The sequence below is a fragment of the Microtus oregoni genome, unplaced genomic scaffold, assembly GCF_018167655.1.
Source record: "Microtus oregoni isolate MIOR12 unplaced genomic scaffold, Mior012 000064F_ref0000363, whole genome shotgun sequence".
Taxonomy (NCBI): Eukaryota; Metazoa; Chordata; class Mammalia; order Rodentia; family Cricetidae; genus Microtus; species Microtus oregoni.
In genome coordinates, this window is record NW_024543874.1 from 1,053,345 (window position 1) to 1,197,523 (window position 144,179).

Below are 144,179 nucleotides of genomic sequence, written 5' to 3' on the forward strand. Positions count from 1 at the left end.
GCTCCCCGCCCCGCCCAGCGCGCACGTGACCCCGTGGAGGCGGAGGGAACCTGCTGACTTGACACGAGCCGTTTTGCGGCTCCCCTTGGCGCGGAATAGCAAGAGCAGCCGTGACCTCCGACCCCGCCCGCCGGCAGCCAATAAGAGCGCAGGTCGTCTCCAAACCCAAAATTTCCACGTCGGCAAAAGTCAAGATGGAAGGGAGCGGAGCGGAGCGCCCATTGGGAGCTAGCCGCAGCAGCCGGGGACGCGGAGGGCCGGGCTGCGGCGCCCGGGGGGCCTCTTTGGGAGGGCGGCCAGGCCAGACAGGCCGAGGCAACCCCCGGCCGCAGCTCCGGAGCTCTGGATCCCCGCTCTGTCGGCCGCACTCACCGGCCCGGCAGGATGGGGACTGCGCTCTGCGGACCTGTTGCACGCGCGCAACAGCTGCTTGCGCGCAGTGCGTGGGGAGGTGTGCGGGACTCCGCATGGTGGTCCCGGGTGGGCGAGCTAGGGGCACCGGGCCTGTGTCGTGGGCTGAGTGCAGATCCGCTGCGGAGGCGCTGCCCAAGAGGGCAGAGGGAATCCGGGAAACTGGGTGGGTGGCACCGAGGGGCCAGGGCTGCGTGGACGCGGGTTCCCGGGACTGTGCGCGGGCAGCTGGATAACCGGAGTAGCGTGGTGAGAATGGCTTGGGGAAAGGGGAGGCCTCGAAGAGCCTGGCTTTTTCGGGACGTCCCATCAGTGGAGCACTGCTCCGGCTCGTGTTCTCCGACTTTGACTCCCAACTCCAGGAATTCGTCCTCATGCAGTCCTCCCCGCCCCCACTAACTTTCCAGATGGGAAGGTAAAAAGTTGCGACAACTTAGATGGAGTGAGTTAGCTTCTTGCCAAAGTTTAGTAACAGGCCGGGAGGAGGTGGCGGCTGGACAGTGTATAGGTTCTGGTGTGGGGTGGGTAGGAAGGAGGAGGCATTGTGTGCTTCCTGCGGTCCGCTTGCCGTGACATTGCCACCAGAGTCTGTTAGGACACCGTTTTTACTGGGCTTTTACGCCTGCTGACTGCGGCAGTAATTTTCCATAATTAATGATCCGTCCCACTATTGGTCTCATCCTGAGCTAAATTGCCTCTAATGAGTTATTCTTCTTTGCCTACGCTGGGGGTGGGGTGGTGGGTGGCGGGGAACACACCTGCAGGACGAAACTTCTAGAGGAAGACAGCCGGTTTGGTCTTTTGAGGCAAAGTTCTGAGACACTTCGACTCTGAGTATGATAGAAGTCAGTGCACTACAGAACTTTGTCTCTAGAGGCTGTGGTCGCCGCCTCCCCGCAAGGGCCCTGGACGCCAAGCTGGTGGCCCTATTGGCCACGTCGTTGCACCTTTTCTTTGGGGGAGGGGCAGGCCATAGGGTGCACAAGTGCTCCGTGAAGAACTTGACCGACCGCTTTGAAGCCAGTGGGTTAGATCACACGAAGGGAACAACTATCTTCCCCCACCCCAATTTTCTTCTTACCCTGGTGGACTCTGATTGAATTCCCCCACCCCCCGAGTTATTTTAAAAATACTGAAACGGTCTGGCTTCACTTATTGGGCAAGGAAAGGAGGACCACAAGTTTATTGATGAGTGTGTTGGTGTGTCCAAACTGTACCCTTAAAGAAGGAAATGCGTTTGTGCCAAAGCCACAGATAATGCTCCTTTTACTCAAATGTCCTGGTAGATAAATGAGCCTGCAAGGACTCGGTTTGGGGATTTAGTTTCAGTTCTGAGTCTGATTTAGGCCCAGTTCACTTTTCTTTCTTTTCCTTTTTTTTTTTTTAAGTGGGTTTTGTTAATGGAAAGGAAGTACCTTTTCTAAGAAAGTGTTTGACAGTCATTTATGAGGTTAGTGTTTATACTTTGGGGCTGTGAGATACTTTACATGGAGAAACTGCTCTCCTGGACCCTAATGGAATGTGGGTTGTGGTTGGCACGTTGCAGTCAGTCGTCTGCTCTGTGCAGTGGGCAGTGACTGGCATTGAACTGTATCTTGTTCCATGGTCATTGCCCTATTTTGATTTTATGAGGCTTTGGCTGGAGAGCCGATGGGGTCAAGGAATTACAAAACCTTTATTAACAAAGGCACTTAGCTGACACATGCTGGGTGCCAGGCTGTGAGGTCTGGGGATGAGCAAAAAAGTCTCAAGCCTCCTGTTGTGCTCACAGGCTAGCGAATCCTGAAAGGACCTCCTGGGACAGTTTGCAGGATGCTTCAGAAGCCCTGGGGCCATGGGTTTTGTGTCTCTGGGAAGTCTTGACTTAAAACACAAGAACCCATCACCTTTATTCCAGCGTTTATTCCAGTTTAGAGCTTAGATAATGGAGGGGAGAGTCAGTGGGGAAGGTACTGGATCCTGACTGAAGGTCTCTCCAGTTGGTTTTCACTTGTGTCTGAATCCCAGAGCCCAGGTACTCTTCTGAGACCGTTACCCATTCTCCTTTCCCATAAGTTGACTGTTGAGTTTCATCTCTTCGCCTTTCTACCCAAGAGGTAGCTGATTATATTTTTGCAGTTAAATAAAGTGATCCAAACCCGGGTTGTTTTTTTTTTTTTTTTTGAGATATAAGGTATGCTTCCTGGTAAGGAGGATTTTCTCTCCTGTTTTTTGTGAATGAAAGTGTCCACAAGATACTATGTAACCAACTTTGTAAGAGAGTGTAGGTGGCCTTTGGAGGGTATAGGGTGAAGCGGTTGGCTGGGAGAGCTGTCATCCATGCAAAGGGTTAGGTTAGGACCTCACCTTCAAGTAAGAGCAAGGATTGAATCCCTCACATGGCTCCATCTGTCTTGACTTCATTATAAAAATGATTTGGTTAAGGGACTTACTTTGTCTCCTGCCTGTGGCCATAAGTGAATTAAAAGACCAGACAGACGGGAAGGCTTGTGGCTTATGCTGGTGCTGCGCATGCCAGGAGTAGGAGCGAGGAAACCCAGCAGGCTGGATGTGCTGTCAGGCTGGCATTCGCTCACCCACCTTAGTCACTGAGTGACCAGAGCCTTGTGACCAGCTGAGCATCAGGTGTCAGGTGCAGCTCAAACCCCCATTCTGGAGTTCCTTCTTATGTTAGAGGTGGGCAATGCCAGCAGCATCCGGAAGGTCGGTAAGCATGGCAAGGAAGGGTCCACAGGCAGTGCTGGAAGGACATTGTTGTTTTAACCCCACTTGCTGAACCAAAGGGCACTGCCATCAGCAATCCAATTTACATAGACCAGGCTGCCGGTTTCCAGAAAATGAACCGAAGGAAAGGTAGAGCTGGATTGTGTCACTGAACACCAGTGGTCTCTACGTAAAAAACATTTTTATCCTTAAATGCAAAGGTTGAGAACTGGGCATGGTTCTAGAAGATACCTAGCGTGAGGAACTAGGGCACTATGGCACTGGGCACTGATTCTTGGTTGATTAATTCTAGGATTTTTCTTGAATTTCAGAATAAAATAAAACAAGCTCCTCTTGTCTCAGCTACTCCTTTAGGGACTTTCAAACTTATTTTAATCACATGTCTGTGGGTATAAGCACATGGTTATCAGTGCTCTGAAAGGCTATAGTCTTAGGCATGCCCTCCCCTGGAGTTGGGGTTACAAGCAGCTCTGAACTGGCCAGCATGGTGGTGGGGACTGAACCTGGGGCCTCGGCAAATACAGCATATGCTTTAGCTTCGAACCATCTCTCCAGGCCCTCAGGAAATCTTCGAATCCCCGGAGCAGGGTGGACACTCTGGGACTTTCCAGGAGCCACAGGTGTGCTGCTATCAAGTCCATGGGTGAAGTTCAGGAAGCTTCTGCTTAGCTGCTTGTTCAGCGACTTACGGTGTCCTTAAGGACAGTAGGTAGAGCACATACAGGGGCTTCCTTGGGGTAATCACTACAGATAGAGGTTGAAGTCTTAAAAATGCAAAGGCTGTACATTGGTCATGCTGCTGTAGGTGACAGGTAAGGACAAAAAAGCCATACGGTAGCTTGATGCAGGGAAGATGGTGTCCCTTCAGCAGATCCCTGGAAAGACTGGGGCAGATTCTCATGATTATGAGCCACAAGTTCATTAACTGGATGCTAGGGAAATTAGCAGAACCTTTGCCTGAGGGAAAAGCCAATGCCAAGATGGCCTCTTTACTGCCTCCTTAGATATTCTCTTCTTGTTCATAGGGAAATAAACCATTGTAGTTACGTATAATCAGCACTTGATCTGAGCCCAGTGTAGTTGTACAGAACTTAATTTGTGGTGAGCACCATTAGAAGCATTCATATGTTAAATCCTTGTAGTTGTTCCTTCCCATGGGACTGGTGGGGAAACTAAGGCATAAGTAGATTAAATCATTTGATTTTGGCTCCAAGCTAGTCTGGCTGTTTAGGTACAAACCCTCCTACACCAATCAGTAATCATGAGAACACTTCCCCACCCCTGCCATGCCGCCAGACCAATCTGATGGAGGCAGTTCCTCAGCTGAGGGTCCTTCTTCCCAGGTATGTCAAATTGACCACCAAGATCAGCCGTCACACCCAGCATCCAGGGTCCTAGTCTGTTCTGAATAGCTGTGCCTCAGTGCTGTGGTCCTCAACCTGGGGATGGAAAGACCCCTTCACAGGGGTGGCATGCCATATATTTATTTTTCATAACAGCAAAATTACAGTTCTGAAGTATCAATGAAAATAATTTTATGGTTGGGGGGTCACTACAACATGAGGAAGTGTATTAAAGGGTCGCAGCATTAGAAAGGTTGAGAACCACTGTGTGTAGTGGGTACCATTCCATGTCTAACTATAGTGCTGTAAAGCCTGGCAATCCAGATTCAAAGTTAACATTGCTCAGTCCCATGTACTTGCTCCATACAAATGTTAGTCTGTCTTTGGTGTGAGAGCTCCTTTTCCAAGTGATGCACTGCTTTGGAGATTGCTCTACTATTTCGGTTGTGCTACCCACATTGCCACTGGGCAGAACTGAATGCTGAGGAAAAGAATAACAGTTTCTCCAACAGGTGTCCTGGTTAAACAATCTGAAAAAGAAGTGGGAATAGGAAATAAACCACATTACTGTGTTCATTCAACAGCCCTTGAGCTCTTGACAGGCACCAAAAACCCTGGATGTGAGTCATATCAGGGGAGGTACATACACAGAACGCTGCTCCATCTATTCAAAATGTCCAGAGAGGCTTCCCTAAGGAGATGATCATGGAGCTGAATACTAAATACCCAGGAAGAGGAGAGGAAGGACATTCTAGTTACTGGAAAAGCAAGTGCAGACGCATGGAGTTGTGCACCAGTGTGCTGTGCTCAGGAATTAGCAAGCCCTTGCATGTGGCAGGCATACGAGGCATGTATGAGCAACAGGAAGCAAAGCTCAGGAGATTGGTAGGGGAAAACCATGAATGCCTTGTGTGTCACATTTAAAAGTGCGAACTGGTCCTAAAAGCCATGGAGAACAATGAAAGATCTTAAACAAGAAAGTGTCCCCTTGGCCCTGCTTTTGTAGGAAACATTCTGGCGTCGAGAGAGAGAGCAATGTTTGGAAGCAGAATCCCAGTTATGAAGCTGTTAGAGAAGCTTAGGGCAGACACGGTGGCAGCCAGAGGTGTGCACAAGAGGGGTATGAGTGTGCTTAGGAGGAGAGCAGGAAGACCTGCCTGACATAGCCACATAGACAAACACCCAAGGCAACTTGCTTGTGTGCCTTCCATACGTGTGCCTGGCAGTACTAGCCCAAAAGAGACACCGGCACTTGAGCACACCATGGATAAGATGTGCAAACACTAAACTTTGTTTGGCTGTAATTGTCAGTTAATTCTGAAAGTGTGATATTAGACATATTTCTTTACCTCTTGGTGGCATATTGGACATAGTACTCTATTATGGGATGTTTTACTCTTTTGTCTTTTTTTAAATAATTTATTTACTTTTATTTCATTTGCATTCATATTTTGCCTCCATGTGTGTCTGTGTGAGGGTGTCAGATCTTGGCACTAGAGATGGTTGTGAGCTGCCATGTGGGTGCTAGGAATTGAACCCAAGTCCTCTGGAAGAGCAGTCAGTGCCCTTAACCGCTGAGCCATCTCTTTTGTCTTTTTAAGGGGCCCACCACCAAGCTCCATTAGGTCACACACAGAGGCTTATTTTTAGTTATGAATGCCCGGCCTATAGCATGGCTTGTTTCTTGCCAGCTCTCCTTAACTTAAATTATTCCACCTACCTTTTCCCTCTGGGCTTTTATCTTTCTTACTTCTGTGTATCTTACTTCCCTTCTTACTCCGTGGCTAACTGGGTGGCTAGGTGGCTGGCCCTTGATGTCCTCCTCTCCTTGTTCTGTTGTTGCTCTTCTTTCCTTTTTCCTCCCAGATTTCTCCTATTTGTTTATTCTCTCTGCCTGCTAGCCCCGCCTATCCTTGCTCCTGCCTTGCTATTGACCGTTCAGCTCTTTACTAGACTATCAAGTGCTTGAGACAGGCCAAGAATCACAACTTCACGGACTTAAACAAAAGCAGCATAAACAAAAGTCACACACCTTAAAATAATATTCTACAACATTACTTAGTTGATGAAATCGAAAGAATTGCCTATGGCCAAAGCATACTGAAGATACAAGAGTGGCAAGTGGAGGCTGGAGCAGGTGGACGCTGGGGAGGGATTTTGTAAGGAATCATCTAAAGCTGTGGTTCTCAACCTTCCTAATGTTGTGACCCTTTAGTTCAGTTCTTTATGTTGTGGTGTCCCCCAACCATAAAATTATTTTTGTTGCTATGTAATAGCTGTAATTTTGCTACTGTTATGAATTATAATGTACATAGCTTTGTTTTCAGATGGTCTTAGGTGTCCCATGTGAAAAGGTCACTGGACCTCCATGTTGAGAGCTGCCTCACAGACCAGGGTAAGGCTCAGTCAAGGAGAAAGCATGGGCAGTTGTTACCTCTCAGCTCTTCAGTGGGGAGAGGAGGTCCCATGGGCATGGAGGCTTTAGGAGATAGCTGTCTACCTCCTACAGGTGAAGTGATGGCCTTTGATGAGAATACAATCACAGCTAGGTGACAGGGAGGAAGGGAGGGAGCTGGGGAGTGCTTATCTGTGCTTCCCCAGGCTCCTCCCACTGCCTCCTTCAGCACAGCTGGAGACTAGGGGCATTTAGCTCACCTGAACAGCCCATCATGGCCAGTGTGAACAGTGATCTGAGGGCTGAAGGGGGAATTGCCAGGCCAGTTTTATTGTCTTGATGTTCTATCTATCAAGTGAAACATAGAGAATTACAAGATGAATCAACTATTCAGAGTATTGTTAAAAGCTCAGGTGTTGGCAAAGGCTACTGAGACTCGAACTAATCACACAGAAACTCTATTATTTAAATCACTGCCTGGCCAATCACTTAAGCGCATTGCTAGCTAGCTTTTATATCTTTGGTTAACCCGCTTCTATTAATCTGTGTATCGTCATGTGGTTGTGGCTTACTGGCAAAGTTCAGCATGTCTGTCTCTGATGGAAACTACATGGCTTCTCACTGACTCTGCCTACTCTCCCTCTATGTATCTCTTCCAGCCTGGCTATATTCTGTTAAGCCATTGGCTGAAAGCACCTTCTTTATTAACCAATAAAATCAACACATATACAGAAGGACTTCCCACACCATTTCCCTTTTTTTTGTTTAAATAAAAAGGAAGGTTTTTAACTTTAACATAGTAAAATTACATATAACAAAACAGGTATCAAGCAAGAATTACAGTTACAATATTTATATCTATCTTTTATCATAACCAAGGAAAACTATAACTATTCTTCAATTCCATCAAAGACTCCAGAAGGATATAATATTACCTAAGCAAACAGGAAGTACATTGTAAGCAACCTCTAAGACTCTAGAATTGACAAGAGACATCTCACTACCTAGACAGTTACGCAAAGTTTTTCTCTAATGTGGGCACCCATATTCAGCCTCCTGGTCCATAGTATCTGGAAGATTTTTCCAAGAAGCAGGAAATTTCAAAGACGGTTCTGCTGTGTTAAACTTGTGTGTGTGTGTGTGTGTGTGTGTGTGTGTGTGTCTAGAATTCCTTTTCAAGTTGTTTCTAAGTAGACTTAGGTGACCATGTTTGTGCAATTTAGTTGGTGTTGATGGTGGAGGCTGCTCAGACTCAAAATAATCACACAAAAACTATATTATTTAAATCACTGCTTGGCCAATTACTTAAGTGTATTGCTAGCTAGTTCTTATATCTTTGGTTAACTCATTTCTGTTAATCTGTGTATTGCCACGTGGCTGTAGCTTACTGGCAAGGTTCCGGCACATCTGTCTCTGGTGGCTACATGGTTTCTTAATGACTCTGCCTACTCTCTCGCTCTGTCTCCATATATATATTCCAGCCTGGCTATATTCTGTTAAGCCATTGGCTGAAAGCAGTTTCTTTATTAACCAATAACAGCAACACATATACAGAAGGGTTTCCCACACCACTCAGGTGTTTGTATCTAGTTTTGTTTTGTTTTGTTTTGTCACATAGCTTCATCATCATGTCTGTCATCAGAGACATAGATTACAGGTGCAGTATTTGAAGATTTTTAGATTTATGTGTATTGATCTTTTGTGTACATGTATGTATGTGTACCACATACATGCCTGGTGCTTTTGAAATTCAGATGATGGTTCAATTCCCCTGTAACTGGAGTTACAGATATTTGTGAGCCATAATAGGAGTACTGGGAATGAAATTTCAGTCCTTTGCAAGAGCAGCAAGTGCTCTTAGCTGCTGAGCCATCTCTCCAGCCCCAGGTGCAGTCCACTCTTGTCTCTGTGGTCAGGTCACTGACACATGCACAGGTTTGAGGCTAAGATGTTTTTCTCCCTTTTCTTATGGTAAATTTACACTACACAGAACATGCCAATTTCTGGGAAGGGTTCAGTTGCATGAGTACCTTCACATGGTTGACTGAGCAATTAGCACCATAACCCACCTCCAGAAACACATTATTACATCAAACTTCAGGTCTGCCCGTGTTTAACTATAACCTCCAAAGACAATGAGGTTTCCTTGCCCTCGCCAGGAGGGGCCAACAGAGTGAATTCTCGTGAGGGTAAGAAGTGGTAGCAACATCACGGATGACACCACTTATTAGATGGTTGTGAGAGGCATCTGAGTTTCAGAGATGTTAGAATGGGAACCATTTCAAAGAAGCACTCAAAGCCAGAGGTCCATGAATGAGTTTCTGATGGGTAACAAACTCGCTGTCTTCCATTCTCAGGGAGACCACACAGAACCTAAGGCAACTGGAATCCTCAGGCTGAAAGTGACTGACTCTGAGTAACACTGCCCTCTTTCCCGTGCGTCCCTAAAATGTGATCATTTCCTGCCTGCAGTGTGATATGAGAAAAGCTAAGCAGCACTCTGAAAGATCTCTGTCTTTCGCATGGTTGGACTTCTGGGCTTATGTTTAATTCGGTATCATCTGTGTGCAGCAGTAGGCAGGGTTACCTAACTGATGGAGAGCTGCACCGATAAACCTCACCTTCCGTGTCAGGAAAGCTCCCATTCCAGAGCATGGAAGGCCGAGCCAGGACTTTGAAACTCCTCTGCATCATGCTAGAAGAAGAAACAGAAGCTAGTTTGAGGTTCCTTGCCCAAGAAAGTCTGTATGCTGCCTTTGAATCAGCAGTTCAGCCTGTGTTTGTTAGGGTGCTCTTGGCTCTAATAGAAGCCTAATTTAGAAAGCCACTTCTAAGAGGTTGAGAGGTAGCAAGGCTCCGGGATTCATTACAGAGGCGGTTTGGTAGTGCTCTGCAGTTTTGAGTTGTCTGTCATCCCCTCTCCTGCACTCAGCTTCTTTGTCTCACTCTTTTACTAGGTCCCCCGGTGGCTGAATCACCACCCTGTGTGATGATGGCCTTGCAGGATGTCCCTGTTTTTTTTTTTTTTTGTTTTGTTTTGTTTTTTGTTTTCCCTAAGACCATCAGCCACTTTCTCTTATTTCCCAAGAAGCAGAATTGCACTGAATGCCCAGACATTAACCAGCCAATCATCTCGGAATGTTATCATATGGTTGACTTAAACCAATCAAGACTCGAGTCTGAGGCCTAGGGCTTTGGGTGAACAAACACTGAGTTTGCATTGTTAGTACTGGTAAATAAGAGTTGGAGAGATGTTTCTTGGGAGGTTAAGAGCAGACTCCGCTGAATTTCCCCTAAAGGAGCAGGCTCACAAAAGTGCAGCTCCGTGGTGACTGACACTCTTGTCTATGCCATCTTTAAAGATGTACATCAATCACCAGGTGGTGGTGGCGCACGCCTTTATTCCTAGCACTTGGGAGGCAAAAGCAGGTGGATCTCAGTGAGTTTGAGGCCATCATGGTCTACAAAGCAAGTTACAGGACAGCCAGGACTGTTACACAAAGAAACCCTGTCTCAAAAAACAAAACAAACAAACAAACAAACAAACAAAAAGATGTACATAGATAGGGAAAGAGTTAAATCTGACTCAGCCACTCAGTGACATTTAAAAGGGATACAAGTACAGTCAGCATGGAGGCTGAAGGAAGTGTTGTTTCCAACACCAGAGAATGCTACAGAAGAATATCAGGTCTGATCCATTTGCATCGCCGGATGCAGTCAGGTACGTGTGTGCTTACAACAGACACAGACTTTTCTAGCTGAGGGGAATTAAAGTCGGGGGTTGTAGAATAGCTTTGATAATTCAATGACCTGATCCCCAGTTGGTGGAACTGTTTGGGAAGGGTTGGGACGTGTGGCCTTGTTGCAGGAGGTGTGTTAGATGTCAAAAGATTTAGAACATTCCTAGTGTCTGTCTCGCCTCCCGCTCCATGGATTCCAACCCGCTGAAGCCAGCAGCCAAATTAAACACTTTCTTTTATACATTGCCTGGCTATGATGTTTTTATCACACCGATAGGAAAGTAAACAAGACAGCTTAAAGTGTTGTATGTTGTTTTAATTGAGCTTTAAAAACTGATACATTACTCTCGGGGACTGAACAGATGGTTGTGTGGTTAAGAGGGCTTCTTATTCTTTCAGAGGACCCTAGAGCAGCTCAACTTCCTGCAACTCCAGCTCTAGAGAGCTGATGCCTTCTTCTGCCTCCACAGCATTGGCACATGTCACACACACACACACACACACACACACACACACACAATTGTTTTTACTCTTAAAAAACACTTAAAATACTTAAAAATACTTTAAAAAATCACTCTTTTGATTAGAAAATAAGGTTGCCACAAGGGTAACTGTCAAATAGAAAATAACACAGTGACCTTATACCAGTAATAGCTCACTGGCTCACATCTCCTGTGTTATGTGTATAAAGAAGCTTATCCCAACTTTATTATTGTTACCCACATCAGGCACGTCTTTAGTGTTAGTAGTTTGGCCTCTTGAGCTGAGCTCCCTGAAGTGATAACTAGCTACATGTTGTATGTAAACTTAAGTTTATTAAAAATTAAATATGATAACTATATGTTTTCTTTTGGTTCACCTTCTTATTTAGCTTCTTTAGGATCACAAATTATAGACTCGATGTCATTTATTTATGGCTAGAAACCAATTATGAGTGAGTACATCCCATGTTCATCTTTTTGGGTCTGGGACACCTCACTCAGGATAGTGTTTTCTATTTCCATCCATTTGGATGCAAAATTCAAGAAGTCATTGTTTTTTACCGCTGAGTAGTACTCTAATGTGTATATATTCCACACTTTCTTCATTCATTCTTCCATTGAAGGACATCTAGGTTGTTTCCAGGTTCTGGTTATTACAAATAATGCTGCTATGAACATAGTTGAGCATATACTTTTGTAATATAATAGGGCATCTCTTGGGTATATTCCCAAGAGTGGTATTGCTGGGTCCTGGGGCAGGTTGATCCCGAATTTCCTGAGAAACTGCCACATTGATTTCCAAAGTGGTTGGACAAGTTTGCATTCCCACCATCAATGGATGAGTGTACCCCTTCCTCCACAACCTCTCCAGCAAAGGCTATCATTGGTGTTTTTGATTTTAGCCATTCTGACAGGTGTAAGATGATATCTCAAAGTTGTTTTGATTTGCATTTCCCTGATCGCTAAGGAGGTTGAGCATGACCTTAAGTGTCTTTTGGCCATTTGAACTTCTTCTGTTGAGAATTCTCTGTTCAGTTCAGTGCCCCATTTTTCCAAGAAAAAATAAATTTAAAAAAAGACATTTTCCTACTCTCTTACTAGAATATTTGTATTGTTGTAACTAAGAATATTTTAATGGGTTAATAAAATATTAAATATGATTTACAAGTGAGTTCCTTAGTCACATTGCAATACTCAGCAAATCTGGTGCAGTGTCAAACACCTGTAATCCCAGCTCCTCCAGAGGCTGAGGCAGGAGGATCACTTGAGTGACAGAGTTTGAAGTCATCCCAGGTTACATAGAAAGATCTCCTATAAAAAACAAACAAACAAAAAAAAACCCACAAACAAAAAACAGCTTGCGGCAGGTCACTGTCTTGTGTCCAAGCGTAGCTTGGTCTTTTCATATCTCTTTGACCTGTGCAGGTATTTGACCTCTTTGTACTTCGCTTTCCAGTCATTACAGCAGTTAGAATGGTGATGTGTAGCTCACAGAATTGTCCCTCAGACTGAATTGCACTCGGTGAATTACCACTGAAGTTACTTATTACTACCTTGCTTTTGCGTATCCTGGCATTGCCACTAGGAACTGCTGTGGTCTGCATATGGTTTCTCCTTCAAAGGCTTGTGAACTGGAAGCCTGACCTCTGACGGTGGCAGGAATGTAAGAGATGGGGGCTAAAGAAGATGATTGGGTCACGTGGCACTACCTCAGAGTGGGTGAATGTCTTTGTCAAGACCCTGAGTTAGTTTCCTCCAAAGTGAAGTCCATTTGGAGGGAGGGAAGCAGGCTGACCCCTGTCTTCTCTCGCACACAACACTCCTGCGACAGGTCCGTGTCCTTCCCATTCTGCCGTGTTGTCTTGTCACCAGAGGCTGAGCAGGTGCTGGCGCCATGTTCTTGAACTTTCTTCTTTTATCTGTGACTTATCCAGTCTTTGGTGTTTTGCTATAGTAATGGGGAGAAGTGGGCTAATGCAGAAACTTTTTTATTTGATTGATCCAGCACTTGCTAAATGCAGGATGCAGACCTTAGGTCATCATTCTGTGGTTACAGCAGAAGGACGGGAGAGTTTCCCTGTCACAGGAGAAGAGCAGAGAGTCACGGCCAGTTCTGCTTCCAGGGCTTATGGTTCCTTGGTGTCTAGTCTGTTGGTGACCTTCCTTGGTGCCCTGGCTGGTCCTTCTCTGCTTTTAAACAGAGCTATTGCTTCACAAATGCCTGTAAGCTTTCAAATTCATGTTCTCATCCATTCCCACAGTCTCTTCTTTCCTGCACCCTCCTCTTTGCCCACGCCTCCTTTCGTGGCAAGGGACCTGAAGAGAAGACAACAGTGGAATTTACTAACAGCCATGGACCACATTTTCTGTGGTGTTTGCATCCTCCTGGTTTCTACTTGTGGACTTCCTCGAATAGTACTTCTGCAGGAAGCCACTTGTGACCCAGTTAAGGAAGGGAGCTAGGGAGCCAGAGGACCAAACAGGAAGAGGTGGTTATGTTGAGAAGCTTCTAATCAAAGTTAAAAGTCTCCCTGGAAGGCTGGGTTACACAGGCTGGGTGCTTGGGTATGGGAGGCCTCATAAGAAAGCCTGAGGGACCTGGGGGCATGGAGAGCTGGGGAGCTCAGGAGAAGAGGTGAGGGGTTGTTTACTCTCAGGTTGGGAGGCGCTGGTGTATGTCATAGACTTCCAAGGGGACCTGGTCTTCAGCTGTGGAAATGGTTGTATTTAGGAGGTCTGCAGACTCCTTCCCTGACTGTGTCACAGGCTATCAGGCAGATGTGCTCAGTCCTCCAGGCAAGGGGCGACTCCCACAGCAGCAGGGAAAGGCCTACATCTGCTGGAGGTCTTGCTTTGTGCATCTCTCTGAACCCCGCTTCCAGGTGGCTGCTGCGAGTTAGCCTCTGTAACATTTTCAGGAGCTGAGATGCTGTGGAAAAGATGGAGCTCTTTCCAGTCTACCCAAGTCGGTCTTCCCCCTCCCTCCCCTCTCCCTTCCTCTGGGTCTCTGGGGGGTGGGGTGGGAAGGAAGGACAACTGATATGGCCTTTCAAAGGCCACTGAGAACTGGTTTGTTAGGGTGCTGTACTGCTGTGGTCAGGATCAGAGAGAAGCTAGCCCCATGCTCTGCCTTAAACCTCCTCAGGTGAACAGCTGATAAGGATTTATGTGGATGGCTGGAAACTGGAAGCTGAGTTCAGTCAGGTATGATCATCGGAGGCACCAGACTATACAATAGATTCTGGAGAACTTACCTCAGAGAGGAATATTTGATGAGAAGTTTGGAGCACAGTAAGAGGCTTCTTGCTGCCATGTTTCTTTTGCCCCAAGCCTAGTGGTGAAATTTTCTTTCTTTCATAAAATAGGATATATTGAAAGGAAGGGGCTAAAGATAGAACTCAGTGTTATAGTTCTTGGCTCTCAGTCTCTGTTTCTCTATCTCTGTCTGTCTGTCTCTCTCTCTTTGTGTGTGTGTGTGTGTGTGTGTGTGTGTGTGAGAGAGAGAGAGAGAGAGAGAGAGAGAGAGAGAGAGAGAGCTCACAATTGTTGTAATAAGAGTGGCGGGCTGCTTCCCACCGCTCAGCTAGCTTTACCCGAAATAATTACACAGAAACTGTATTCTTTTAAACACTGCTTGGCCCATTAGCTCTAGCCTCTTACTGGCTAGCTCTCACATCTAGATTAACCCATTTCTAATAATCTGTGTAACACCTGGTGGCTTACCAGGGAGATTCTTAACCTGTGTCTGCCTCGGAGAGGAGAATCATGGCGACTGCCTGACTCGGCTTCTTTCTCCCAGCATTCTGATCTGTCTACTCTACCTACCTAATTTTCTGTCCTATCAGGGCCAAGGCAGTTTCTTTATTACTTAACCAACGAAACAACAGATAGAAAGATGACCCTCCTCCATCACACAATGCCTAGAACATTTGCCACACAACTTCCATGTAAGCCTCCCCCTTGGCAGATCTATTTTGTAAGATCTGATGACACACTCCAGCACACCCAGCACTGCCCCAGGCACGGGGTGGTCATTCCACGACCACAGATATTTGAATGTCTTAAGTGAGTTCATGGGTCCTTCTGTCTCTGTGTCAGTTTCTCTCTGTATCTTTTTTTTTTTAATTTATTTATTTATTTATTATGTATACAATATTCTGTCTGCTTGTATGCCTGAAGGCCAGAAGAGGGCACCAGACTCCATTACAGATGGTTGTGAGCCACTATGTGGTTGCTGGGAATTGAACTCAGGACCTTTGGAAGAGCAGGCAATGCTCTTAACTGCTAAGCCATCTCTCCAGCCCCTCTCTCTCTGTATCTTGACTTTGAGAGTTAATGTCATTTCAACCTTCGCCACTGCTGTTGGCTTGAAGTTCGAATAACCACACCCTTCGATGCATCTGCTTCCCAGCTCTTCTGTGGAGTGAGTTAAGCCTGTGTGTCTCGCCCAGCATTTCTTTTTAGGTTGATTCTGGTTTGGAAAGTATCCAACCCAAAATGATGACACTGAAAGAATCTCCTCTTCCTGAAGCCAACAGCTTCTCCCCAGAACAACAGCCGTCTCGGCAGCCTCGGTGCTAAAGCTGAGTCTTGAGCAAGGAGGTCTTTCTAAAGAGTCGGCTGTTTCTCCTCAGCTTTGCTGCAGACAAACTCCTGCAACAGATAAGATCAGAATCTTCTGAACTTGTTTTTTTTGTTGTTGTTGTTTGTTTTTAAATAATTTATTTTTATTTTTTATACATTGATGTTTTGTCTGTTTGTATGTCTGATCCCCGGAACTGGAGTTACAGACAGTTGTGAGCTGCCACGTGGGTGCTGGGAGTTGAACCCAGGTCCTCTTGAAGAGCAATCAGTGCTCTTAACCGCTGAGCCATTGGGTTTTCAATTATCTGCTTTGTACCCTTTACACATTCCTCCTCTTTGCCTTACAGAGGAGTCTAAAGTGCTTTGTCTTAGAGTTTTCTAAACTGCTTTTTCCCAGGGATAAAATCCTTGAGGACGTCATAGGGACAAGGGACAATTCACCTGACCACACACACTGAATGGCTATGTGTGCCAGGCGCAGTTCTAGGTGATAGGACATACAGTCTTGGGCTTCCATCCACTCAGGCAACTCTTGCTTTATGGCAAATAGCAAAAAAAGTATTTAGACAAGATCCTTCTTTTAATTAAAACCCTCTAAGTTGCCTGATGATGGTGGTACACACCTTTAATCCCTGCACTTGGGAGGAGAGACAAAAACACTATTATTTTTCCATTTATGTCATTTGGAATCTCTCTCTATATATATATTTCTTTCTGCTTGCCTCCCTCCCTCCCTCCCTCCTTTCCTCCTTTCCTCCTTTCCTCCCTCCCTCCCTCCCTCCCTTCCTTGATTGCTTCTTTCCTTCCTTCCTTTCTTGATAGGTTCTTATTGTTTAGCCCAGGCTAGCTTCAAGCTTTCATTCCTCCTGCCTCAGCTTTCAGAGTGTTGAGAATATAGGCGTACATTACAATGTCTGGCTAATTTTTTCCTTCTCTATATATTTTAAATTTGGACCATGGCAGGGTTCATTGGGGATCATGATGAGTCTCGGCATAGCTGTTGGTCCTCCCTGTCTGATGCTATTGAACATTTGCTGAGCTATTCCAATTGGCTTGTGTAGATCCAAGTGTTTCCACAGGAGCTCAGTGGCTTGGCCTTGTGAAGGACCATGTCTCAACCCAGGCATTACATCAAGCTGAAAGGGCTGGAGTAATGATCTGGGCCATCTGCTCAGGTTGGTACCAGGGACTTTTGACCCAGGACTCTATGAGTTCTTTGTATGGATACAAAGGAAAGAGGAGGGGGCTGGAGAGATGGCTCAGAGGTTAAGAGCATTGCCTGTTCTTCCAAAGGTCCTGAGTTCAATTCCCAGCAACCACATGGTGGCTCACAACCATCTGTAATGGGATCTGGTGCCCTCTTCTGGCCTGCAGGCATACAGACAGAATATTGTATACATAATAAATAAATAAATAAATATTTAAAAAAACAAAGGAAAGAGGAGAGGAATACAAAGAGTTTTCTTGCATGTTGTAATAATTATTGAAAAAAATATATATTACCAAAACTTATATTTGAATCTGTCTGTTTAACTGTTTACTTATAAAAATTTAATAAGGACTAAATCTAGAGAAAAATGCTTAATACTTAGTGAACCACGATAGTGGGAATGAAAACAAATTTCAGTCACAATTCAGTTGCATTTTGACTGCAGGAAAGGCTAATAGGACAATTAGTATAAATGTTACACCATCAAATAATTTCAAGAAAAAAGAAAAATTATAGATTCTAAGGATTAAATAAAAACTTGTTTGTATATGTTTAAATGGCTAATTCTTGGTATTCAATCATTGCAATATTTAAATTTTGTTTGGCACATATTTTAATGAATGTCACTATTTTAAAATTTAGGTATTTTTCAGTTACCAGAAATTACTGCCTTTGCATCTAAGGAAAAATCTTGCATATCTCCTTAAATGTGTGCTGGGGAAATAATTTCTCAAGGTTTCTGTGAAGGGGGGCAGCTGTGCAAATATTTAACAGGATGGTGGCAGGCGAAGTGGCAGATAAATCTGTGACAGTGTTGTCGCATTAGAACCAGCATTTGTCTGGGAACTCCCAGAGATCCTTCTGCTGGGGGTGTGGTCACTGCCCATACCCCGTGTACTCCAGTCAAAGGAACCATTAGAAGAGTAACACTCCAGAAGATGAGAGGAAAATGTTCAGCATGCCGTATATCTAATTTCATTTGCTCTCACAATAATCTACTATTACTTTTATTTTATAGGGTAGATAACTGAGACACCGTGAACTTAAACAGCTTTTGCAGTGGCACATAGCTATTGTGGGGTAGCTGAGCAAACTGTGTAAAGATACATCGCTGTTTTACCCTGCTTGCTTAAGGCACCTGATTGGTTTCATAAAGAGATGAATGGCCAATAACTAGTCAGGAGAGATTAGGTGGGACTTCTAGGCAGAGAGAGGAACTTGGGATGAGTCTAAGTGCATGAGGGAGATGGACATACAGAATGGAGGACAGGTACAAAGCAAATGTAGATTAATTGAAGCAGGTTAGTTACTTTGTAAGAGCTAGTTGGAAAGAAGCCTAAGCTAAAGCCAGGCTTTTATGATTAATAATAAGTCTCCAGGTCATTATTTGGGGGCTGGTGATCCTCAAGAGAAAGTCCTACTATGCATAACTATCAAACAATAAAGACAGGAGTCAATCCCAGACAGACAGACACACACACATACACACATGAGACAAGGTCTTACTGTCTAACTGGCTGGTCTGGAGCTTCCAAGCACTCACTTACCTCTGCCTCCAGAGTGAAATTTGTGTGTGCCACCATACCTGTCTTGGCTCCTGTCCTAGGGTTTTTATTGCTGTGATTGAATACGGAGACCAAAGGCAACTCGAGGAGGAAAGGGTTTATTTCAGCTCACACTTCCACATCATAGTCCATCCCTAAGGGAAGTCCAAACACAGGGCAGGAACTTGGAGGCAGGAGCTGATGCAGAGGCCATGGGGAGGTACTGCTTACTGGCTTACTCAGCCTTCTTGCTTATAGAATTCAGGACCACCAGCCCAGGGACGGTACCACTCGCAATAGGCTAGGCCCTCCGGCATCTATTACTAGTCCAGAAAACGAAGGTTTGCTCATAGGCTGTCCTATGGAGGCATCTTCTCAACTGTGGTTTCTTCTTCTCAGATAACTCGAGCTGTGTCACCTTCCCATCCGGGAATCGCACCCCAATCTCCTGAGTGACATTACCCTGTGCTAATGAGGGTAATGGCTCTACTCTTAATTATAATTCCATTGATCAAGTTGGTAGAACCCTTAATCTGCATCAGGCTTCATGTTAGACACTTTACCTGGATCATCTCAGGTAATTTTCATAATGGAGTCATGCTAGGATCACCCTCAGTTTTCAAAAAAAATAAAACAGTTAGGTAATGTTCCCAGTATTTCAGAGCTGGCAAATGGCAAAGCCAGGTTCCCATCTAATTCCCAGAAAAGCTGCTTGCAACACTCAGCAGAAGGCCAGAGAGCTCGTGCCCAGGGGAGCGGCCGAACCGGATCATTTTACCGCCATCAGCAGCAGGATCCATGCTTGGGGCCTTCTGGGCCACCCTTTCGCCTGTCACGGCCTTGCCATCAGAAGCTGCAACAGCGTCCCAACAGGTGAGTAACTTCAAACCACCTTTACCAGAAGGCCTCTGGGCTGGTGGTAGAGTATGTGCTTAGCACACACGAGGTACTGGGTTTAGTGCCTAGTACCAAAAGTAAGTAAATAAAACCCACAGTGCTGTTATCATTGGATAGCCCAATACATCACTGCAGCTGTTTAAGGATTGGGGTGAGGGCGGCATAAAGAATTCACATAGAACTTGAGTTATTTATTTATTTATTTGCCTTTATTAACTTTATTTGCATCTTGCCTTAAAGCCAAAGGATGAAAGGAAGGTCCTGTATACATCAGTGATGCTGCTGGACCCTTAGGTCACATCGCTGTGTAGTTGGGATACTTTTAGGATTCATGCTGCCATCTTAGAAGTCTCTGTGGACAATTGCCTTGTAGCAACATTTTATTTATAGTTGTATATATAATGCTTTGTATTTTCCCTCTCCTTCTCCCCTTCCCCTTTTCTTCTCTCCTCATCCTTCCCATCTTCTCCCCTTTCTTTCTATGCTAAAGATGGAACCTAGGTCCCATGCAGGCCAGGCAAACCCTCTACCGCTGAGTAGAGTTATTTTTTCTGTTTGAACTAATATAGAAAGCTATTAACTTAAGACATCTATGTCCATATCTATTTAAAAATCTTTTTGTTTTATCCTTATTTGATGATCTAACAAGAGGGCATACCAACTGACGTGATGATGTTATCATCACGGTGTGTTTAAGATAGGGCCACCAGCTAACCACACCGTAAACTAAGACCCTGTCTTTCATCTATTTGGGCCATCACTTGACTTTGAAGCATTTGCTGTGAAACGGTGGCTTTTGGCCTGGTTGTTTTAGGTATCAGCACTCACAGGTACGTGTTTGTCTCTCCTGACAGTCATCTCTGGTGCCAAAACTGGGGCCAAGTAGTGCATATCCCAGTCTACAGCTGAGATTCTAGCCAGAACTACCTGCCAACTGCTATTGCAGGGCAGAGAGACAGCAAGTGCAGGCTCGCCTATGTGTTTCAGGGTAATAGGTTCATCAGAGGGCACCTCCTCCCAGCCAGAGCTTTCTTTGCTGTGTGGATGGTTACTGAGGGCTTGTTACTTGGCAGATACATTTAGTGTTAATTCTTCAAAGATGAGTAAGACATGGTTCCTGTCCTGCAGCAACTCAGACCCTTGGAGGATGGATCAATGTGTAAATGAATCATTGCAGCATATGGGAGCGTGGCTGGGGTGGCACCGAGGAAGCTGTGCCCATCTTGTGTCAGAAGAGAAAAGCATTACAGACATGGGTCTTGAATAATGACAGAAATCCTCAAATGCTCTCTAGAGTCAGAGACGAGCATTCTGGCTAACTGAGTGTGCACAGATGCATGGAGTCCCCGAGTTCTGTGGCAGATTTGAGATCTTATATAGTTTTGGTTATATGAACTAGTATATATCAGGACAGGGTCAAGGGGGATAACGGGAGAGGGACAGTCGGGGACCACACAGCATGGAGGGCCTGCTGCATTGTGTTTGTCCCTTGGGCTTTATGTTGAAAGCCAGGAGGAGTCCCACAGGGTTCTAGGCAGCAAAAGACATAGGCAGATAAACACTCAGGAAAAGGCTCCTGTTTCAGCAAAACATGATCTGAAAGGGCTTGTGGGGGATTAGATGGAGGGAGAGGCACCAAGTTAGGAGAACGGTAGACCAGATGGCAGAACCCCTGTCTGAAATTGCTCAAGAGAGATTCGTGTAGTAGAACAAACCAGACTTAAGTTTTGGCCCAACATCAGAGAATAAGAGAAGTAAAGGTTTTAGAATGACAGATTTCAGACTTGGAAAGTATCTGGCCTTCTACTTTTGGAATTGGTGGTATAGAAGGGAATGTAGAAGGGTGACAGAAGCTCAAAGCACAGTGTCTGATGGGAACCATAAATTATCTCCAAACTCTAATCCTAAGAGCCTTTTATTTTAACTCAGTAACAACGACTTTTTTTTTTCATGATTGTCCACTGTGTCTGAGTTCTGGCCAGTCAGGTAAGACACTGTCTCTGAAAGGCAGCTACCTGTACATCTACTTCTTTTTATTGTTTGCTCTTCCTCAACCCTGGCATTGGGAAACACTAGGAAAAAAGAAAGTTCTAGGATTCTTCAGCCGGCACTCAAAGGATCACGGATGCCCCAAGGTGTAGCGGGGCTGTGCGGCAAGCCTGTTCTCAACTGCCTACTTCTAGACTTTATGCCAAAAAGGGCAAAGATTTATGTTGACAAGCTATTGTTTGCAGACATGTAGCTGAACTTCGTGCTCATTAATTGACAACTTCGCTTTGGGGTTGGTACATAATTTATTTAGGGAACTTCTCAGCCTTATCGCTCAAATGAATGGTTCTAAATTATTCCTTGAAAACATTAGTAAATTCCCCAATGTCAGTTCTTATCAACAAGTTCTTGGGAGGACTACTCCTGAGAAGACTCTTGAACAGGTGGAGTGAGGGCTGTGGAGAAGCGACATCCTGTATAATTCAAGAGACTTACAGTTGGCGTGTTGATTAATTGTGCCTTTTAATCCTGCTGCTTTGACATTGTGGGTTCTTGTTGACTGCAGTTTCTCTTCTTCCCCTGTGGCAGACCATGTGACAGAGGTTTCCTTTGGTTCACATTTCAGGGGGTTCACTTCCTTACCCTGGGGAAAGCATGCTGTTTGGAGTGGCTCAGTTCGTGACAGCTGGAGGTTACAGGGTTCTTACTCGCATTATAGTGGCTCAGGAAGCAGAGTGCTAGCCCATCAGAGATGGGTATAACCTTCAAAGTCCTACCCCTAGTGGCTTTTATTTGTACTAGGTTCCATTCCCAAAGTCTCCACATGTCCCAGAACATCTCCAACAGCTGGCAGAGCAGGTGGCCATGCACATGAGCCAGTGGGGGACATTTAAGACTCAAGTCATAATGCTAACCATACTCTCTTTCCAAGAACTGACGGATTTCTACACACGACAAACAACTGTCACAGTGTGGGTATTAGGTTCCTGTGGGTATGTGGAAAGTGTTTAGTTGGAAGTGTCACCCCAGCTCCCAGCATTCATTTTGGAACGTTGGTGGAAAGTTCCATTTCAAGCCCCCTCCCCTGGGAGTTGCCACAGTCCAGACTCCACGTCTGAGAAAGCCCGCCAAATGGTGACTCCTCCCCAGAGAGGATCAAGACCACTCTCACATAGTGCCCTCCAGTTCTCCCTCTCCCTGGTTTCCTGGGGGATTTGGGAGGGGGAGGTGGGAGGGGAGTCTGAAGTGCCACCCAGGGGGAGCACTGGCATCCATTAAACCTGGGCTTTTTCTAATTCAGTTTGATTTGGTTTGATTTGGATTATTGCATTGGCGGAGAGGTTTGTTGGGCCAAAAACAAAACAAAACAAAACTTTACAGAAAGAAAACTCAGAAGCACCTCAAGAGTGAATTTAGCCTTTCTTGGATGCACGATGAATCCAGCCTCTAAGGACTGAACTGCTATCATTTTGCCCAGTATTACACAAATAATAAAAACCCAGAGACAGATATTGGGGTTCAAGTTGAAGATCAGAAAAGCAAAGCAGTCAACCACTAGAGACACCTTTTATCTCTACCAAATTTTCATTCAGACTGAAGGGGGCAAGATCCTGTCTCCACAAACCCTCAAACTTCACACTCCACTGAGTTCCTGTCTCTTCCCCATTATATTCCTCTCTCTGCCCAGCCATATTGTTCCTGTCTCCACCTCCCTAGTGTTGGGATTAAATGTGTGTGATTCCAAGTACTGGGATCACCTTTGTGTGAACTCTGTTACTCTTTTACACAGATTCAATCTTAGTAGCCTATGGTGTCCTTGAACTCACAGAGTGAGTCCTGGGATTAAAGGTGTGTACTACCACTCCCTGGCCTGTACAGCTGGCTAGTATGCCTGATTTGCCCTTCTGATTTTCAGGCAAGCTTTATTTATTAAAGCACAAGTAATATACCACTATAGCACAGGGTTTCTTGTATTGTTCTCCAATTTACACCTTAGCCAGTTGATTTCCATATGCTCCAAACAACCTGCTTAAGCTTCCAAAAAGACAATGCCAAGTGCAAATTCAAAATAAAAGGGGGGATTTGGATTTCCCCCCACCAAGTTTTGCACAGGCTTTGTGTCCTTGGGGAGCCCTCAGGTAAGATTCACATAGGGTGACAGGAGAAATAAAGGGTATCTGCTAAACAAAAGATGGATTGGGGCTAGGTGATAGCACCAGAGCCAGACCAGGTGTAGCTCAGTGGGGATGCTCCCACAAACCACTCCTCCTGAGTGCACCTTTTTTGGCAACCAACCAATCAGGAGCCTCAGCTCCAAACACCTCCTCTATTGACCTCTGGCACTGTGGCCCTCAGTTCCCTGTCCTAATCAATCACCACCTAAATACCAGACAGCTGGGGACAGCTCTAGCCCCCCCCCCAGAACTCATCAAGATTACTCCATTGGATCAATCTTGAACCATTCTGTTCTGCCCTCTTCTTCCTATGAAAAACACAACGAAGTCTCATGGTTTTCCTTTGCTCCTGCGGGTTCCTAACCAACCTTTGGGTTTTCCAAGCAGCCCTATAGGGTGTGCCATGCCTCCTATTTCTAAAGATACGTAAGATACTTTATTTTTTTTTAAAAGACTTCTATTATGACAGTCAGATCCACAGTTATTATTGTGTTTGACCGAAGCAAATCCCAGGTGATTTTTAAGCCAGTGTCTGCCTCTATTTTCCTAGCTGAAAGGCCATTGTATAACTCTTTAGAAGGAATCATCATAATCGGACATTGTGGCCTATACCTGTAATCCCAGAACTCAGGGCATGAGGCAAGAAGGTTGTCAATTTGAAGATATTGTGGGCAATACACTAGATACTGTTGAAGAGAAGGAAGAAGAAGAGGAATGATGGCAAAGTAATTTGGCATGGAGAAAGATGCAGAAGGGAGAAGGTCCAATAGAGTGGTTATTGATTCATATTTGTGGCATTTAATCTACCGAAGAGATGACTCAGCACTTCTGAGCATTAACTGTATGGAATCAACACACAACTAGCTGTTAATAAAGGTATGTTACAAAATCCTTGGAATAGGAACAGAATTTAAGTGCTCTGTGCTTGTTGGTCTTGTCAACTTGACACAACTTAAAGCTGTCAGGGAAGCAGGAATCCTAATTGAGAAAACGTCTCCCTAAGATTGAGCTGTAGACAAATGTACTAGTTAGTTTTATGTCAACTTGACAAAGCTAGAGTCATTAGAAAGGAAGAAACCTCAGTTGAGAAAATGCCTTCAGAAGATAAGCAAGCTGGTAGGGCACTTTCTTAATTAGTGATTGATGGGGAAGGTCGCAGCCCATGGTAGACTGTGCCAACTCTGGGTTCTATAAGAAAGGTTGAGCAAGCCATGGGGAGCAAGCTAGTAAGCACACTGCTCCATGGCCTCTGCTTTAGCTCCTGCCTCCAGGTTCCTTCTCTGCCGAGTCCCTGTCCTGCTCGAGTTCCTGTGGTGACTGACTTCCTTTCATGATGAGCAATGATGTGGAAGCATAAGCCACATAAACCCTTTCCTCCCCAGTTTGCATTTGGTCATGCTGTTTCATCTCAGCAATGGTAACCCTAAGACAACAAATGGTACATATCACTTACGTGTGGATGTTAGCTGTGAAGTCACTGATAAGCAAACTATAACCCACATAACCACAGAGGTTAGGTAGAGAGGAAGGGACTAGGGGGTGGAATAATGCTCCTTAGGAAGGGGAAATAGACTGGATAGTTATGGGTGGACTCTAATGAGAGGATCAAACAGGGAGGGAGAGAAAAAAGGGAAGGGAATGGAGGGACCAGAGGGAGGAGCAGCTAAAGCTAAGAACCATTTGAGAGGTCATATGGACATCTAATACAGTAGAAGCTTCCTAAAATAAATACATAGATGAAGACAATCTGAATGAGATCATCAAAATTTCAGGGGAGACAGAATCCCAACTGGACATCTGTCATCACCAAATGATGCATTTAATACCAGGAATGGGTTACATTTGAGTTATTGGCCGAAAAGGTCCCATTAGAAACCCCAAACAACCCAGGCTATAGTCATGGCTATTGGTGGCTCTCCACAAATGGACAGTAAGACCCTATTGCTGAAGATAACATCTACACAACTCATTGAGCACCTAGAAGATGAGCTGGTGCCTACTTGGCGCCTTCATCCTATGTACTAGTATCATGGTTCTGGAAGCTACTCTGCACACTACCAAAAGAGGATGGTAACCAACAACCCAGCTTTGATCTGCAATGGTGCCTGCCCACAAGATGTGCTGGTGCCATAGTGGCACAAAGCTTCTAGGAGTAACCAACCAACATCTGATACGAATTAAGGCCCACTCGATGAGATGGAACCATCCCCAACACTGCTCAGGTGGCCAAGAACCTAAGAGTAGATAGGCCAGAGACCTAGAGGAAAGCCAAAAACTGTTCTTCTGCTAAAGGAACGTAGCAATAAAACAACTTCTAATGGCATTCTACTGTACTCATAGATCAGTTCCGTGGTCAGCCATCATCAGAAAAGTCTCTTCCTGCAGCAGATGGGAAAAATACAGAGACCACAGCCAGACAGTGTGCAGAGAGTGAGAGACCTTGGAACACTCAGCCCTAAATGGAGTGTGTCCATCAAATCCTTCCCATTGGTGCTTAGGGAATTCTGGAAGAGGAGGCAGAAAGAGTATAAGACTTAGAGGGGATATTGGACTCCAGAGAATCAAGGCCCTCTCAACAGAACAGGACTGGCACACACAGTCTCACAGAGACTATGGCACAACCCCTTAGGGGTAGGTCCTATGCCAAGCAGTAGATGGCCAACACAACATGCATTCCTCAATGCATCTTTGGAGGTTATTTATCTCATAATGTTGTCAGAGTATGCCCCCCTTAAAAAAAAAACAACCTTACAGGTCCTGTGGGCATATACTATGACTTCCAGTTTTGTGTTTTTATGGGATTCCCCTCCATGCAAACATATGTGTCTCTGTATCTATATGAGTTTCTTGTGTTTTTTCTTTGGCTCCTTTTTATGTTTGGTTATTTTGTCCTATTCCAATTTGTTTTTGCTTTATCTTATTGTATGTTATTTTATTATTATTCTTTAGATGCCTGCTTGTTTTCTAATGAGACAGGAAGGGTGTAGATCCAGATGGGAGGGGAGGCTGAGAGAAACTGGGAAGGGAAACTGTAATCAGAATATAGTGTCCGAAACAAAAAAAAAAAAATGTCAATACCAGAAAAAAAAAAGTTGGTCTATAGGCAAGCCTGTGGGTACAGCCTTGATTGATGTGAGTGGGTGGGGAGTCCTAAGATGTATAAAAATCAGGCTGAGAGTCAGGAAAAGCAAGCCAGTAAGCAGCGTTCCTTCTTTGCCTCCCTTCCAGCCTCCAGGGTCCCACCTTGAGTTCCTGACTCCCCCAATAATGGAGTGTTAATTATATTAGAGCCATAGGACTAAACAGACCCTGTCCTCCCCAGGTAGCTTTTGGTCATGGTGTTTATCACAGTGGAATTTAAGGCACATGTGTCCCTTCCTTTCTCTGAAAATTTGTTCTAGCAGTTCACGTTTGTGTAGCATTTATAATGCACATATTGTACTTTTACACAGGCAAATTATATGCTAAATAAGAGATAAAATTTCTGCCCCTATACACTTGCAGTTAAGAAAACTGTTCGAATTTATGCAATACCTGGGCAGCTAGAACCAAGAGCCTTTTACTTGAAGGAGACAGCATCTTCATGAGTGTTTGAGCCCTGAAGCCCCTCCTCCTGTGTGCCCATCCCACCCGAGGCATAGGACCTGATCCCCTGCCTTCCTTGTTACCAGCTGCTGCTGGAGAAGCGGTTGTCTAGTGAGAACCACAGTGTGCTAATTGAAGGGGAGAGAGAAATGACTCCTGGGGCCTGCTCAGCTCAAGTGTGTCTAGAGTTCGGGTAGACAAAGGGGACGGAGGTCTGCATTGCACAAAAGGTAAGGATGCGGGTTCATTTCCAGGACTGACCACGGTACGCCCCTTTAAAGTGACCTACCCTATGTGGTGGCTTGAATGAGAAATGACCCCACGGGCTCATGTGTTTGAACTCTTGGTCCCCAGCTGGCGGTGCTTCTTGGGGGTTAGAGAACTTTTAGGGCGTGGATCCTTGCCGGAGGAAGCATTACCTGACAACCCCACACGCATTCTCTTAGCTTCCTTCTCTGGCCACCTGCTGCCCTTTGTCCCCATCATTCTGGGCTCTCCCTTCAGAATTGTGAGCCAAAACAAACTCTTCTGTAAGTAGCTCTGGCTGTGGAAGCTTAGCACAGCAACAAAAGTGAATTAGCACACACTCTGTGTATTTAAAACATGGTTTGGGGGTGGTGAGATTGTTCAACACCCCACAGCCTGACTTCCTGGACCTGAGTTCAAGCCCTAGAATCCATGGCGGAAGGAGATAACTGAGTCCTGAGAGTTGCCCTCTGTCCTACACGCATTCTGTGGTATGCCTTTGCATATGCGCACACACACTCTCTCTTTACACAAATAAATAAATAAAATATGGTTTGAGTTTTAAAATACACACTTCATGGCAGCTTGGGGAGGAGGTAGGACCCGAATCCATGGAATGTGGAGGTTTGGTTTGCAGCTTAGTTGTGACTTTACTTCCATAGTCTCTCAGCCACTAAGTTGAGACAGTTTTTAGAATGCCATGGTGGATAGAAAGGGTGATCTGACGGCAAGCTATTAGAGGATTAACTGAGAGGATAAAGTTCTAGCATTCCTTGATGCAGAATAAATGCTAACAGCCTCTGCAAAACTAGCTCTGCCTTTGACAGGGTGGTGCGTTGTTTTCTGGGCATGGAATATGCAACATCTCATCCTCTCTTCAAAGCAATCCAGTGAAATGGCAGGCAAGGAGGCTGTCATCTCAGTTTTACTGCTCAGAATCCAAAGGCACATAGACCGGAAGAAGTTGAGCTGGGCCCAGAACTGTGCCTTCTTCTTTTTTTTTTTCTTTTAAACACTGCCTGGCCCATTAGTTCCCACCTCTTATTGCTAGCTCTTACATATTGATCTAATCTATTTCTAATATTCTGTGTAGCACCATGAGCTGGCTTACCAGGAAAGATCTTAACCTGCGTCTGTCTGGAGTGGGAGAATAATGCCGACTGCCTGACTCAGCTTCTTTCTCCCAGCATTCTGTTCTGTCTACTCCACCTACCTAATTTTCTGTTCTATCAAAGGCCAAGCAGTTTTCTTTATTAGTTAATGAAAGCAACAGATAGATACAAGACCCACCTCCATCATTTCCCCTTTTTCTGTTTAAACAAAAAAGAAAGGCTTTAACTTTAACATAGTAAAATTACATATAACAAAAGTTATCAAGTAAGAATTAGTTACAATATTTATATCTATTTTATCTTTTATCATAACTAAGGAAAACTATAACTATCCATTCTTCAACTCCATCAAAGACTCCAGAAGGATATAATATTACCTAAGAAAACAACTTCCAAAACTCTAGAAATGACAGAGACATCTCGCTGTCTGGACAGTCACCCAAAGTTCTTTAGTACCATTGGGTCATCAATCTTCAGCCTACAGGCCCATAGTATCCAGCAGACATTTCCATGAAGCAGGAAATTCCAAAGACAAGAACTGTGCCTTCTTGTATCGGTCTCTGGTACCTTCTATGACCCTGAGATAACCCACACAGTTGGGTTCAGCATGAATCTGCAAACTCCCATTTAGCATTTTGGCTCCTATATTTTGTATAACATTCACATCTCTGCAACAAAATCAATTTTTCTTCCTTCATTGGTGTGCTGTGATCATCTTTGAAATGAGGATTCACTGATTCCTGGGTTTCCTTTGTAACTGCAGATCTTGGTAGTGGAAAATATTCAATCTTGAAGCCCTAAGGGAAAAATAATATGAATTGTGTTGCAGTCTTGCCAAATCTGCATTAACTCATTTATAACAAATAGGAAAGATGTTGTGGTGTTAAACACTTAAGTAGAAGGGGAGTTTTAAGACCCTTTGGAAACAACTCCAAGTTTTATATAAATCAAGTACTCTTTAGTAGGACAAGGCAAATGTTTTGAGAATTATAAATAGGAGCTAGAGAGATAGCTTTGTCATTAAAGCCATCTTGGGAGCTTGTTTTTTAAAAAAACTGGGCATGGTGGCACACCCTTAGTCTGAAATTGAAAGTAGAGACAGGTGGATCCTTCTAGCATGCTGTCCAGCTAGTGTGGTATACTTTGCATAGTTCCAGGAAGGCAAGCTATAACTGATTCTGTCTCAAACAGAAAGGTCAAAGGCACCTGAGGGCATTTGAGGTTGTCCTCGGACCTCCACAGCCACATGCACTTTCATGCTTGTACACATGCATACACACATGTACAGCCCCAACTCCAAACACACATACACAGGCATGCACACATGCATGTACACACAGAGGCACAAAGAATCATAAAATAATCTGACTATAATAAAACATGTTTTATAAAGAAAGATTAAAAGAAGACAGGTTTAAGCCAGGTGGTGGTGGTGCACACCTTTAATCCCAGCACTTGGGAGGCAGAAGCATGTGGATCTCTATGAGTTCAAGGCTAGACTGGTCTACAGAGTGAGTTCCAGGATAGCCAAGGTTACACTGAGAAACCCTGTCTCAAGAAGAAGAAGAAGAAGAAGAAGAAGAAGAAGAAGAAGAAGAAGACAGGTGTCTTAGTTACTGTTCTGCTGCTATGAAAAGATACTCACAGCCAAGGCAACTCTTACAAAGATATCATTTGATGCAGGACTTGCTTATAGTTTCAGAGAGCTAATCCACTATTTTGGCAGGGGATCATGGTGGCAAGTAGGCAGGTGCTAGAGCAGTAGCTGAGAGCTACATCTTGATCCATACATAGGGAATCTGGGCCTTGCATGGGCTTTTGAAACCTCAAAGCCTGGTGTGGGAGAATTGTCTGTATTCTGTCAATCATGTTTTAAATAAACTCTGATTGGCCAGGAAGGAAGTATAGGTGTGTCAACCAGACAGGAAGTAGAGGCAGGGCAATGAGAACAGGAGAATGCTAGGAAGGAAGAAGCCCATTCCTCCCATTCCTGCCCAGACCACCAAGAAGCAAGATGTAACCTGCCTGGCTGAGAAAGGTACCAAGCCAAGTGGCTAACATAGCTAAGAACAGTGGGTTAATATAAGCTACAAGAGCTAATAAGTAGCCTAAGCTAATGGGCCAATCAGTTTTATAACTTATGGAGATCTCTGTGATTTTCTTTGGGGCATGCTGGCTGTGGGATACTGGGTGGGTCAGAAACCCCAACAAGCCAGCCCTTCATATTATAAAAGCCTACCCCCAATGCACACTTCCTCCAACAAGACCACACCTCCCAATCCTTCTAATCCTTTTAAAGAGTCCCACTCTCTAGTGATGAAGCATTCACATTTATGACTTTATGGGGTCATTCTCCTTCAAACTACCACAGCAGGCATGGTTATTTCCTAACAAACAGTCCACTTAGGATACCCACTTCAGGGTGGCCACTTTCTCTAGAATGAAACAATATTCTTCACCCAGAGGGGAATTCGCCTCTGAGGAATGGACTGAACCAAAGACAATTTTATTCAAGAATAGGTCGAAACAATCAGCCAAGGCTATGGAGAGCCTTCTTTATTTCTTTCTTTCTTTATTTATTTATTAAAGATTTCTGCCTCCTCCCCACCACCGCCTTCCATTTCCCTCTCCCTCCCCCAGTCAACTCCCCCTCCCTCATCAGCCCCAAGAGCAGTCAGGGTTCCCTGCCCTGTGGGAAGTCCAAGGACCTCCCACCTCCTTCCAGGTCTAGTAAGGTAAGCATCCAAACAGTCTAGGCTCCCACAAAGCCAGTACGTGCAATAGGATCAAAACCCAATGTATGGAGAGCCTTCTGTGGCTTTTCATTGGTGGCCAGAAGGGATACCCTACTGTCAAGTGCCTGACACTAAAAAGAGTGCTGTGTCCTACTGACTAGGTCCCCAGGAAAGAAATGCAGACATAAATGGTGAGCACTGGATTCTTAGAACCAGATGGAACCCCGTCAGATGCCTTCTGAATCCTCTGTGACTTGTCTCCCGAGGCCTTCCTACTGAGTGAACTTAGTGCAGAGTTTCTGCACCTAATAACTTCAGAATTTGTGCCTATCTCCCTTCAGCCTCTACTGTTTAAAGGAATTATGAATATACTTAGGTTTTGGGAGCAATTTATTGGCTCCTCAAGCGTCTCTAGTCTAAGTGCAAGATGAAGTACTAAAAATGATGTCTTATTGTGTGACGACTGGTGTGTGCTACAGCAATGTGACGTGGTGGGGAGGTCATGCTGAGTTCTCCCTACTTCCTCTCACCTTGTGATCTTAGGTTAATTGCTTGGATATTTGAGACCCATTCTCCCATCTTAAACAGGAATGAACATGCCTGCTGTGCAGGTTGTTGAATAGTTCATGAGGTAAAATATGTGTGTGTGGACTGGGTTCTTGGCACACAGAAGGCACTGCCGGTGCAAGCATTAGAAATTTCAACATGAGCCGTTCATCCTTGACTTAAATACGTGTTCTTGTCTTAGAGCTGACAAGTGGCGGAACGGCCGTATTTGTCGCATATTTACTGTGATTCGGCCAGAACTTGCAAATTTCTGTTTCATGGGGTAGCAGTGTAGGCTGGCTAGATTTATGTAAATTTGACACAAACTATAGTGTTCTGAGAGGAGGAAACCTTGATTGAGGAAACGCCTCTAGCAGTTGACCTGTACGCAATTGTGCGGGGTATTTCTTGATCAATGATTGATTAGAAGGGCACAGCCCACTGTAAGTGGGATGCCTCTGGGCAGGGGAACTTGGGTTGTATAAGAACGCAGGCTGAGCAAGCCATGCGGAACAAGCCAGTAAGTGCCAGCCTTCATAGTCTCTGCATCGTCTCTTGCCTCTAGCTTCTTGCCCTTCGTGAGTTCCTGTCCTGGCTCCCTTCAGTGATGGACTATGATGTGGAGGTGTGAGCCAGATAAGCTTTCCTCGCCAACTTGCTTTTGGTCATAGTGTTTTGCCGCAGCAGTTGTAACCCTAACTAGGACATGCTGTTGAAGAGTTTAGCTCCTGCGCTCTCTTCATTTGCTGGTCCACCTGCCTCAGAGTTGGTGAGGCTACAAGACTACAGTTAGTCTTCAGGGTTAAGCATGCAAGCATCCATTAGTCATGCCTGCTGTGGAACTGGGCTATGTTAGTGCTGTTAAGTGTGTAAGCATTTTCCTTACTTGGCTTAAGATACTTCTCTTTGTCTCTTTAACAGCAGAGAGACTTGAAGATGCTGGATTCTTCTACCATGGAGCTGCATGTATTGTCATTTGGAAAGGCCACATGACTAAGTGAGAATAAAGAAGGGCAGAGAACTGGAAACCTGTTCTTCCTGGCTTCCTGTCTCTGCCATTCCATGCCACTCACTTAGCTCTTTAGCCTCACTGAGATATCCCCTGTTTCCTAGGACAGACCTTGCCCTTTCACCAGCACAGGCCTTGGCAGATGCTGTGTTTACTTCTGTGAATTCTAGTTCTCGTCTTTCTCACTTGGCAGATGCTACTCGGCCTTCAAGGACTAGGCCAAGTGTACATTCTTAATATAAAGAGGCCCCAAGCCAAAGTTCTTGGATGCAATTGAGAGAAACTGTTAAGACGCAGCTTGTAAATTTTCCTAAGAAAACAATCTTGGTTCAAGAACTCCATTCCTCACCTCTCGTGTTGGTAAAATCATCATGTCTGAGCTCTTGTTTCAAACAGATGCATCCCCAATTAGTGTGAAAACAAGAAGATTTTAAGATTTGAAGTGAATACCTTGAATTATGATGACTGAGTGTGGAACTGTGTTTTGTACTCTAAAATATTGTGGTAAAATTAGCATTTTATCACTAAGTGTGTAACTTAGTGGCATGAAGTACATTAAAGTGCTGTGCACGTCTCAGCTGACCTCTGGAACTCAAATTCAGTAAGGCAATCAACTCCAGTTGACTCCATTTTGCCCATGGCAACTCCATTCTATTTTCTGCCTGTGAACTTGCGTCCTCAGGGTACCTCATCATATGGGACTCCACTGTGTTTGTTTTTCTGTGTGTGACTTGCTGAATTCATCCAAGTGGAAGCAAGTCAGAAAGGCTATTTTTTGGGGGGGGGGGGTTCAAGACAAGGTTTCCCTGTGTTGCTTTGGAACCAGTTCTGGAACTCACTTTTGTAGACCAGGCTGGCCTCGAACTCACAGAGATCCACCTGCCTCTGCCTCCTGAGTGCTGGGATTAGAGGCGTGTGCTGTAGCCTTTCTTTTTAAGACTGAAATCTGTTATGTTCTTTTTTTTTTTTTTTTACCATATTTGGCTTATCTGTTGATGGATGTGAGTTGCTTCCCCCTGTGAGGCCAATCTTCATTGTCAACTGGATTAGATTTTAGAATCACCTGAGAGACACACCTCTGGATGTCTCCAGGGCACATCTACAGGGTGTATCTCCAAGGAGGTTTCACTAAGAGGGTATACAGGGGCTGTGTGTCCAAATCAAGAAGCAGGGGACGTGAGAAGGAAAGCTGACGGACTGTAGCACCGTCCCTGTTCAGAACTGTAAACACAATGTGGCAGTTGCCCCACACCCCTGCCACCATACCCAGAGCCACTCCCACAGCCATGCCCTCTCCACCCGCAGATGGAGAGTCAATACAAACCCTTCTCTCTTTAAACTCCTTTTGTCGGGTTCTGGTGCAGCAGCAGGAAAAGCAAATAACACACAACCTTCGGTTTCTTTTAATCACGTGGTGTTAATGTGAGTCTGTAAATATCTCCTTGATAATTGCTTTTCATTCTTTTCTAAGTGTATCCTCAGAAACGGATAATAATTCTATTGTATTTTTGACGAACCTCTAAATATTGCATAGTGGCTGCATAATTGTATGCCCCAGCAATAGGGCACAAAGGTTCCAGTTTCTCGTGTCCTTGTCAAGCCTTGTTACTTTCTGTTTGTTTTTAAAAGTAGCCACCTTCAGGTGTGTGAGTTGATGTCTTAATATATTTTGGGTTTACCCTGCCCCATATGTTTAATTTTAATCCATTAGGGCTCCTATAACATAAACTGATAGTTTAAGAAAATCACAAGTTTTTTCTCAGTTACGGGGGTTGGGAACCCCGATAGCAAGGTACCTGTGTGCTCATCAGAGAGGACTTTCTCACAGATGGCAGCCTCATACGCACCTGTGGGACCGGTTCATAAGGTCACGGTCTTTTCCCACTCTAATGAAAGCAACTTAAGGGAGAAAGGTGTTGCTTCAGCTCACAGTTCAAGATTACAGTCCGTCGTGGCAGGGAAGTCAAGGCATAGGGACCTTGGCACAGCTGGCCACATCTGTTGTACAGGGCTGTTTTCCCAGCTGAACTGCCACCATCTTCAGGCTGGGCCTGCTCACCAAAGATCGTCACAGCTGCCCTTGTCGACTCCCGAAAGAGGGGCTGAGGGATGTCATGGGCCCCTCCCCTGGGTAGCCAGCCACCCCTTCCACAGCTGTATTCAAGTGTGCCCTGATTGGTCTTTGGGGAAGGATTGGGGGGACTACATCCACACAGTGGGGGAGGGGCCAGCATCCATGCTGAACTCAGACCTTCTAGTGTGGCTGCAGAAAGGTCACCCATTGTTCTGTAAGAAAAATCTAAGAAATTCATTGGTTTCTCAGAGCGAACTTTGGTGGAATCACACCTTAGTTTGTCTTTAAGTCCATAGGAGGGATGAGATGTTATTTATGTTATAACGTTATATAGACTGTTCGGGATAGTATCAAACTCTTAACTAGAGTAAGTATATTAATGCATTAGTGCATTAATATTTTAGTCCGTAAATATGGAAGGCTTTCCATTTGTTTTCTTTATTCTCTTTCAGCAGTGCTTGTTTCTCTTGTGTTGTATGTGTTTGTATGTGTTTGTATGTGTGTAGTGTGTGTGTGATATGTGTATTTGTTTGCACCTGTGCATACACATAGGGAGGCCAGAGGAGGACGTCATGCGTCTGCTGTCATTGTCCACTTTATCCTTTTGAGAAAGGGCCGGCCTCTCCCTGGAGCTAGGTTGAACTAGCAAACCCTGTAAGCCCTGTCTCTGCATTCCCCAGCACTGCAGGTGTGCACACAACCGTGTCTGCTTTTTTAGTGGGTGCTGGAGGTTTGAACTCTGGTCCTTCTGCCACTTTCGCGGTTAGTTGGTTTTTACATGGATTTGTCTGGATCGTGCGCTGTGGTGCTCTGGGCTCATGGAATGGTACGGAAGTCATGTCTCTTACCCAAGTTTGGAAGTTTAGAAACTGGTGCCAGTTCTTTTCCTGATGCCTGAAAGAATTCACCAGTAAAGCTGTAAGGTTGTGGGCTTTTCTTTATTGGGAGGCTTTTTGATCATTCAGTTACTTGCCAGGGACTGTGCCACGTTGGGCTGCCACATGTCAGGGACCGGCTTCAACAAAAACACCTCTTACCAGGGTGGGGGCATGAGAATTTAGAAATATTAGTAAAGAAAACAAAGACACTTGTGAAAATAACAGAAACCATAGAACAGTATTGGGAGGCCACTGCAGTGACTACTGAAATCACCCGATTATTGTATACCCCAAATACAAAGGGGGGTGAAGAAGGCAACAAAAGACATCTTTAACATGATACAAAGGACAGCTCGAACAGTTAATTGCTTTAACACTTGGAGGCATCAAGTCATTAGCATTCTGTGGTTAGGCAGTGTCTCGAAGGCAGCCACTCCCCAGGTAACCTCATGTTACAGAAGAAGGAGCAGAGGTATGCTTGCACGTCCTGACCATCTGTCAGGATGGAGTGGATCTACTTTGTAAAGCCATCTTAATGTCCAAAGAACCAAGTAACCACATCCTGAGTCAGGACGTGTAGCTACACTTTTTAACAGTCGAGCAACTTCAAACTCTCTGATCATCAGACTAGGCGGAAACAGGTTCATATTTTTGGGGCCTCCACAGCTCCTCTCCTTCATAGCTAAAAGTCTGGTGAGACCGTGTCTTCCCAGCTCAGCCTCGGTAGGTCGCATGGTCCTGCAGGGGCCATTGTTGCTGCACAGCTGTTCACCGCCCTCTCTGAGAACCCTTCTTATCTCTAGCAGATCCGTTATGCTATTCCTTCATGTATATTCCAGTGTTTGAACAAATTTCATTTGTTTCCAAGTCAAGCTGAAATTTCATCAGTTTTGTTGATGTCATTTTAGTTCCACTGATTTTTATGGGCTTTCTAGTCACGATTTTGTTCCTTTTCTATAATCTTTATTACTTTTGTTCTTTCTGTGGCAACTTTAATTCTTTTCCCCTTATTGTCTTATCCCTACAATGTACCAGCATGTTGTTCTTCACTATGTATTTTCCCAAGCATGCTGTAACTTCTCCATCATATGAAACCCACTGTGTGTTTCTCATCACCATGTGGTCTCTTGCATTTTTTTCAAAATGGCATCTAAACCACCTGTTTCAGAGTCATCCCAGGAGTTTGTTTCAAAGCAGATTTCATGGCCTTTCATTAAAACTACTGAATCAGTATCTCTGGGGCAGACCTAGGGATTCGCATGTCTCTTGTATATATGTGCATGTGTGTGCTGGGGTACATGGACAGGCACACCTCACTTTTCCGCGTGGGTTCTGGGGAATCACACTTGGGTCTTCATGCATTTGCAAGCACTTTGCGCACTGAACCATTTCCCAGTCCCTGAACCTGAACTAGCTCTGCAGATCAGGCTGGCCTTGGACTCCCAGAGATCTGCCTGCCTGCTGGGATTAAAGGTATATGCTACCCCTGCCAGGCTCTGAACCTGCTTTCTTACAAGCCTTTTAGTTGACTCTTCTTCTGGAAAAAGCTCAAGGACTCAGACTCTGCTCGAGAAGAAGAGGAAGATGGTGCAGGCAGGCAGATATGAAAGGCAGAGCTCTGTCCGTGCGGCTCCTGGTGAGGTTAAGTTCTAAGGGAGGAATGGAATATCTGTCTCGGCCAGTGAAGAGCAGCAGTGCTACCCACCATGCCCAAAAGAAAGAGTTGTCTCTCTCCAGCTCACAGAAGCCCAAGTAAGGTGTACACTGTTTCTCAGTGGCTCCAGGCTCCCACAGGACTTATATCTGGTAAATGTGACACTTGCCGGGGTTTTCTAGAAATAGCCTTGGAGGCAGGAGTGCACGAGAACCTCCAATGAGACAGGTAAGCCCAGCAGGGTGGCTACTCCAGGTGCGTGTTAACCTGTAATTGACTTACTATCATTACCAAGAAAATTTCAAACCAGCAGGAAAGCCTTACTAAGCCTTGTGCCAGCAAGTCCAGGCCGGAGTCTGTGGGTCTGGAACCACTTCTGCCTGGTCGTCATAGGGACAGATATCTTACCATTTTTCTAGTTCTATCTTTTCTGGGTGTCTCTAAATCACACACATTCTTTTCCCTTTAAGTGGTGGATGGAGCTTTTTCTTTTTTTTTTTTTTTCATTTTGAGACTGTGTTTATTTTAAAGTGCAAACCAGAGAAAATTATCACAACAAAGAAAAGTTATAGACCCATGTCAAATTAGAACATAGGTACAAAACTATAAAAATTGTTAGAACAAGAATTTCAGCCACATATAAGTGAATAATGCATTACAACCAATTTAAATTTGCCCCTAGAAGTGATTGATTACTGAGAGGGTATGTCCAATTTTATACTTTTTCAAAGTTCTTTAGAAAATTCTTGAAGCTAAGTATAAGACTGATGCTCTCAAAATTGTATGTTTTTTTTAATTTATTTATTTATTAAAGATTTCTGTCTCTTCCCAGCCACCGCCTCCCATTTCCCTCCCCCTCCCCCAATTAAGTCCCCCCCCCTCAGCCCGAAAAGCAATCAGGGTTCCCTGTCCTGTGGGAAGTCCAAGGAACCCCCCACCTCCTGGATGGAGCTTTTTCAAGTTGGAAGAGTGGTTGGGAATGCCCTGGCATTTGCTGCCACTTAGACAGTCCTGGGATGTGGGGTGGGTATCTGAGACAACCCCCTGCCCCACAGTCAGCATAGGCACCAACCTTCTATTTCTCTTTTGTGGCTTTATAAAATGGAAAGTAGGGGTGTGGGGGTGACCTGGAAGGATTGATGAGCCACTGGCCATAGTGTAAAATTTCCAGCATTTCTGAAGAATTTAAGATTCAGGTATGTCCTTGGGGCAGAGGAGAAGAAAAGGCTGGACTGACACCATTCTTTCGTTTTGTGGGAAAGGGAGCACCACTCCAACGGGCTTCAGCCTCCATCTGCAGTTGAAGAAGGCACTTAAATCAGCAGCTGCATGTCAAAACGTTATGCATGTATCTAGACAGCAGGGGCTCCTGGGAGATGGAGTCCTGAGGTGTGTGCGTGTGTGCGTGTGTGCGTGCGTGCGTGCGTGCGTGCGTGTGTGTGTGTGTGTGTGTGTGAAGATGGCTGTGTGGCTCTGGACCTCTGGATGACCCTGACAGGATTTCAAGAGCATTCCTTTCTCCTCTGGACACTTACCTTCTCTGGATATACACATTGACTTCGGCTTTTGACAATATGAATTATTACATAAATTCCTTCCAATGTTTTTTAAATCTTACCAATTTTTTTTCTATTGCATTGAAATTCAGTTGGCAGAGAAAACCTCCGTGTCTTTGGAACATGCATGCAGGAGGGGCGTCTGTTAGGGCAGTGGGCAATGCTGGGGGCCCTGCTATGTGCAGGCTGTGTCTGCTGGAAGATACAGAATTTATTCTGCAACTGAACTGTCTGAGGGTTGCTGTTTTCCCCACAGAGCGTATTTATTTCCTTCCGACAGTGTTTGAGGTTATGGACTCTATTTCTGTCTGACAAAGGGAAACAGTGCACCATAAAATCTGTGACATTATAGCGGGAGAAACCAAGTGCGTTCATTTTCTCTGAGATGAGGCCACCTATTTTGATAACTGAAGGAATGAGAAAGGCAGATGCTCTAAGGGCAAGCTAAGCTTAATTTACGTAAAAGATGATCCCTAGTTCTTTCGTTGTCCCTTTAAAAACAAACTACATAATTAAATGACTCTGGATGCTTCTTTTGTGGGGAGAAAATGGCAGTCAGATTCTCAGCAAACACGCCAACAGGGAGGGAGGTTTCCTCACCTTTTGACAAAATACAGAATCAGTGCTTATGGGGGTGGGGACAGAAGGAGAAAAGCTCATAGGAGTCACAGATGATAAAATATTTAAAATGTGAATGAAATATCACAGGTCAGCATTAAAGTAGATGATAGGTATCATTCTCCACTGAGCCAAAGCAATCTAATCAAAAATGCAAAACCAGACCTAAGCACAGGGAGTGGGTGATGGGAAAAACTGCAGAGCCACTACCTCAATTTGTCCTTGGAAGAGTCTCCTTCCCCTGGAGATGTTTGCACCAGGAGCAGAGTTGGGGACCAGGTACTTCCACTTGCTTACAATAGCCAGAGCTATAAATATAACTCCAGCCTGCATTGTTTCCTAGAAGCATAGAAGGAATTTGGAATCTGAGAACAAAGAGACAAAAGGCTTGGTTTCAAACATGGAACGACGAATCTGTGGGTTTCATTCATAGGTAAGACCCTTTATAATACAGCCTGGAGAAATGGTGAAGGTCTTTCATTGAGAGATGGAATTCTGGCCAGAAGGCTGTGGAAGCCATCTCTAATTGAAAGGGTTTTATGGATACAGGGGCGAATCGTTGTTAGGGGTTGATAATTATTAAGTTCTTGTTAAGTAGACTATCATCTTGGGAATTTCTATATTTTAAAGCCAATTTCTTATTTTAAAAAACTCAAGGAATAATAGTTTAGCATGGACTGTGTATTGGTTAATTTTGTGTAGCTCTGATTAAAATCTCAGACAGACCAGCTTCCAAGCAGGTAGTATTCATTTTGGCTCATGGCTTTGGAGGGTTCAGTCCTTCATGATGGACAGAGCTCCGAGGAAAAGAGCCAGTCTCCTTGTGCAGAGAAAGCGGGTACTGGAACTGAGTTGGCTTTTCCTTGTTTGCCTTATGTTCTTTCCGAGTCCTTACTTCCTGGAATGTCCTGACAGTGTTCAGGGCAGGTCTCCGCTGCTCCAGAGGGAAAGAACCCTCTGAAACCATGAGTCAAGAGGAATCCTTCCTCCTTGAAAGCTGCTCTCTTGGACATTTTGGTATAAAAAGTAACTAATCCAGGCAGGATGCTAAAATATTGCCTGTCAGGCTTAGTGGCAAGAACCCCTACCCACTTCAGAGTTGGGTTTCTGTTGCTATGATAAACACCATGACCAAAAGCAACTTGGTAAGGAAAAGAGTTTATCTCCACTTACTGTTTACTGGCCTGCTCCTCATGGCCTACTGAGCCAGAGCCTGCTTTCTCTCTCTCTCTCTCTCTCTCTCTCTCTCTCTCTCTCTCTCTCTCTCTTTTTCTTGTGAAAACAACCTCAAAAAACCCACTTTAATCGCAAGCTAACAGCTCCAGGTGCAATGTCTGGGAACAGACTCTGGCTGCAATGCTGTGTGGCAACCACACACTCACACACGCTGAGCCTGCCTTCTTCTAGGACCCAGGACCACCAGCCCAGGAATGGCACCACCCATAATGAACTGGTCCCTCCCCTGTGGATCACTCATTGAGAAAATGCTCTACAGGCCTGCCTGCAGCCCCATCTTATGGAGGCATTGTCTCAGTTAAGGATCCCTTCTCTCAAGTTCCTCCGCAAAGTTGACAAAAATCTAGCCTGCACAGTCACTGAGACTTATTGCCAGCCCACAGGAAACCTTTTATTTATATTGGTTTTTCCACTTATTTTAAAAGCATCCCAACGAGGTAGAAGTGTTCTTGAGATTACATATACCCATTATGTATGTATTTAGGATATATATATTTGCATTGGCCAACCTTAGGTCAATTTGACACACCTGGGAAGAGGGAACCTTGGTTGAAGAATTTCCTCTGTTAAACTGCCCTGTGGGCATGTCTGTGGGAGCGTTTGCTTGGTTGTTTATTGATGTAGAAGGGGCAAAGTTCACTGTGGGCTTTACCATCCCTGGGCAGGTAGATCTGGTCCCTTTATAAAAGGTAGCAGGACATGAGCCTGGGAAGGATCCCTCTATGGTTTCTGTTTCAAGCTCCAGTCTTGAGTTCTTGCCTTGGCTTCTCTCAGTAATGGGCTGTAACCTGCAAGGTGAAATACACTCTTTCCTTCCAAAGTTGCATCTGGGCATGGTGTTTATCACAGCAGGATAAAGCATACTAGAAGGTATTGTATAGAATAGTCCATCATACTATACCCATCTTAAAGGTATGCAAACCGAGGCTAAGAGGATTTGGCTAAGACCATTCAGCTCTACCACCTAGCTCCAGTGAAGGCAAGTGTGGTGTGGGAGAACTGTCTGTATTCTGTCAGTCATGTTTTAAATAAATGCTGATTGGCCAGGCAGGAAGTATAGGTGGGGCAATGAGAACAGGAGAATGCTGGGAAGGAAGAAACCTATTCCTCCTATTCCTGCCCAGACCACCAAAGGAGCAGGATGTGACCTGTCTCACTGAAAAAGGTATTGAGCCATGTGGCTAACATAGATAAGAATAATGGGTTAATATAAGTGATAAGAGCTAATAAGAAGCCTGAGCTAATGAGCCAATCAGTTTTATAACTTATGGGGACCTCTGTGTGATTTTCTTTGGGGTTTACCGGCTATGGGAACTGGGCAGACAGAAACCCCAACTAGAAGGCCCTCATGTTACACAGGTGGACTAGGCTCCTAGCTCTGCCAGCTCCACAGAGGTCAGTCCTCAGGCGGATCTGTATTAATGTCCACAGCATCTCTCTCTTCACGACTCAGCTAATGTCCCGGCCTGAGACTGCTAGTGTTTTTAGTCCTGGTAAACCCCACTCGTTTTCTTCCTCTGGGATCTGCTTCACCTGTCCGCCCTTCATTGTAGCACTGTTAACTTTCAGGATGTGCAGTCATCTGCCAACATTTGCCTTCTCGGTGTTGAGTGAAACCTGTGTTGTTGCGATTGGTCGTCCTTGTTGTCCTTGTTGCTCTGGCTTTCCCAGTTCTTGGAATACAGTGTGTGTACAGAGATGACCTGCTCTTCTGTCCATGTGTGAGATCTAGAAAGGCAGTGGTGGCGTTTGATAATGCGGCATGGAGGTTGCAGATGCTGTACCCCCCCCCCCCACAGGGTTTCTCTGTGTGGCTCTGGCTGTCCTTGAACTCACTCTGTAGACCAGGCTGACCTCCAACTCACAGAGATCCACACGTCTCTGCCTCTTGAGTGCTGGGATTAAAGGCCTGAGTCACCACCACCCGGCTCCTCTGTTGTTTTTGAAAGGGTGTTGCACACCTGTATCCTGTGACATCTGGCTTGAGTTTTTCCTAGAGCAGTCTGATATTTCTAGAAAGATCCAAATCCAGCACTCCCTTTTTAAATGAGTATTCAGATGGTATGTTCAGCTGGATTCCAACATGGAACAGTCTAACTAAGAAACAAAAGTTCCAGCGCAACACACAACACAAAGGTGTCTGAAGGTCAGTGAGGAGTGTTTGCCTGGGCTCAAGTCCCAGTTCTGCAACAGTAGGAAGTGAGGAGAGAAGAAAGGAATGAAGGGAGGGAAGGGAGGAGGGAGGGAGGACTTATTGTATAAGTTATTGTATTTGTTAGCAGTGAACTAGAAATGTTAAGGCTATGTCCTTTGTAGCATTTGTATATAAAAAATATCAGAAATATGTAAGGGTGCCAAAAATGACTGCTTCCATTTTAAAGTAATTTTATTTAATTTCTAATTTGTTTACAAAGTAGCAGGTTTATGCCGTACTTGTATGTGCTTAGTTTTGGTTGCTCTCCCTCCCCCATCTCCCTGTCTGTCCCTGCTGTACCACCCTTCTACCTCCAGTGTTCCCCTCTCTACCCTCATGTTACACTGTTCTATTGACCTCTGCAGCTCTCCCCCTTAAAGCTCTCTTACCCTCTCTCTATGGCCTCTTCCTAATCTCCTGGTCTCTGGCCACACTTCTTCTCTGCTTAAATGCATACAAATAGCAACATATATATTATATATATATACTATATGTTATAAATAGCATAAGAGAGCATGTAAAATTATTACATATAATAAAACATTTTATATATAATAAAACTTATTATATATAAATAAGATATTTATATATGTATACATCAAACAAAGAAATAAACAAAACTGCCAATCAATAAACTGGCCAATAAATTTAACAAATAGTTCTAAAAAATAGAAATAAAATGGTCAATTAATACTTTTTGAAGTTGTAGGGAGTCAGTGATGTCCTGAGCAACTGCAGTCTTGAGTGAGTGGCATCTGAAGTGAATGTGTATTGCCGACTCGGACATAGCCGTGCCAAGGACCCCAACGCCTCAGCCATGGGAATGGCAAAGCCTTCTCTAGGTGAAGCCAGAGGGATGATGAAGCCTTTCTCATGTCAGTGCAAAAGATTGACCAGTGTGTGCAAAAGCAAGCAGTTGTCACTTCCTCCCCCTGGATGTTCACAACCTGGGAAAGGTTGCCTAGGAACACCTACTCCCAAGACCAGTGCCTCCCCTCACTATATATAACGAATACGGTGAGCTTCCAGGTTACTGCCATAGCTGGACTCCCACAGAGTCCCCACGGTCCACCCCACACCAGCTTCTCTCTCTGTGTGTGTATGTTCTTTTTCAGTCTCTCGTTACTGCTTGTCAGGGTTCTAGGACCCAAGCCAGGTGGATTCAAGGAAATACAAATTAAAATTACTTTGAGAGCCCATCACACCCCTCTCAAGAAGACAACAGCTAATGAATCCTGGTGAGGATTCTGGGAAAGAAGAGACATATTTACTATTGGGGGGACTGTAACTCGTTCCGCTACTATGGAAATCAGTGGGAGGTTTCTCGAAAATTAAGAAAAGTACCGTGCTTAAAGACTAGGGGACCCAGCACTCGGGAGGCAGAGGCAGGTGAATTTCTGAGTTTGAGGCCAACCTGGTCTGTAGAACAAAGTTCCAGGAGCCGGGTGGCGGTGGTGCATGCCTTTAATCCCAGCACTTGGGAGGCAGAGACAGGTAGATCTCTGTGAGTTTGAGGCCAGCCTGGTCTACAAGAGCTAGTTCAGGACAGGCTCAAAGCTACATAGAAACCCTGTCTCAAAAACCAAACCAAAACAAAACAAAACAAAAAGAACAAGTTCCAGGACAGCCAGACTACACAGAGAAACTTTGTCTTTAAATAACTAAGTAAAAGATATTGGAGAAAAGCTGATGATAACAGTGTCAAAAGCAATTAATGTAATATGAACTGTTCCCTAATCTGTGAATTATCATATATTCTTTTATTTCTAATTGCTCTTATTTTGTTTAACTGTAGGATAATTTTTATGTTGTGGACAAAGAACATATTCTGTGTGATACCAATTCTTTGAAATTTCCTCTGTCTTTGGTACAGGCTCAAAGTTTCCTTGAGAGAATATGCTTTCTATTCATTTGGTACTGGATACTATACATGTAGGTATACATGCAACAGGGCTGAAATAAAACATGCATGTGTGTACATGTCTATAAACATCTCTAAATTATTTCTATGCGGACTCACATATCTGTGTGTGTATAGTATATGTGAGGACTGAAGGAAGTCCTGAGTGCGTGTGTTATTGGCTGGTCATGGCCTTGTCAAGGACCTCAGTGCCTCAGACCCATGGAAATTACCACGCCATCCTCAGAGCAGCCTCAGGAACTGGCAAAGCCTTCCTCTTCTCTAAGTGTGAGTGTTTACAAAAGATTGACCAGTGTGTGGCAAGGCTAGCAACTGTCTCCCTCCTCCGGACGACCACAGCCTGAGACTGCTCACCCACCAGTACTAGCCAGCCCCTCCTGTGCTCTACGTAATAAATGCTCTGATTTTATGCTCTGACTCATGTCTGGATTCGGAAATACACAAACCTTTCCAGGTTGTGTTGTTGGTTCTCCCCATTAGGGCAAGTAGGGTCCTTCCGATCCCAGCTTTTCTGTACTTGTGCCTGTCCTCTCTACATTCCTTCTTTGCCTCGGGTCCTTGGATCTGAATTATGATGCTTATTTAGACCCTAGGATCTGTTTCTTAGCATGTGGCAGCCTCATGTGGACCCATGTGAGGCGGCATCACACTTCAGCATCTGCTCCTGTAGGGCCATGTATGCGCCAAGACTCCAAACAGGGAAATTACGGGGGTGTCTATATCCCTACCTGATGGGGAAACAGCTTTCAGTGCTGACTGATTTCTGTTCATACTATGGCACAGATTAACCCAAGCATTTGACTGAGCTGGACAGTCCAGGCTTTCTCAGGCCTCCCAATTCAAGGTGTCAGTGTTAATTCTAGTACTAGACTCATGCCTGGATCCAGAAATATACAAAACACATCTCTGCCTGCTCTAGTGTACAATCTACTATCATATCCTGTGAGATTAGCCATTTTCTTTTATAAGCTCACATTTTTAAAACAAACGTCAATCAACGATGGTCTATTGGTTGGCCTCGACTATGCAGAGACCAGGTTTCTCAGTCTCACATAACCGGCACTTTGAGATGGACAAGGTTTTCTTTAAGTCAAGACGCAGTTTGTTGTACGATAGGGAGTTCAGCTGAATCCTTGGCCTCTGCCCATTGGATGCAAGCCAGGAGCACACACTTCCTTCCTGGATGGTGATAATTAAAAATGTCTCCAGAGTGTGCAAAATACATCTAGGGGATAGGTATGTGTGTCAGAGGGACCCCCTCCAGCTGCAAATCTGCACTTTAAGGAAATGACACGTTAGAGTTCTTGGGAGAACAGGTGCAAAGTGGCCAAGCCCCACCAAAACAAGTGTCACTCGGGACCGTTATTATTATCCAAAGTGCACTTGGACATACAGAACTGGCTCACCCGCCAACTTGACTGGTCTGCCCTGGCTTCATGATAGGCTGGTTCCATTCACACTTCTTTCTGAAGTGTGTTTATGAGAACAAGCCAGGCAACGTAAGAGTTAAAGAGGTCATGTGGAGCCAAGCAGTCTTGACCAATAAGGAGGTAAAGATGGTCCAGGGTCTCCCTGTCACACAGGAGCAGAGGCCTAGGCACCGGGGTTGGTCCACACATGCCACTTGTACCTCGCGAGCCCCTGGGTGCTAGTGCTGGAGGATTGAAGGATTGCCAGGGTTTCCTTGAGTCTGGCTCATTATCCGGCCGACGCTATCAGGGCTCCATCAGGGCAGGCCGGCAGGAAGCCTGCTTTTGATTTAACAGGGCTCTGAACAAGCCCTTCTATGGCTTGCCAAGAATTAGTTATAGGACTCCATGAAGGCACCTGCTTCACTGTCCTGTGGATGGCTGTGTGAGCGGGCGCAGCAACCACATAGATACCAGCAGTGGTAGAACTTCCTTGGGGGATTGTTAAAAAAGATGGGTCTGTAGGCCCACGGGACTGCCACCGCCCCTTCTACTTGTAAGAGAATTTGAAGGGAGGGAGCAATTGGTTCACCAGCATACAACATATGTGACTTCACACTTCACAGACCTCTGCGTGTGTGTGTGTGTGTGTGTGTGTGAGAGAGAGAGAGAGAGAGAGAGAGAGAGAGAGAGAGAGAGAGAAAGAGAGAGAGAATATCCTCCCCATGAAGAACAAAGGACCCCAGTACAAACAGGAGATGGCAGGCTTCTAGTCACAAGGCCCACGGTGGTGACTGAAGCCTTAGGTCACCTCTCTGGTGAGCCTAGGGGATACAGCAAGTGTGTACAGTGTCTGGGCTGCTGACCAAAGGCAGTGGCAGAGGGAGTTCCTTTATGAACACTTACTTTCTAAGGGCAAACCGAATACTGTTGAATTCTTTGCCAAAACCTTCCTAGTGGTTAGGGTCGCAGAGGGCAGAGGAAGGAGGCTCCACTGTGGAGCAAAGATGTGGGAGTTTTCCAGAAGCTTCTGGCCTCCTCCCTCCTGCAGGACAGCTGCCTTCCTACTTAAATATGGACAGAGCCATCTTGACCTTCCACAGCTCAGTGGAAGAATGCAGCCCACTGACCCCACTCACCCGCAGTGCAAACACCTTCATGGTTGTGAGGTGGGAGCAGTGGGAAGGCCTCAGGCTCCTGTTAGTGCAGGTCAGGGCTACACCCTATAGCACCAAGGTCTGCTAGTGCCCTCAAGGCGCACAGGATTGACTAGGGCTCCTCTCACAAAGTGTCTTCCTTTCCTTCTCTTATTGGGCAAGCTCCGAGGACCGAAACCTGGCTTCCAGAGGACTCTGCCAGCCTTTCTGGCTTTTCCTTTTCTTCTTCGTTTTTTTTTTTTTTTTTAAATCTGGTTTTGGATTTTGGTTTGTTTTGAATGGCCACTCACACAAGAAACTCTGTGTTGCTGCTCACCTAGGCCTTTGTGAGTTTTCCTCACAGAGACCTGTGGCTCCTGAACAAAAGTTCATCTCGTTGTGAAAAGTAAAATTTAAACATGTAATTTGATCCCCCGAGTTAAACAAACAAACAAACTTGTGAGGCCTTTGGAAAATAGTTACCCAACAGCACTTGTACTTCACCTTTCTTAGCATCTTAGAGAAAATGAGATTCTCTGCATAAGTCGATTGTTTTCCCCAACTTTTGCCAGCCAGTGGAGCCCTAGAACGGTCTCTCCTAGTCTTGTGGCTTCCAGAGAAAGCAAACTCCCAATCCCCACCTCTGATCATGACCTGCCTTTGAACTCTAAACCCACATCTCTATTTGCCTGCTCAGTGCTTCCTCTTAGATGGCTCCTTGAGCATCACACACATGCAGTCCCCACAGACGTCAGAAGAAAAGGTTGGGCCCCCTGCAACTGGAACTACAAACATGAGTATTGGGACTCGAACCAGCATCCTCTGAGACCAGCAAGAGCTCTGAGCTGTCTCTCCAGTCCCATTGACTGGCTGCGTTCATTAAGCCTGGCCACACCTGAACTCCTGACTTTCCTGTCTTGCGCCTATATTCCCCCTTTTCAGGAAACAATCCCATTCTGGCAGTTCCAGCTTAGAGCCTTATCATCGCCTGTTACTCCCTGCATTCCCCACCACCCTAATCCAGACAGCTGTGGTGCCCATAACTCCAAACACACGCAACTGTTTCTCACGACCATCTCTGCTGCCACCGAGTTCTGAGTTCCTGGTGCCTTATACCTGGATCGCTTTCCATGGAGACTTCAGCATTTCCTGGTTGGTCTTCGGCCTCCTCCCTAGACCTCCGAGGCATCTTCACAACCTAAAAGTTGGAATGATCCACTTAGAACCTAAATCCTGTATTCTCCCTCTACCCACAACCATTTCAAGGCTCTCCGTTTCACTTGGAACGAACTCAGAGCCCTTATCTCTGTCCAAGGTTGCCCAAGGCTCCATATCAAAGTCCTACATGATGTGAGCATCTCCTTCCACTGCCACCACTGACTCCTATTCTCCCTCCTGTTCCCTCTGCATCAGTGATGCTGGCCCTCTCAGTGTTCCTCCTGAAGGTCCTTGAGCAGGCCACACACTGTGCTGGGATCTTCTGACTTGTGTTTATCATGGGCTAGCTCCCTCTCTGCTACAGACTTAAATAGTCACGGTGAGGCTAGCTCTAGGTACCCTTTTAAAATGAGCATTCATCCCTGATCCCCTCCAAACACTCAATCCTTTGTTGCCTTTGTTGTTTTTCTCTCACCCACATTAACTCCTAAAACAATATGTAATTTGTTTACCCACTGTGGTTATTATTTGTTTCTGTCTGTCCCAACTAGAATGTAAACTCTATGAGAGTAGCCATGGTTGTCTGTCTGCTTTAGGGATGTAGTCCACATGCACATGGATGGGAAATGATTCTGTTCGTAGTTGGTGTATGGATTCGATGAATGAGTAAAACATCTTACACTGCATTTAAAAATGTTGAATGTTTCTATAGGAACAGATGAAGACTTTGCATAGAGAAGAGGTAGTGTGCTGGAATATTCTTTCACACTGTGTGAAGATTACTGTGGTTGGTTTGACTAAAAACTCAATGGCCAACAGCTAGTTCTGGACAGAGAGAACTCTGGGAGGAAGAAAAAGTGGAGTTGCCAGCTGAATGGAGAGAGAGAGAGAGAGAGAGAGAGAGAGAGAGAGAGAATGCAGGAGGAGAGGTAAAAGCCATGAGCCATGTAGCAGCACACAGATGAAGAGAAATGGGTTAACTTAATTTACAAGAGCTAGTGAAAGAAGCCTAAGCTATAGGCTGAGCTTCGATCATTAATAACAAGTCTCTGTGTTGTTTTTTTGTGAACTGATGGCCCAAATTAAAATCCATCTACAGGGTAATAGTAGAAGAATCATTGTCTTTGATCAATTTCACTTTTTTCTTCTTCTTGACCCATATTGTGTAATAGAAGAATAAAAATCTGTGAGATTATTACGTTCATCAGGCAGGAAACTACTTGGTGTTCACAGGACCAGTCAGACCAGTTTGTCACTGTCTCTGACCCCTGACACACAGTCTTGCAAATGCAGATATTCTGCACCCTTGCTGGAGTGCACAGTGACACACTAAAGAGCTGAATACACTGCCATTCTGGGTCACTGACACATTTTAAATGATGTAGGTATTTTATTATCAAGAGCTACATCGATGATTGTAGGCTATTTTTAAGGACTGGGAGTGGGGGAACTGAAGAGGTAGATAGCTTAGCACTTAAGAGTACTGGCTGTTCTTCCAGAGGTCCCAGGTTCCATTCCCAGGGTGGCTTACAACCGTCTGTAACTATCGCCCTCTAGAGGCCGCCAGTGGCACTGCATGCATGGGATACATACAATGCATCCATCATACATATATACATACAGGTAAAATACTCATACACATAATATAATAAAAATCAGCCGGATGTTGCTGGAGCCCACAAGACTATACAGTGAATGCACAGCTGACAGACCAATAGGCAGAGCCATGGGAAGGGTATAGTCCATGTCCACATGGAATTACCCATTTTGCAAATCTGCAGGAACATTTGTCTTTTGGAAAAGTCACTTTCATATCTGTGGAAACCTTGTGAGACCATGATTCTCCTTTCAAAATGGGTGTGAGACCATGATTCTCCTTTCAAAATGGGATTTATTCCTGAAACACCTCAGCAGTGTAACTTCTCCTGCAGGAGCAATGGGATGACCTTGCTCCATTCCCCCACACCAGGAAGCCTTAGAGCAACTAACAGTTAAATTGTTCTAATAGTTAAATTTACATAGAGTTGTCCCCCACAAAATTACCTGCTAACAGGCCACATAGAAATCTCTAGAGAAGACAGGCATGAGGTAGAAAGGCAGCATGCCCCACCTTTGCTAACAAACAAATCTGGGCGTCCCCAAAGCTGGTTATCACAAAAGAGATGAGGAAAATGGGTGAATCCAGGGTTCAGGGATGTCTAGTAACTTTATCTAATGGTTTGGAATGCCAGGAATTGCCTCTTGGATGCTGGCTCTTTCCTGGGTTGTGTCACCTGTTCCCGAGTGCTGCCTCATCAGGTCCTACCTGCTCTTTTTGTTACTTTGATAAGCATATTATCATTGTCCTTGCCTATGGAATTTTCTAACTCTGTCTGTAAAAGCTAGAAACCTCACAGAGATCACCTGTCCTCCTCCTCCTCCTCCTTCTTCCTCTTCCTCCTCTTCTTCCTCCTCCTCCTCCTTCTCTTCTTCTTGCAAAGGAATAAAAAGCTGTAGCAGCAATGTACTTGAGTTAAATTTTTTACCCTCAGATCTTACCACAGAATGCCATAGACATTCTATTCTGTGGTGTGAAAGGTCCTTCTGTCTATGTGTTGTTTTTATTGGTTAATGAATAAAGAAACTGTCTTGGCCTGTTGATAAGGCATAACTTAGGTGAGCAGGGTGGGGCGGGTGGGGGGGACTGGACTGAATGCTGGGAGGAGGAAGGCAGAGTCAGAGAGACACCATGGAGCTGCCGGAGTCAGACCTGAGTCAGATGTGTCAAATCTTTGCCTGTAGGCCACTGCCATGTGGTGAGATACAAATTAATAGAAATGGGTTTAAATTAATATAAGAGTTAGCCAATAAGAAGCTAAAGCTAATGGGCCAAGCAGTGTTTTAATTAATACAGTTTCTGTGTGATTATTTTGGTTCTGGGTGGCTGGGATGAACAAGCAGCATCTCTCTCCTACAATTCTGAGCTCTGAGGGGGTACTGAGGCTGGTACTCAAGGCCCCTGATAGGGAGTGATGGCGCACGCCTTTAATCCCAGCACTTAGGAGGCAGAGGTAGTCGAATCTCTGTGAGTTTGAGGCCAGACTGGTCAATATAATGAGTTCTAGAACAGCCAGGGCTACACAGTGAGCCCCTGTCTCAAAATAACAACAACAGCAATACTGAATAAAACAAAACAAAAATGAAAAGAAAAACGATAAAAGAAAATATTAAAGCAAAACAAAAGACCAAGAGTGTGGGAAAAGCTGGAGAGATGAACCAGGGTTCAGTTCTCAACACCTATTCAGCGACTCACAACTGTTAACTCCAATTCCAGGGGGTCTGACCCCCTCCTCTGGCCTCTGTGGTGCACAGCATACATGCAGTTTTAAAAACAATCCTTAAAGACCAGGACAGAATACACCTGAGAACTAAAAATCCTGGCAGCTGGGTCCAGCCTGGGCCCACTGAGGGCTGGATGTGCAGGCGGGAACATTTTGCTTGTCTGCCCAATCTGTTTCCTGGAGAGTGTGGATGTGGATGGTCCTGCAGTGTGGCTTAGGGTGACAACTCCACCGAGCACCATTTCCTCATCCAGTAAGTGGAATAAAAAAGTCCGGCTCGGGCATTGGTACCTGGATAACATGAGTAGCCACGGCATCCCACACAATGTAGCTGCTGTGTGGGATGAGGGCCAGTGGGAAGGGAGTGGCCGTCCTCTGTGTTTGAGAGGAGGAAAACCTCCTTGGAGGACCAGCTACCTGAAAAGCATAGAGAGACTGGAACCGACAGCAGGGTGGACCTCAAACACACAGACGTATTCAAGGAGGCATTTGGAAAGTTGTTCAAGGTACCATGGCCACATTTTCATAACAACAAAATAAGTTGGAGACATTCCCTCTAAAGGCTGTCCTGCCTTTCTTCTCTTTAGCCATGGCTGTTAGGAAGCATGGGCCAGCTTCATGGAGGATGAACACATGTGACCAAATCTCTCGTCTGCTCCAGAGAGCAGAATGCCTGCCTGTTCTGGAAGGTGAGTGCCCCATCCTGCCCCCAAGACTCTGGTCAGGACTTGCTATACTGGAAAGCTATGATTTTTCTCAATTAAATCTAGAAAAATAGAAGTTCAACTGAATGTTTTTCCTCCCAAGCAGAATGCATGAACAAAACTAATGATGGCCTTATGACAAGATTAGTCACTGTGTCTGATGGAGACCCTTCTCTTTAGAGAGGCCATCATGGGCTTCTTCTGTGGGTTTTGGATGTATTTAATTAGATGTATTTTTTGGAAATGAAGGAAAAATTATTAAATAATCAGGTCTAGAAAAAAAAAGGATCCTTATTTCAGTCACCCATCAAGATTTGACATCTAGAGTATTCCACGCTATAACTCAAATGAAAATGTTCTACTTAAAAGTAAAATGTCCCAGGCCCTGTTGTCATTATAGGAAATCGTTAAGCATTTACGCAGCACTGTGGGCTGGAAACGGGCTTCACGGTTAGTTTTATTGCCCAGCGAAACCCCTCTGAGGCCCTTCCCTACATCTTAAACCAAAGCAGAAAGAGGAGATTAAATTACTTAGGTTTTAGGGAGAGTAAATGACTGAATCAGAGTGAGACCTTAGCTGTAACGTCAGCCATTTTAACCCACTCAGCCATTATGCTAGAAATTTATTCACGGTATAAAATGTTACTTAACGTGGGCTTAGACCTTGTCTGTGAGCCACCGCCGTGGCTGACTCTGGTTTGCGCCCTCAGAAGGGAGGCTTGAGTTGGGAACCGTAGGGGATGAGGAAGGCTCTGCCTGCGTGAGTTAGTGTCTCTCAATCCTATGATTAAGACAGCAAATGCTTATCTTGAACGTGTGTCTCCTATGAGCCTCTCCGCCGACACAAATAATTCCAATCAGACTAGATTAAACCAAATAAAAGATGCCCATGTTTAATGCAATCCTCCTGGGTGGCACCAGGAAAGCATGGTGAGGGAAACAGAGAGAGAAAGGGAGACCATGAGTTCATTCTCTGGGGGGGGGGGGGGGGGGCGGCGGCGGCAGTTTAAGTAGCCTGTGGGAGTGGTCTTGACCTTCCCTGGGGAGGGGTCACTGTTTGGCGTCATTTCTCGGAGGTGGAGTTTGAACCTTTGCAACTCCCAGGCGGAGGGGGCTTGAAATGGAAGTTCCTGTATTCTAAAGATGGTTGCCAGGGGGCTGGGATGAGGCCCCCCCAACTATAATATTCCAGACTCTTTGTATAAAGGGGTCTGGGGTGATGCTTTTGACCAAACAGTTTGGCCAGGTCTTGCTCACTGTCTCACTGTCCGCATCTCAGGACTCAGGAAGAAGGCCATCACCAGATGCAGCCCCTCAACCCCGGGCTAGAACTAAGAACTAAACTTCTTTTCTTTATAATTTGCCCAGTCTGTTGGTATTGCGCTATCAGCAACAGAAAACAGACTGAGGGAATTGGACAATTAGGTAATTAAAAACAAAAAAACCTCCGAAGAGTGCTAAATTCCTGGTGAAGCTTAATTTAAAAGCTAAGCCACTGTATTTTAGAAGATGGGCCTTACTGTGTTGTGAGCCAAAATGCTATGGCTGTAACTCAGCCCACGGACTGAGGGCATTCAGGGAGGTGGGCACGCTGGAGTCCTCTGCTCAGTGTGTGAGTTCCAGAACCCCTGAGGGAGAGATAAGCAGATGTAGGGTCCTGACTGTCTGCCTGAGTCCTGGACCGAGTTACTATTCTGTCCTTCAACCCTTCTCTCCACAGCCATTGCCCCATGGAGTCCACTCCGCTCCGTGGCCATTGCACTTGGAATCCACGGCCTAAGTCAGACTCGTAGGAGCCTCTGGGTCATTTGGAGAACAGTGTCACCTATCCGTAGACTGGCTTCAGTTTGATTTTAAGTCTTCCTTTTGAATTTTGAATTTAAATGCTAGTGGTAGTTTTGCCCAACTTTTGCCTAGAAGAGACGGCACATCACCCCTTAAATATGCTGTGATCTCACATTTTCTTACAATTTATTATTTCCAAAATCCTTTCATGGTTTATCTCATTTGCTCTGTCAGCAAAGGAATCCCTGGTGGTGAAGGGGACCAACGTCTTCCCCTTTCACTTGTTTAGGTTCAAAGGCTTTGGAAGCCAGAGGCAAGGTCTCCTGCCCAGGGAGGGTGCACCCTGCTAGCTCAGCCCCTGAATCTGGCTTACCACAAAGAACTGGAGTCTGAAGCAGGGTTTATCTCACCCCTGGGGCTGTCTTGGTAGACTGTTACCTCCTCTCCTCCTCTCTGTCTCTCTGTCTCTCTCTCTCTCTCTGTGTGTGTGTGTGTGTGTGTGTGTGTGTGTGTGTGTGTGTGTCTGTTCATCCTATCTGGATTTGTATAGGCTGAGAAGACAGAATGGAGGGATGGAGGAAGCAGGGTGAGACGCAACCACCACAGACCTGAATCTGAGTGCAGGGTGTCACCTGCCCCCCTCAAATGCAGACAGCACAGTGCTGGGAGCTCTTCACAGCCTAACTTAGGTCCTAGGATTTTGTTTTTTTAGCAGCTGCGAGGCAATTCTAAAACCTGAGGAAGGCAAGATGGAAGTGGATGCAAAATGGTGGGAAAGGAAGTTTGTCATTGAAACTTCTGGACTGTGGAATGACTTCCTTAGGCGGTGGTGGGAACAAGGGTAGAGTTGCGGTCTCTCACCTACATATTCCTAAGACCCAATTGCTAGCGGAGCAGATAAACCTGTGGTTGGCTCAGAGGGGCCAACCCTGCCTTTGCCTCCTGATTGGTCAGAACTCTGACTTTCTCCTTTCTCTTTACATCCTCAGCTACTGCAAACAACTTTGACCTCATTCTGGAAGGAGGTTATATTTGGCCGGTTGCTGAGCGCCTTCTCAGCCTTTCTCAGGCTGGTTGCCAACAATTCTCTCTGGAACTGTGCTGGAAGTCTGAGGAAAGTTGTTTTGGGTCATTGCCCAGGGCCTCATGCCCCAGTTGTAGACACATATGTCATAATCTTTATATTCCTTCAGAGAGCTGGAATTAGGCATTGCTAGGAACAGAGGATTTAACCCTCAAGTAGTGAGTCTGTAGTCTGAAACCTTAAAAACAGGGTTACCTTTTATAAATAAACTTCTTTTTAAGTGCTCGTGTCTACCAGGTTAGAAGGGCTGGTATGGCCAACCCCCTAACTTCTAGCCTATGTCTTTGACTTGCATAATTCGGACAAGTGTCTGTTTCCTGCACACATCACACCCTCATTAAACCTCTGGGCCTTTGGATACTGCTAGAATTCCAATATATTTAAAGCAAAATTGAGTGTTACCTGTCCAAAATGTGAAGTTGACACTGTTGCTTTCCTAACTTTTAATTTCCCTTGGAGATTTTAATGCTTGTGCCTAAGGCAACCTCTTGTAACAGTTTTGTTTTTAAAGTGTGACGTGCGGTCAGAAAGGAGATGTATATTTAGCAGGGAGGGTGGAAGGTGATTCCAGAGGAACAGGGTGAGGTGGAGAGAAAGAAAGAATGAAACTGTCCGAGTTAGCCTGTGCTGGTGGGTTGCGAGCTATTCTTAATCTTGACAGCAGGATTAATGAGGGGAAACAGTCCCCAGAAAATGTGGCTGGAGGCACTGACCTACCCTCCATCCCCCCCCTTGCCAAGAGGGACAAAAATCCAGAGAAAATTTCCCCAGTGAGGGTTTCTGAGAAACCAACATGCATCAACCTCAGGGGCAAGAAGCTTAGGGTCAAAAGTATACTCAGAGCTCCAAGGCAGAGGGAGAATCTTCTGGAAGGTTTCACAGCTTAGATGGGGAAGGTCACCTACACTTGGAGATGATGGGGGTGGGTCATAGCAAGCCTCGGAACTCAGTGGAGCTTCAGCTAGGTCACTGGGGAAGACACAGAAGCTGGGAAGCCCTTGGAGGAGACGGACACAGTGGGTGGGGGAACAGGGCAGGGATGGAGATGGAGACGGACACAGTGTGTGGGGGAACAGGGCAGGGATGGAGATGGAGACGGACACAGTGGGTAGGAGGAGGAAAGGGATGGGGATGGACACAGTGGGTAGGAGGAGGAAAGGGATGGGGATGGACACAGAGGGTGGGGGAGCAGGGTAGGGAAGGGATGGGGATGGACACAGTGGGTAGAGGGGCAGGGAAGGGATGGGGATGGACACAGTGGGTGGGGGAGCAGGAAGCACTGTTGGTATGACAGGCATGGGACATTTTCGTAGTGAGTTGTGGCAGTTAAATGGGGAAAGTTCTTCATTTGATGCCATTCTCATTCAAATTGACCAGAGCCCACCCTTCACAACAGTGCAGAGTCTTGACAGAGACGGAGTAGTTCAAGAAAACAGCCATTCCCTAGGCTAAAGTCAGGCAGGCTCTCCTGCATCAAAACAGGTGCCCGGATAATGGCATGGTTTGTTAGTGTGAAATTAGAGACTTCAGAGATATGGATATGAAAATAGCCTTTCTCTTAGTGTTTAAAAGGTGTCTTCAAATCAGAACCTTCACAAAGATCCATTTTTTTTTCTTTTTTTGGTTTACAACTTACATGCCCAGTTTCTCCTGTTTCATACACACCTACAGCAATGGGTGGTAGGTGCCTCATGGTGATAAGAAACACTCACATTGTCTGCTGACTAGTTTTATGTCACTTTGACACAATCTAGAGTCATCAAAGAGGAGGGAACCCCCACTGGGAAAATGTCTGCAGAAGATAGGGCTGTAAGCCAGCCCACAGGGCATGGTCTTAATTAATGACAGACAGGGGAGGACCCAGCCCGTTGTGGGTGATGCCACCCTTAGCCAGGTGGTCCTGGGTTCTGTAAGAAAGCAGGCTCAGCAAGCAATGGGGAGCAAACCAGTAGACAGAGTTTCTCTGTGACCCCTGCACCAGCTCCTCTAGGTTCCTGCCCTATTGGAGTTCCTCTCCTGACTTTCTTTGATGATGTGAAAGAGTGAGCCAAATAAACCCTTTCCTCCCCAGCTCACTTTGGTTGTGGTGTTTCATCGCAGCAATAAAACCCCAATTAAGACATTTTAAAAGTTTTTTTTTTTTTACATTATTTATCCCCCGGGGGTAGTCAGTGTTCCCAGTTTTCTTGCTAATAAGGTTTTTCAGAGAAGTCACAGAACTGTGTAATAAGAGACTGAATTCAAGCTCAGGTCTCCAGATTTGCAGTCGAAAGTCCTCCGACCCCTGGCTGTGGCACTCTTTTTACCAGCAGAGGTGTCCATAGTGTGGCCAAGATAACAAACTTGTAAGCCTGTACAAGGACTGAGTACACTAAGAGCCAGGCCTCGCCCTCCACTGATGGCAGGCCCCGCCCTCCATGGATGGCAGGAATATCCATTGATCAGTATCTATTAGACTAAAGCAATCCTGCAGAAGAAGTCAGCAGCCTGAGTGTTCTTCCTATGCTTTGACCTAGTAATTCCACCCCCGGGGAATCCAGCCCACATAGGAAAAGAGCAACATGGCCAAGACTTAACACAGAAACAAGTTTACAGGAACGGTACTCAAGATGTTTAGCAAGATCCTTAGTTACAGCAGGGTCGAGGGTGGGCTGCCATCAAAGTCCTGTTTACAGCTCTTTGCCAGAGTTGAATTAATGGTAACTCAATACGGGAAAATATTCCTGCTTCAAAGTAAATGACAAGGGCCTGCTGCCACCGCGTGTGACTGACGAAGAAAAAGAAATATACCCAGACTTAAAGTGATGAGAGTATAAATTGAAAAAATTATACCCTTTTTTTTCATAAAAGAGATATGAACATTTGATAATTAGAAAAATAATTCTATTTTAAATGTTTTAAATGGCAAAAGCAGCCAGTCACAGAAAACTATGATAAGTGGTAATTAGGGATTTTAAATGGTCATTTTCACCTAGATTGGCATACGAACTGTATAGCCGTATGCTAAGAAAAATCTATTTTACATATATAGTGGGAAGCTGCCATAGACCCAAGGAGATTAAGATTCACGATTTAAAGATAAAACCACAATTGCGATAGAGCATGTGGGAAATGTTTAAAACAGGATAAATTTGGCTGAGAGCTTCCCAGGGCCTTAGCCAGAGTCCCTAACCCCGCTGGGATGCTCCGGGAAGTCACCAGCAAGAAGCACAGTAAGGTCCCTGGACTTTCCATCCTTTGAGCACTTCCGTCTGGGGCCTTGGCTTGTTCCATGCAGTAAAAAACCACTTATCACAGGGCCCTGCACTCAGCAAGCAGAAGCTCAACCTGGGGAGGAGGCCCAGGCAGAGGCAGTTGCGGCCTCAGGGCTGTGGACTTCATCCCTTGGAGGGCTTCCAGTCTGAATTTGGAGACTTCTTGGTCAACAGGAAAACAAACAGCTGGCGCACTCTGTCGCTTTGCCTTTCTCAAGGTTGCTACACCAGTTTTCCAACTTGGAAAGCAACGAGGCCCAGGGGAAGTTTCGTGAGCTCAGGGCCTCCCTTCCCCATCTCAGAGTCTCCTCCCATCTCAGGGAATCATGGGACCAGTGCCCAGGGTGCCGCAAGGCAGTGGACAGTGCCCACAGTGTCTGATTCTCCCACGGCAGGCTGGGGAAGCCAGGGCTGGAAGCTGCAGGCCTGTTTTGGGAAAAAGCCCCCTTATGGCCTAGCGAGGAAATTTGCAGAAATTCTCACTGAGACGGCCATGCAAGCTATCCAATGGTGCCCAAATTACAGCATAGTCTGATGGCCGCCGCAGCCAACCTTCCTGCCACGTGGTCACTGTGCATTTGTGTTCTCGGTCTCAGGATTTCCAAGTAGCAGAGACGCCGCCACAGAGGAGGGCGCATGTAACCCAGAAAAACTGTCAATGGCACACTATAAAAATTGAGTATATGTCACAAGTAGATTTAGATTCTTCAGGTTAATATTATTTTTGCAATTAGGTAATGAACTGACATTAATTTACTCGTGCTGCGTGATTAGGTTAATTTACTCCCGAAAAGCTTACATTTTCAAAATTAGAAATGGTCGCCGTGTCGTCTCATGATCCATCAAAGCCGCAGCTGCACCACAGAGGCGCGGCCATTTTGTACTCAATTGTGCGCTTACAGGCTGTGCGTCAAACCACGGAAAATGACGTATGCCGGGCCCCATAGATCTCCATGCCTAAGTACCTGTGAAGGATTGTCCATCTGTGAATGGCTAAACTTAGTTACCGTTCTTGGGGCGTGATGGTTCAGCCTTCATAAATAGAAATCAGCAAACAATACTCGGGGCATTAAATTTTATGTGTAACAGTGCCGCTGTGTGTGGAAAACAAAACAGGCTTGCAAAAATAAAGCCAACTAGTTTTTGACCTTCGCGAACGCGAGTGCTGCCTCTGTGTCTGCCTGGATTGGTTAAGTCCCCTAATGATACGAATGTGCGGGCCTGACTCACCCATTTCCTGGAACACTGGCCCTGCTGAGATTTTGAAAATTACTTTAATTAACCTTATTTCATCTTGGATAGTGGTAGACCACTTTTATTTGTTAACTATGCATTCATTTGCTTCATCATTAACCTTGGCTTTTGCCCTTGGAAGAGATGGTGATGTATCGTGAGTCAGGTGTTAATTCCTTAGAACAGTGCTCACTGTGGTGCCCAGCTGTGCCTTAGTGCTTAGAGTTCTGTAGGTCATAGGCTTCGGAAATACAGGTCGGAGGGCCATAGGGAAAGGGAGCAAGGATCTGCCCCCAACTCTCAATTCTAGAAGGAAGATGGAAGATGTGGTATTTGGAACAACCTCGCCTAGGGCAGGCTTTCAAGCCACTTTCCAGCTCCTCCTGAGGTCAGAGGAATCTTTTACTGAAGGGGAGGAATAGTCGTTAGTCCCAAACAGTTCCCCTCTATTCGTTAACCACATTTACCGTAGTGTTAAGAATAGTGTGCCCCTACTCCATAGCCATCCCCATCCTCCCCTCCCTCCTCCTCTCTCATAACCCAATACCTCTGCCGTATATAACCGAGTCCTTGGTTTTACGTTTGCATCCTTGTCCCGGTTCCCCAAAACCCAGTTTCTTTTTTTTGTTTTTTGTTTTTTGTTTTTCGAGACAGGGTTTCTCTGTGGCTTTGGAGCCTGTCCTGGAACTAGCTCTGTAGACCAGGCTGGTCTCGAACTCACAGAGATCCGCCTGCTTCTGCCTCCCGAGTGCTGGGATTAAAGGCGTGCGCCACCATCGCCCGGCTTCCCAAAACCCAGTTTCAACTCCTACTTTTTCTATTTTATTTCTAGAAATGCTTGTGTGATTCACAAGCCTCTGGCAGGGCACCATGAGGCCAACGACAGGGAGGGACTGGCGTCCCCCTCCACCCCAGCCCTCAGGGCACTGCACTTGTGAGCTGGCAGATACGGCTTTTCCCTGAACTGCCTTGGCAAGCCAGAAGGGCAAAGGATACTCAGCTGGAGTCAGGGAAATGACCGACACGTTCTCTCCTCTCTGGTGGTTTGGGGTCTGTGTCTCATCGCTGCTTCTTTTACTCCAGCATCCTCCTCATTTGGTGAGTTCTCGCGTGAACCACAGGGGATGAGTTAGCATATGTGCCTCTCAAGTATAGCGATGTGCAGACGTCGAGTGGCGTCCTCCAGAAAGACGGGACTTTTCACAGAGCCAAGCCTGTACTTTCCTGTTCTTCTTCATCCTCTTTGCCTTTTTCCTCCCTCCCTCCCTCTCTCCCTCCCTCCCTCCCTCCCTCCCTCTCTCTCTCCTCTCTCCCTCCCTCTCTTCCTCCCTCCCTCTCTCCCCCTCTCTCTCTTCCTCCCTCCCTCTCCTCCTTCCTTCTAGAGACAAGGTTTTTCTGTAACAGCCCTGGCTGTCCTGGAACTCTATAGACCAGGCTGGCCTTGAACTTACAGAGTCCTGAGTGCTGGGATTAAAGGTTTGAGCTACCACGGTCTGGCTCCATTTTCTTCTTAAGAATTTGCTTAAGATCCAGGTCTATCCCCAGCAACCCCTCTTGATGGAAGAAGTTTATGGGTCTAAATTCCCATGAAGACCCCTATGTGGGCACAAAGTGGGCAGGAGAGGCTATGGCAAGCCAAGCAGAGCCCTCAGCAGCCACCCTGCCATTTGCGTTTGTCACAGAGCTGCTGGAGTTGAAGGCAGTGTGTGTCTGTTTGTAGCTGTCCAGAACACAGGGGAGGGGTGTCGTGTGCTAACAAAGGAGCCTTGGGTGTATAAAACTGTGGGCAAAGAGCCTTGGAGCAGAGACGGCTTGCTCCTATCTGTAAACGTGAGCGGTGAGGGGCTGGGGCTGCCGTGGGTTAGAAGAACGTCACAGGATCCCAGGGCTTGTTCAGGTGAGGAGGACATTCTTGGCTTTGACAGTTCCTTCCCAGCACCCAGAGACTGCTACTACACAGAACTGGAGGAGACGCCAGGAGCCCAGTGGCCAAATTTCCATGTTTTAAATGGAAGCCACAGTCTTTCCTAGTCTATCACTTAGTAAGTGCTGGCTGAGAGAGGTCCCAGTCAACCTCAGTGGCTTAGCACACACCCAGAAATCATACTTGGCTCGTGGACCTCCCTGCGGGATTTTCAGTGTTGGGTGGGCACCTCTCACACAGCACCTCGGGGACCTGGTGGCTTTCACGCTGTGGTCCCATTGGCCGAAGGGCTGCAAAGCTTGCTGCTGGGTCTGCATCAGGTGACACAGATAGAGGATCTTGCAGGTGACAGGCAAGCCTGCTCATATTCCGCTGGCTAGAAGCCTTTGTTGAGCCTTACCTGGAGGGAGGCTGGGCTATGCCACCCAGCCATGGCACGGGAAGAAGTTGGGATGGGCTTGGGCACACATATCATCAGTGGATCGGCTAGGTGTATCGCCGATCCCAACATGGAATTGTCAGCTGGTAGCTGTTCAGTGAGTGATACTGAAGGGTTCAGTACTTTTTGATCTTTGGAGGCAAGAAGACTTGGGTTTGGGGGCTGTTGTGAGACCGTGGGCAAGGACTCAAGCCTCAGGCTGTCCTGTGGGAAATGGGAATATCTCGTGGGGTCACTGTGACCATGCAATGAAAGAATATACTAGGGTCTCCACGTGACTATACATGCTTACTTGTGGAAACCACTGGGACTGGAAGAGGGGGGAGGGGAAGCTCTTCCTTTGTCCCGTTTTTTTTTTTTTTTTTTTTTTTTTTTTTCCTCAGCCCTGGGTGCCAGCATTGGCCAGCTGGGTCCAGAGAACATCTGTGAGATGACATTAGTTCCTCAGCCTCTTGCTAAATTTCAGTCATTCATTTTGATGGACATGGGATTTGGAAAAGAAAAGCAAAATCCTCCTACCCACGAGCATCCATTTTCTGTGATCAATAGAAATCCAGTCACTTAGCATGCAGCTCAGCTGCCCTGCTTTGTTTAGTCTGAGACAGTAACGTGCAGAAAACTGCGATTTTCCTGTTTTATTTTAAGCATGTATTTCTAGGGACAGTAGAAAGAAAAAAAATAAAATCATTTTTTACTTACGGAATTTTGTGCTTAGGTAAAGAGAATTGGCTCCCTGGTTTGGGTGAGAGCCCCGGCAAGGAATGCGGCTCGGCTCGGGAGTATGGTGCATCCAGAGCCTAGCATAGGGGCCCAGCATGAAGGGTTTCCACAGATATGTACTGATTGGATTAAGGGATGCACGAAAGCTGTGTTACCAGGGTACAAACTATTAAGATAATGCCTGAAACACTAAGGCTATGCGGAGTAAGCACAGCAGTTTAAATGCTATATTCCCTAAACGGTTTCTTCCCTTGTAAATAACACACACACACACACACACACACACACCCCTTGATGTCCTACACAAAGCAGCAAGAAGAGGAAACCAAATGGTCTCTTTTTTAGCACATTGTTCTTTAAAATAACTTGGTAAGCCTTCCTAGTTAAGCTTTGTGGTGGTAGGATAACGATTATAGCGAACAAAATAACTTCTGGCGCTCAGAAGGTTAATGGTTTTTCTTTTTTTCAAGGAATGATTGTCCAATTTGAGGTGGGATAAGAAATGGCGCCTGAAATTGCAAAACGTGGTCCTGTAGTGCCCCCTGGTGTCCATTCGGTGGAATCGTCAAAGCTGGACTCGTGTTCCGCCCTAGTCATTAGCATAATCTTGATTTATTTATGAACCTGGCGCTAGGTTCATATGGAGGAGAGAGGAGAGTCCTTGCTTCCTGCATCGACTGCTTTCTCTCAGGCCCCTTTTCAAACGGCGAGCTACCACAGTGTGAAAGTACATCAACGCTAACATAAGATTTAAAAACTGAAAGCAAGTATTACATTGGAGAGAAGTCTTTTCACCTTCAAGAAAATTAACGGCTTTGAAAAATTATTTTTCAGGTGGCACATTATTAAGCAGTTTCTTTTGTCCATAAAAATATTCTCTGTAAATCGGTTGGACAGAGGACTGTTTTAATTTCAGAGATTTATTATCACATGTAATAATTAAGCCATTCTTTATTTTTTCCCCTGAGACCCATTCATTTAAATAATTACAGATCCTGCTGGGTTGTGGCGGCTCACACCTTTAATCCCAGCACTCGGGAAGCAGAGGTAGGAGGATTTCTGTGAGTTCAAAGCCAGCTTAATCTACAAAGCCAGTTCCAGGACAGCCAGTGCTACACAAAGAAATCCTCTCTCCCGGGGCATAAAGATATAGAGAATGAATTGATCAGATAAATTCACAATATCAAAAAGGAGTACTCTGATTGATTTCTAAATGCTGCTAATTTAATATTTAATTGCAAAATCTTACTTTAAAAAAGAGGGCATTTCCTTCTTCCACACCCTCCTATGATGATGACAGTCAATTTAGTTCAATTGGCAGGGGAGCTCCAGGCCCAGGAGGGGTGCGCATGGGCAGTACTCACTGTATGGAGCAGTGTCTGTAAAGAGGAAGCACCCAGACCACAAGGAAGGAGGGGGTGATGTCCCCAGAGGCTGCAGCGACAGAGGAGGGAAAGGGGAGCAGGACATCACACAAACAGAGTGACAGAGAACAAGGAGCCAGCGCAGCACAGGAGCGGAAAAGATGAGCCTCTCAAGGGGCCCTGGGCGCTGTACTTAGCCTAGGAGGTTAATGCAAAGTCCGGGAAGGTTCCAAGGAGTTAGGCAGGAGAGAGGCATGGGCAGCCCGGCAGTGGTGCCTGACCCCACAGGGTGCCGGCTGCAGCTGACACGAATTATCAAGGGAAGGAGAGTCTCACATTCCCTCCTCGCTTTCCAAGAACAGGCATTGAGGCCGATGGAGAGCTTGGATATCCAGGGGAAGGCACAGGGTGGAAAAGAGCTTTGGAGTCTGTCATGCGCTGGTTGGGTGATGCTAACCTTGGGCAGGCTTCTTGACCTCTCTCGGCCTCAGTCTTCCCTCCTGTAAGGTGGGCATGATAATCTCTCCTGTATGGGATTGGAGAAGGCATGGTGGGTGCGCATGGCAAAGGAGCTGGGGTGGCAGCCGCCCTGAGAATAGCAGTTGGTTTTCATAAAACGGGTCCTTGCATGGGATTTCATTCCAAAAGCACCCTCTTGTTTGGCTGCTTTCTTCTGTGATTATAGCCCCAACAACTGCTGCCTATCTAGGCTGGAAGCGCCTTGAAGGGCAGGGCACCCACCTTGTCACCACCGTTCCCCATCACTTTGGGCGCAGGGCAGTAGCCATTGTGAAGTGAAGGGCGCATGGCTGCTACATTGTTGAATCTCAGTTCAGTGATGGTCGCCAAAAGCTGCAGAAGGGGCCTTTCTATGGCCCCTGTTTAGGGGTGATCACCACTCAGGAAAGCACATTTGGATTGGGGTGTCAGGCAGGTTAGACAAAGAAGTGGTTGACAGAAAAGGCTGCGGGGTTGGAAAGCCCTGCATTGGAGCTCCGGTTTCACCGACTGGAAGACAGCGAGTGGTGCAGTGCTTTCTCGGTGAGTCACTTCTTCACTTCTAAATCTTTTCAAATCTTAAATGCAATAATCAATAATAGCAACTACCCTGGGCAGGGGTAAGCACCGTGGAACATCCGTCTTGTGTAACCCTCGGACTGACTCAACACACAAATCCCCGAGCTTGAGCTCCAGCGTTAAATAAACTGGGCATGGTAGCGCACCCCTGGGATCCCAGTGCTCAGGAGGTGGAGGCATCAGAAATTCAAGGTCGTCCTTGGTCACATGGGGAATTTGAGGTCAGCCTGAGCTACACAAGACACTGTCTCAAAATACAAAAGCAAGGATGGCTCAGTGGTTAGGGACATTGGCTGCTCTTCTACAGGACCTGGGTTTGATTCCCAGCGCACACAAGGGGGTTCCCAACTGTCTCTCATCCCAGTTCCAGGGGATCCTATGCCCTCCTCTGGCCGCCATGGGATCTGATGCCCTCTTGTGGCCTCCATGAGCATTGCATGCACTTGATGCGGATTTGCATGCAGGCAACACACACCCATAAAATAAAATCTTTTTCTAAAGATTAAAAACAAAACCCCAAGTTCCCAATAACCCTTAACGCCTCATTAAATTCACATAATGTTTTTCAGTGCACAGAAGCTGCAAGTCGCTGTAATTAGTCAGTACTTTCTATGTGCGTCTATGATGTACGTGTGCTTTCATAAAACGAGAACGAAATTCTCTTTACATGCAGAATGAAGATTTACCTTTCTACAAGTATGGAAACGAGAGCCCAATGATCAGTGCTCCTCCCCACCACCCCACCACCCCCTCCTGGGGTGAGCCCTTTGCCGCTACATGTCCCTGTCATGAGACACTAATTAAACAACGGGGCCACCCAGTCATAGACTGGAGACTTCAAAGCTATGAGCAATGTAATGAATTTCTTTTCCTCTTTATAAGTCAGCTGCCTCCGTATTTTGTGACAGTGACAGAATACTGAGTAATACACGGGGTGTCCCGCTACAGTTAAGTTCTTTCACAATGACTTCAGCCATGCACTTGCTTCAGACGGCGGTGGACAGGGCTGAGGGCTCACACAGCAGGCGGTGGTCTCCTCAGTGCGGCAGCTCTGAGAAGTCCGTGTTCTGAAGGAGCCGCGATCTGAGCGAGGCTCTTAGAGGGTGCAGGTATCAACTCTATGGCATATGTTTAAAAATCGGGCAGCGAAACAGACTGGGCAATGGGAATGCTCCGTGCACGGAGGCCAGCGTTGTGGAAGCCTCCAGATGAGCCTCCTGCCTTCCGCTCGACTGCCAACTGTGCCAGCGGACCACCACCCAGGAGTAAAGAGCCTGCGCCGTTTTGTAATTGATCAGGAAAGGCCAACAGTTTCCATTCGCTTCCGTTGTCACTTTGAAATTTTCTCTGAGAGAAAGCAAAAGAAAGTTGTACTTCACGGTGTTCAGAGTCAGGATGAGGGTCCCCTTCCACGAGATGGAGGCTGTCCCCGCTGATGCCACGCTCCGGGGTCAAGTTAAATGCAGTCTGGCATTATGGTAATCAAAATTTTCATTTTTTTTTTCCTTTACATCACAGCGATTCTGTTCCCAAAGTTGAAGTTCCGAGTCGGTGCCGACAATCCCCGGGCTTCGTTTGGTAGAGACCAGGAGAGCCTTGTAGAATGTTGGGGGTGTGTGTCTAGGAGAGTCAAGGAAAGGAAAGCTTGGCACTGGGGGCTGGAAAAGAATGGGGCCTGCGGGCGCGAGAACCACAGAGCAGAGACACCAGTGGACCGACCCAGCTTTATGTGAAGTGTTGTTGGCACACAAGTGAACCAGGAAGGAAAGAGATGACTGTTGGGCTTCAGCATCACGGCCAGGCAAGCCCTGCTCTCCCAGATCTAACTTCCTCCTGTCCTTACTTTCCTCATCTACAAAACAGCAATACTCGCTCCCCTGAGACGGCGTGCCTTTCTTTGCTAAAACCCCACGGTTAGCGAGTCCCAGGATCCTCCTGTCTACGGGGTTACAGGCACATGCCCCCACGGGTGGCTCTCATGCTGCTTCTGTGACAAGCACTTCACACAAGGCGCCATCTCTCCAGCTTCCGCGAGCACCTTTAAAAGAAGGAAGCCAGACATGAGGTGAAACAAGGACCTGTAATTTCTATAAACCTGCAAGCTGATGCGATTTTACTTATTGGAAGATTGCAAGGATGTAAGAGTCTCAAAGATGGCTACCGATGGTTTCCTAGGTGACCTTGAAATGGATACCTATTATCTTGTCTCTAGATGAGAATAATTGTGTCTACCACCAACAGTATGAGATCGGGATGAGATAAATGCTTCCTTAGCGTATAAGCATACCTTGCTGTAGGGTATGCAAGACGAAAATTATCTAGAGAGCAATTTGCACAACAAAGTGAATGTATGTCACATAAAATTTAATATAAATTTATGACGTGTTTTCGTCATAATTTAAAATAAAATATTGCAATATGTGTGTGTGTGTCTATGCATATCCATGTGTATGTACTAAGTGTTTAATAAATACGCAATATCTATTATCATCCTTCTCATTTTGTTTTTCAGGAGTGCTGGGTATGACACACTGTGCTGGGACCAGGGTTTACAGGGAAGGCATCACTGCTGGCCCTGGGAGCTCGTGTAGGAGGGAGCTAGGGTTTTTGCAGTTGTCACTGAGGACACTGAGCGTGGGGCAGGGATGGAGGTCAGCTGGGTGGGAGGAATTGACCCTGTGTGCCTCTGTGGTCAAGGGAGGAGACAGAGAAGGCCCCAGTGGGGTTTGGGACCTGAGTCAAGTTTTGGGGGACACAGTGGAGCTGTCAAAGCCTAGGTGGCAGGTTCTGGGTTCTTTGATTTTGTGCTGGGAATGTAAGCCCTGCCTGCATGACTTAGATAGCTACAATGAAGGCGGTTAAAATTCTGTGCCCTCAAGAGGGTAGTGGATGTGCAAGGAGTAAGACTGAGCCCTGAGAAAACACACCGAGGCCAGCACTGGGGGGGCAGCAATCTGGTCCTCTGTGTGACACACACACCATGTAGGACGATGTGTCTCCAGTTGCCTGTCACTGTGGATCTGACTCTCACACTATTGGGAATCTGGGATGGCATTCTCTTCTACCTAGATCCGCACCCCCCCCCTCAACCTCTCTGGAGTCAAAATGGCGGGTGATGGACCTTCCTCTCCAGCCAAGAGGGCACTGGAGCTAATCCGCACCTAAGCCTTACAGCTCAACGAATTACATTGTGCATTAGTTTTATTGCAGACTGGTGGTGATAATAAAATTAGTTCTCATCCACATTATTGGCTCATAATGAGAGCTACACGAGCAAAACTGATACGATCTCGCCGCCGAGTCTTCTGTGTCCAAGCAACCAAGCAGACTGCACGGTTCCGGTTCTCCTCTTCCTCTTTCCTCCATTTTTAGGTTGTTTCCGAATCCTTTAAAATAATAAAACCCATTTCTACTGGACTTTTTTTTTCTAATAGCTCCTAGGTAGGGTGACTACATAATTTAACATCCAAACTGGGACAGTCGTGAGGGCAAAGGCAGGCTATTAATAATTAGGTCGGGACAGTAGCATACGCCAGCAGGCTGCTGCAAACCCCACAGCTGGTAACCCTATTTTTAGGGGCAAGCTGACCCTCTCCTGCAGTCCTGCCAAGCAATGCCGCTTTCTTAATTTCTTTAAATGCCCCTTTTACTTTTAAACTATTAATTTGGGGCAATCATTTTGTTTTTGTAAATTTAAAGTTTCTCCTTGTGACAAACCTGGCTATATTGTGCAACTTCAGGACACACTTGAGAGATTAAACTGGTGAGAAACAGGGATATTTATAGCCAGACATAGATTGTCAGTGGCGTCCTTTGGTGTGCCGACCAGAGGTCAGTGGGGAATCTGGGCTGACAATTCTTCAAGCCAAATCTGTGATCCGAACCTAAATGTAAAAAGGTCCCAACTCCCCCATAAGTCTCAGGAAACATTTGGTGGGTGACACTAGACCATCTTTCCACTCCATCAAAGTCACGGAAGGTCCACCTTTGGGGCTGGGACCAAATGCAGTTGGTAGAGGGCTTCCTTAACATGCGTGAGGTCCCGGATCAGATCTCCAGCACCGCATACACCAGGCACGGGGACACACACCTGCAATCCCAGCACAGGGAGTGGAGAGAGGAGGACCAAAGTTCAAGGTCGTTTTTGCCTAGGGAGTACATTTGTGGCCAGCCTCATCCTTGACTTTTTCTAAAGTAAAAATAAAATTAAAAGCCCGTCCTTTGACATCAGAATGGATTAGGCATTTCTGAAAAATGACCTCATTTAGAAATACCAGGTAGTGTCGGGGAATCCTGACCTGGACTCCAGGCCGATTCCACGGGAACTGATCAGTGAGCAGCCTTGCCGTCAGCTATCCATCATTATCCAGTGGTGCCTAGCCAAGCCATGGTTGTCAGCAGCAAACCATGAGGCTTTCTGATGTTGATGGCTCCAGTGATCTTGAGGCACGTGGTAAGGGTCTTGATGCAGGAACCACTGTCCCAACAGGACTGCTGTAGTCTCCAGTCACATAGGCCTGTGTGAAGTCCAGCTGTGACCGCACACAGGACCTCAATGAGTTTTGCTAACTGTAGAACCCCATAGAGGTGTGAGCCTCAGTGTTTATGGGATGCATTGAATGGTCTGGCCGTTATAGATTGACTTGCTGCATATCCAGATGTTTGCACAGCCCGTCACATGTTAGCTGGGGTCGCCCCACTAAGGGGTAGCTTTTGCGTATCTGATGCCAATAGCAACCTTCACGTGTGTATAGGAACAAAGTGGCTTCAAGTTAAAACATGTACAGAGACCTGAGAGAGTAAATAGCTAGCAGGAGAGGAAGGGAAGAAAGTGGGAAAGAAAAGAGAGAGGAGGAAGGGAAAGGAAGCAGGAGGGAGGGGAGAGAAACAAGGGAAGGAAACAGGGAGGGAAGAAGGAAGAGAAGAAGGAAAGAAGAAAGGAAGAATGGCAAGGGAGGGGGTGAGCAAAAGGAGCCAAAGAGGGTGCAGAGAGAAACAGGCTTGAGAGAGAGATAAGGCTGTCAGCAGAGGGCTTTGCTTTTCAGTTCCCCTGAACAAGGAGTATGACCACCGTGCCACCGTTCCAAGGACACTGGGAAGGGTGGACTCAGATTTTCCCTTGAAGCAAGACAGAAAGTGGGTCGGAATCACACCTCTATCTTGGCAGGTGTGGAAGGGATTTGCTTTGTCTCCTCCATGTGTACGGCAGGCCTCAGGCACCCGAGGCTGGTCCCATGCTGATGTCCACATCTCCAAGGCCTGGGCACCACAGGGGGTTGCCACCTGGGATGGGGGAACTGCTTAAGGCAGATCTTCACCAGGTCGCACGTGGTAGTCTTTTATGGGGCTGGTTCTCCGTCCTGACTCAAGCAAACAGGTCTGTGCCGTGTGTGTGTATTTAGAGAGGAGTGTGTACGAGCCGGGGCATGCGTGTGGGTGCATGATGTCTGGATGGGTGTGATTAAGCGAGAAAACGCAGGCTTTTCTTTGTTTATTTTGCAGATAAATCTCACCTCTAATCCAGTGCACAGCAACGTCTTGGGCAAAGGCAAGGGAGCCCTGATACCGCGGATGACATCCATATAAATCACAGGCTTTATCCCTGAGCTGGGAGGGGCTGTGCCCATCGCAGCGACGTCGCGCACTCTCATTGGCTGAGGCTTCATTACTTGACTGAAAATCCCCAGGGCTGAAACGTTATTTAAATGTGCTATGAAAATAAATGTGATTTACACACGTGTCGTCTGTGGAGCTGTCCTTCCCTGATTCTGCAGGTGCTGTCGAGCCTCAGGATTAGTGCCTCAATTTATTGCCAGTTCAAGCTACACACACGCTCAGTGACAGGACATTGTCCACAGCCCCAGAAGTTCCAGAAAGGAGACAGTGTCTACTGACTGGTGGGTTTTGGCTGGTCCGTGGTGTGTTTAACTTTACGGACTGAGCGCCTGTGTGTTTGTATGCACGTACACATGTGTCTGCACGCGTGAACGAAAGTCCCAAAACCGGCCCCATTTCCTTCGAAGGTCTCAGGGAACAGGCACTTTGAACACAGATGCATCGGTTTCCAGCAGCAGGATGATGTTTCTTCTGGTCGAAAGAGAAAGAAGAAAGCATGGTGTGTATTTGGGCAGGGCTGGGCCCCACGTGTTTAGCTCCAAGTGAGTGGAAATCTCTTGAAACGCAGTTTTAGGGTAATGAATGTCAGCGGGCTTTCAGTCTAAATGAGACGTGGTTCACAGGAAGGCGTGTTTGGGACGTTTCCGTTTCCGAAGGGAAGGGCTTGACTGAAGGGGTGAAGACGGTCCCTCCAAGGGCCTTTTCCAAAGGTTTTCACAACTACTCCCAGGGTCAGTTCCTTTCCTCTTCTTCTCTTCCCCCCATCCCAACAGTGAAGGTTCTCATTGAGATGTTGTGTCTCATTGTCTGAGGAGTTCATACATGCATATAATGCATTTTCACATGCATATAAAGCATTTGGATCAAATCTCCTTCGTTCCTTCCCTGCAATTCATCCACTACATCTTCATAGCTCCATGTTTGTTTTTTTTAAAGTCTAATGAATCGACTTTGTGTTGCTTGTCGGTGCATGGATTTTAGGACTATCCTGGAACGCAGAAAGCCTCCTGGTGACCACATCTATGATAAAAACTCTCCCTGCACTAATGGCCATCATTTGCCAATCGCTAATCAGGGGTGTGGCTTCGTGAGTCCCTCTCCATGCTAGGATTTCGGCTGCCTTGATCTTGTCTTCTGCCTGGAGTCACAACCACCATGAGTTTATGTGTGCAACAGCCCATGTCTGGCATGTGCCCCTTTGCTGTGGATGTCAGCTACCTGTGGCTCTTACAGTGTCCACACCTTCTTCGGTGAAGATTCCTGAGCCTTCCATGGAGAGGATGTGAGATAGATGTCCCACTTAGTGTCCATCACCCCCCAGTCTCTTACTCTCTGTACACTGACCAGCTGTGGTTCTTTGTGTCATCACGTCCTGTAAAGACAACCTTCTTTGGTGAGGGTTGAGAGAGCCACTAATCTATGGGTATACTGATAAGAACAGGGCTGGAGAGATAACTCAATGATCAGGAACATTTGTTCTCATAGAGGACCCTGGCTCAGATGCCGTCATCAAGAGAGTGGCTCACAAATATCTATAACTATAGTTCTAGGGGATCTAATGCCCTCTTCTGACCTCTACAGGCTCCGGGTACATATATGGTGTACATGTGTATGCATTCAGGTTGTTGGGTCCGGCCCGACTGGTCCGTATGTTCTGAGATGGGGAGTGTGGATTGAGGAAAGAAATAGACAGGAGACAGAAGAGAGAGTCAGGAGGACCTCCAGTGAACATTGTAACAAAAAAGCCCCGAGTTTATTACTCATAGTTCTTATATACGCCAATCAAAAGGGAGGGCACAAGACTTTCGTCATACAAAGAACAAGAAAGTGTAATTACCTCCTTACCACTCAAAACCCCTGGTATCCACGTCCTAAGTCAAACATCCTGTTCTCTGGCCTTTGAGGAGCAAAGCATCCGGTAGCCACACCTTCGGTCAAATGTCCTGTTGTTCATCCTTGAGGGACAAGAATAGGTCTGAACTCTCTGACCTTTGGTCAAGATGGGCTGGAACCAAAACTGTGGGCCCTGACACAGGTAAAATACTCATACACATAAAATAAATAAACTAAAAAACACCTTTTATAGAAAGATAAGAACTTGGGGACAGCTTATTACTAGTTCTCTTTGCATAATAATGTTAATAGGTCCTTGGGCTCCTGACTTAGCCAGCTATGGGATTTTAACCCAGCCAGTGGAACCAGGCATGGGTTCTGTCTTCCAATCAGAAGGTGGTTGCTTAAAACTGTAATATTTGTATACTATGTCCTGGCATAGCTTTCCAGGACAGTTTTTATTGTCATTTGCAGGGTTTACAGCTGGGCAAGGCCATTGATTACCTCGAGAAAGGTAAATAACCTATACCTGGTCTATAGCCTATACCTGGTCGTAACCTATACTTGGTCTATGACCTATACCTGGTCTATAACCTATACTTGGCCTTGGCCCTTTTATCTGAAAGTCTCTGGAGTCTGGGGGAGGGGGGCACTGGCCCCTGTTATAGGGCTGCTCGCTTTGAACTCCTTTGTATATGTTTATATATGTTTGTGTAGATATTTTAGGAACTTCTACAGTAGTAAGTTTTCTGGGGTTTTCAAAGGTCCTCAGTGTTAGTTATCCCTCCTCATACTTGTTCATCTGCCTTGCCCTCCTGTTACCCCGGTTAACCTGTTCTGCCGGTCTCCTTTCCCGCTTGCTGTATACCGCCAGCGTTCTCTGTCCCTTCCCTTGGACAGCCCCTCAGCCCCATGCCTTACTAGTTTCCTGTCTTCTGTGATTACTCCAGTTTAAACACGTGTATCTAAAGATTTTACTCAGTGATCTCTTTTTTTTTTTTTTTTTTTTTTTTTGGTTTTTCGAGACAGGGTTTCTCTGTGGCTTTGGAGCTCGTCCTGGAACTAGCTCTGTAGACCAGGCTGGTCTCGAACTCACAGAGATCCGCCTGCCTCTGCCTCCCGAGTGCTGGGATTAAAGGCGTGCGCCACCATCGCCCGGCACTCAGTGATCTCTTAAATGGAGCCTATGCCTTTAAGTTTGTTTTAGATCAATGTCGGCAAGCAAATCAAGGAACTTACAAGTATAGTCTGCTAGGGTTTCATTCTGAATAAGCAACAATGTAACCCCAGCTACTTCAGAGGCTGAGGCAGGGAGGTCACGAGTTGAAGGCTTGCCTAGGCCTTAATGAGACCCTGTCTCAAAGTAAAAAGTAAGACGAGGACAGGGAGTATAGCCCAGTGGTAGAACACTTGCCTTGTATTTGCAAGGCCCTGTGTCAAATCCTGAGCAACACAAAATAAATAAGACAAATAAAAATAAATAAGCAAGCAAGGATAACTTTGGATGTCTTAAAATAACAATTGTTTTGTTTTGAGATAATTTCAGGTTTACCTAAAATTTTCAGAAAGAGTAACAAAAATTGTAGCGGACCCTTTACAAAGTTCCTCAGAGAGCAACATGTTAGATATTTGCTTTATCACTCTGTATGTGCGCATGCGTATGTGTGTGTGTGCGCACGTGGCACTATGTATCTGTGCCACCGTGTGTGTGTGTGTGTGTGTGTGTGTGTGTGTGTTTTCTTTTCTGAGTGGTTTGAGAATAAGTTGTAGATATGCTACCTTTTGTGTTTATTTCCTAAATCCATTTACATAGCTGCCGTGCGATTACCAATGCAAGAAGTTAATGTCTTCCGAGTATTTATGTACAGACAACTCTGAGCCATATCTTACCACTCCCCTTTCTAGGAAAAAAAATGTTTTTGCATACTTGGGGAGGATTCTGTCCTATTTGTGAGGACCCATTTGAAAAGATGAAGTCTGTTAAAGCTTTACTATATTAAACTGACAAATCAACATTATTCTTAAAATCTATTGGTACTGGGCTGGAGAGATGGCTCAGTGGTTAAGAGCATTGCCTGCTCTTCCAAAGGTCCTGAGTTCAACTCCCAGCAACCACATGGTGGCTCACAACCATCTGTAATGGGGTTTGGTGCCCTCTTCTGGACTGCAGGCATACACACAGAATATTCTATACCTAATAAATAAATAAATATTTTTTAAAAAAAATCTATCGGTACTGTATCTTTGTGTGTACTGTAGCTACCTATGTACTGAATCTGTGTATATACTGTGTCTATGTTCGTCTTTACTTGATATTTCCCTTTTATAGTTATAATTAAATGTCTGTAATCAGCAAATTTAAAACCTTAATATTCTTGGGCCAAAATAAGCCCACAAAATAACCAAAATAGCTCCACCAGGCTGTGGGGTTCATGTGACCCAAGTTTAGCGAGTCTCTTACTTTGCTATTCCGTTTGAAGCTATACTTTCCTCTTTGCCACTCACAGGTTCTGAATGCCTCGGCCATGACTTTGCCTGTGCGCCCGGAGTGAGTAAAACGGAAGTCCAAGGGAATGTTTGCCAAGTGTTATGGGACCTGGTGATTTGGTTTTGAAAACGTGTCTCAGTGAAACATGGCGCCCGCTGAACTGTGCCCCCGGGGTGCCACTGGGTAAAGCCCGCTCCCATGAGCCCACCTTAGCCAGGCGCTGACCAGTCATGAGAAGAAAAAACAGCATTGCTCAAGGATTGACAGCTGACCACCAGAAGGGTTGGGGGATTGCCTTTTATAAAGTCGGTGTTGACAGACAGGCCTCGCGTCTGTTTTATAGGCGATTGCAGGAGTTCTATTAGCCCTCTCCCAGGCGGCACTTAGGTTTCTGTGACATGATCTGACCTGCGGTTTATCCAGATCGCTGTAGTTATAAGCCAGGTTGTAAGGGCATTTGCTTAACTGTGTGTGCTCTGGTACAGTAAACCTGTTGTAAAAACCAAGCCAATAAGGGCTCCTGTTGTTCCCGCTGGTGCCCGGTGTCGGTAGGAGAGCAATCAACCAGTTCCAGTCAAGCCGTATCCAGGCAGGTTTGTAAAAGCCCTTTATTCCTCTCGGGGAAATGATTTGAGTCTTAGGAAGGAAACACATGGCTTTCTTCTTACAGCTCAGCCTTCTTCTTGCCAGCTGCATTATTCCCCTTGGCCTGGCACAAATGAAGGAGACTTTGATGAACTATGAGCGGCCACTGCCGTGGAGGGGAGGCTGAGAGACCAGGAGTCAAGGTGCTGTTCCAAGGTACTTCTTCTGCCTTATCTCTGAGATCACTGCTTCAAGGTGAGAGAAGCCCCAAGGGGCCTGGGTTACCTGACGGAATGGTTTTCTGCGTGTTGGGCTCTTTAGGAAAGCAATGCTGGGAAGGTAAAAGCAGCCCCGCCTCCAGCCCACTTCGGTCTCTTCCACTACCGGCTGGGCTCAGCATACTTTAAAGCAAATTCCTGCTTTTTTGTTTAAATGTGTTGTTGTTGGTTTTTTTTTTCTTCTGTAAGGTGTTAGCAATCTGTCTTATGTTCTCCCACCCCTGCTGGGATTTATGATCCAGTTTGTATTTTACTACATGATCTTGGCAGGTTACCCTACTTGAAATTCAAGCCCAAGCAACTTGATGGGGGAGCAGGCATAAAAATATTAATTTGGTGGATATTAAAAAAAATCACGCTGGTTATAAATCAGGGGCTGTCCACTGGTTCCTTTCATCATCTAAATGGTCCTTCTAACCAGACCACAAATCTTCCTGGGGAGGAGGGGTGCTTAGAAGGTGGGGGGTTCCCTTCCTGAAGTTTTGGAGACAGCTTACATCCAACACTTCCTCAAACCTGGCTTTGTTTTCTGAAGGTAATAAAAAGTCGGTACTTCCAGTATAGGCAGGCTAATTAGCCAGCCTCGCTAACAGGCTCCGGGCTTAGAAGAAAGTTGGCTTGGTCTGAAGGAAGCCAAGCTGTAGACATTCTAAATGGCGATTAAAATGGGAGTTAGGGAACTTTGGATGAGTGTCATTCCTTTTGGAGGCATAGTGATGGGGGGAGGGGTGCGTGGGGCCGGGAGGACCCACTGCTATGATGGTGGTGGATTAGATGAATCCGGCTTCGGCTAGCAAGGACGAGAAGCAGTGTGCCACAGCAGGTGTGTACCTATGGCAGAGTGGGTCTGGGAGACACGCGTGCATCTCCTGCCAGCCTTTGAATATTCGGTAGGGGCCATGACGACCTATAACCAGCAGAGGGAGGGTAGGGGCAGTTCCATTCCTATTGAGCAGAATTTAAAAGTAGCCAAGAATTCTGCCTCCAATGATACTGTTTTAATAGATTCATTTCCATGTCATAACTGATCTTTACAGTTAAAAAGCTCCTGATAAGCACTTGAGAATTTCATGAAAACTCTGGGAATTGGTTTTTAACAGTGGTGGGTGGTTGGAAGGCTAAATAATTCTCTAAGAAGGTACTAATCAAATGGAAAGCTGTCCTTATCTCACACACACACACACACACACACACACACACACACACACACACACACTAACTGGAATCCTAGAAGTCTCGGGTTTGATTTAGTGGCACAGAATCTAACCAAACAGGCTTATGGTGATATGGAGTCCCAAATAACTGGATATCGAAGATAAAGAGAAAATCCAGTAGCTGGAAATGGCAACCGGTTTTCTATAAAAACCAAAGCAAGCTGCTAGTTTGGAATGCTAGCTTGCCAGCAGAAGAAAGGAGAAATAGCCGGTGCTCTGTTATTCTTCAAAGGAAAACTATTGCTAATAATTGGCTCATATTACATTTTTGCCATCTTCAGGGGCAGCCTTAAAGAGGGGCTTCATTTCTGTCTGAAGAACATAACGATGAAAATGATTTCATCTTTAACAGATTGTTCTACTCGGTTACTGTGCAATCTCATCCTGACAAAGCCTTGGACTTGAAAAATGATACTCTCGTCTCTAAGAAATGGAAGGTGGGAGAGGGTGCGGGGATTCGGAGCTTCACTCCGAAGCAATTATGGGCTCTTCATGAGGCTCAGACAAGAATTGATTTTTAATTTTAGATGATTAAGCTGTGGGTGCAAGGAAGTTAGGATATGTGACCTTCTTTTGACCTTGAAGATTGAATTCTCCTTGAATGGATTCAGTAAGGGAAAGGAAAGCTTTCAAAGGCAAATTTCTGCCTTATTATTCCCAAACGCTCTTCTCGCCTCTCCCCTACTCTTACCAAAGCCTGCTTGTTTATAAAGACGGACAAATAAATAGGATTATCTGTGGGGTTTTGGATGTGAACATATATAAATTTGAAGTAATTGCAATGTGGTAAAGAAACCTAGAAGCAGGAAAACCCTTCACAAAGCACTTGCTACTGCAACTTCAGGTACGCTGGCTCCACCATCGCCGTGGTCCCTCTCTTGCATCCAGAAGAGCAGAGCACCAAGCTCCTGCCATCTCACTGAATGGCTTCTGGAAATAGTGTAGGCATACCTATTGAGATACTGCTTTTTAAAGATCTTTTTATCTGCATGGATATTTGCGTGCATGTATATCTGTGAACTGCATACCTGATGCTCATGGAGGCCAGAAGAGGACATTGGATCCCCTGGGACTGGAGTTACAGATGGTTACGAGCTGCTATGTAGGTTTTAGAAAATGATCCCCAGGTCCTCTGCAAGAGCCATCAGCGCTATGAACCTTGAGCCATCTCTCCATTGCCCCAACCTCAGTACTGATGGCAATAGCCTCAGGTGACCCTTGAATGGTCCTCTGGTGTGTGTGGGGGAACCTGCCCCTGCTGTCCCTGTGAAGGAGGTCCCGGGCCTCCTTTCCTGTCCTCTGTCCAGATTGAACCACTTTCCAAAATGACAGATGTACATTCTGACTAGATTTGGGGCTTTGGATTGTCCTAGACTCCTCCCACCCTGCCCTGGACTTTTCTGGAGGCTACCCCCTTTCTTGTTCATTCCTATCTTCCTCCACCAGGGTCTTTTAATGTTTTTCCATGACTGAGCATAACTTGAACCTAGGGCCTTGGGCAAGTTAGGGAAGCACTCTACCACTGAGCCACATCACCAGCTTTCTTTTTACTTTTTGGGATTTTGAGACAGGCACTCACTAAGTTACTCAGGCTAGCCTTGGACCTATTCTATAGTTCAGAAAGGCCTTCAATTTTCAGTCTCCCAAGAGGCTGGGATTACTGACCTGTGCCATTGGTCCTGGCTACTCAGAATCTTTTCTGGAAAGTTTCCTCCTGCCTGTCAGAGAGTCTTCTGTGCCCTTTCCTGACCATGAACTCCAGGCCGTTCTCACCCTGCTCTCGGCTGCCTCTGGGGTGGCAGGCAGCTGCTCACCTTGGGACTTAGTGGAGATGCGCCCCCCTCGCTTGGGTTTCTTCCATAGCTTAGAGGTGATGCACTCCTCCCTGGAGCTTCAGTTCCTCGGTCTCAGACTCACTCTTTTGCAGAATGGTAGCACATACAGGGTTGCTAAGGAGATAACAGAAGCCAGAGCACAAAGCCCGGCCCACAACGGGTGCTTTACAAATATCCAGTCTTTTTTCGTCCTAAGGGACTATGTCATGATCCTGCAGCGCCTTCCTTTCCATCCAGGGTGGGAAGATTTCAGAGCGTGGCTGTTAATTACTGAAAGCTTAGGTCAGTAGTGTGTCCCACAATATTATCAGTAGGTTACATTTTCTCTTGATCTTTCAGGGAAGGAATGATCAAAACCCTTGGGCAAGGGTGAGCTGAAGGGGATTCATCCTGAGAAGCAACACCTGAAGGAGAAGTGATGGGAAGCCGGCTCCTGACGGCAGAGCCCTTCAAACTTCCAAATGCTATGGTGAGAAGGAGCTTGGGGATCCACCATTACGAACCTCTCAAATGCCCAAATGCCTCTAGGCCTCTAGAAGGAGCTGTGGCAGTCAGCGGTCAGACAGAAACAATTCAGAGGGTTATGAGAAAAAGCAAGGAGGGTCACCATGGCACAGTAGCTCTTCCTTCGGACAAAAACAAAGGGACCCTGGGACAGCCTGATCTTTTGAAAAGGATTGTCACATGACCACCACAACCACAGAGTGATGTTACCCTGATGAGAGCAAGAGTCCTCCTTGATTGACACTGGACCTCACTGAAGAGGTGTTCTGGAAAGCTTTAGAAAGTGACGTCCCTGCTGAGTGACCAAACCATGACCACTGAGTGTTTGCCGCTCCAGAACAATGCATGTGCATACGTAAACGCTATAAAATTAGTGTGGACAGCTGGCCAATCATTAACTAACAGCAGCAACCGTCTTCAGATAGCCCTCCAGGGAGTCTGCAGGAGGAAGCAGCCCTGGACCTCAGGAGGAAGAAGGTGAGGTGAAGAAGAATGAGCTGTGTAGACGCCACCACACCTCTCGTCTTCCCTCCTCCCCACTCCAAAGGGAACAAACAAGAGAGCCATCACACGACCCATCTGTCTGCCAGGCATACCCCCAAACCAGACGCCAAATGAGCACTGGGCACACAAGGCTGTGCCCGGCGCAGGATAATTGTGCCATAAATATAATTAAAGTCAGCAGGAAGACCATTAAGGAGAAAACCAAACTTTAAAAAAAAACTAGTACTAGTGAGGAAAATATCATACATTCTTTTTATTTCAGCCTAATTTTGTTTACATGATTCATACAGTTTCCAAGCGCATCCCTGGAGAACATTAGGCTGGCACCACATGCATAAACATTCATATATAACATGCAAATTAGAAACAATCTCAGGATTTATATAGAAATTACAGCCACTTCTAGCAAATTAATTCAATGACAGAAAGAGGGTTACTGTCTCTATTCAAATCAAGAGGGGGAAATATTGGGCGAAGCAAATTTATTTATTCAGGAGATTCGTTCCCTTCCAGGGGCTGATGTCCCTTTAGCCTGGAGATTTCCATTTTTTTATTGGATATGTATTGGTGATTGAATTTACTTTGAATTCGGGACCAGTCAATGAGGGCCATAATGGGCTGTTTTAAGTGATAGCATTGCTAATATTGTCATAAAGCCGATGAGGCCGGGAGGTTTTCTGTGGAGACATGGCTGAAAGAAGAAAGTTTCTTGAGTTAAAATATTCAAGATTATTGAGTCAGAGAGCGGCAAGGCCCCATGAGTGAGAGCTTACCAGTTTATGGTCAAAGAGACTGTGCTCCAGAGATGTGGCCTGACCAAGCCTATAAAGAAAATGATTTCCAAAAGCAGACCAGAGCCTGGGTCTGCTCCGCCAGGCACTTCATCAGCACACTCCTGGGTTTGACTGGAAAGGGAAGGTGACATTCGAGTACATTTTCATAGAAAATTTTCTTGGCATCTTTTGATGGTGATGTTGCTGCTGGAGCCTCGGGTAGATGGGCTGTCGGAACAAAGCCTTTCCCTTCATCTTCTTCATGTCTTTCTCACTGTGACTTTCTAGTCCTGGAAATTGGGAAAGAACAGGCTGACTCACATCAGCCAGCACAGCGCAGTGATGGAGACTGAGCCCTGACCTGGTGCTGCTGAGCCTCCTTCACCCTGTTTTCTCTTGCTAGCTGTGGGAAGAAGCCCCGCCTGGCCTGCAGGAAGGATGGGAGAGCAAGTATTTGGAACATACGTATACCAGAAATTATCTGTTCTTTGTCCTAAAGTAACAGAATCTTTTACTTCATCTGTAATTCAACACATTGAAGAGATCCCAGGTGTCACTGCTCAGTATTAGCTGGCCAACCAGAAAACCATGACAGGGCCTGGCCAAGAGCATCCGATCTATGCCTGGACCATGACTGACAGATGCATGAAGGAGTTCAGTGAAGATCTAAGGGGGTAATAAGTATAGACTTCTTGCCTAGCACACACAAGGCTCTGGAGCTGAGGTGTATCACACATATACACATACACACATGCAGATACACACACACATACACATACACACATATACACGCTTGCGCGTGCATACACACACACACACACACAAGGTTTTACTTGTGTTCTGGCAGATGTTTGTAACACTTGTGTCCAGGAAGCTGAGGCAGGAAGATTATACATTTGACGCCAGCCTAAACTACATAGTGAGACCCTGTCTCAAACAAAACAAAACAAACATTTTAAAAAGGAACCCAATGGAGGCCATTATAAATGCTCTTAGGCACATGAACAAAAGTAAATATCTGCAGGCACATGCCACATGGTTTGTGTGTTTCTTTGTTTAATGGTGATTTTTGGTTTTGTTTTACTATTGTTGTAGATGGCTGGAACTCTCTATGTAGACCAGGCCGGCCTCCAATTCATAGATCTGTGCCTCCGTCTGCTGAGTGGTGGGACTAGGCATATACACCCCCGGCCAGGTGGTCAAATAGTGTTTTGACAATGGCTAACATAAGGATTGTCAACTTAAAAAGAGCCCATCCCTCCCGCAGGCCAGCAGGGTTTTGTTCCCTTAGCTAGCAAGAGAACGTACAGCGAGGCAGGCTCATATTCTTCCACTGTGTCGTCCTGGCCAAAGTCAGTCACACTACTCTGCCTCAGTTTGGGGACTAGAAAGTCACATCTTGAGAAGGGAATCAGATTGGGTTTCACAGGCAAGCCATCTGTTTGTTGTGATGCTGTCTCTGCAGTCTATGCAGATACAAGGTATGTTCACCCACATTCTGGGACTCCAAATCTATCTATCTATCTAATCTATCTATCTATCTATCTATCTATCTATCTATCTATCTATCATCTATCTACCTATCCACCTATCATCTACTTATCTCTCTATCATCTATCTATCTATCTCTCTATCATCTATCCATCTATCATTTATTTATCTCTCTATCATCTATCTATCTATCTATCTATCTATCTATCTATCTATCTATCTATCATCTATCTATCCATCTATCATCTATTTATCTCTCTATCATCTATCTATCTATCTATCTATCTATCTATCTATCTATCTATCTATCATCTATCCATCTATCATCTATTTATCTCTCTATCATCTATCTATCTATTATCTATCTATCTATCTATCTATCTATCTATCTATCTATCATCTATCTATCTATCTATCTATCCATCATCTATCTATCTATCTATCTATCATCTATCTATCCATCTATCATCTATTTATCTCTATCATCTATCTATCTATCTATCTATCTATCTATCTATCTATCTATCTATCAATCATCTATCTATCTATCCATCTATCATCTATCTATCTATCTATCTATCTATCTATCTATCATCTATCTATCTATCTATCTATCCATCATCTATCTATCTATCTATCTATCATCTATCTATCCATCTATCATCTATTTATCTCTATCATCTATCTATCTATCTATCTATCAATCATCTATCTATCTATCCATCTATCATCTATCTATCTATCTATCTATCTATCTATCTATCTATCATCTATCTATCTAAAACCACACTCAGCAGAATGCAAGCTTTGTGTGTAGTACTCCTTTAAGTACTTGTTCTCATGCCGTCTTAAATGCTCAGTCTGGCGTTATGTCAGTCGGAGAAGAAAGCAGTAGATTACAGCAATGACTCTTTGGGTTTCCTTTGGCCCTAAGGTGTGGTTTGTGGTTTCCATGCTGTCCCTTTCACTGGTTTTCCTTCTCACCTTTCATACACTTCTGCGATTAGGTGATGGCCATTTCAGGGACCAGCAAGTGTGCATAATCCCCAATTAGAGCTGCATTTTGCCAAGCCCGGCTTCTTGCATCAGAGCCCTTCACTGGACACCTTGGCTCTGTGCAGTACCTGGCAGTTTTCAAGGCACTTCCACATTTGTGCCTTCTCCGACTCCACAGTCTCCCGTGAGACCTGTTGTCGCCTGTTTGGAAGATGAAGAAGCCAAGTGATTTCCATAAAGAAACAGCTCAGCTAACTGCATGGTTAGAAGTCGAGGGTAGGTTCTTGCCTCTTCCCTTTGGACTCCTGGCACACACCACTATCTCCAGCCTGAGGTTTGGCAGACAGGTGTTCAAGGGTTACCTGAATAACGCTTCTGTCTAGGGTGAGCCAAGTGGAAACAAGGCAGTCTTAAAGAGGCTATTAGAAATTTCCAGAGCTCCACTTGGGGCTGCTTTGGTGCAGAACGCTGAGGATTGTATAAATGCGTGCACCTTGTAACAACAGTCTGTCTCGGAATCCAGAACACAGTTGTACATTGTGGCTCCGTCACTCCGTAGCTGTGTTTTAAAACCATGTCATGAGTCTTTGAAAGGCCTATTTGAGACATCATGCTCCACCAGGAGGCATGGTCCATTTCAAAGCGGAGCTATTTGCTGCTGCAGGAAGTGGTAAGTATAGACGAAGGGGGACATCCCTGCACGCTACCCCAGGGAGCTTCGCTCTGATCCATAAAGCGAAGGTCTTAGCTGTGCACTCGGGGGCGACATCTGCCTTGTCCTTTCTTCACATTCTCTCACTTGTGTGTCAGGCAGTGGTGCTGTTATTTGTCTCCGTGTGAACAATTATCCCGATCCAACGTGGACTGCAGTGTTTCCTGGAACGTGAACATTCGTGTTAAAACTAGGCCAGTCCCAGGCAATGCCTGGCCACCCTGCTTCATCCATCCTCTGTATAGAACCTTCGAGGAGCAGATGGGCAAGTCACTCCTCACCCGAGGGCAGCCAGTGTCTCTCTCCCATGTTGTCTGCTCTACACACAAGCGCTCTGGTGTGGAGAAGGGCTGTGGTATGAGAGAGTTACAGGAATGAGGAAAGGGGGACTTGTCTTGGCCTCCAGAACCGGGCTGCAAGCAACCAAGGATGAAGATGCTTAGGAATTAGGAAAACCTTCTCCAGGTATTGACTTGTCCCGGGTCACTAACTTACTGTATCTCTGTTTCTCCTCTGTGAAGAGGAGAACCCCCTAAAGTTGTCAAAATTCCCATCTCTATTAGATATCCTAAAGTCTCATTATGTAGGCCCTCCCCTATTACTGCAACTCATTTTAGTTGACCTTCTAGGAATGTCTCATCCAGCCACTTTGGAAGGCTTTTTTATCTTCTCAGTCTAAATGAGAAAAGCCAATTGGCCAGTCACGGAGTAAGGTCTCAAGGTTCCTGTTTATCTTAATGAAATTTCTCAATATACTGGGAGTGTTGATATTTGCCTTTTCTGATATATTTACCACTAGTTATGATGACTACTCATTTTTAGAAAGATTTAAATTTTAGCTCCTGAGTAACCATAGACTGTAGAGTCTGGAGAGGAACCATGGGAGTTATTTAGTCAGTTTACTACAATGGGATGGTCTTAAGTGTGGCAGAGGCAGTGATGTTGCAAAAGTCAATTAAAAACATGAACACAACCCTTCTCTGTTGCTTTTCTTATGCCAGTGTAGGGACTGGGCCATATCTTTAGTAGACAATAGAAAGTACCTGGAAGTAACATTAATTCACCAAATGGAAAGGTTGTGGGAAAGCAGTTTTTATGATGGACAAAAAAAAAAAAGAGAGACTATTTTGCTTATCATTGACATGAGGTAAAATTCAAATTACATGTCTGAAAGCAGTGTTATACTGTCCCTGTTTAGGAATTAAATTAAATCCTCAAACAGTAGGGATGTGAACATCCAAGAGCAGAGTATCAGCTCCAACTCTATCCCTGGAAGTTGTGAGATCTGGAGCAATTTCCTCTCTGAGAGAGAAAGTTGGCTGGGCCCCTAGCATCCACATATTGGGTCGCTGTTGTGATGACACTCAGGGCTTTGCTGTCAATACTGATATAACCCACACCCTTGATCATAGCCACAAATATTGTTTAATACTCACTGAGAGTGTCCTCAGTTACTTCCTTCACGCTGCCGTAATTGAATCTCCAAGCATCTTACGCCTGGCAAGGCTTTCTGGGACCCACACATCATCTGTATGACTTGGAACAAGGCCTTTCATCTCTCTGAACTGTAAACTGAGGCTTTAGGACTTCTCACAGGCATGGGCCCTTTGAAAGTGCCTATGTGACATCTTGACCCACACAGCTTGGGTCCTGGAATACTGAAGAGGGGTGGAAAGGGACTGAAGAAAGGCCAGATGTTGTAGAATATTATTTTAATATGTATTACATTTGTTTATGCTGTGGAACATTTGCTTTAATGATGCAATGATACATTGCATTCTTTTATGTTACATTTGTTTAACTCTGTGAAGCTGTCATTCTTTGCCTGTTTAAAACACCTGATCGGTCTAATAAAGAGCTGAACGGCCAATAACAAGGCAGGAGAAAGGCGGGGCTGGCATGCAGAGAGAATAAATAGAAGGAGATATCTGGGAAGAGGAGATCTAGGAGCTAAAGAAGGAGAAGGAGGAGGACTCCAGGAGCCAAGCACCCAGCTACACAGTCAACCACAGAGTAAGAAGTAAAGAAAGGTATAGAGAAAGTAAGGTCCAGAGGCAAAAGGTAGAATGGACAATTTAAGTTAGAAAAGTCAAATAGAAACAAAACAAACTAAGACCGGACATTCAGAAGAAACAATACACACAGTGTGGTTTATTTGGGAGCTGGGTGGCGGTTCCCCAAAAGAGTAAAGAGCCCAAAGAGTAAAAAACAACCAACAACAGCCAGACACACAGATACAAGCACAAAAAACTGGGGCTTCAGGTGGGCTGTGTTCATTCTGATGGAATGGGCAACTGTGCCAATTTCCCATGGATCTTTTGGTTGTACCTATGTCAACAATATGTCAACTCAGGACTTTGCTCACTCAGGGGCCCCCTTTCTCCTCCCTATCAGGGGGTCTGTACTAGCCTGTGTTTCAGGAAACCCTTTCAGTCCCCAGCACCTTTCTGGTACCTCAGTGAATGTTCTTAGGAGCCACATACTTTTGGAACCTAGAACACAAAAAGACCTCTGGGGTCTTTTTCTTGATTTAGTTCCCTTCACAACAAATGTCCCTTGATTCTTTTTTCTCCCTCCCTCTCTCCCCCTCCCTCCCTCTCCCATCCTCCCTTTCAGATCTCATGCAAACCAGGCTGATCTTGAACTCATTCTGTAGCACAGGACTTTGAACTGCTGACCCTCCTGTCTCTACCTCCCCAATGCTAGGATTACAGCTGTACACCACCAGGCTTGGTTTATACAGTGCTCCGGATTGAACCTATGGCTTCGACACCCCAAGTCCCTTTCTTGCTTTTCTTTCAAATATTCCCCAGGTAGAGATTTCACCATCATCTTTAGAAACCAGGCCAGCTTTAACAGCATCAACCTGCCCAGGACCATCTTGTAACTCCCCTGAGTGTAACCCTATTTGAGATCTGATACTGCCTTCATCTCCCTCACTCATGCTATGCTGTGCAGACTCTGGTGCATTCTTGCTTGCATGTCTGTTTTCCAGAACTTGTCGTAATGCATTCTTTTCTGAAGGAAAGACTGAGGTTCAAGGTGGTACTGATTCCACCTTGAATCATTAGAGCCGGTACTCATTAGAGCCAGGCAAGAAAGTGTTAACCCCATCGTCTCCAGATCTGCAGGCATCACACAGCTTGTGGGAGAGCCAGCGATTATGAGAAACGTGCCTGACTCCTAAGTGGGAGATGCCTGTTCAGGAAAGGCTATGTCCACTCTTGTGAGCTGTCTCCGGCCCTTCTATTAGGACCACCCCATGGACCACAGACTCAGAATTTTATTTCTGTTCTCACGATCAAGGGGATCAGTTCTTCCTGCTGTGTTAAATACCTGAGATAAAACAACTCGAAACCTTAATTCGGGGTTCAGCAATTTGAGTCCATGGCCTGTTGGGGCTGTGTTTCTGGGTCTGCTCAGAACACCATGGCAGAAGGCAGCAGTGGAGCAGAGTTGTTCACTGCACGGTGGCCAGAAAGCAGAGAGAAGAAGGGGCCACTTTAAATGGTGTCTTAGCAGGCACCCAAGTAGATTTGATCCGACACAATCCCACTCCTCCCAATGGTTACTGGGATTTGGATGCATCAGCAGATCGACATTGATTAGGCTAGAGACCTCAGGGTTGAGTGCTCTCCAGAAGTTTCCTCACAGACACACCCAGAGGTGTGTTTTATTCATCTTCTTGGAGTCTGCCAACCTAGTGAGGTCCACAGTCAGGATCACCGTCACAGCAATCTTCTAAACTCTTAGCAAGGTGCCAAGAGGGGTCCTCGGGTCTCAGCTCTTCACACACGTTTCCCCCTCCTGCCATGCTCACTGGCCACATCCAGCATTTTAAAATGAGGCCACGGACTTGCTCTTCTTTCAGGCATTCATTCCAGAGGTTTCTATTGATTGCTCATTGTAGGCACAACACTGGTTTTACAAACAAACAAATGGCAAGCAGGCAAAATCAGGATTCAGCCAAAAGAGGACGTCAGCAAAATGAAGGAGTAGGAAGTCCCATGTCCACAGACCCTCTGGAAGATGCCAGTTTACCCGTAATATATTGATCAAATTACCTCCATAAATAGGCCTGAAATAGCCTGTATCCTAGAACAAAGAGATTTTCTGTTTTGTCAAATAGGCCACCTATCACTAATATACACAGTATAAAAGTAAAAATAAACCAACGAACAAAACTTTCTGGGGATGGTGGGGTGGCTCAGTGTGCTAATGTGCTTGCTTCAAAAGCTTGGTTACCTGAGTTCAATCCCTGGGTTCCACTTAAAGGTGGAATCAACTCCACAAAGTTAACTTCTGATCTCCATGTGCATGTCACAGAGCGTGGGCTCCACCCCATCTCTCTCTCTCTCTCTCTCTCTCTCTCTCTCTCTCTCTCTCTCACACACACACACACACACACACACACACACAATAATAATAATAAAATCTTAAGTAAACAAACAAACAAACAAAAACATTTGGTAGCCGGGCACGGTGACACACATCTTTAATCCCATTGTTGAGGCGGCAAAGACTGGTGGAGCTCTGAGTTCGAGGCCAGTCTGATCTACAGAGCAAGTTCTAGGACAGCCAGGGCTACACAGAGAAACCCTGTCTCAAAACAAAACAACTCCCCCGCCCCCCCAAAAAAGGTTTGGTTCTGTTCTTTGTATCAAGCACTAGGAGCTTCTTGAGTATTGATAATTTTCACCCCAGTCCCATGAAGTGACAGATACTATAGTTATTCTAATCATTCTGATGAGGGAAACAGAGCTTAGAGTGGCACAGGTGGCCAGCGCCCAGCAGGCGTCCTGCCTCGCTGCCCCACCCTTCAGAACACCTCTAAAATCGGAGGTTGGCACAACCTGGGAGTGTTCTTGAGCAGCTCGACTTATGCTCGGCTTGGATCTTCCTTTCAAAAGAATGCCATCCTGAAGAGGAGAGATTGAATTTGCCAGGGCTTGCCTCTTGATTTAATAAACATAAGATGCTGGGAAGACGCTGCTATAAGTGTGGGTTCTCCATCTTTGATCCTCTTGCTGGATTGCCCAGAAGAAAATGATCCCTTAGACAGGACTCTGAACGACGGTGAGGTCTTTAAGAGTAAGTACTTGTTACAATTTTAGCTTTCCAAGTTTAGAATCTCACTGCATTTGTAACGTGATTTGCAGCTACTTCACATCGCAAGCATTTTCCTATCAGGAGCGCACACACTGACATACAAATAAGCATTCAGAGAGCTAGACACAGGCAGAGATACGTGTCCTTGGGTTTCTCTACAGCCCAGAAAGAGGTGGCCATTTGAAAAATCTTATCAATACATAAGATTGGACACACATTAGAAACCCCTTCGTAGCTATTTTGAGAGAAGGGATTCCCTTGATTAGGAACAGTATTGCTCATATCAACCAGCAAGATGGCAAATGAGTTTCTCCCCTCTGTGCTCTGGAGATGGGGAACCACAGCAGGCATGCATAGGTGGGTGGAGAGCTGGTTTGCCTGGAAGCAAAAGGACATCACCACTGGTGTCAGAAGCTAGAAGTTGTTTGTTATTTTTATGAGATACACTCCCCCACAAAAGGCTTCATGTTCTCAGGTGGTAGTGGCTCATGCCTTTAATCCCAGCACTTGGGAGGCAGAGGCAGGTGGATATCTGTGAATTCGAAGCCAGCCTGGTCTATAAAACCAAGACATCCAGGACTGCTACACAGAGAAACCCTATCTTGAAAAAAAAAAAAAAAAAAAAAAAAAAAAAAAACAAAACAAAAAAGCTTCAAGTCTTTGTAAGAGAATCTACATAAAGAAGAGCCAGGCATTTTTGAAAGACCAAATGTTTATCGGCTCCTCCAATGAAACAATAATAATTTCTCTAAAGCAATAAAACACATAATTAGAATGGGTCTGGTATTAGTCAAAATTTTCAAATGTGGAATGAGTGAAGGAAAATGCCCCCCCCCCCACACAACCTCTTCCTTCATTTTTGGAGATCGTAGAGAAGGCAAAGAGGAAGTGAGCCCATCTGTTTCTGATACTCCCAAGCTTGAAGTATCAGAGTGTTTGGAAGCCGTTATTTGAAGTCTAGCGTGCCTCTGAAGTGTTTTCCATAAGGTTGACGCCTGTTTCTTTACTGAGACGAAGTTTGTTTTCGTGGATTTAAAGGTTAACCTGACACTTAGAAATGAGAAAGGTCAGCTTTAAGTTGTGTTATGTCTTAAGTCAGTTAGTTTTCTTTGCCTATCTGTTGGGAGAAAATCCCCAAAGAAACAGAAACGAGTGCACACACACATGATTCTCAGGGTTCGCCACAGGGTTTCCTCTCCTAATTCTCCTTTGCTACTGCCTTGTCCCCAAAGTAGCTGCCTTTATCCGGAGGCGGATAATGGCAGGCTTCCCAATGGGCGTAAGGGAGTTGCAGGCTTGTCTGTGTGGAGGGATCAGGAGGAAGGAGAATAAGCTAAGCAGACCCTGGGACGGTGACACCAGTTTTCAGACCCTGGGACGGTGACACCAGTTTTCCCGACTTGCTTGGCGCAGGGTATTTGCACCTGGGTGGGTTGGGGGCGGGGGCGGGAAGGGGCGCGGAGGAGATATCCTTGAGGAATCTTGTTAGTCTGTCTTTAGGAAGCTCGAGGTTCTAAAGGCGACTTGGGACGCTAAACTCCAGCTAGAGCACAGCCCTTGCTTGGAGACCTGGGTGTCCAGGACAAAGAGAGCGGAAAAAAAATCTCCACCTCTTCATCCTGAGCCCTTTGCCACTTACCAAGAAGTTCTACTTAGCTCTGATATTTTATCTAAGTCTGAGCTTGAGCTTCATTTTCTAAGCATCTCTTGGACCCAGCGCACAAAGTAGGAAGGGCTCTGTCTCCGCAGGCAGTTAAGACTGCTCAGCCAGCACAGGAGGCCTCCGGTTGGCAGGAGTGACTTAGGTACCAACATCGATTCTAGAATCATAATGTTTGGGTTACGGTTTTTGTTTTTAATTCAGTGGAAAAATTCTAAGCAGGGACTAAGAGGAAGGAAAAAAAGCGCGCGCGGGTAGGGGGCAATAGCACCGGCGGTCGCTTTACCGAATACCCAGTCACACCTCACTGCGACCCTCCTCAACGCCTGCCTAGCTCGCTCCCTCGCTCCCTCTTCCTTGCATCCCTTCAACTCATAGGCAGGATGCTCTTGAAGAATGTGTGCATCATGAATTACTTTTTTAATCTCTAAGATTATATGCCACAGCACCATACATTTTCGACGTATGTTAAAAAATGAAACAAACAAACAAACAGCAACAAGAACAACCCCCCCCCCCCAAAAAAAAACCCTGCATGCTAAACTGGCCAAGAACAAGCTGGTATATCGGAACGTCGGCGTTTTTTAGTTTTGAATATTTGATTCTTAACAAGTCATAACTATGTGTTACTTTTCTGGTTGATGTCGAGCCATTTGAAGAAGAAGAAGGAAAACAAAACAAAACAAAACAAAACAAAAAAACCAAGACCAGGATATGCACATCAAAATAAATAAGTAAATAGGAAGGAAACGGGGAGAGAAAAGGGAAAAGGGATAAAAATCAGAAAGAAAAAATATTAACAGAAAGCTTTAAAAATATGCAGTGAATATTTTTTCTTTCTTAAGAATTCAGGCTGCGAAGCCAGTCACCACTGAGGAAGGCGGTGTGCACCCTAGAGTGCACAGATTGCAAAGCCAAGACATTCGGAACCTGATGAAGGAAGGCTTGCTGAATAAACCCAGTTAGAGTTTTAGAAGTAGACCTGAGGGCCAAACCCCAAAATGTAAACTCTGAGACTAGGGGAAAGCTTACATAATTTATCAAGGCTATTTTAAAACAACTCTGTGGTTTAAAATTGAAATGTATAGTATTTATAAGTGCATTTTTGAAATTCAAAAAGATACCCAGAAAAAAATTCCAAAAATATGCTTATATATTATTTGTGTATATAATAACTCAAGATACATATAATATATATGTAGTTGCTTTTATCAGTTAAGGATAGCTTTTGCTCCCCTTTTTTATCCTTTTAAATTACATTATGACCATATACATACATACAAACATATACAATTATTAATTATACACACATATGCATACACACATATATACATTCACACACACATATAAATTTGAGTGTTGAAAACATACCCACACAGTTTTGGAAGCTGCACATTCAGGGCAGCTTTAATGATTAATGACTTTTAAGAATCAGGACAAGTTGATCGCATGTGTATTAGGTTATCTGCGAGATCACGCTTGAATTTAATCAGGATATTATCCACAGGCTTTAGTAGCCATTCAAACATGCTCAGGAATCAACCGATACTTTGTGTCCACTGTGAAGGGCTAAAAAGGGAGGAAAGAAACTGCAGTCACCCCCCCCCCCCAGTATTTATTTTTCTCCTCAAAAATGTGTACCCCACCACTCTTGGAAGTCAGAAAACTATTCTGAACTAAAAATTTAGAAAATATATTTTTACTAACGGTATTCACCGTCAAGGAAATATGCAAAAACTCCTGTGCTCGAGCTGAGTGGTGATGTATAAATATTTAATAAGTGTCCCTTCCTACCCCAAATTCATTTTACAGTCAAGTTGAAGTGAATACAATGGTTCCAGGGGATGGGTGAGTGGGCCATAACTTTGAATTGTCTGTCCTCTCAAGCCCGTTTTCCCCTGTCTGTGGGGTTAGAAACGACACAGTTTCCCACGTAACCCAAGTCTGAAAGGAAGCAAAAACTTGCTCCTTTTAGAGCGATTTATCTATTTCCTTCAGATATTATTTTTTTTACCTTCCCACAAAACCAACACTCTTGCGCCACATTTATTTTACACAATTATTTCACGCTGGTGCCGATGAGAGTATTTCTCGGCGCCTTTAGAAAGAGCTAGAGAACTCAGGCTCCTTAGACAGGACAGGCGCCATGCTTGTTTTCCGTCTGTTTGCCTCCCTTATGGTGCTCTGGGAACAAAACTTTTCTGTTTCAAAAAAAAAATACACGAATGCATGAACATATGATCATATACATATGAATCCTTACTGCTAATTTTAAAAGCACTCATGATGAAAGAAGCTGGAAATAAACAAAACCGACACCTCCCACTGCGCTCTTAATTTCCTGTCTTGTGGATGGTATTTGTCCACAAAGGCAAACGCAGTCTTTAAAATGTATATGAACAAGCACCTTCCAGCTGTGAGCATGTAATTGGCCAATCAGTTTTTATTCAGAGAGATTTGTAAAATGCCACTGTAACATTCCTGCTTAATTCCTGGATCTTTCCCTCCGCCTCAGACGGTTGCTTTTCCACGGAGTATGCCAGTTTCCCATGTCCTCGTCTTCTATAGCCACCAGGGAAAATGGATAGAATCACCCATTTCACATATTCATAAGCTGAAAAAATAAAATCCGTTTTTTCACTGTTAGCAACTTTCCGTATATGTTTAGGACATGTTTTGAGACTAGTAGCGAAACTTTGTTTAGATACATCAGAGTTAATCAACCCCTGCAAACGAAAGGAAGCCAACATGCAAAAACAGTTCCTTTCACAACCATCTGCCACCACCATACAGAACTTGGCTCCGGAGTTTACTGGATATAAACTCTATTATAAATAGTATGTTGCTTTGAGTTTATGATTTAATGATAGACAGGGCTGTTGCTTTGTTGTTGGGACCATGTTATCAAGAAGGAGGAAGAAGCAAATAGCAGTAGAGACTGTAAAATGAATGACTAGTGAAGGAGGTACACTTGCTTAGGTTAGTGGCCCGAACGTTTTTTAAAATGCTTGTTTGTTAAATGCTTGTTTGATGATATTCTTAATCACACAGCCTTTGTGGCTCGCTGGTGTTCTCAGGTGCTATTAATAAAAACCAGTATTCCTAAAAGTCAATTGGAAGCAGATGCTGTTAGTAAAAACGGAATTGGGCTAAAGGAAAAACGTTTGCAATTTAAAAATGGACTAATGTCTTTAATGTGTGAGTTTGCTGTGATTATGCATTCCTGTAGGATGTGAAGCCCAGGGAAAGAGCACAGAAATATGTGCGCGAGAACAGGGTCGTAATTGCTGGAAGAAGTTGCCTGAGATAGACTAAACATGAAGAATGGCCCCAAATCAGCCTTTGTTAGACTACAACACTGAAATGGAGAAATGTAGCTTTAAACAAATACTACAAGTAAAAGAAAGGGAATTAATTGGGACGTATATCCCTTTTTAAGCCAGAGTTCTCCTAATTGCATCTCTAAATGCATTTTCCTTTTTCCATATATCAGTTATACATAATAATGAGTTTCATAATTTGGTGTTTAAAATATTCAGGCATGACATTGGGAATTATTTACAACCTGATCACCGTTATATTTTACTCATTTTTTTGTCTTTTCAAATGGTTATTTTATGGGCATTATTTCTTTATAATAAGAGGCAGCTTTACAAATATAGATGCAATAACACCGAATTTTCACAAAGACGATTTATAGCGAAAAACAGGGGGAAAGGAGCAGAACAAATATGAGCTTGGGAAAGTGAATTCCTATGAAGTCCATTCTCAGCTTTGTAACAAAATGAAACAAAGAGAGGCTTCTATGAGAAACCATCAGAGAAACGCAGGAATAAGCTCAGTCACCCCCAGACCCAGTGTTTGACTGTGAGACATACATACACACCGTGGGTTCCCGCTTCCCTGACACGTAGTATTTCTCAGTCTTTTTTCTTTTAATACGTATCACATCATCACCAGAACAACTTTGTTCACAAAAGTAAAAACCTCCCCTAAACAAAAACAAAAAAATCTCACTCTTGGATTAAATGAATTTTCAGTTTGGTTTCTAAACTCCGCAGCTCCTGGGAGCAGCAGTGCCACAGCTACAACGAGCCTCTTAAACCAGTGAACATAAATATAAATATAAGTTTTTGTCATGAGGTCATAAAATTAACTGTAACTACTAAGACTCGGGCGTACAAAGGTGCCAGTGTTTTATGGCCCCACCTTACCGAGAGTTCGGTTTCAAACAACAATTTTGACAAATTATCAGCTGACATCATGTTTCTTGAATGGAGGTGGATGCACATGAGTAATTGCCTGTAATATCATAGACATTAATGTGCATTTCAGCATTTAATCACTGGATTATTTCTGGATCTGATTTCAAGGAGGAGGCATGAACCGATGCTGCTGGCATGCCCTTGCAAGCCTGAAATATGACTTGCGTTCAATGTCATCGGTGAACTAATGTAAACCCGGGGGGCAGTTATTAAACAGTTTTTCCTGATTTTATTACACATCCGAAAATGTTTTGGAGAAAAGAAATTAGCTCACACTAGCCCAATACTCCCCGCCCCCTTTCTTTTCCTAACTCCCCTTAGACCCATTCCAGAGATGGCCAGGCTTTTCAGCCTCTCCTCTGGAGATTCAGCAAGAGTCCCTGGTGGAAAGGTCACTGCCAAGCGGGGAATAAAGACGAGTTTTTTTTAAAAGGGGGGGTTTGTGAGAGGAGAGGCCGCATTTCAGTTTTTGTTATGACTTTTATTTTTGCCTAAAGAAGTATGTTTTCTTTCCCCCATTTTACTTCATTTTTATCAATGGGCTTTATTGACCACATAGTCCTTAAAATGTAGTCGATATTGAGCAATGAAAACTCCCAAATTTGTGTTAGAGTAGATGAGCTACAATAATTACTTTTCTGAAAGCTGAAGAAATGTTATCCAAAGTACAGGTATTTTCAAACTTAGGGTTCCAGATTCCCTCACCATCCAATCGTATCCCAGGTATTTGCCACCCGGAATTTTATTCAACAGTATTGAAAAGGTTAAGTTATGTTCAGCTGGAGTTGGAAATAAAACAGAAGAAATTTCTTAAGAAAAAAAAAGGAAACATTTCTCAAGAATAATTTTTATTTTATAATGCCAATCGAATATTCTGGGGGCCTTTTCTTTTCCGTTGGAAAGAATTTTAACACTTGCCTCATTCACAAGCAATCCACAGGACTGCTTAGTCTGAAAGAATTTTCCGTCTTTCTCTGGTTTTTACACTCCACTTCTCAATTCAGATCGTTGAAAATTGGCGGAGCAGGGAATCTATGGTAAAGCAAACACGAATTTTAATGAAAGAGAAACTTCTAATAAAGTTTGCTTTCACACAGGGCTAGTTGTAGTAGAGTTTATTAAGACTGAAAGGAAATTAATTTGGAGGGTGTATGGGTCTATGTATTTCGTGGTACAATCCTGAATGATTTGTTAAACGAAAATATGGGTTTAGGAGTACAATTATAATTCCCTTAAGAGGGGGCATTAAAAGGAATCTTTTTTCCAGAAAACCGTTCTGTTTCTTTAGGATCCGGGCGCGTAGGGCGAGGCTGCGGGGGACCCACCCCGGGACCCACCCCCAAATCCCCAACCTCCCCCCCCCCCCCCCCCCCCCCCCCCCCCCGTGGCCGCGCCTGTTCTCCAGTTACAAAGAGGACTCTAAAGTCCACCCATTTCTATGCAAATTAGTATATTAACCTAGCCAATGAGCAAGTGGCATCCCGCGCCTCGCAGGAGGTGGGGCCAGGGGGCCCCCAAGCCTCGCTGCGCCACGCCCGAATCCCGCTCCGCCCCCTCGGCCTCCCGCCCTGGGTAGAGGCGGGCGGTGGGCGGGGAGAGAAACGCCCAGGCTCTCATTTACATGCTGTCTTACTATTGGCTTAGGTTTCGGGTGGAGGGGCGGGGAGAACACGTCAAAACGAAGTTCAAGGATTGGTCAAATCAACGATGACGCAAGGAAGGCACAATTAGCAAATAAGAGTGCTGAACTAACGCACCTCCCTCTTGCTCCACCCAGTAAAAAAAACAATCCAACGAAAGAAGAGCCTGCTTAGAAAGATTCTTTAGATATTTAAATAACAAATCAAGACCGCTATCTACTTAAATATTTATGAAGAGGAGGGGAGGTGTAGGGTGTCTCCGGGAAGAGTTTCTGATTGGTTGGTTTTCTCAAATGCGTCTTCGCTTTAGAGAGCTTGCGAGCACCCCCAGATCAACTACGTTTTTGACAATTGCGTTTCTGGCTTTATTTATTTATTGTCTTCTTCCTAGACCACAACACCTTATACTCCTATTTTTTCCTCAGTAATTGATTGCATGTGTAGTCCAAGTTGCCTAGCTTTGTCAGGATCCCGCTTTTGATATATTTTCTTTTTCGTAACTCAAGCTCTATTTTCATCAATTTTTAAAATGCAAAGATCTGGGACAGATGGAAACAATTAGAACCTCCGCTCTGTCGACGTGTGTAATCTTATTAGTTTAATGGGTCACAGGGCGCGGGACCCACTTCCTACGGATCAAAGTGAAAACAAACACGGTTAATATCCCATTTTGTTTTAGAACCAAATCGGATCGGGTTCCCTCTGTCGGTCGTGGTAATGACAATATTAAGAGAGCTTAGGTTGCCTTGAAGTTTAGGAGGAAATGGAACCATTGAAATATTCTGTCTTAAGAACTCATTAATATTACCACCAGGTAGTCTGCTGCAAGCTTTCTGAGCTCTCTTGAGTTTACCGCAGTAGCATGGCTATTAAGGATTTCTGTGTTGCTTGTTTTGATCTATTGCCTTAATGAAGTGAAAAATCCTGCCTAGCTCCCTGCTAATTATACCGGCTTCTCAGGTTCCTCTATTCCGGTTCAGTGCAAACATTGGAACGCAAGGTATATTTTTCAACTATGGTTTCTTAGCAACCTCTTTTTTAATTCTGAGGATGGTGAGCACAGACATTCTCCCCCCTCCAAGAATTTCCTTAATTATTATTTGGAGACAGGGTTTTGTTGTATAAAGTTAATGTCCAATTCTTGATCCTCCTGTTTCAACTTCCCCAAGACTAGAATTAGAGGCATGCACCATGCCTGGCCGCAATTGCACTGCTATTGTTATTATTAAAGTTAATGAGTCAAACAACTTGCGCCCAAGATTTAGCATTCCATTTTAGCTAGTTCTTGACCACTTAAGGGCAGCCTTCAGACCCCTGAGCATCAATGGACCTCAGTTCAAAATCAAACTGTAACGAAATGTTTTTCACATTTTGAGTTGTATGTGCTTGTGCTATTCCGAGGCAAAAAATAGAATCTAAGCAGCTACAGGGTGGGCCAGGGCCTCTCTCTTCTCAGCAAAGCCCTTCTCTTCAAGACCCTCTCCCTGCAGTAACTTCTCACCCTAATAAATTAAATGTGACCACAGTGTGGTCCATTAGCCTGGAGTGTGAGGTGATGGCGCTTGTCAAAGGTGACGGGCCCACTACAACCCCTTAAATATTCCTACAGATAATAAATATCTGTGCAAGGAACGGATGTAAAGGTTCCTATTCGTTTTTTTGTTTTTTGTTTTTTGTTTTTTTTAAAACCTCTGTACCACAGTAATGAATAAAGGCATCTTAGAGCTGGCGAATGCTTCTGAGTTTCCACAAAACGGGAGGACCAGATCTTGAAAGTTTCTGATGCCCGAGCAAGCACTGGCTCAGCAGGAAACAGCCAACGTGTGTAACTCACCCAGACCTTTCGGAATGTAAACACCGCCTGTTTGGACAGGCCAGGACCCCCAAAAGAGTAAGCCAGGATGGTTAGCGAGTCGCTTTAATACCAAAGCTGCTGAGAATATTTGCTAGCAATTGGCCAAGCAGGGCTGGGATTGATTAAGGAAATGGGGTTCCTCCGCACCTCTTCACTAACTCAGGGTTTCTGGGTCTGGGCTTTTGGAGCTTCCCAGCAGCCTTTGCATCTGAGCCTGGAGCCAAAACAGCATTGTACCATACTACTGTGTCGCTGGAGTTTGCCGCCCAGCGCTGGTGGTTCATCTCAGAAATCAAAACTAAACGCATGCAGGGAGAGCTGACATCTGGGACAGATGTGGCTGATAATATTTTCAAATTTGTCCTTGCCTTTCATTGTTTTTATGCCTTTGATCTTTATGTTTCAATTGCCTAATAGTAGTACGTCTTCTCTACAAAGTCCCCTGTCCTCTGTCCTCTGTCGGTAGAGCAGCAATATTTTATTTTGGAAAAGCAATTACTTTTCACTTCTGGAAGAAAGGAAGGGGAGAAACCAAGGCCCCATGTTCCGGAATTTAACTCTATTACTGGTTGCTCATACAATACTAAAAACTGTTAACATTTCATCCACCACTGCTCAACTTTAGAATTACTTTGTTTTCCAAGGTGTAAACATAGTCCTTTTGTGCCAGAACCTGTAGTGTCCTAGACAAACACAGCACTTTCTCTTCTGGGGACAAAAGAGCCTTTGCAGGTGCGGCTCTAAATAATCATAATTATTCACCCCCCCCCAGGAACAAGCGCTTTCATCTTGTTCTCTCTCTCTCTCTCTCTCTCTCTCCTCCTTTTTGGATGCACATCTTAGCATCTAATAATATACAGGAACATTTGCATTCCCCCCAATTTTCCAGGGCAAAGGAGAGGCCTCATTAAGGTTCGGTAATGGATTTCCCCCGTCCATTTCAGTTTTCTTATTCTTCTTGATTCTTTAGATATTTATTTTAGGCCTGTGGGCCCATTGCTGTCTTTGTTAGCCAGAGAGGTTCTCTGGAGCTTGCCACAAGTGTCTGTAGAATCATCAGATTGCAGACCTGGGGTGTGCTTAGGAGCAGTCACTCATAGAGGGAAGAACTTAGATGTGTCCTCTCTTGAAAGACTCTAAGAACCCCAAGCCTCCCATAAGCAACAGCTCTTTATGCATCCCCAACCACGACCACTTACGTTCTCAGCTCTTTTTCTTTCTTTCCTTCCTCTATCCATCCATTCTTATTATTTATTTATTAATTATTACTTTTGAGATGAGGTCTCACCAGATACCCCGGCTGGCCTGGAATTTTATGTAGGCCACACTGGCTCCGAACTTGTCCAAGGTACTTGAGTTTCTGCCTCCAGAGTGCTTGCTGATTGTAGGCATGAACCACCTATTGCAGTCTAGGACTTTTGACATGTTTTGTTTTAGTTAACATTTTATTTAGTCATATTTTGCTTTATTTTCACATTTTGTTTAATCACTGCTTAGGATGTCTAGCTTTCCCCAGACAATCCAGGCTCTGGTTTCCTCCTTAACCAAGGAAGGCCAGCCTGGGAATTTCAGGGACAGTACCCCGGCATCTGTCAATTTCAAGGCATTTGATTCACACACGCGCGCGCGCGCGCGCGCGCGCGAGCGGCGGATGGGGAAGGGATGGTGGCGGGGGCGAGGGGGGGGGGGAGACTGCGCAGAATGGGCCGTGGAAAGGCTTTGACTTGACATTTACTGCCACGCAGCTCAGACAGGCCCTTAAAGTGAGCCCCCTGGGGACCGGGGGCGGACCCTTTCCTGGTTTCGTGGCTTCTGCCCTCCTCCTCGCACCTGGCCAGCCCAGTGTTGTACAGTGGTCCAGGTCCAGAACTTGCCATCAGAGGATGCCTGTCCGCCTGGTTTTAAACCTGTCTCTGGAAGTCATTTGACAAATCTCAGGCTGGCCTTTCTAAGTTTCGCTGCTCCTCAGAGTTTTGAAAATCTCTAAACACGCTGTAACTTTCTTCAAACTGCCCACCAGACAGACAATCCCCAGGGTCAAGCAGAATGCATCTACTTCCTCTAAGGGTCAGGCAGGCCGGCATCCTTCCCAGCATCTTTCTGTCTGTAGATTTCCGTGCATCCACTCGCCTGCGGTCCAACCCCAGGAACGTCCCTACCCTGGAGGCCCAGGCCTGAGTTCTGGAGAGTCACGGAACCCCTGAGGGTAGACCCAGGGGAGAGTACCCTCCCGGCAAGATCAGCGGGGTGGGGGTGGGGCGGGTGATTTATGATGCTTATCAACGTTTTAGGAAACAGAAATTAACCTGAAGAGGATTAGGCCCGAAGCTTTGAAGTTTGCCGTTTTTGTTTTCTTTTGTCCACTCCCATGATCAAACAGTTCCTGGTTCCTTCCAACCTTCCCCTCCTCCTCTGGCATCTCTACATCCTTCTATACCCTAACAAGCCCTTGGCTAGAGTTCCTGTCGTCAGTGATTTAAAAACAGAAGGAAAGACCAGCAGCCCCTCTCCCGTCCCCCTCCTCCCGCCTCGCGCGCTCTTCTTTGTCGGAGGGGAATAATATTTAGTGTTTGGACATTCACTTTCTGTTAGGGAAATCAGAGGTAGCCAATCTGTAACTCCTTTGGCTCTTTTTTTCCCACCCAAACCCTTTGCCTACTTCTCCCTTGGAGGTTGGCCTTCCCAGGAAGCAGGCTAGGTTGAGGTGGTCAATGTTTGCCTCCGTGGGTGAGCGCCTAGTTCTTTTAGCTTATCACACCTGTAGCTATTGCCGATTCCTGGCTGGTCCTCCCAGCTAGTGGGTCTTCCAGGGTCGGTGCCTTGCCTGGTACTCCCCCCCCCCCCCGCAGCCCTTTACCCCGCCCCCCTTCCGCCAAGTCCAGGTCTCCTCCTCCAAGGAGAATCTGTCTCCCTCAGTTCTTTCCCGAAGGCGCCCGTTGAAAGGCAATTTCCTTGGGGGGTGTGGTTCGGCCGAGAGAAAAACAGAAACCAGGTTTGTTTGGGGTCCTGAAACCATCCTCATTTTATTGCATCCGCCAGAGTCAACTAACTCTTAATGAGCATCCAGTAGGTTTGCTCGGGAGGGGAACCGAGTAAGGGGCATCAGTCTACTTTTGCAACCATAGATTGCGACATCTTCCCCCAAAGGCTCCTTCCAGTGCCGGGAGTATAGACAGGAAAGTCAGAAGGCATCGGGTTTCAGCTCCCTGAGTGATCCAAGATCATTCAGCCAAGAGGACCTTCGAAGTTGGCCCTGTCTACAGCTTGTAATGAAAAGGGTAATCTGTCGTGTAATGAAAAACAGTACCCACACAAACAAACCAGCAACCGACAGCCTTCCATCCCGCACCACTCGCCCCTAAAACCCCGGCCAGTAACAAATATCACTATCCAGTTCCACCCCCCAAAAGAGGAAGCAGTAGATCTTCCTCTTAATAACTTCCCAAAGTGTTACAAATAATAAAACGGGCGCATAAATCATCGCCGGTGGGACTGAATGCGGACCAGGAAGGATTTACTCCCCTTGAGCCCTAGCTTCCAACCTCGATCTCATTGGCTTCTTTCTTGAAGTCCGCCCCCAGATCCGCGCTCTTATTGGTCAATATGGCTGGGTGACGCATTGAAAGGGCGTGGGGTTGATGGGGGCTGGATTTCTCCAGCACGCAGGCGCCCTAGGGTGTGCGGGTGTGATTGACAGCAAGGGGAAATGTGTGCGCGTGCGTGGAGAAGAGTGTGAGGGACAGCAGCAGAGACGGAGACACAGAGAGACAGAGACACTGAAAGAAAAGATAGACGGAGAGGATGAGAGAGGGAGGGAGAGAGGGAGAGGAAGAGAGAGAGAGAGAGAGAGAGAGAGAGGATGAGAGAGAAAACAGAAAGGGAGAGGGGAGAGAAAAAAAGGGGGGTATAGGGAGAGAGAAGGGAGGGGGGAGAAAGTGTAGGTGAGGTGGTGAGTGCTGGCGACTTCAGCAGGCTGGTGGGGTGCAGACCTCGCTGCAGGCGCTTCCTGCAGAGTTGGGTTGCCGGCCACCCATCGGCACTCACCCTCCACTCCTCCTTCTCGGAGGGCCCGGGGAGGGTCTCCACCAGGCTCCCTATGGGAGGGAGTGGAGAGAACGGAGGAGGCCTATTTTCCAGTAGGAATCTACTTGAAATCGCCAGGAAGTTTACTTTTAGTTCCGCGTCATTCGTGCACTCCCCGTAAAACACACAGACAAAGCCCGCAGTGTCCTAGGGAACGTCTTCCTAAGCACCCCTCTTCTCCCCAGCAGCACTCCGGCCCTGGGTGGCTTTCTGCAGCCTTAGCTCCACACAGCTCTCTAAGCCTCTGGCAAAGGTAGAGGGCCGGGGAGAAAGACACACTGTAATAATACTTGGGTGGAAGGAAAAGAAAATAAGGAAGGAAAGATAAGCAAAAAGAGAAAAATAGAAAGAATAAAACTAGAAAAATGCAACCGCCCAAGAATAGCGGCAGAAAAAGAAAACGCGGAGGGGCAAACTCCTTGGCTCTTAAACGGAAAGTTTGGAAACCGTTCCACGCCCGGGTTCGCACGGGAGGAGCAAACCCGGTTGGTGTGGATACGAGTTAACGCCTGCTACAAAATTCTTGAGAGGCGAGGCCTGGCGGCTGCAGTAACAACTCTGGGCTTGCTGCCCGCGTGCAACCAAATTCCAGCGTCTTGCAGCGAGAGGCCCCAGAATGTCTCCCTGCTTAGGCCGCGGATTCCTTTTCGAACATATTTTAGGGCAATGAGAAGCATCTCGTGGCTCTCCACGTATTTTAAATTAAAATAGCCCCAGAAGGTCTATTTGAGAAATCAAGGCTTCGGTTTTACGAATTTCTGAATTTAAAAACTGGCCATGACTTTTTCACAGGCCCTGCAAATTTCTTTTTTCATTAAAAAAAAATTGTGTGTGTGAGAGGAGAAATGTGCAAACACAAAATTTCCGGTTGTGAATGAACGGTAAATAAAGAAAGAGGGAAAGATGATCGAAGCGTGTCATTATTGATAAAATAAAAAGTTTATTTTAGATTTTTTCTCTGTGTTTTTTTTACGAAGCCACTGTTTTAGCTTGCCTATGTATTGAAAGCAGTGCTTTATTAAGTAAAATTCATTTATTTGTAAATGCCATGTTCACTTTTAAGTTTGACAATGGTCACTTATGACACGAACTTGTTAGCTTAATTTTAGGCGTTTTATTATTCTTTTGACTACTTATTGACATTTTAAGCAGCAAATCTAAGATTAGTAGCCAAGACTTTGATACTTTGATTTTCTTATTTTTTGTTTAATTGAGCGTCTTTATTTTATTAGGTAAACATGTAGTCGAATTAATTTTGAAACAATGAGTAAAGCAATAATACTTTTCTTTCGCTTTGCTAGAGGAAAATCGAATTTTCATTCTTCTCCGTCCGATTCCTTCTCTTCTAAGCTGCCACAGTGAACTGACAAGCTCCAGCCTTCCAGGGCCTAGTATGCAAATTTCGGATGATTGACAACTCTGGTGGAAACCAATCACGCTATAGCAGGCTGCTGATTGGCTGACTCCGACTTGACGTACAATTGACGTTTTAAGAGCCCACTATCCAATCACAATGATTCATGCAAATAAATGAAGGAGTCATATTACCAGAGAGCAGGGAGACTTGAGTACGCCCCCACGTGTTCAGCAGCGGGTATTGCAGAGACTACTCCCGAACGTTTCTCGAAAAGTTAAATTTTATAACTCGCTTTAGCCTTCCTTAAACTTCCTTGTCACTGCAATATGAATAAATGATCATTAAGAATTCTCAAAGGGCTATGCTGGTTCTTTAAAAAAACTTTGTTTCTACAGACTTTCAGAATCTTTTATTTATTTTTTTTGCCAACATTTTTGTCTTCAGATTTAGTCCTCTGTAAAGAAGATAGCCCTTCCTCGTCTCAGGAGGACGAGGTTTGCAGAAATTTTCGGTGAAGAAATCCCTGTAGGTTCAGCTGGTCATTGAATTTGGCATCTGTCGTTAAGTTCCACATATTGCCACCAGATGGCACAAGGCTCGTCTTTCCTCTTCACCTCAGCACTCCCCCATCCAGCTAGTAATTTCGAAAAATTGATAACCAAACATTTCTATATTTTATAACCGAGTGAAGTGGGACACACTTGTACCATTAGGAAGCTACACGTTACGAAACTCAGTTTATTGGTCGTTGCTTTAATGTGAAACTTCCTCTTGAGATATTTGTCTATCAAAGTTTGAGCGTAAAATATGCTTCCGAAGAAAGTGTTTGCAAAAACTTTTCCTTAAAGCGAAGGGAACGAGGCGGCAGCGCTTCGGAGAGTGTCTTTTCAGGGCTTTTTAGGAATTAAAATGAAATTGAAGTGCGAGAGGGAAGCTTACTTTCCCAACGATCAGTATTTCCGGAGTCAAGTCTGGCTGCAGCCCTGGGGCCCTGGCTGCAGCTCCGGGGCCCAGGCTGCGACGCTGCTTTCGGAGCCAGTGGCAGTGAACACAGCTCTGCTCTTTTAGGGATTCCTTTCGGTCCCCGGCCCAGGAAGGACCTTCTAAGCTTCAGTCGCCTTACTGGGGCAGCGCTTTTGTTTTAACCAACTCCAGCGGTAGACACGGTGTGAGATCCCCGCAAGGCTCTATGTCTGCACCCCCGTGTATCTGCTTTTCGGTTTAGATTTATCAGGTCTAAGAGGGGGTTTGGGTCACCAAGGCCTGACAGACTAAGAGTTAATGGTGTTTACAGAGGGTAGAGAGGAGGAGAGAAAAGAAAATCAAGTTGACAGGCGAGCTTTGCGTGTGTGTGTGTGTGTGTGTGTGGGGGGGGGGGGTTCACGTACATCTTACGGGTTGGCTACACGATTTCTTTACTCGATCATACAAAACTTGTGCACCGCTTTTGGTTACCGTGCTTTATAATTATAAAATTTAAAATCGCACCCAGCTTTCAAAAATAGCTCCTAAAAAGGCGTATTTATTACTTACAAATTTTTTTTCAGAGTCGAGCCACGAGGCCCTCATCCTACAAAAACGCGATTCATTAGGTTTGTTACTTTGGGCTCCCCGTCTGTTTGGATTTTATTTAGAAGCCAGTTGACTAGTCCAAAGTGAACCCTTGTCTCCCCTCCTGACACCCTAACTGTGAGCTTATTTTTCACCCTATCTTTGGATCCCCAGTGTCCGTGGAGAAAGAATCTGCATTATCTCAGCTCAGCCTACTGGTCAACTTCATAACCGGCCGGGAAACTTACACGAAGGTCCAACATTCATTACCTTTGAGTTTAGAATTACTTCTTCGGATTCGTTAGTTCAAAACTTATTTTTCCACTCCCCAAGAGTTTGTTGGCCTTTTACTTTCCGAAGCAAAACACATTGGGAAACTAAGAGTAAGAATTTGGGGCTGCGAGTGTTTCATTTCGATTGTAAGAAAGGGGAGCCTTGCGTTTCTCAGTGCTTTAAGCAAAAAGAGTCTTTTTAAACAGATGGAGCTGCGGCCCGGAGGAGGACTAGGGGGCCGGCTGCTCTTTGCCTAACTTCGGTGTCTAACGCTTAGGCGTCTTCCCGGAGATCGTGGCCCCAAAGGCACGACCTGGACACCCTGGCCAGCTGTGCAGGGTGGTGGGGCTTGCGGAGCAGTGTTGTGGGCAGGGTACGCGGCGGTCCTGCAAAGCCAGGCTAGGTGGAAGGCGATTGTGCCCCTGCGGGGTGGGTTTCATGGCTGCAGGGGCTTTGCGGCTGCTGGGTGCAGTAAATTAGCTTTTCCTCACTCCAGGCCTGCGGCTGCAGCTGGGCCGCCGCCCTCGGGGTCCATCAATCAGGCTCGACCGCCCCGGCCTGAACGCCGCCCGTGGGGCCTGCTTTGTGTCCGCCCGTCGCAGGCCTGGGAAGCCGGGCGGCGTGCCTCGGGGTCTCCGGGACCCTTGTCGGGTTCCCGTGTGGGCCAAGGCGGTCTGAAACAACCGCCGCCCTCTGCCGTTTCCACCCCTGGACGTGGTGATTGGGATCAGAAACTCATCTGCAGAGCTAGTCCCCTAGTTGGCCAACACCCAAATTCTTCCCCACTTTGTGGGTCCCCCAACACTGTCACCCCAGAAAAGGTGAGGGAGATTAGTCACTAGCAAGTTGATTTCCCTGGCAAGTCACACCTCGGTTTTGGATCTGAGTTTCTTGACTGTAAATCGAGAGTTCTACTTTTGCTTTTTGATTTATTTTTACCTAATTCCAGCGTTCTTTTGTTTGGGGTGGAGAAGCCTGAGCCTTTCGCCCTGTATAATTAACAAAATTCCGTTTCCTTCCTTCCACCTACATCTTCCTCCCCTGACTGCTCCCCCTCCATCCTGGCACCGCAATGGCACCAGAGCACAGCAGATGCAACTCCAATCCCCGACACCCGAACCGAACCTTAGGGGACCCGAGCCCTGACCTGCCCGATTCCTTCCGAAGAGGCCACCAGGGGGCGGTGCAGACCAAGGATAGAGCAACTAAGCGCAACACGTCTTTCCCTCCCAAAACGATGTCGGGTTGGGCCCAGATCCCTTTTGCTAGCTTCTATGTTTTGTAAATGGCCCAGTGATTTCTTTTACCATTTCCATTTGATTCCCAGAGTTCAGATTGATGGATATAGCCTGAGATGCGTGTGGGAAGGAGGCACAAAAGCATAACGAAGAGCAGCAGTTGTCCAAATGGCAGAACAAACGCATTGTGTAAAAGGGGGCTCATCTTAAGCAGCAAACTTCGACTCTTAGATGATGCAACTTCTAGCTCCAAGGCCGCACAACTTAGTGGGCTCTGGACTGGAAATGTCAGACAACAAAAACGAGGCGCTGAAGCTATGGAAAGCACAAGCGTGCAAGCCTTGCTATTTTTTTGCTAATATGGCGTTCTTTGTGGAATGGTGAAGGCAGAGGCAAAAGCAGGAGAAAGGGAAGCAGAGAGAGGTGAGGATGTTTGCTTTGGAATAACAGAGAAGCCCCCCTCCCGCCCTGCCCCCAGGCACTGTCCAGATTTTGATTTTATTTGGTGTGTGTGTGTGTGTGTGTGTGTGTGTGTGTGTGTGTGTTTACAGCGTGGATTAGCTGGGCCCCAGAGGACACTGGGCCTGGTTCACTGTCCCCAACCTAAAGATCTTCAGGAGAAAACATGTAAGGTTGAAATAGCTTTTCCCACACGTGCAAAGGCTCTTGGGTTGTGTTTGCTTTCACAATCCATAAATGTTGTTATTAAACTATCTCTTTCTTGTGGCCCAGGCAAGCATAAAGTATTTGCCACGTGTGTAAACGCTTCCATTTTGGGCCTCCTTGAGGGAAACTTTGTAACTGTGCAGTAAATATTTACTCTGGGGTAAACCTTGGCAGGCAATCACTGAGCTCCTAAGCTTGCTTTCCCTGGATGCGTTTGTGCGCACGTGTGTGTGTGTGTGTTAACAGTGCACACAGAGAAGAAATTGCAGGAGAGCTTGGGGGTTTTATTTTATTTTATTTATTTATTTTTCCATGGGTAGAGAGGTGTGTAATGACTCTAATTATTTGAGTGACATTAGAAAATGAACCCAAGTCTCTTTCAAATTTGACTCTTTCCAGTCAGGCAGGGTGGCTCTTGCCTGTGATATTAATTCTTGGGAGGCTGAAGCAGACAGATGGTCCCGAGTTTGAGATCAGTGTGAACTAAAGAGTGAGATCCTGCCTTAAAAAAAAGCCCCCAAAAGATTTTGATTCCTCATTTTTGTGCTGCCAGACCCCCTGGTCCCCTAGGCCATGTCAATCAAATGCTCGCACACAGGCAGCTGGGATGACGCCTTGTAGTGCAGTGGAGCTGGGGAGGGAGTACATTTTAAAGTAGTAAGGCCAGGTTTTGATTTCTAAATTCTATTCGAAATAGACAGACTCCAAAAAGCAAAATCTTTACTTCTAAAGAACGTGGGACGCTAAAACAACAACAACAAAAACGTGATATGCTTTCATTTCCTTTGGGGTTTTAATCTGTAATCTATGTTTAAAAAAATTCAGAGAGAAAAATGAAACCAGCTCAATGGGATGATAGACAGTCAGGACTTGGGATTCCCATACCTGAAAAAACACTAGGAATTAAGTCACTTTTCTGTCATGAAAGACTTTATTTTTATAAATAATATATATAACATATATTCTATAAATTATATTTTGGTTAATTCAGATGACATGGATCAGAGGGAACCATGTGGAAGATTGCTGAAATCTGCAAACTACTGAAGTAGGCCTGTGTGACTTGACTTGGAGGGAATAATTGGGAATTAAAATCTCTGCTTGGCCTCGTGAGCCTTGCTATAGTGTCAGCAGAACTGGCGAGTCCCCTGATTTTTAAAAAATCACCCCACCCTCCCCTGCACCGCAGGAATATGTCCTAGACAAGCCCCGCCCACACGTCGATTATAAAGATTTTATTTATTCTGGTTGCTGCTGCAGAGAAAGAGCTCAGCTCTGCTCAGGAGGAAGGGGAACTTTGTGCACAGGCTGGCTGTTGGGTGGCCTGGTCCCTGAAGCTGGGGTAGGCTCCAGTCAGGGCCAAACCCACCCTTCAAGGTCTCCTGGGCAAGCCTCATCTCTGAAAAACATCACATGGGTCTGAGTGTCTCTCTGGGGCATCTGTCCGTCACGTGTTTCGTCCAGATGGCCCCTCCTTAATATCTTCTTGCCTTTTCAAAGAGCAATAGCGTTCAGTACCTCCCACCTGGGGTGCTTTGAGGAGTGGTCTGGCGCTATACAGAGGGAGTCCCGGCTGGGACCCCATCTTTTGAATGAAGGGGGTTACAAAGACTTGAGAGTGAATGCAGGAGGACAGAGGTGGCCGCATTCAAGTCTGAGGACGCCAGTCCAGGGTGGAGATGGGCGGGGTGACCTTGAGTCGGAGGACTCCAGTCTGGCTGGCCCGGGATGGACGTGGTGACATTTAGGTGCTGTGAGCGAGTCCTTGAAAGACCCTGGATTCCTCCGTTCTTAGAGAGAGTGGAAATTACCTACCCACTGCCAGAGTGCCATGGTTTGAAGCTGGGGCAACCCGGCGCATTTTATTAGAGACCACAGACAGGTTTTGGTCAAGCATTTGTATATGTGGATCCTACTTTTATCTAAAAGGTGGAAAATGGATACTTGATCCTACTTTTATCTAAAAGGTGGAAAATGGATACTTGAATTCTAGGCCTGCATATTTCCCATCCTAGAGAATTTTGTTCTGAAACGAATATAGTATCTGTTATGTAGATAACATCCTATTTCCTAGAGTCCACATTTAATAAAGCAAAAAGAAATAGTTGACAGCACTCGGATAATTTTTATTAAATGCAATATCTATTGATACAATTTTTATTCATAATTGACACAAATTTATCAATGAGACTTTTACAATCTTTTTTTTTTCTTTTTCAACCACCAACATCTGATGTGTATTTTACAATCGAAGGACATCTCACAACCATATTTCAGTGCTTGGTAGTCACAGCAAAGCATGCTGTAAGTCCCGGATGGCTGAGTTCTGGACAGTGTCAGGTTTAGGTAGGCAAGGGGCACAAAAAAGTCAAAACAGACTTCCTACACATTCACACTAGGCTCAACAGAACTCAAGGGCCAGGGGAAAGACTGGGAGAAAACACTGCACATTCTATATGTATTTGTGGCTGTGTGACTTTTTCCTCTTTGATTTCACTTTACAGCTCAGACTGGCCTAGAACATTTATCCCCCAGCCTTCCCAGTGCTAGGGTTACAGGCAAGCACCCTCACTCCTGGCCATTTTAACCGGAAAGGAGTTTTTGGTCTTATGCCTTGGGTGGAGGGGAGCCTGGTGTTTGAACCATGTGAATAATGTTGGCTTGGAGAGATTTTTTTTTTCTGTTTTAAAGTGTTTATTTATGTTGTTAAAAGACAGGCCAGGGTATAGAAAACTGGGCCCATAGAGAGGGCTCGATGACCTGAGTTTAGATTCTTAGATTTGCCCTAAAATCTAAATGAAATAATAATAGCATCTACATAGAGTATTTCTGCTGTACCCTATCAGGAGAGGCGAGGCAGGCTGGTTACTGCAGGACAGCATCAGAGGGTTTCCTCTAACCGTCTATGATAGTGACACACACTGTCTCATACACACACACACACACACACACACACACAGAGAGAGAGAGAGAGAGAGAGAGAGAGAGAGAGAGAGAGAGAGAGCTAGCTCACAGAGCAAAGAAAATAGTAAAACCCATCTCTAATCCCACAACTACAGATAATTCCCAAAATGTTGGCTTCACCCTACTGGACACCTTCGTGTCTAACTTGCCTCTGCTCATTGAATAATAATCCGGTGTCCCTGCACTTCTTCGTGAGACTAGTTTTCAGTGTCTGCATGGCATGCCATCCTGTGGGTGAACCGGAGGTTCCTGAGGTTGGTGATTTTTGGTGGGTAGGAGCTGTGGCGAGTTGCCCTCCAGCCTGGCCCATATGAGCCATGGCTGTGGTCACCTGGACGCCTTTCTGTATCCAGGCTCAATCTTCAGAGAAGACTGAAAAAAGGCTCACCCCACCTTCCCTCGCAAACTCCCCAACCCCATCAAGCCAAATGTATGTTTACCACTCAGGCACTTGGGGAGTGTGACCCATGAATAAAAAGTCAACTTTTCTAAAGGGATTCTGAATTGAAAATGAGAATATTGGAAGCACCTGCCGTGTTTTATTTATTTATTTTTCTCCTGCAAAGTCCATGGCCCTGAAACTATCCCGTCACTCTCTAGGTTGGGGGACCAGGCCACCCTTGGTTAAGCCAGAGCTCGGTTATTTTTACTTCTCTCCTTGGCCCCTCTTTCCCACCCTCTGTCATTTTCACAGGCTTTTGTGACATAAATCTTATGGAATGTTGGCTATGTGCAGAGCAGGAAGGATCCTGACGCTCCCATTTCAGGCTGATTGGCCAATGTAAGCAACCCAGGGTGGCGGGGCTTGGGGACAGACACTACAGAAAGAGGCAGGGGCAGGGACTCTGCAGAAAACGCGTGATGAGTGAAAATGACGAGGCCAAGGCTGAGGGTTCGGTAAAGCAACGGAGCCCATGGGAGGATGCCCAGGGTGACCTGCAGTCACAGGCTTCATGGTAAGGTCTGTGGACTGTCTTCAGCTTTCTAGGTTGGATCCCGGTGCACTGTAGGGTCTGGCTATTTTAGACGTCTTCCCTGAGACCCCAGAAGCCAGAACTTGAAGGAAGAGCTGAGGACAGAGTATTTCAGCCCCTTCTAATCAAGCTTGTCTTTTCAACATCCAACAGGCAGTTGTTGGCTTTTGGGGGATCTTTGACAACCGTTTTTGGGGGGCCAATTGCTTCTCTTACAGAAGGCCTTTAAGGGGGAGGGCATTATGCTAGTCACTATAAATACAAGTATATCTCAAACCAGCCCCTCCTCCCCGCCCCCAGAGTTTGCACTTTTTCAGCTCTCCAACTGTTTGGCTGGAGCAATGGAGGATGGGGCATTTGAAGGATGTTTTGTTGAAGAGGGCAGTCTGTAACACAGTGGACTGTCTCACATTGCACTGACAGACACTCTCAGTTTTAACATAATTGATGTATTCATAAGAGCAGGGGCAACACGACTTTCCAAAAGGGAGAAAAACTTGTCTTTTCACCTAAGCCCTGACCGACTTGTGGGCTGGACGCTTCCCCAAGATGTTAACCAGACTCGATGGAAAAGGTTTGTTCGCCTTGAGTTTGACTTTCCCTCATTTTGTAATTTTTGGACCTGAGTCAATTTTTTGTCCATTCCTCTGCACTCCTTGGGCAGAGGCCAGTGCCTCGGGCGTGCTCTCTCCGTGGTGTTGACAGAGTGTTTTTCAGTTATACCAAAGGCCACAGATTTTATGTCAGACTTCAAGATACTCAGCTTGATAAACATGTCTGCCTCTGGCGATTGGCAGCGTTCTTCCTGGAAAAGAAAACAGAAAATGGCTTTACATCAATAAGGAAAGTAGCATGCCTAGCATAGAATAGCCGGGCTTTGGAGGTGCATCTGAGCCTGCCAGACCCCATCTCATAGGTTCTGTTCGTTAGCTTGGTTTATTCCTGAATTCCTGTTTAAACCCAGCATCATCTGATGATCGACCATATGTGTCTGGTTTTGTTAACAAGTAAGCAAATCAACAACAGATCCATTTGGGAAGTTAGGTAGTGGTAAGTAACGTCAGGTCTGTGCTTAACCAAATACCCTGGCTTTTTGCACATACATACGTACACACACACACACACACATATATTACATATTTTGCTGTGTGAAATGGTGGATTGTTTGTTGTTAGCTTTTTTCATTCATCTTGACACACAGAAACTCCAAGATGAGATATCTGAAGGAGTTTCTTTTTGGTTTCTAGAGACAGGACACAACTCAGGCTAGCTTAGAACTTGTCATCCTCCTGCCTCAGCCTCTCAAGTGCTAATATTATAGATGTGTATCACCTTACATATTTTTTAAATTAAGTTCTCTTTCCTTTTACTTTTCCCCCTTGCCCTAGTGGCAGGTCCTCTAGTTTGGGTAGGGGATCAGCCTGAGACAGAGAACACAGCTCTCTGTTAGCTGGACTGAACCACATAGTCAGAGGACTTGGTAATTGCTAACATTCTTATACAGGGAAGGGTCTTGGTTTACAACCTAGATCTCAAAGGCTGCGATTGAGAAGCAAGAGGGGAAATTCTTTGATGACCAGTGCCTTTCTCTAAAACTACCCCTCCACCCCCTCCACAGAGCATACAGGCTAGAAGCCAGGGCCAGGAGACACCATCAGCTTCTTCATGTTGAGTTTCTCTTGGAAGCTTGGTGGGTGTGCACCAGGCAGCTCAGACAGCCCAGGCCAGCAGGAGAAGCCTCTCCAGGTGGTCTGTTGGATGGATCAGTGTTTCCTCCCCTGGATACAGGTTGCCGAAAGGTGGTTGGTACTCTTGGTCACTGCTTCCCATGTGGAACTTCCCTAAGTGACACATAGCTTAGCCACTCTCTCATGCCCTTCTGCAAAGCTCAGTGCCAGACCTCTGATGTCACTGCTGGCCTAGGACTGAACACCAGCTGGAACTCTGCCCAGGGACAGGGAGGGTCATCAGTAACTGGTCTAAGAGTGATTTCAAGGCCTGGGGTAATGTGTTATTCATTACTGATATCCGATGGGAAACTCTGAACCTGTCTGCTGGGCACTAGCTCTTTGGACGACTCCTCCCCAGGGCCTTTGTGGAAGCTCATGGTGTTTACACAGGAAATTAGTTATCAGGTATTGGAGTAAGACAGAGACAAACCAGTTCATCAGTGTTCACAGCTGTGGAGAGCTGCACCTAAAACAAAAAGGGGTGTTTGTTAGAGATCTGGCAATTCCTACAGCCTTTGTGCATAAGCATATGTGTGCATATAGTCATATCAGAATATGGCTGTAGATGCTTGATATCTTAGAATGACTGGATTCATGATGTCTTGAAGATGTTTGTGTACTTTGTTTTATTTGCAAAGGCCAAAGTGCCTGCAGGGTGGACTTTTGGTAGCCCCAACAAGATCTGAAAATCTCCCTGACCATAAATAAGTATTACATGAGGGGCTAAGTTACTTTTTTTTTTCTTTTTTCGAGACAGGGTTTCTCTGTGGTTTTGGAGCCTGTCCTGGAACTAGCTCTGGTAGACCAGGCTGGTCTCGAACTCACAGAGATCTGCCTGTCTCTGCCTCCCAAGTGCTGGGATTAAAGGCATGCGCCACCAACGCCCAGCAAGAAAGAAAGAAAGAAAGAAAGAAAGAAAGAAAGAAAGGGTTTTAAATTCTCATAGGCATACTATAATAGTAATAATTACATCAAAAACATCTAGTATTGACCAAGTGCTTACTTGGGACTGAGCAGTATATTGTAGTTTATGTACATTCTTCCACAAAACCCTTACACTAACCAAACAGGGCCAAGCATGGCCTGTCTTATCAATAACTAAAAATGCTTGTGGATGCTTGTGGATCTGTTTACCACAAACTCTGCTTGGGAGGATGGCTCTCCCTGCCTTCACCAAATCTGAGGCTCTGGAGGGAGACCAAAACTACCCTGTGATAATCTCTCCTGATTATCAAAACGAAGCCTAGAATATGAAATCACACATATCGAAAATAGACAACCAGGTCCTTTATCCAAAATTTAACTGCTTAAGGAAGTATGTGGCTATAAAGTTAAATGGTATAATTTTATCTGTGGAAATCGTTGTCCTTTCTTATTTTTAAAAATTACCTTAGGACATAATTACCTGTCCACAAAGCCAAGTTTTAAAATAGGAAACATCCTCTTGGCTGGACATTTTTTTCCATTTCTCAGGGGCCCCATGGAGTGGTGCCACTTACTGACGTCAGGGGAACACATTCCTAAACCGGAAACAAGCCTCCTCAGTGAAAATGTCACCAGGAACTCGACTCGCCCGTCATTTTCTGCTCTCACTAAGAGATTGCATGCCAGCTTAATATTCTATGGAATATTCTAGAAAGATGAGACCGTGACCTGTGTATAAAGGGCCTAGGAACTGCCAGGAAGAGGACTAGGGGCGCCCTGCTTGGCACCCCTTGTGTCTATCTGATTTTAGAGTTCTCTACTATTCTGAATATAGGAATTGACTGCATACAGGCAAGATGATGATGCAAGGTCAGCTTCCAAATGGCAATCTGTTTTTCTGTCTGTAACAAGTTAGCTCATCCGATCTTTCTCTCCACTAGCCTCCACTGGCTGCCAGAAAAGCCCAGTCTTAACTGCAGCTTGGATTTTCTTTTCTTATTAAAGAACAAAGGACCTTGGGATTTTCTTAGTCTTTTTATAATTTTTAATTTTTTTGAGACAGGCTCTCTCTACACAGCCCTGGTTGTCCTGGAACTCACCATGTAGACCATTTCTCAGGAACACCCATTTCGGGCTGGCCTTGAACTCAAAAAGATCTACCTGCCTCTGCCTTCTGCAGGGATAAAGATATGCATCACCATTCCTGGTGGGATTTTCCTAGTCTTAATGAGAAGGAAAATCCCATGGGAAGAGCGCAATGACATCACTACAGTGTCAAACATCTGTGCTTGTGATGGTATCCCGAGCCCAGACATAGAAGCAGGGCACGTTTGCTCACTCATGAAGCTTTTCTTGAGTTTGTAATTCACTTGTTAAACTGGTCAGGTTGATCCGAGGGCTGTTAATACGACCATGGCCTGAGCTGGTTCTCAGAGGGGAGAAGAGGTGGAGAGGATGGAAGCTGCGTATGTGGAACACAAAGGCCTGCGTGTAGTGTGCTGGGATGCGAAGAGAGTCCCAAGGAAGGCCAGGGATGAGAAAGAATGGTTCCAGTTTCTGGAGAGGGGAGGCTTCTCAGGAGGGGCGTCGAACAAGGTGAACAGCATGGGCAAATCTAGACAAGGGAACATCCAGTGAGAATGGGCTTTTGAGTCTGCTTTCCCTCCCTCCCTCCCTCCCTCCCTCCCTCTCTCCCTCCCTCTCTCCCTCCTTCCCTCCTTTCCTCTTCTTCCTCTTCTCTCTCTCTCTTTCTTGTTTTTTTTTTTTTTTGTTTTGTTTTGTTTTTTTTTTGAGACAAGGTTTCTCTGTAGGTTTGGAGCCTGCCCTGGAACTAGTTCTTGTAGACCAGGCTGGCCTTGAACTCACAGAGATCCGCCTGCTTCTGCCTCCCGAGTGCTGGGATTAAAGTCGTGCACCACCGCTCAGCTAGTCTTGAAAGAATAACTCTGGGTGTGTCTACTTCTTTTCATGTAAATTAGGACCTAGCTTCTGGTTCTAGACCCTATGTGAGGGATGTGATTTTTAAGACAAGAGCGTGTCAAGATAAAATAATTTGAGGCAAAAAAGCTAGTCCACATGGGTGTGTGTCCCACAGACGGCATCTCTTCGGCACTAGAGCAATCTATTACTCCAAGGTTCCAAATCCCTTTGGTTCCGAGTGGCTGTGTACGGCCTGTACCTGTTTACAGAAGGAGTCCCTGTGGGCTCAGGCAATCACGCTTTCCGGGAAAGTCAGGAGGCTGCATTTCCTGGCGCCTTGCACAGGCGCTTCACGGGGCTCTCCGGCTGCCCTGCTCCTCTGCAGACCGCAGCAAACCTTGTCCTTGGGGCAGGAATAATTAATGGGGTGAGTGTAGGTCTGTGGCTTTGGAGCAATGAGGGTGAAACTGCTTGTCCATTTCAGCCTTCTCATAAACCATTGGGATCCTGGCTTTCCGAGTCAGCCGTGATCCTGCGAGGCTAACAAAAGAGGCCCATTGATCATCGCCCTCTGAAAGAGCTGCCAGAGTGAGGCTGTCCTTCACAACTTGCTGACATCTCTTGACAATTTAAATATGGTCCAAGCAGGAGGCCTGAAGCCAGCATAGCGTGGGGTCGGGAATGAAAGGCGAACATGAACTTTTGCGGCAGACGGCTAGTGCAGGGTGCAAAGCAGCTTGTTGGGGGTGACATTTTGATTGCGTATTAGGAAGCTTTTCAGAGTCTCCAGGCTCTGCTTGTGAGACACTGCTGGTAAGAGAGGTCCCTGAACACGCTGCAAACAAGAAATCAGGAGGCAGGGATGTGTCTTTTAAGCATGTGAGCATGTCCTTGGGTGCCAAAGCTGTGTCAGAAAGCAAGTGGGGGTGGGGGTGGGGCAGAGTCATGGATGGAGGGGGGGCAGGGTTAGCAGAGGCAGACTTTTCAACCTGTCCGTACTTGATGTTCCGAAAACTGACTGAGGCTCCAAACATTGGCCATGGCCCAGATCCACTTCTGTGTCTGCTGTTATAAATAAAGCTTTATTGGAACTCAGTTCTATATGTTTGTGTATGTACTGTTGATGGCCATGTTCCCTCTGTATCAGGAGAGCGGAGGAGTTTTGCTGGAGAGTGAATGGCTCGCAGAGCTGAAGATGTCAGTTATTTGATCCTTGACAGAGAAACTGTGTTGCTTCCTGCTCTAGATTAGTGAGGGCCAGTGGTGACTCTCATGAGAGTGTGTTCGTGTGTGTGTGTGTGTGTGTGTGTGTGTGTATTCATGAGTGTGTGCACGCGCCTAGGTGCTTATGTGTGGACGTCAGAGGTTGTTGTTCAGCTGCCATGTGCCTTATTTGTGTGTGTACACGTGTGCATGGGTTCATGTATGTATTCGTGGATGTGTGGGTGCACAAGCTTGTGGCGGCCAGCTTCCGGTGTTGTTCCCCCAAGGCGATTATCCTCCTTTATGAGGCAGGGTCTTTCAGAGAGAAGTAGGGCTCACCAATTCAGTCTGTGTCTGACTCCCAGAAGCAGGTTTAAGAATGTTTCAACCACATCTGGATTTTTATGTGTATTCTGGGGACCAGTAGCAGGCCCTTGCATTTCCATAGCTAGTGTTTTTTTTTTTTTTCTGACTGACAGAGATCTCCTCAATTCCTTTGGTTTGGGGTCTTACTCTGCAACTCGGATTAGCCTGGAAATCACTACGTGGCTCAAGCTGGTCTTAAACTTGAGGCAATCCTCCTGTCTCAACCTCCCAGCTGCTAGGATTGCAGGTATGAACCGTCATGCCAGATTAGGATGGACTTTATAGAGAGAATATTTTAGAGAGGCTAGGACACCACCCGTGCCCCCTGTGGTCTCAGAAGCCCGCTTGAGGGAGCAGGGGCTACACTGTTGCCTTTTTATGGCAGTCTAACTCCTGCCCCATTCTCATTTTGTTTTGATAAGATAGTAGTGTTTATGGCAAACAGTTCCAGCCTCCTGTGACTTTAGGGATCATGGGAAACATGGGTGGAATTTAAGTTACTTAGGGCTCTCACAATCCAAACTGCCGCTTCTTTGTCGGAAGGGTAAAAGTAGAAAACGTGATTTTGGCTGTGGATTGCTTTAGACGTAACTATAAAAATTCCCAGGACCACAGGTAAGTTAAGGAAAAGTCCAGCACACCAGTTCTGGAATCCTACAGTTAAGTATCCAAGCTTTTCAGAGTAAAGTTTTTCAGAGTAAAGTTCTTTATTGTCAAGAAGGAGTAGTTTTCAAAATACACACTGCAGGGCTGGAGAGATGGCCCAGCATTTAAGAGTAGGTACCACACTGCAGCTATGGAGAGATGGCTCAGTATTTAAGAGCGGGTACCACACTGCAGGGATGGAGAGATGGCCCTGTATTTAAGAGTGGGTACCACACTGCAGGGATGGAGAGACAGTCCAGTGTTTAAGAGTGGGTACCACACTGCAGGGCTGGGGATATAGCCTAGCATTTAAGAGCAGGTACCACACAGCAGGGATGGAGCATGTACTGCTCCTCTAGAGGATGGGAGTTTGGTGAGGTGGCCTACATCCACCTCTAACTCTAGCTCCAGAGGCTCCAACACTTCTAGCCTCCCCATGCATCTCACGTGTATATATCCCACACTTAATAAAATTAGAAAAAATTAAAGCACCACATTACTATAATTATAAAAAATAGTAATTTGGGTGGAAAATTCTACAACTTTTTTCTTCCTTTACTACAACTGACCCAAATTGTCCATCACCAACGTGGGATTCAGAGCTAGAGGCCCCTCTTTCCTTTTGACTCAGTTTCTACTTTCATGCTCAAGACTCTCCTACAGAGATGTTGTTTGCCTTGCCTGACGAAAACAGTGGGTTGTGCTTTGAAGGGATGTGAGCCTGCAGCCGGCATAGTCATTCTCTCTGGCCTGGAGGCCGTGGGGCTGGACTGTAGTCTTCCACGTCTTTGCCATTGGTTCCTTCCTTCCATGTCCGTGGGCCTGAGACTCAACATTCCAATCACCAGCCTCGGCTTATTTCCTCAGCTCTGCTGACTTCATTGCTCTCTTTTATTTCTTCCTATGTTCGTTTCCCTCAGCTCCTCTCACTGGAGAGAGGACATCTAAAGAAGTCTGTTTCAGGCGCTCCTAGGCCCAGCTCACCTTTCTGCTGTCCGCAGCATAAGCGTGTAGGTTGTAGCCCAGATGGGGGAGGGTGTGAGTATGGGCATCATCCAGGCCTGCTTGTTCCTTTTTTTTTTCTTTTTACAGACTATTTTTTCCTTCTTTTTTTTTTTTTTATCTTTTACACATATGTTGCTATTTCATTAGGTAGATTTCATGTGTATTTAGTTTTGAATGAAAAAGATCTTTGTGCACATGTGTGTACATGCACATGTGTGTGCTCACGCTTGTCAAAGTCAGGTGTCATTTCTTAGACAAAGATCCTGACTGGCCTGGGAATGACTGATTGGGCTAACCTGGCTGGCCAGAGAGCCCCCGGTGTCTGCCTACATCAGTCTCCCCAGAGCCAGGGTTGCAAAGGTGTGCCATGAGGACCCTCCCCCCCTTTTTTTTAATTGGAAATTGAAGTGGACTTTGTGGACGAATCTATCTCCCTGGCCCTCACTTTGAGAAAAATTTAAGTAATTTATTCTAATGCTCAGATTGCTGTGGATTGTCCAGTGTGGGCCTTTTCTGGAGACACAGCTCTGCGATTTTTGTGAGCGCCTCTACTTTCTGCACAGCAAGTTAAGGCTTCGGGTTAGCTGTACCTGTCTACCCTAGTCCAGAGCCAGTCTTGCCTCCATGCTATGTTTGATTGATATCCTGGGGAGGCCTGCTATCTCTCTCTCTTTTGAAAGGAAATGAAAGAGGAGTGGATGGGGAGGAAGGGGAGAGTCTGAGAGGAGTGGGGGTAGGAGAAACTGTGGTCAGGATGTAATATATGTAAAGAATTTAAAAACAAAAACCAACCAAACAACCCTCCCTGGCTCCTAACATTACCCCATTTGCTATGTCAAAACTATGTCATTTGCACAGACTTGTTGTGCTCACGCTCGCTCTGTTCCTACCTCTCCTGCTCTTAGTCCTCTGGCCAGAGTGTCCCTTGGGTCTCTTGACTGGATGAATCTTATCTTCTAGAAGCTTCCTGAAGCATGGCATGTATTTCATTATCCATCAGAGCTGAAGGCCTTCACCAATGTATTTCTCACTTCCAGATCTATAGGTTAGTTTTGACTTTGGCTTTGGGTCTGCAGGACTCCATCCTTTTTCTATGCCAAGACCAATGTTGGAAGAGGAGCTTCTGTTTGGTTCACTCTTTCCAGGACAGCGGGACGTGCAGAGGCTGAACCAAACTTCTCCACCACATTGAAAGCTTCTGCTTGAATGTTCTACATGCTATCCTTGCTCAGATGCTGTTGGTCCAGGCCAGTTACCTGACTACACTTGCTCTCACACGGAAGCACAACTCTGGCAAGGGTTGGCTGGTTTAAGATGATCAAGCACAAGGTAAAACTTCAACCTGGGCTGAGTGATGGTGCATGCCCTTAATCCCAGCACTCAAGAGGCAAAGGCAGGGTGGATCTCCCAGCAAGGCCTACAGAGTGAGTTTCAGGACAGCCAGGGTTACTCAGAACCTTGTTGCAACAAATCAAACCAAACCAACCAAACAACCAACCAATCAAACAAAGAAACAAAACTTGAGCTGGGGTATTTCACTCAGCCCAATTTCCCAAATTAACAGACTACAGATCCCTTTCCCTGGAGGGCACTGTGGAAATGCCGAACTTATTTAACCTGAGCCCTTAGAAACGGACACGTCCTCGAAAGTCCTGCTGTGTATGAGCTTGGAATGTCCTACTCCTCAGGGTTCACTGAAAGAGACACAGACATTCAAACATTTCTATGGCAGTGAGTTCAGTACCTGGTAGGAGCAGTGAGAAACAGATCTGGAAAAGAATCTCTGACTACTTCATACTTGGACTGTGGCTGGATCACCAGTGGTCTCCACAGGAACTATCCCTGATCCTCAGCACCTCCACCATTGTCCGTTGCTAAGGAAGTACCACTAAACATTTTTTTGTTTGTTTGTTTTTGTTTTTGAATAAGATTAAGACTCCCCTCGGTTGTCTGTCTATCTCGGTGTGATGACTGTCTTTGTTGGAATCAACTGTCTGAATAAGGAACTGCTTGAAATGAGGGTGACAGTGGCTTAGTGAACTTGTCATTCATGGCAGGTCACCTTACTTCTGCAGCCTTTGCTTATGGAAAGCAGAGAAAATAAAACCTAAATTAGGAACACACATTCTTCCATGATAACGGGAAGTAAAGGGCTCCTAATCTTGAAGTCATGGGATGTAGGTCTCTGGGCTAAAGGGTAGGTGGGACATGAGGACATCCTCTCTTTAGACAGTAACTCGGGCACTGAGTTTGTGTTCAGTTGATGATTCTAGTCTTAAGTCTTGTACCCTTTAGACTTCTCACCGCCGATAAGAGATTATGCAAGGAGCCTAGAAGTTCTCAAGGGGAGAGAAGTGTCGCCCACGTACAGAAAGGTGGCTTGTCATACCACCTGAGTTGCTTTCTGTTTTTTATCCTAAGCATGTACTCTTTCAAGCCCTTCTTTAATTTGTTACTGTTAAATGGATGGGACTAGCCATTTAACTGTCTTTGAGTGTACAATTGTGTTTATTAATTAGTTTATTCACCACACATACAACTATAAACACTATAGCTTCCAGAAAATTTGCATCCTCTTGAATGAACTCTGCCCCTTAATAAAAACTCCTCCTTGCCCTTTCCCTGTCCCAGGCCACTTTGTTCCCTGTCTCTTTAAAGGGACTCATACATGTTTTGGCCTTTGCACTTTGACTATTTCTCTTAAGAGAGTGTCTCAAGGTTTTTCTATATTGCTTCACCTCAAAGGGTAGGAACGTGCTGGTTCTTTGTTTTTTTATCTCTGTGGTTAGCTTAGAATTGAAGCAAACTGTGCTTTAGCTCAGAAACCTCAGGAAGTTTTGATTTAGTGGACCCAGGCTCCTCTTCTCCTAAAGTGCTGTGGATGAGATTTAAACATTTATGCTAAACAATAGCATTCTATTAGTAGCACACAAACACAACAGAATCTCACTCTTTCTCTAGTGGAATATTCTTCCATTGTTGTACGAGCCGTATTTCATTTATCCACCCATCTGTTCATGGATGCAGGTTGTTCCCACCTTTTGACTATTGCCAATAATACTGCTACAAAAATGGTGGAAACCAAGCCTTGTTTGGAAGGTTCCAGCCCAGCTCTATAGCCCGCAAGTCCTGAGTCTCAGCTGCAAGGAGACACAGGGTTGGTGAGTTTAAGAAGACCGACAACGATTGGCTAAAGTTTTGGTTTGAAGTCTAATCATTTTGGCGCCTTTTTCTTTCTCCTGAAATCTGACTTTCTCCTGGAATCCAACTCAGCTCTTAGATCCACCTTGGTGTGGTGGCAGACAGATGATGGAAGGCCTTGGGTTGGAAATACCACAAGGCCAGCTGAGTTCTGCTCCTTACCATATTTAGGGGGCATTTGCTGGGGTGGAATTGAAAGTATTACTACGGAATGACAGTTGTTTAATATTCAAATCACACGAACTTTCTGTGTTATGGTTTTGGCATTTGATGCATTAGACTCCGTGATACGATTGACTTTGTAAGTTGGAACTGTGTTTACTAACAGAGGCTGATACCATTCTGCTAAGTGTTTATATTAGACCCACTGCGGTGATGTGGGATCCAGAAAGATAGTTTAGGGTGGCTGGAACCCACGCTGGCCAAAGTTTAAATTTCACAAGAAACTTTCTTGGAGATGCATCCATGTTTCGCTCATTTGGACTTATTATGGGATGATGGATGTGAGGGAAGAGGAGGCTGGGTCCAAAATAGGGAATTATGGGAGTCAAAAGTCAAAGGGATTGCTGGTTTTCAAGAAACGGTCCAAGGGGAACCAGAAAAGCACTTAACGGTCTGACTTTATTATTGTTTTCTCTCACAAGGCCTTCTTGGCCGTGGGTATAAATACACACTCATTAGTAGAAGTTTCCAGCTTACATTTTCTCTGGAGAATAACTAAAGTCTGCTCATTCCAAGATGGGTCAGTGGGTCTGGAGCCAGTTTTCAGGATTGTTATGGCCCAGAAACGGGTGACATCATTCCCTCTTCTGCACTCAGCCTAGATCGGGACCAACTGGCCTCACCCAGGAACTGTCAACACATTTTAATTTAGCGCTGTTAGTATTGTCCTGGCCTCATAAGGTAGTTTGAAACAGACTTACGCAAAGCTCCAATACAATATTAGTAAGATCCAGATAAGTCAGAAAACTGTAGCAATTTTCACCATCTTAGAAATTATGATTTTAAATTTCTAGAGGGGCTCTGTATGGTTAAAAATGATAAGCAAGCAGATTCTTTCTATTCCTAAACAGGTTTTGGTTTTAAAATTTTTGCATATTAATTTTTACCTGTATAAATATAATTATCTGTGAAGTTGCTCATAAAAACGTGCCACAGAAAGAACTGCCCACAATCTACACCCTCAGAGCTATGAAAGTATTTTGGTATGATTCTTTATAGTATGTCCTCTTAGTTACTTTTCTTTGCATATTTAATTATAATTTAGGGACTACTTGGTACCTTTTTATTTTCACTTACTGTTCTGTGAAAACATTTCCTGTGTTTTTACATTGCCTTCAAACCCTTGATAGAAAATGGCTTCACCAAAGAAAAGCATGACTTCCAGGTTTAAACTAAAGTAGGCTATGGGCATTTCCAGATTTGGGATCCAAGCTCTGGTCATTCCAAAGGTCTATGACACAGAGCAATTGGTAAGTTTTTTTTTTTTTTTGGCATTTGGGGAATCACAAGATTGGTGTTCAGAGCTAGCCATCAGACCCTGCTCTGACTGGTTGGTTGGCTTTGCCTAACTTACTTTCTGATTATCTTAAACTGAAATATTTGGTTTATTTATTCATCATTGAGCAGGTTTTAAAGCAAGGTAGCATAAAAGGTCTAACACATGCATTGAAGAGAAGGCTCTAAGAAGGGAGACTGAATGCTATACCCTAGCTTCCCCTTAAAGGACTTTGATGACTCAGTGCGGTCTCTGGAGAGTTTGGTTGACAGATCTTAGTGACAGCCTGTTCCCATGGGAACCTTTTTTCTCCTTACCACTGACGTGTTTCTGCTCCAATCCCTGCTTTAAAAGCATCAGATGTAGGGGCCTGAAGAGAACTGGGGACGGGTGGAAAGGCACAGACAGGACGAGACTAGGATGTAACGAGCACGGGTGAACAGCACAGAGATTCTTGCCGGTGATGACTGGCCACACCTCCTCATCTCACAAATGTGGCAAGGAGTTTGTGGTGTAGATATGGAAGTAAGCTGGGATAGAAGACAGAGAAAATGCAGAGAGGAAAGTGATTACGGATCACGTCCTGGATGAAATGACATGTTTACGGTAAATACAGAAAAGGCAACCCCTCTTGTTGACCAACACAGATAATTCCCACAGCTTGGGAAAAGAAGTTGCTGTTGTGAACCCGAGTCCTAGAAGACAGGCAGCCAGCTTCCCAGAGCTCAAAGGGGCCTTTCTCAACCCCTAGACTGAGCTTTCAGCTCATGTATAAAAATATTAGCATTCCTTGTTCAAACAAATAGGATACAGTCTGGGGACACACGGTTGTCTAGCTTTACTTTGAAAAGAACGCTTACGAAAACACAGAGCATAAACAGTAGAAGAAGGTTACGCAGTGACCCGTGCAGCCATGCTGGCGTTCACCCTCTAGGACAAGAAGAATGTCTTAAGGAAGAGAAGGAAACAGCCTTCGCTTTTCCAAATTCCTTCTCAACAAAATTCTTGGTTAGACTCTAAAGACATGCTTTCTTTTCCTTCTTTGTCTCCCTTCCTTCTTGAAACTTTTAACACCCCCCCTCGCCCTCCCCCCCTGCCACGAGCTGTCTGGGAGGATGCCGAAACAGCCAGCATGTTAAGAGTACATTTCCTATGCAAACAAACACAGCTCAAACCCAAGAGAAAAGAGAGCAGTCCTGTCAACCCGAAAGGACCCAGCGCATGGTAATTTCTGTAATTGAAGTATCCAGGGATCCCAGGGTACAGGAATGACCCATAAAACGGGACCGGGACCACACAAAAACACATCCCTGGCTCCAGGCAGGCACTGAAGAGAAGCAGGCCCTTAAGAGTAGGAAGCAGCCGGCTCACATGAGATGATCTTTAGAAATCCCCCCCTTTAAAATTAGAAATCCCCCTTTTAAAATTAAAGTCCTTTCTAAGCTCCCTCTGGAGCTGAGGCCATGAAACCCGCACAGTGCCCGAGAGAAGACAAACAGCAAAGTCGCCTAGACCATGGCACCTCCGAGTTTCTTTCTTAAGGTCTTTGGGTCTTTTATAAACTTCTCAGACCTCATGCCAGGGATTCCTACTGACTTAGTGTCCATGGAGAATTTACACACAGAAGACCCAGGGCCAGCTGGCTGTATACATGTTCTGTTTTTTAATTATAATTTTTCTTTTCTTTTTGAGATTATAATTTCTCCCTTCCCCTTTCTTCCTCTAAACACTCCCATATTCTCCTTCTTACTCTCTTTTGAATGCATGGCCTCTTTTTCTATTAAGTATACATATATGTAATATATTCATAAATATAACCTGCTCAGTCTGTATAATACTACTTCTATGTATATGGTTTCAGGGCTGATCACCTGGTGTTGGATGACCAATTAGTGTGCTCTTCCCTAGAATATTCAAAGACAACATCTAATTTTTTTTCCAGATAATCAGTAGGCTGGATGGTTGTAAGAGTTCTTAAGTCCATTTTGGACATCTATATTTGGGTTTTTGCCAGCAAAAAGTTTGCTTTTTTTTCTGTTGTTCACTTGTTATAAAATATTAAAGTGTCCAAATTCTTTGTAATCAGAATGGTCACTTTTTAAATAAAGGTGGGAGAACTGTTAATATTCTAAAATACATTTCTCAACCAGGTGTGCAGATACACACCTTTAGTCCCAGCCTCTGGGAGGCAGAAGCAGGAGGATCTCTGAGAGTTGGAGGCAGCCAAAGCCACTCAATGAGTCTCTCTCTCTCTCTCTCTCTCTCTCTCTCTCTCTCTTCATATCTATCTATCTATCTATCTATCTATCTATCTATCTATCATCTATCTGTTATCTATCTATCTATCTATCTATCTATCTATCTATCTAATCTATCTATTATCTATCTATCATCTATCTAATCTATCTATTATCTATCTATCTATCTATCTATCATCTATCTATCTATCATCTATCTAATCTATTATCTATCTATCTATCTATCTATCTATCATCTATCTGTTATCTATCTATCTATCTATCTATCTATCTATCTATCTATCTATCTATCTGTTATCTATCTATCTATCTATCTATCTATCATCTATCTGTTATCTATCTATCTATCTATCTATCTATCTATCTATCTAATCTATCTATTATCTATCTATCTATCATTTATCTAATCTATCTATTATCTATCTATCTATCTATCTATCTATCTATCATCTATCTACTATCCATCTACCATCCATCCATCCATTGATTACCAATCTAGCTATCTTTCTGGGCATCTTGCAGTTCCCACTGGAATTCCAGATGAAGTGTCAGGGGACAGAGGCTGGCAGAGAATAGGCCCTTCCTTTCTCAGCAGGGTGGTCATCCAGCCTCTCAGAAGATGGAAGGCTGATTTCCTCAGTGTAAGTGGCAGCTTTGACTGGTTGCAAGGAGATCCTTAGTTTGTTTAATTTGGAATAAAGTTTTATGAGTTAATCTCTAGTGAGGGAAAGCAGCAGCAAACACAGAACATATTGGCCATTATTCTAAGTATTTCTACATTCTTTCTCATGCATGGAAGGAGAGAAAATGTTTTTAAAAAATCTGCAATACTCCCCAAGGAAGCATGATACTTAAACACGTGTAAGTATCTATGTGAGTGTGTGAGTGCACATGTATGTGTGATTTTGTTTTGACCGGACCATCTGGTGCACAACACACCCAAGGAAAAAAGGTAAACATTTACCAGGAGATCTACATGGCTTCTGCTGTGTATACACACATCGTAGAAGACTCTTATGTCTCTAGAAAGGAGAGATAAACACAGACCTCTCTGCGCCTTTACCGACACTGCTCTGTTCTTTGCAGACTGAACTGTTATTTATTTTAGTGGGCTTTCCAAACTCAGGTGGGCCGAGATGCCAGGGAGACACCCGCAGTCTGGAAATGATCAATACCACCTCGGAGGAAATGCTGCCTTTCCCCTCAAGTTTAATAACAGGGGAGTAAAATGCAAGGAGATTGCGAGACGATGGTGTGCTGAAAAGCAGATTAAATCTTGATTACATCACAACATAAATAATATGAGAACTAAACATGTTAAAGGTGAGCTTGAAGTGCTCTTAAAAACAAAGGGGGCAATTTACCTGATTTATTAGGGGGAGAGAAACGGAGCTTGGTGTGTGTTCTGTGGGTTTTATGTTTAATGGGACAGACTTTTAGGGAAACTGCTGAGGATTTGAAGACGCTAAACCCACAGCTCCTAGGATGCAGGCTGGAGTTTTTGAGCCGAGAGGAAGGGAGAAACCACCCATCAACCAGGCCTGCCAGCCAACAAGCCACAGAACCCAATGGAATGCTGGGAGCCCAGACGCTGAAAACTTGACTACTGTTTCTGAGGGGTTCCAGGTTATCAGGCCACACTATAAGGTATCACTTGAACCCAACACAGAAATAGAGATTTACTAGGAGTTGTGGGATGCCCTTGATAACTGGGACCCCTGTTGTTCTTTACGTGTCTCTGAAAACTCCTTGGCGAGACTCAAATCTAACTTTTTTTTTGGTATGTTCATTGCAGTTTGAACATCTTGTAAGAAGTTCAGGCTTGGGGCTGGAGAGATGGCTCAGTGGTTAAGAGCATTGCCTGCTCTTCCAAAGGTCCTGAGTTCAATTCCTGGCAACCACATGGTGGCTCACAACCATCTGCAATGAGGGCTGGTGCCCTTTTCTGGCCTGCAGACATACACACAGACAGAATATTGTATACATAATAAATAAATAATAATCAAAAAGTTCAGGCTCAAAACCCTCTCCTGAGGTCTTGAGGTCAGTTTTCATAAAGAGTAGATAGCATATTATTGAAGGCTGGGCTGTTGGGAACAGGGTGGAGGGTCTAACATGTTTCTAGTGCGTCTAGGAGTCCTGGCTTACCATGTCAGTCTGTAAGATCTGCCCTGCATCTAAGATCATGGCTTTCAGTGTGCTGGGAAACCCGGCTTCTAAGAAGCAAGCCTCAGCAGGATTGGGGGAAAGGCTCACCGAAAGTCTCCATGAGCTGATGAGATCTGTAAGAAACTTGGAAGGCATTTGCCTCTCTGCCCTGATGCATGTGACAAGGCTATAGGATTCCAGAGGACAACGGCCAGGCCTGTGTGCTCACCAACTGACACCCCAAAGCACGAGAATGAGAAACTAAAAGATACTGTTGAGTCAGTAAAATGAATAGATGAGAAGCAGCGAGGGGCTTCCAGCCACTCAGTCTGGCGGACTGTAACCTCATGCGACCCATAGCGTGACTTTCGTGAAGGGGAGGGCATCTCAGCAGCATGGGAGCAGTGTTAAGAGAGGAGCTGGCAGAACGATGGTTTGGGAGATCAAACATCTCTGCCTGTCATTGATAGTGATGACAGTCACCGCCTGTCATATGCCAAGGGTGCTGCTTCTGGAAGCAAAACAAAGAGAAACAGATGACATCTTTGACCCTGGACACGGATGGGTAGATCGGCAAATCTCAAACTCTCTAGGGCTGTGAGACAGAGTCACCTAGGCCGAGTAGGCCTATGCAGGAGGAGCTGCTTGCTTGGGGACTCTTCAAGGAAACACGAGTCACAGGCCTTTTGCCTTAGCACCCTGGAATGCTGTTACTGGCAACTGAAGAGGCTTCCTGAGATAATGTATATGCTTATTCTTGACAAAACATTCTGATATTTTATGTTCGATTCCGCTCTGATTTCAAAAACTTCTTCACACACTGTGCTGAGCTGATCTTCCCCTCCGGTGCTTGGAAGCAAAACCTGTGGATATATTTTAAGGGGGCTGGAGATGGCAGGATTTGCTTTTCTATTTCCACTTTATTGAGCTATATATAGTTCATAGTCCACAGACGTTACCCATTTAAAGTGTGAATGTCAATGATTTTAGTATATTTACAGATAAGTGCAGTCATCCCCAGAGTCAAATTTTAGGCAATTATCCAATCTTTAAAACAAAACAAAAACCCTTTATTCTAGAGGCTTCTCAGCCGCTAGAGGCCTCTTTGGGCAGTTGATTGTAGCTGGAGGAGGGTGCTTATTTTCTTAGTGGTGTAGCCACTGTCAAGTTGCCCACGCTCCGGTGAATAAACCCACTGCCATGCTCACGCATGCAGCCCTGATTAAACTCAACGGGTCAGAAAGAGCCAAATTCAACAAACAAAAGGCATGAAAGCAGAGGGTTCTTTTCAGAAAGGAGAAGGGATTCGGTGAGAGTGAGGGGACGAGAAGGTGATGGGTGTGTTAGAAAATGACCAAAAATACATGATAGGCATGTATGAAACTGCCAAAGGATCCCAACAGAAATTTGTATTTATCGGTCATCTCTCCTAATCCCCTCAGTCCACATAGCTTCACACAACTGGGAATCTGCCTGCAGTAGACAGAGACTTGCCTGTTCTGGGCTGACCATTGGTTTCAAACGACATCTGGACTGCGTGACTTTCTTCCCACTGAATTTTTTAATACTTCCCAGTGTTTTTTTTTATACTGACTGTTTCAGTACTTCATTTCTACAGCTTAATAATGCTCCATTGTTTGGGAAATGCTGCATTCCCTTTGTCTATTCACCTGGGTGGTTCATCTCCACTTCAAATTCAGGTCACTCCATCTCAGTGTGCTGACTAAACGCTGACCCCTGAGAGGCGTGTTCTTGGCAGGTGCCTGGACGCTCCTGCTGGTGAGAGCGGTTCCTGGTTTTGTTAGCAGCCGCAGGATCCATCTTTGAAACTCTTCCTGTGTTTCTTTGCTCACACATTGGCTAGGATCCTGGGAAGAGCAGACATGCCGGAGAACTGGCTTTGAAGGACATACACCTAGGGCCCTCCCGCTTTCACTGTCTGATGGTCAAGCAGAGCCAGAGGTAGGCTGCATGCATTCCCTTGTCAGGGCCCCTGGAGGGGCTCGTTCGGAAGCCCTGCTCTGTACTCGCAATGTGTGGCGCCTCTGGCCGGAAGCTGATGTTGATCAGACCGTTCTGATGGAGCCTGCCCCTGAGAAGGGATTTATTCCCAGTCCAGGGCTCCACTCTGCATTTCAGCTCGCTCCTAAGGCCCTTCCTCGTCTCCAAAATCACAAACCACAGCGCTAACTGCAAGGCTTAGGGCCAGAGTTACACTTCTGTTGATTCTCATTTCACACCTCTGAAGGGAACCATGGCACATGTGCCAATCCCGGGTCGCTGGTGTCCTCGTCCTGCAGGGGCCTTACAGCACTCCGGAGATGATTTGATTTAACGTTCACTGAAGAGCCACCTTTGGCATGGACCAATATCTGGAATGTTCTGGGCTATTAAAACACTGTCATTTTTCATTTTCCTGGCCTTGTCTCTGACGTTCCATGCTGACATGGCTGTCTGAAATGTACTTGGCATCTTCCTGGGTGTTTGTTAATCCCATGTTCTTTGTGACACATTCCAAGAGGGAAAATAGAAGCAAAAAGCCAGGGCAGGGAGGAGACAGTGCCACTCAGAGCGAATCCTGGTCTTTCCAAGTGCTGGCTGGTGACCAGACCGGAATGGCAGTGTCTGTGCACGGTCAGCTGGTATTGCTTGGCCTCACCTGGACATGGCAGATACTTTGCATACAGTGTCTACATTTATGTGTTTTAGGCAGCGGGAGGATTGGGACCGGCTACTGTCTCAGCAGGAGACCCTAAGGATATGCCATCCGGATGGAGCCAGGAAAGGGCGTAGAGCTGCCTGTTAGCAATACCACAGCTGCCTGTTAGCAATACCCTTCTTAATAGGTTTGTTCAGTTGATACCCAATGCTCGTTTTGTGCCAGTCCCTATTCCAGGCTCCGAGGAACCACTCGAGAATTTTCCCAGCCTTTCAGAGTTCCCTTGTTTTAGAGGGGCCTATGGGATAGAGTTAAGGCTTCTGAAGAACAATGCCTCAGCTAGTCATGGCGTGGGGGCACTGTTCGGTGGCGGTAGAGGGCTTGCTTTAGGAGGTGATGCTTAAACAGATGGATCAAGAAAGCAAATCAGTGAGAGCATCAGGGATCTGGAGTGTGCATTCCGGGCTGAGGAAACTGTGCATGCCCAGGTCTCAAGGAAGGTGTGACATGGAGCAATGACGACAGGGTCACTGGTGCCAAGTGTCTGGGGGTGACCAGTGAGGAAGAGTGCAAAAACACTTAGGCTCCCCCTCCTTTCTTTCCTAACAGCTGACGTCAGAGCTCTTTAGAGAGCAAAGATGCTGTAAATGGAGCGTGTGATGGTGCTGGACCCTTAGCAGGAAGACTGTGAGAACATTGCTCATAACTAGACAATTATAAACCATAAACTTATTGCTACCAAAGGTCCTGGCTTTCCCAGAGGACAAGGACACTGAAATAAGTTGTGGCATCTGTAGCCCTCAGCTCCTCCCACAGGAGGGATTTTTACAGGCTTCTAGAGGAGGAACACTGAGGGGAATGGGATGGAGGTCCCGTGAGCTTGAAGATGATACAGGGCTAGAAGAATAAATCTCATCCTGAGAGCGGAAGAGATGGTCCAGTGGTTAAGAGCACCAACTGTTCTTACAGAGGACTCCGGTTTGGTTCCTAGCACCCATGTGGCAGCTCACAACCGTCTGTAATGCCAGTTCCTTGAGATCCAACAACCTTCTGACCTCTGTGGGTATTGTACAAACATGGTACATAAATACCCCCTATGCATACACACACACACCCAGGTATACACACATGTGCATGCCTTCTGATGGCCACACATGCACTATTTGGTGTTTAGGTATCTTCATCAACCTCTCTCTGGCTTAGTTTTTTGTGATAGGGTCTCTCACTAAACTCAGAATTGACTGATTGGGACTGATTGACCAACAACCCCCAGAGACCTTTCTGTCTCTACCTCCCCTGTGCTGGGTTTATAGGACATAGGATTATGTATTAAATTATATATTACATATATTCATCAATAACTTTAATTATATTGTTCAGTTCTAGCATCACTGAAAAGACAGTTGGCTGGATTTAACATCAATTTTGAAAGTTTCATGCATGCACACAATATGTGGCAGTTATGTTTACCCCAAATACCCTCTTTCAGCCACTCCTACTCCTTTTTAACCTCATCTATTTCTCCTCCTACTCCTTTCATGTCTGTCTTTGTTTTTGACATGCTGGGCTGAATTCAAGTTTCTTGTATGAGCAGCGGGTGGGGTTGCTGTCTAGAGCACAGGTAATGTACCAGTGGCTATAGAGGTGAAGAAAATGACACGCCCAGCAAGGGTGTGAAGCCTGATGAAGTTCTGAAGGACCCAGTCTTTTGTATAAGGTGTGTGGGAGAACCACAGCTACTGCGCGTGCGCAATTGCGATGGCCATGTTGTGTCCAGAAGACGGTGTCCCACAACACTCCTCCCTATCTTTTGGGTCTTACACTCTTCTACAACAGTCTCGGGACCTTGGAGAGGTGATGTAGATGTCCTGTTTAGGGCTGGGCACTCAGCACTCACTCATTTTCTGCACTTTGACCAGTTTTGAATCTTTGCATCAACCATTGCCCATGGCAAAAAGAAACTCCTTTGCTCAAAAGGTGAAGAGCAGTGCTGGTCTGTGGTATAAATATGAATATTCATGTCCATTTAGCAACACAGTAGTGGTAGGATTCTCCACTGCATTGACTTCTCCAGCTATGAGATTTTCACCAGGTTTAAAGTACTAGGTATGCATTCTGTACCATGGAGCAGGTCTTGATAAAACCAAGAAGTGGTTGTTTGCTTCCAAAATAGTCATGCCACTATTCCACCAGTGGGTGTATCTTTTCTGGAAGGCTGCTATTATTATAGTGTGCAGGGTCTCCAGCAGCCTGCATAGCACCTTATATCATAATAAAAGCTAGACAGCAGAAAGGGAGCTTCTAGCTGAATTCTATGTTGATTTTCCTGGGTCCTGTATCCAAAGTGTGTGATGTTCTTCAGCAATTGGTTCTTACCATCTAGTTCACAAGGGACTGAACCCAGATCCTTATGCTTGCACGATGAGCGTTTGACAGACCAAGTCACCTCCTCAGTCTCTTATTTGTACACTTCAAGAAGGTTACTTATGATACTGAATCACATGGTGAACAGCAAGAGGCAGAAGAAAACCAACATGACAGAGACCAAAAGTGCTGAGTGCGTTGATGAGTTTAGGAGACCAGGTGAAAGGCTGGATGAAGAAGCTGCAACTTTTCACTGAGTGTCCAGATGCTGGCTTAGGATGTCTTCAGCTCCATCATGGCATCAATGGGCTGAGGAGCAAAGTTTGTTTGTGTATTGACAACTCTCTAATATTATCACAAGCATGACAGAGCACTTAGTCAAGGAGGAGGAAGCCACGACCTGGGATCTGACTCGGCTAGGAGGAAGGGAATTCTGTTCTATCAACACAGTGTTAACTCTTAGAATAGCAGGGTTGGCTATTAAGATAGACCAAGTAGGGATTTAGAACCAGGAATAATGATGGTATTAGTATAGAGAAAACAAGCAACTCCCCCCCCCCAACAGTGCCCAATGCAGCTTCCAAAAAGGAATCAGGGAAGTTTTGGGTGACCTTTAGGCTCCCCTCAACTGCCATCATGCTTTGTCGTGTAGTAGGCATAGATTTCCTTCCCTTCTTAAAGATGCCAGATGCATCCTGGGAAATCCTTCACTTGGACAAGTTTGGAAATGTCTGTAGTTCCTGGTGGAGATTATGTCCAAATAAGGAATGCTGACTAATTACCACTGTTTTGTTTTGCTTCTGTTCCAAGATTGAAATTTCAGAAAGTTTATCCTGAGTTTCTGCATATTTATTTTCTTCCTGGAGATCCCTAACATTTTTCCTTTTTCTCTCAATTGTAAAAACAGTTCCACTATCCTCAATGACCCCTGCCCCAACACACCAAGTTCAACTTCTTTCTGTACCTTTGTCCTAATCATTTCTATTTGGTGATTCTCACCACAGGAAAAGACGCAGAAGTTTAGCATTAAGGTGAATTTTCTTCCACTGAAGCAAACCGTTAAAGACAATGGAAAGGAGAATGGATGTGTTTTTCAGGAGCCAGGATTCCCGCCCCCCCCCCCCGCATTGTACCAGCTCATTGCAGACAGCATGTGCACAATTCACTTTTGACTGAATCATAATAAATATAAGACAATATGGTATAAACCACTTTTTATAATGCATTACTCACCAATAAATTCTACTTAAAGCCTTAAATCAAATTGGTACAGATGCAAAAATTATGTAAATCTGGTGGTACCTTCTTCTGACCTTGCCAGGGCCCTCCCAGATCCTGGCTCAATAAACTTTTTCTTCCCTAATGATCTGGCAGTTATTCCTAGCAGGAGAATACAGCGGGGGTGCAGCGAAGTGGGGGAGTGAAGCCATGATTCAGGGACCACCAGAGCCCTTAAGAAGATTAATTTGTATGAGGTACCTGAAAAGTTGGAAAAATCTCAATGCATTTCTGAATACACATATTCATTTTGAGCTGATTTCTGTGCCTCTTGTGCCCTGTAAAATTTCAAGGAATGCGGTTGAGGTTTGGAGATTTCCACAAAGATTAAGAGGGGCTATAAAGTGAAGAAATGGTGGTTTTGTGTAACTGTGGGGCATGAAATATTTTCAGTACAAAGATGTTCTGATTTTCAGGATAGAAATCAAATGAACATTTTGTAAACATCCGGGAAGATTTCTGCTACTGCTCTTAATAGCAAAGTGTGTGAGTTTAAGTCTAAAAAGAACCTGCATCTCTTATTTTTTACTTAGAGTAGTGTACAAGACAATTTTTATGTTTGTTCTACAAGCTGGTTGATGAAGCGGCTATATTTTCTACAGCTAGCGAGGTCCAGTTTTATGTTCTGTTCAAGGGTCAACCCACTCTGTGTTCTCAGTAAACATTTGTTTGTTGATTTTTGCTGTGCTGTCCAAACACATACTTTTCTGGTCCTTTTGAAGGGTGGTGGGTCCCTGTAGCCTGTATGAAATCTGAAATGGTCTGTTGCAGTGGGTTATCCATTTCAAAGTGGAAACACAAGCATGGTTTCTGGTTTTGTTCTTAAAGTCTACACACTAGGCTGGTTTACATTTGCTTGGATGGAGGTAGGGAGACTTCTACTGCCCAGCTACTCTTGGATGAGCAGGGAGCAGAGAGTGAAGAGAGAAGGGAAGGGTCAGTCGGGCAGGCTGGGCTGCAGCCCTGTTCTAATGTGTGGGCTGTGCGTGTGCAGGCAGAGGTGCCCTCCTAGCACAGCTGTTCTTCACTGCAAAATATGGATAATTCTGTTTAACCCTGGGGATAAACAAAAGTCTTTGCAAAGTGATGTACAGACGATGGTAATGTATTTTATAATAAAATAAATATTAAAACACAATAGAGTAAAAATATAAGCCATTTAAAGATGGCATATACACAGAGAATCGAGTCTGTATTATATATATATATATATATATATATATATATATATATATATATATTGTGTTTCTTTTTTGATTTTTTTGGCTGTTAATGAGCTAACTGCACAGAGACATTTGATTGTGGGGTCTGCTAAATCAACATAAAGGTATCTTGACTTCAGAATTTGAGTCTAAGGATATGTTACTTTGAAAAAGAGGTTCTGCTTTTATTTCCACAGAGGATGAGAACCTGTGGATTCCTTCTAGGCTAATGTGGTTTTTATAACACAAAAGCTCCCCAAAAGGTCTCTATGAACCCTAAAAATACTTTGCCCAACAAGCAGCAGGAAGCAGTTTGGAGAAAACTATGCCCAAATTCCCAAAATGATTGTTTATAAATGTTTGTTTTCATTTAAAGGGGCTTGATTATAAGTGGTTAACGATCACAGTCAATTTCCAAAAAAAAGAAAGAAAAAATAAGGGAAATATGATATAGAAATAAATACTTTGAATTGGTATGGATCTTGGTCTACTGATGCAAATTTAAGGTGGATTTTGTTACACCGTATAAATGTATTTCTGCTTTGTGTAAGGTATTGTATTTGTGCAGCTCATTTAAAAATGTAATGTTTAGTTCAGAAATGCAGATCAATAGTTATAATAATCAAACTTTTGGTTTTATAGATATACAGAGATATATTTCAGTTAGATAGATATTTTAACACTTCAAAGACCTACAGAACATGGCATTTAAACTGTTTTAAGAACTTAGACTTTTCTTGACAGTGAGACATGTGTGCTTCTGGCAGCACCAATTACTTCAGAGAGCTTGGTGGGCATTGAAGAGGCTCGTTATGGAATTTGTCTTCAATGTGACAAGGCTAGCCATTTGGGCAAGAAACTGCTCTTGCCTGGACTGCTTGACAGATGCTGTATAAACTGGACATTCAGGACCCACAGAAAAGTGACTGCTGAGCTTTTTAAAAGACAAGATGGTCCTTTAGGGTTCCTGATTCACAGAATAAATTGTCAGACATTCTACAGAACATGAAAAAAAGTGATTGACAAATTGCCAATAAAGGCAAAACAGTCTTTCAAATTTCTTGCTTAATGGAAAAGTCTGCCAGATACTATGGGCCTGTGGACTGAAGATGGATGCTGCCATGGTACTGAAGAACTTTGGGTGACTGTCCAGGCAGTGAGATGTCTTGGTCAATTCCAGAGTGTTAGAAGCTGCTTACAATGTACTTCCTGTTTACTTAGGTAATATTATATCCTTCTGGAGTCTTTTAAGAGATGAAGACAGATAGTTATAGTTTTACTTAGCTATGCTAAAAGATAAATTAGATATGAAACCTTAGGTTCACAAAGAAATATTGCAACTGTAATTCTTTCTTGATACCTGTTTTGTTATATGTAATTTTGCTATGTTAAAGTTTTAAAACCTTCCTTTTATTTAGACAGAATAGGGGACATGATGTGGGATTCCCTTCTGTATGCTGTGAGTATGTTTTATTACCATTAGTTAATAAAGAAGATGCTTTGACCTATGGCAGGGCAGAATAAAGCAAGGCAGAAAATCCAAACAGAGATAGAGGAGTAAAGAAAATGGAGTCAGAGAGATGCCATGTAGCTGTCAGAGGAAAAAGATGCCAGAACCTTACCGGTAAACCACAAGCCTCCTGGTAAAATATAAAAAAATAGAAATGAGTTAATTTAAGATGTAAGAGCTAACTAAAAATATGCCTGAGTCATTGGCCAAATAGTGATTAATAGAGTTTCTGTGTTTTTATTTGGATCTGGGTGCCCAGGAAAGAAAGCCCAGTCTCGTTTACATAATATAAGTGTCTGGTTGTAGCAAGGTCATTTGTTGAAAACACTCTTGTTTTGCTAATAAACCATTTTTGCATCTTTATCAAAATAAAGAGTCCACATGTGTGTGGATCCATTTTGAACTCTCTTCTCATTGCCACTGGTCCTTGCTTAGGATAGAACCATGCTGGCCTGGGCCACTTCAGCTTTGGAATAAGTCTTGAAATAAGATAATACTTGTTACCCAACTTTGTTCTCTCTCAGAACTGCTTTAATATTCTGGATTACTTGTGTTTTCAAATAAAATTTATCATTGGCCTGTCAGCATCTCTCTGCTTCCTTTTTTATTTTTATTTTTTATTTTTGTTGTTGTTGTAGGCATCACTGTGTAGCCCAGGCTGGCCTGGGACATTTGATCCCTCTGCCTCGGCTTCTTGAATCCTGGGATTACAGGTGTGTGTCTTCACATTCAGCTTCTAGCATGTCATTTTCTAAAACTGAAAAAAAAAGTGGCTGGAATTTCAAGAGGGACTGTGTTCTGTCTGTTGCTTGGGATGCAATGATATCATGCTACTGAGTTACTGGCTCTACAAACAAGCACAGTCTTCTAGTTTTCACATCTGGAAGGTTCCCCTCAGCAGTGTTTTATGGTTTTTAGACTTTACAGGCATGGAATTATTTATTTATATTTCTGATTGTCTTGATGCTATTGTAAATTGTATTGTTTTAGAGTTTTATTTTTTAAGTGTTCATCTTGATCCTTCAGCCTTGATACACTTATGTGTTAGCTCGGGTAGCTTTTCTGGCAGATCCCACGGAGTTTTAATATAGATTGTGAGTAACAGAAGAAAAAAATTTTTTCCTCTTCTTTCCCCATCTCTGCACCTTTCGTGCCGTCTTCTTGCCTTGCTGTGTTCAGAGTCTTTCATACAACACTGACGAGAATTAGTCGGAGGAGACACCTTGTATTGCTCAGAATCATGGGGAAGAGTCTGACTCACACTGTGAAACCTGATGTATGCTTTTCACAGATGCACTTTGTTAATTGGGGAAGCTCCCTTGTATTCCTAGATGCTAGAGGGACTTTCCTTTTATGTAAACCAGAAATGGATGCTGAATTATATCAGGTACTTTCTCAGTCTCAATTGAGATGCCCATTACTATGGTAACTTTCATTAATTTTCAAATGTTAAACATTTTTTTTTTTTTACTGTGAGGGTAGCCATCATTAGTCATGTCGTATTTATATAACTTCATATTTTATAGATACATAAATCATGTTAGATTTAATGTCCAAAGGATTATTTAGCATTTTTTGTTTTGTTTTTCTCTGTGTAGCTCTGATTGGCCTGGAACTTACTCTGCAGCCCAGGATTTCCTTGAAATCATAGCGATCCTCCTGCCTCTACCTCCCTGTGTGCTGGGATTAAAGATGTGTACCACCATCATTGGCACAAGAGGCTTTAAGCACAGATTGACAATTAATATACGAGATCTCATGAAGCTAAAAAGCTTTTATACAGCATAGGACATCATTGTTTGAGCAAAAGCATCAGCCTACAGAAAAAAAAATCTTTACCAATTGTGCTGGCTAGTGTTTTGTCAACTTGAGACAAGTTAGAGCCATTTGAAAAGAGGGCACCTCAACCGAGAAAGTGCCCTCACTAGACTGGCCACAGGCTGTAGGGCATTTTCTTGATTAATGATAGACATGGAAGGGCCCCATTCACTGTGGGCCATGTCTGGGCAGTGGTCCTGGATGGCAAAAGAAATCAGGCTGAGCCAGGCATGGTGATGCATACCATGACTCCTAGGACTTGAGAGCTGGAGGTAAGCAGCCCTATGATTTCCCGGCTAGGTTAGTCTACAAAGCAGGTTCTAGGCCAGCAAAGGCTACATAGTAAGATCAAGATCTTGTTTTGAAAAAAAAAAAGCAAAACCTAAATTAATTTAAATTAAAAGCAAGCAAGTAAGCAGGTAGGCAAGCAGGCTAAGTAAACTATAAGAGCAAGCTAGTAAGCAGCACTCCTTTATGGCTTCTATAGAATGCCCTCCTCCTGGGTCCTGCCCTGCCAGAGGCACTGCCCTGACTTCCTTTGATGATGGACTGTGATGTGGGACTATAAGTTGAAACAAACCATTTCTTCCCCAAGCTGCTCTTGGTCATGATGATTTATCACAGCAAGATAAACCCTAAGATATCAACTTTACATCTAACAGGGGGTCAGTGTAAAGAATATGCAATGAACTAAAAAAACAGCCTAACATCAAGAAAAAAATAACTCAGTTAAAATTGGGGTACATGGTCAGGTGATGGTGGTGGCGCACGCCTTTAATCCCAGCACTCAGGAGGCAGAGGCAGGCAGGTCTTTGCGAGTTCCAGGCCAGCCTGGTCTAGAAGAACTAGTTCCAGGACAGCTAGGGCTGTTATGCAGAGAAACCCCATCTCAGAAAAAATTGGGGTACAGAATTAAGCAGAGAGTTCTCAAAAGATGAAACACAAATGATTGAGAAACACTTTAAAAAGTGCTCAGCATCCTTAGCCATCTAGGAAACACAAACTAAAACTCCTTTGAGATTTCATTTTGCTCTAGTCAGAATGAGCTATATCAGTAAAACAAATGGCTGCAGATGCTGGCGAGGTAAAGAGAAACACTAACTCACTGCTATTGGGAGTGCCAACTGGTACAGTCACTGTGGAAGTCAGTGTGATGGTTCCTGAGGATGCCCAGCAGCTGATGAATGGATAGTGAAATGGTTACTATTCAGCTATTAAGAAAAGTGGAATTATGAGATTTGCAAGTAAATGAATTGAGCTAGAAACAATCACCCTGAATGAGGTAAGATGATGTGAGATTCCCCTCTGTATGCTGTTAATATGTTTTATTGCTATGGGTTAATAAAGAAGCTGCTTTCAGCCAATGACTGGAAAAGATATATTGAGAGAGTAAGAAGAATCAGGGAGACACCATGTAGCCACTGCAGGAGACAGACGCCTGGGTAAACCATGAGCCTTGTGGTAAAATATAAAATAACAGGATAGGGTTAATTTAAGATATAAGAGCTAGCTAGAAATACGCTTAAGCTATTGGCCAAACAGTATTGTAATTAATACAGTTTCTGTGTGATTATTTCTGGTCAGGGTGACCAGGAAATGAACAAGCAGTCTCTGCCTACAGTATGACATACCAGAAAGACAAGCATTGTGTGTTTTCTCTTGTTTGTGAAATAGCTTGGCTTTTAAGCTTCAGATATATGTGCTCATTTAGAATATCTGCGGGGATTAGGTAGCTTGTAAGGGATCAGGGGAGAGAAGGGAATCTTTCAAAAAAGTGGAATAGAATATAGCGTTATAAAGGGATAAAGGGCAAACTGGAATAGCAGGTTAAACGATGAGGAGGGTGTGAGGAAAGGGAGGAAATGAGAGGAAAAAGAGGTAATGTAGGGAGGGGCAACTAACACCAAAGGCCTTTTGAAAAGCCATAGCGAAACCTACTATTCTAGTAACTGTTCTTAAAATATATACAAGGATTTAAATGGAGCTGCCATATACTGGGGGGGGGGGGAGTATACCCCAACTAGACATTGTATGCTACCAAGTAAAACTCTAGTATGAGGAATAGGTTACCTCGTTTTGAATCATTGGCCAAAGGGGTCCCACAGATTCCCCTCTGATGTTTATCTGTCAGCTTAGTGGCTGCGTATTAATCTTCTGATATTTTAATGATTGTCTGTGGCCCCACCAGCCACTCAGGCCTGCAGGGCCTTTTGATCCTGAGCCCTGGCACTGCTGCCGCCACAGTACATAGGTTTAAACAAAGTCTCTATCATTCTCTTTACCAACAAAGGCTCGGAAGTCAGATGTGGGGGTGAAAACCATCTAGATGAGAGAGGCTGAGAAGAAACCAGCTAACCTCACTTTTTGGCCAGAGATCCAGTACGAGATGTGTCTCTTCCTAGCCCCCCAAATCAAAAGGAAGTGCCAAATTCAAGTCCCCGCCCTTTCCTTCCTGTATCTTCACTATCCAAATTGCTGGCTTCTTGACAGCCAGCCAGTTCTGGTCAGCCAGTTGCTAGTTCCACCCACTGGTTCAAAGTAAATTTTATTTAACAGACTGGAGAGTCACAGTGCAATCAAAATTCCTGCAACACCCCTCCAATAGGTGATTGCCAGTGCTATTGGCGTCCTCTTCAACCTGACAGTAAGGCCCTATTGCTGAAGGCATGACTTTCGTGTGTCATTGGACATAGAGAAACTGAGCAGTACTAGACCAGAAGCATTCAGCTGACCAGCATTTGGAGTGCTATGCATCATCAGAGGAGAAAAACAATCCTCAATTTTACCCTGCTGCAAACCCTGCCATCCAAAACAGTGACCTGGCTGCAGGATACACTGGTACAATAGCAGCAGCAATATTAGGGTAGTAGCCAGCCATTTTTTGGGGGTAAGTAGTTAGGGCCCACACCATGAAACCCACACCTGACACTGCTAATGAGGCGAAGAACAGGAGACTAGATAGGCCAAGTGCCTCAGAAGAAAACCCAGGGCTATTACTCTGCTAAGACCATAGGAGCACAACAGTGTACCACTATAATCATAGATCAGAGCATCACTCAGCCTTCATCAGAGACACTCCTTGCAGTAGGTGGTAATTAACCCAGAGTCCCAAACTGGGGCAGTGTACAGACAATGAGAGACCTTGGATCATTTAGTCATAAATGAGATCTCTTGATCAAACCCTTCTCCTCAAGTCTCAGGGGTTTATTCAGAAGAGCAGGCAGGACGATTTTAGAGCCTTGGGGATAGCTCCAAAGAAATAGCATTTTCCAGACACAACAGTGCTGATGTACATATGAGCTCACAGAGATTGTGACAGCGTGTGTAGGGTCTATACAAATTCACGCCAGTCAAAAATCCCAGTGCAGAGAAGGGGAAGTGGACTCAAGGTCGCATCCCTAATCGAGGAGCTGTTTAAGGTTGCTACCTTCTGGAAGATGACAATAAGCTTTCTTCAGTGGAGTGAAACTGAATATATCAACCGCATTTCAGGGCAGCCCTTATGCTTAGGAGCAGTTAACCAATCAAAATGACAAAATGAACTTCATTGTGTGTGTGTGTGTGTGTGTGTATGCTGTTTTTGGTTAAGGTTCAGAGCTTTAGTCTTTTTTGTTTTTGCTTCTTTATCTGCTTTTGTTTTTGAGAGAGATGAAGAACATGAAATTGGGTGGGAAGAGAAGTGAGAGAAACTGAGAGGTTTTGGCCAAAGGGAAAGAAGATAATTAAAACACACTGTAGGAAGCAATTTAAAAAGAATAAATGAAATAAAAACACTGGACAAAAATAGTCACAACAAAAAGTAGTGTAGGCTGTTTAACTTGTTGACTTAAACTTGTGTCTAATAATTTGCCTTTATTGTGCTTTCCATATTTGTAGAATGCGGAGTGAGGCCACAGATCTCATTTGTTCTCCTGATAGATGTGTCTTTTCTCTGTTTGACTGAATTAGTCTGGCTGCCAGTTTATTAACCTTTTAATCTTCGGAAGGAACAAACTCCTGGTTTCCTGTGTTTACTCTTTGTCTCCTATTTCATTGGCCTTTGCTCTGATCTTTATTTTCAGTTTAATTCATTTCCCCCCAGCATCTTGTGGCAATGAGGAAGGGATTTGGGCAACTGACCTCTCCAGATTTGTCCTCACAGCCTGTGGTGCCCCTTTTACTCAGTTCAAACTGCTTTCCATTTTTCTTCTGACATTTTCTTTGACTTATAGGCTATTTAAAGGTACAGTGCTTAGTTTGTAAATATTCCTAGTTGTTTTTAGAGATCTTTCTTCTATTGAATTCTTGTTTTGTTTCATTGTGGCCAAGTAATATACTTCATCGAAACTGAGTAGGTGGCTGGAGAGATGGCTCGGTGTTCGACAGCATGGGACACTCCTGCAGGGGACCTGAGCCTGCTGTCCAGCACCCACGCTGAGTGGCTAATAATTACTTGGAACTTGAGTTCCAGCAGGTCTTCTGGACTCTGTGGGCACCTGTGCTTACAGGTGTGCACACATACACATACACACACACACACATG

General features: G+C 45.0%; 2 long non-coding RNA genes across 2 annotated transcripts; both read left to right on the forward strand.

The window, feature by feature from the left end:
* Positions 1–27,259: 27,259 nt before the first annotated feature.
* Positions 27,260–71,057, forward strand: LOC121439920. The gene is made up of 3 exons (XR_005973307.1): positions 27,260–27,308; positions 52,468–52,569; positions 70,967–71,057. It is a non-coding gene; the product is annotated as an uncharacterized LOC121439920 (long non-coding RNA).
* A 4,917-nt stretch (positions 71,058–75,974) lies between these two features.
* On the forward strand, positions 75,975–82,370 carry LOC121440017. Its single transcript, XR_005973320.1, has 3 exons — positions 75,975–75,994; positions 76,072–76,241; positions 79,653–82,370. It is a non-coding gene; the product is annotated as an uncharacterized LOC121440017 (long non-coding RNA).
* Positions 82,371–144,179: the final 61,809 nt, after the last annotated feature.